This window comes from Pollicipes pollicipes, unplaced genomic scaffold (assembly GCF_011947565.3).
Source record: "Pollicipes pollicipes isolate AB1234 unplaced genomic scaffold, Ppol_2.1 Scaffold_4881;HRSCAF=5763_pilon_pilon_pilon, whole genome shotgun sequence".
Taxonomy (NCBI): domain Eukaryota; kingdom Metazoa; phylum Arthropoda; class Thecostraca; order Pollicipedomorpha; family Pollicipedidae; genus Pollicipes; species Pollicipes pollicipes.
The window spans coordinates 58,601,048-58,743,144 of NW_023596576.1; the positions used below are offsets into that span (position 1 = coordinate 58,601,048).

The 142,097-nt window shown below is 53.6% G+C and overlaps 3 protein-coding genes across 10 annotated transcripts; 1 reads left to right on the plus strand and 2 right to left on the minus strand.

The window, feature by feature from the left end:
* Window positions 1–1,098: 1,098 nt before the first annotated feature.
* Window positions 1,099–2,457, minus strand: LOC119101262 (zonadhesin). Its single transcript, XM_037224562.1, has one exon. It carries the CDS (start codon window positions 2,406–2,408, stop codon window positions 1,197–1,199), a length of 1,212 nt encoding a protein of 403 aa, XP_037080457.1. The 5' UTR covers window positions 2,409–2,457; the 3' UTR covers window positions 1,099–1,196.
* Window positions 2,458–15,377: 12,920 nt separating this feature from the next.
* Asph (Aspartyl beta-hydroxylase) lies at window positions 15,378–48,940 on the plus strand. Of its 7 annotated transcripts, none has more exons than XM_037224477.1 (16): window positions 15,378–15,749; window positions 16,912–17,007; window positions 19,544–19,699; window positions 19,955–20,040; window positions 23,881–23,916; window positions 24,804–25,076; window positions 26,272–26,305; window positions 26,602–26,768; window positions 28,034–28,165; window positions 29,863–30,106; window positions 30,489–30,625; window positions 30,991–31,191; window positions 31,641–31,768; window positions 46,623–46,840; window positions 47,226–47,373; window positions 48,221–48,940. In XM_037224477.1, the coding sequence occupies exons 1-16, from the start codon at window positions 15,698–15,700 to the stop codon at window positions 48,369–48,371; spliced, it is 2,259 nt and encodes a 752-aa protein (XP_037080372.1). In that variant the 5' UTR covers window positions 15,378–15,697; the 3' UTR covers window positions 48,372–48,940. The 7 variants fall into 7 exon arrangements, with proteins under 7 accessions (XP_037080372.1, XP_037080365.1, XP_037080370.1 ...); XM_037224470.1 differs by having other exon boundaries at window positions 15,381–15,749; window positions 26,602–27,671; XM_037224475.1 differs by lacking the exon at window positions 24,804–25,076 and having other exon boundaries at window positions 15,382–15,749; window positions 26,602–27,671.
* On the minus strand, window positions 48,864–85,225 carry cysu (peroxidase homolog). 2 transcript variants are annotated; one of them, XM_037224468.1, is made up of 17 exons: window positions 85,144–85,225; window positions 74,154–74,231; window positions 73,363–73,581; window positions 71,885–72,061; window positions 70,241–70,461; window positions 69,297–69,479; window positions 64,913–65,086; window positions 61,496–61,720; window positions 60,837–60,964; window positions 60,390–60,500; window positions 58,586–58,721; window positions 57,467–57,594; window positions 56,932–57,134; window positions 55,196–55,365; window positions 54,795–54,903; window positions 52,726–52,819; window positions 48,864–50,109 (listed from the first exon to the last, which is right to left on the minus strand). In XM_037224468.1, exons 1-17 carry the CDS (start codon window positions 85,149–85,151, stop codon window positions 49,210–49,212), a joined length of 3,264 nt encoding a protein of 1,087 aa, XP_037080363.1. In that variant the 5' UTR covers window positions 85,152–85,225; the 3' UTR covers window positions 48,864–49,209. The 2 variants fall into 2 exon arrangements, with proteins under 2 accessions (XP_037080363.1, XP_037080364.1); XM_037224469.1 differs by lacking the exon at window positions 48,864–50,109 and adding an exon at window positions 50,671–51,880.
* Between the last annotated feature and the right edge of the window lie 56,872 nt (window positions 85,226–142,097).

Consider the following 142,097-nt stretch of genomic DNA (forward strand, 5'->3'; position numbering starts at 1 on the left):
AGGCCCGCATAACAGCGGCGCATCCACCTCAGACTGGGCCATCGTGGCAGATGGTCATGGCCCGTGGCGTAGTGGCGCCATCTGTCATATTCTTCATTCCATAAGATGCTTAAACAGCCGCTTAACAAAATATATCTACCTGGGTGCCGAAAACTCGTACATGACATTTATTTTGCACGATGCGTTATTCTTTTTTTGCGATACCGTAACCGTAACCGAATACTCGTAACCGATAACATTATGCTTTGCTTCGCTGTAATTTTGACGCGCATAGATGTATGTATGTGGTTTTGGCGCCTTGCTTTTATGTTATATGTCAGATGCAGCTTTAACTGCATCATCATGTAGCTAGAAACATAGGCGAAGGGTTATCCCTGGGCAATGAGCTCAAGCGGCGGCCAAAGCTCTACAACGACACAGACCCATCCGATTACCAAATTACTGAGTGTTTTGTATATCCAAAATTAAATTCTTTTGTGGACAAAAATATAGCATCATCAAAATGCAAATAAGTAAATATTTTTTAGCTGTCAATGTACTGTACCCGATGCGGGGTAGTCTACCCCTTAGTTGATTTGGGGCAGCGAGTGACTACATGCTGGAGCCAAGATACGACGCAAGGTGCCTTTGCAATGTTAGGCATCTCACGATCTAAAATAGCAAGGAATGGCTAAATTGTGAATACTTCAGATGGTTGCGTTCAGTCAATTTCGCAACGGTCCAGGCACACCAATCCGTTGGAAATAGACCCATTACTGGCCATTCATCTCTCACATTATTGCCGCGTCAATAGCGTCAGTGATCTCGGTAAGCCAATAGTCCGCATTGACTTGCCGGTGCGGATGTCGAGACACACTGCAATACTTCAGTAGTAGCAAAACAAACACATTTTACTGCTACAACAAAAACGCAGCTTTACTAAAATGCAGCTTCATTACGAAAGCTACCACGAACTGGGAGTAAATGCATTTCCCCAAAGGTGTAGATTCTAGGTATTCTTTTTTTTCTCGCACGATGTCGTAACGCTGCCTGTAGTTTTGTGAATCTTTTAAATTAACATAGTATGATCTGGAAGTTGGAACAACCCCAAACATGTCAGGAGACGACAGCTGTGTATTTTCATCGGAGTCGTTAAACGAGCCAAAAACCACAAAAAACCGTCTCTCAGCACCGTGTTTCATGGGGCGAACATCTGATTAGTAGAACACGCTGTTGTCGATGACCTGTCCTTGCTGTTTGGCGATGACCGCCACCTCGACGTCCTCGTTCTCCTGAAAGAGCGTGTCATCGCTGTAGAGCTGGATGCAGATGGGCTGCCGGTGGCACTTGCCGGAGCCGCGGCACGACCTCTTCTGCAGCACGCACACCTTGCCCTTGGGACAGCTCTCGCAGTAGGGCACCCGGTTGGAGACGCAAAGCGGCACAAGCGGGCACGGCCGGCCGGGCCGACAGAGGCCGCGCGTGGCCGCGCACCGGGTCTCGTCGCCGCACCGGAACCGCACCGTCTTGCAGGGGTGCACGATGGCCCTGATGTGGTCCTGACAGGTGTGGCCGCAGCCAGTGCTGCAGCACTTCTGCTCGCCCGGGCAGCTGTAGTCGTCGGTGCAGCCCTCCACACACACGCCCTGGTAACCACGCACGATACGCGGGCAGAAGCCGGGCTTGGTGGGCGGGCAGTCTTCCTGCGAGCACAGCAGGAAGCCCTGGATGCACGTGCAGCTGTTGCACTCGATGTCGACCACCTCGCCGTCCTGGTAGCACGGGATCGGCTTGCACTGGGGGTTGCCGTAGCGGTCCTCCGCGCACTTGTAGCCGACCTTGCACTTGGTTTCGGCACAGCCGGGCTTGCGCGGCTTCAGACACTTGAACGCGCAGCCGTTGTTGCAGCACTTGGCGTCGCCATCGCACTCGGCATCGAAGCGACACTTGTCATCGCAGCCGCCCACAGGGCTGCTGCCGTCCGCCGGCTCCGGGCAGCGGCCCCCCTTCGGCGTCGGGTCGACGCACTCAGCGTCGCGGAACGCGTGCTCCACGCACTCGGTGCCCGGTGGGCACCTGATGTCCTCGCAGCGTTTGCGCAGGTCGGGGTCGACGCAGACGCGCGCGCAGCCGTTAGAGCAGCAGCGGCGGCTGCCCGGGCACTCGGAGTCGTACAAGCATTCATCGCGGCAGTCGCCGGGCGGCCGCTGGCCGGGCACGACCGGCGGGCAGCGGCCCGGCTTGGTCACCACGGGCTTCTTGACGCTGCCGCAGTGCTCCTCGCAGAAGCCGTCCTCGCTCGCCTTGTTGGTGTAGTGGTCCTTCTCGAAGAAGATGGAGATGGGGCTGGCGGCCGAGGCGTCATCGCCGAAGTTGAGCTGGCCGTTAGCGGCCACCACCAGGCCCAGGAGCAGCGTCAGCAGTCTCATGGTGTCTCCTCCGCGGCAGGGGGCAGGTCTGGCGCGACCCCGGCGCCGGCGACCGCGTTTTATCGGGAGCGCGGCCTGCAACGGCTGCCCGCCAGCAGCGGACAAACCTAAACAGATGACGTCAGTGGCAGCGCTCTTGCATTTAACGTGGCTCAGAGGCAGGCGTAGGATAGGAATGTGCTTCAAATCAGTTTCCTTTTTGAATGCTTTTGTTGCTTCACCGCGAGCCCTTTTTTGGCAGCGGCAAGGACATGCGCTTACAGCCAATACACTGTTAAAGGCAAGGAACCGTTTTTGCGCAATCGCGGGACGGTCTTGATCACGCACTTGCTGTCGGATGCTCGCCATAGCACGCACGCCCGTCCGGTTTTTTGGGGGCACACGGTGGCCAGAGGACTGCTACAGCGGCTTTGGCAGAGGCTGTGCTCTCAGTGTGGCTCACCGGACCGAAGGGGCCATTCAAAGGCAAGCCGAAGAAGCCGCCGCCGGGGACGCTGGCTGCCGCGGCGTACATCCGATCAAGTCCAGGGCGATCAGATCCGGCTGCTGCCAGCTCCTGGGCAAGAGTCGAACGAGGAAAGGTCTGTCAAAGTCGGGCTTGAAACTGTGCCTCCTACCTTCGTGGACGAGTGCATTAGCTAATTGTGCTGCCGGGGTGTTCTCCTGGAGGAAGGGGGGGGGGGGGGGAATTTCCGAGTTTCGACACCCGTCCGGCCTGTAGTGTTCTTAAATAAAACGTCATAACTAGCTATGTATGCTTCATCAGAGTTCTTGCTGATTATGAATTAGGGAATTGATCTCGGCGTAATCATTGCTCCAGTGACTTGTCCTTTCATGCCGTCCTGGCGCATAATCTGACTGGCAGTATAGCAGCAAAGCTCTAAATAGTGTGGTCGCTCTGCGTTCAAAAGACGTTGTGGGCACACACATAAACATGAGGTTAAAATGTGTGGACTGCTCTTCCATATATTTTCCTAGGCAATGACTTACGTGTAACTTGTGAAATATAGCCCAGGTAACAAATTCACCGTGTCCAGGAATTTGTAATCAAAGCGAAACTACAATATTTCCCACCATCCGCACACCTGGCTAGCCGACGGATCGATGGTAAAAGTCAACCTTCACACACACACACACACACACACACACACACACACACACACACACACACACACACACACACACACACACACACACACACACACACACACACACACACACACACACACACACACACACACACACACACACACACACACACACACACACACACACACACACACACACACACACACACACACACACACACACACACACACACACACACACACACACACACACACACACACACAACACACACACACACACACACACACACACACACACACACACACACACACATACACACACACATACACACACACATACACACACACACACACACACACACACACACACACACACACACACGCACACACACACATATATATATATATATATATATATATATATATATATATATATATATATATATATATATATGTGTGTGTGTGTGTGTGTGTACATTGATGTATAGGTTACAGTTATTTAGTAATACATGTACCGATGAGACGCAACACTTCTGACCGACCGACCTGACCCGCCGTTTTGACCCAGTGGACCACTCGATGTTGATAGCAGCAGCTCAATATATCTACAGGCTGGGTCCAAAGTTGCCTGGGGGGACACACGCAGCGTGTGAGGCTGGAGCAGACGCAAAAGACGCTGTCCGAACCGCAAAACATCCCACTGGTACAGTGCAAGGTTCTTGTCTCGGGCCATTGTTGTACATCATCTGCAGCAACGGCGCCGCGTGCTTCATCCCATCACAGAAACGGCTTCCGTGTCACACAAGTCTGGAATGCTGATGACGCGCTGCTGGCCATCGCAGACCCCGGGCCGAGTTAGTGGAGATGCAGCATTCACTGGAGTCAGTGCTGGACGTAGCGTGTAGTGATGTTGTCAGCATGGGATGATGGTAAATGCCGCCAAAACGGAAATGTTATTGTGTAGCGGCCGTCGACAGGTTAACCAAATCTGAAAACATCAATCAACAATGTCCATGGATCAGGTGTTGCGGCATTCAGAAACTGTGTGAAATCGTTGGTTGGTTGGTTGGTTGAAATCGTTGGAGTCGTTATGGACCCATCTCTGTCATACGGCTGTCACATAGATCAGGTGGTAATCAGGAGCACTGACATCTTGGTTGATATCTAAACGCTAAGCACGCACTTCCTCCTACCGTGCTGCCTAGGATTATTGATGCCCTTGTTCTGTGCTTTGTACGCTATTGTGCCCAGGTGTGTGGTAGTGCAAGCCGTTCAAACGTCTCAAAAACGCAGTCTTCAACTTTGCTGCCAGTGTCAGCTTAGGTGGACGGATGTCTGATCACATATCGGATGTGCTCAATCAATTAGGCCAGCTATCCACACATAAGTTTACTTCTTACTTTGATCTCCGCCTGCTGCACAGCGTTCTGATCGCCGAAAACCTGTCGCGCCCCGCTCTGCACTACCTTGCGACCGTGAGCGCGTGGTCCGAGACACGCGGCAGTCGCACCGTCCGAACCTGTCTCGTGTGAAGAGCGGCCATGAGGAGAAAATACATGTAACGCGCGAGGCAGCAGTACAACGAACCAAATCGCCACCCAAGGTCTGCCCGACGCCCCAAAGCGTCAGTTAACACTCGGGTTCGGAACTTACTTCGACAAACTTGACTTTCTTCTCAGAAGACGTGCGCTGTGTGTACTGTGTGAGTGGGATGAGTGGGAGGGTGGCATAGTTTTTTTCAGTAACGCACGACCTGAACTGCAACCACTTAAGATAACGATGGTCTGAGAATATCCCAACTGTTATAAATTGACCCGGTCAGGTGTATTACACAATCCAATCTCGGGTATATTCGTATATATACGACAAAGCAGTTTAACAAGCATTTCATTTCTCGGGAACCAAGCACGAGACCAAGGCCAGCCGGTTCGGTTTAATTCATCATGACAGGACCCGAGCACTGGTGAGTGACTGTGCGAATGACCCTGGATGGCTGAAGTGGAATTACAAGGGCCAAAACTCGGTACTTGTCACGCCGACCAGCGGCCAAACATTTAGATAAGCCGGTGCCTGAATTTCGACACATGTAGTTTATGCAGCGAGATGTGCTGGCCATGTGGCTACAGGTCACATAAACTGGCACTGCAAGCCAGCCACGACGGCACGTAGAGTAGGTGGCAACAGGCCGCAGGCGGTCCAGTAGATTGCGAATGTTTGTCAGTGCTCGGAAGCTCGATTTGCCAACCGTCTCTCGTGGGATTCGTCCGGGGCACTGGCGTGGACGGAGTCGGACGGTGGGTGGAAGCTACTGGCAAGCTGCCTCTCAAGAATGTTTATAGCTTAACCATTGACCGGGATTTCCAAGAAGATTTATTTGAAAATAAATCACGGCATCACATGTGGGGGGTGTTCAGACGGACGTCCGCGGCGCTGCGTCGACCCCCAAACCATCGCAAATGTGGACCGTTGAGCAGCGTATTCCCCCCCCCCCCCCCCCACACACACACTTGATTCCATGCGACGGCTGGCAGTCTACACAGAGATGCCGCCCCGCGCCGCCATTAAATCAGATCTGTCCAAGTCAACCGCTGCGAATTCCCAATACCAGCCTTATCCAAAAACAGGGACAGAAGTCAAAAATTATCCAGTCAAGTTTTGCCCATCTCATAACTCTGTTAGGTACAAAAAGTGCAGCGTTGCAACGCGGCGCGTACAACGCAGTGTGTGCAAGATGTCGGCGTTCTTCGAAACCTTCTTTGAGAGCTCTTGTGCGTTGCTGGTACAACGGCGGTGATGGAAGAGCTCTACAACGTTTCTTTGGCCGCTGAACGGTGCGGCAGCATCCAGTATTCATCCTGCACTTTTTCAACAATGTTTTATTTGATCACTGGAGAGCTTTAAGCTTCCTAAAGCGGCTGATGGCAGTCGCTTGGTTGTTGTGGATCTCTTTTGACCTGCATTCGCAATTATTATGTTTTGCAGCTTTTGCAATAGTTTTGAAGGTTTGCTGAGGGCTCGTTAGTCTTACAAGGCTGCTGATTATGTTCATTTCGTTATTTGTTGCCCCCATTCTACATTTCATGGCAATGTGCCCAACTGTTCGTTCAACCTGGCCGGCTTGCAGCGAAAATTTCATCCAGTGATGTCTCGCACCCCGAGCTTCTTTCAGAACTATGCACCAGTGTCGGACTGGCACAGGCTAGCTGGCAAGACACACAGGTAACTTGACTACTCAGCAGGAGAGCTGATGTGGCAATAAGGACATGACACCACCACGAGGATCGGACATGGTTTTTCTTCCGGCGCTACAACCAGCTGACGTGAGGCGGATATGGTGCGCCCTGCCGAGCATCTCGCCTATCCTCCTGACATCATGTTTAACGCTTCGAGCGCTCGCTGACAAGGAGTTTTTTTATTATAAGTTGTCCATCACCCCTGTTGCTAAGTGCCATTGGTCCCACTGATCCTTGTAATTTACAGACGTTTAGTCTAATCGAGTTTTTCAATAACCAAAAAGCTGCATTCATTCTTCATCTCCCTTATCAGCTTCGGCCCGACTATTTCGTTCCTCTAGTCCCCTCCAGCGGCACACAGAGCTGAAGTTGAGCATTATCTCTTATATTTTTCTACTTTGAGATATTTAAGAACCTTAACCACACGTCCCTGTGTTAGTTTCGTCCCATTTGCGAAACATCAGGCTGCTTAATATTAGGGTGTCCGGGTCATTCGGGTAAATGGTACAATAACCTGCGGCTAAAACGTCTTTGCATTGTAATTCAGGGTCTCTCCTAATCCTTAGTATCGCCCAGGTAGCGACCTTGCATCTAAGAAGTTGCCTTTCCAGTCCCAACCGCTCAGGGACATCACGGCCCGGACCCTTATGACAGTTCCAGTGGCACAGTATATTTCGTAAAGGTTTTTACAAGAATATTGTAACGACTTCGCCGAGTCGTATCTTCCAGAACGTCTTATGAGCAACACTCCGTCCCCTTTCACTGGCTGCCCCCCCCCCCCCCCTCCACAATGCCCTTCTAGCACTTGAAGGGCAGTCGGGAGTCGGAGGCCCTTCTGTCTGATTGCCTACGCCCAACTTTTCCGGTTTCCGTCTCCTCTCTCTCTCTTCACAGTTTCCAGCGCCAGCAGGCGTCGTGTACATCGAAGCAGGGCATGCATAATCGACTCGACTTCACTCCGGCCAAAGTCAGCTCATCTTGATCTATTAGTAATTTTGGAACCCCTCTCCTCGAAATACGCATAATGTTGAATATGTCAATGATGTCAATGAAACGTTTTAATGACAATTTAGATAATCTCAACGGCGGATCCAGCATTTCGTCGGGGGGGGGGGGGGGAGAAGTCACACAACGTTGTGGGCACCCAACATAGAGTTTAGACGCCCCCCCAAATGCGATGGCATTACGAACATTACATTTCAAGATTCTTGGTACACTATTTTTTAAACCGAAACCCACCTTACTGTGCGCAGCCCTAGAAACCAAGCGTGCAACGTATGAACGTTCATGAAGCTTATTCACTTTCTCCAAATCATGGTGAATTCTGTCATTTTGGCTCTGCGTTTTTTAAAGGAAAAATAATTGCAATGTTACCTAAAGTTGGCTGCTAAATACCATCAAAATCAAGCTCTAGCTTCATTTCGAGCTTATTTACGGCCAGCCGGCTGGTCCATATGATCAGCTGATGGCAGGTAATTAGCGTATAATTTTTGTGTGCTTTGTCTGTTGCGAGGCAATACAAAATATTCTAGCATTCAAAATGCACTTGGGAACGTGATCACAAGCGCAATAGTTGCCACAGATTCAAAAACGAAAGGGAACTGACACAATACGGCATCCATGGCACGTAAAATTGTGTTCGACTGAAATTTAAAAATTAAACGGCGCATATCCGACTGCTGCTCTAAGGTGATGGCACCAAGGCCAATGTGGTGGGTCCCTGAGCTATTGGGAGTGCCCCGGCAGGCTGGCATATATTGCCCGGTTAGAGCACAGGGCCCTCTGAACAAAGGAAAGTACCCAAAATTAGTACAAATGAATAAACGTCCCTATGCGATGAAGAGCGTCAGGACAGGTTAAATGTTTTATTTTATTGTCCTATCTACGTGAACGTTATCCACATCGATTATCATATATATATATATATATATATATATATATATATATATATATATGATATTATTGTCTTATCTATGTGAACATTGTTCACATCGATAAGACAATAGTAGTTCTTTGAAGTGATTCTGTAGTAAAGAATTGCTACCGGTTAGACGGTGATAATTTTTTCGCTTCTGCTATTGCTTCGATAAAGGCATGTTGCCGAAATACCATCGCATCTATATCTTCATTCTTCTGGTTTGTTTCTGAAGAATGGGCTATTACTACCGTCTTAACTTAATTGGTTTAATCTCGTCACAAGCCCGGATAAGTGATGAGGTCGAGCTTTCGTACCCGTAGGATTCGCTAGACTGCTTTAAAATTCATATTTGCCTCTTGACTTAAAGAGGAGCGATTAAGACCAATTGTTGTACTATAAATGTCCATTTGCCTATCATTCATCGAGAACACAACCCGCATGGTGACGTGTTCAGCCGTTGGGACTCGAGGCCCAGAACAAAATCAAGATCTCTGATAATTGTTTCATCGCCTTTTCATTTTTCTCCAACCATCTGCTTAAAACACATCTGGTTGTGTTCTCAAAAGTCAAAATTATGCAAGATGTTAAAAAATATGTGCGTAGCAGCAGTGAGTTTCTGAGATTGCATTTTGAAATCTTTCTTGATAGTGGTAAACCGTATTGTTATCGATAACAGTCTCATTTGCTAACATTTTCTCACCTGAACGTGACTTCATGCAGCTGTGGCATCATCATGGGCGGCGCAGCAGCAGGGTGTGGGTAAACAGAGAAAAGTGTATTTTTACTCTCTCCCCTCATCACTTTTGGAAGGCCCTTTTTCTCCAACGAAGGGCATTGTGGCTACACGTAGAGAACCTCGATTCAGATCAAGGAGACACCCATAACTGAGCTAGAGAGCGATAAATCGGGTTCAGAAAATCTTTTGGTGCATCAAGATACCTGTTTTCCGGGTCCTGAGGTCACTTTTATGAGTAGGGTAGCCAATGCGATATGTCATCAAGCCCAACATGTTAAAGAGACCTGTTTTGCTGGCTTGGAAGCCGCTCGTTACAAACTAGAAAGCCCCTGTTCTGGTTTAGAAGGCCCCCATATTCAGGAGGCTCCGTTTTTGGAACAAGAGGCCCCTTTTATGCATCAGATGGCCGCGATTCCGGATCGTGCCCTGTTTTGAGGTAGTGAGGCCCCTTGGCTAAATTGAAGGTCCTCTTCGTGGATTGTTAGCACCTTGTTATGGATTAGGAGGCCCCTCTTCGCACCGGGGGCCTTTTCTGGAACAGGAGGCCCTGTTTTAGGTTAGCGAGATCCCTTGCTAGATAATCACTGCAAATTGGCGACGTGAACATAAAGTGACATACCGGTTTGCCGAACAGCTAAAAGGCGAACTGCAAAATGAGACATGCCGAGACGTCGACATGCCACAATGGCCAGCGTCCAAATGGCAAGCTGCTGAAGGGATGTGTTCTGATGACATGTTGATGACATTTTGATGACATAACGCGTGAAGACATGACAAAATGTTTGCTTACTGGATGACTGTCTCAACAATTTCGAATAGTACAGTGCCTACTTAAGCTAAACATTCGGATTTGGCATGTTTGAATGCTCGACTCAGGTGAAAATCATAATACCGGAATAAGCGTTTGCATATTCGAAAACAACTGAATGCTAAAATCATAGCAGAAGTAGCAAAAACGCACGCTTGATTTTTAACGCAAGCAACAGGTACAGTTCTAATGCTAATTTTAAGTCTTCGATTAGGACAGTTGTCAGCCGTAAATGTATTCGCGACACGACGACAGTGCCACCTGGAAATGCGAAATGTGGTGTGCGGATAGGCCAGCAGGGGTGGACCACTGCAATCGCTTCGTGATTGCATCGACCGGCGGGGTGCTGTCGGCGCGTGCAAACGTGCCCTATTGGCTTAAAACGAGAAATGCAACATTTTTAAGTTGACAAAAAAACACCGAAACGAGTGCCGAAAATCGGATCGCAGTTTGGCAACAGAGTGTTACAACGAAACAGGATCAACACAATGTGACGCAGAAATGAGCGGGCGACATTACAGGATGAAGTGCGAACCGATGCGCACCGTGGAGCACGACGAGCACGATGATCGACCCTTGCAACACAAAGCATCTGTACCCCTAAATGGGGACGGAACGAGGTCGTGGCAGGTGGTGGTGCGCCAGCGCCTACCCTTCGGACTCTAAGCTTTCAAGGCTCCGAGATGGCGCTGTAATCCCTTTTGCCGTTTCAGAGGCTGTGATAGGTTTGGAAACGTTCACCGTTGTGATAAGCTCAGAGAAGATAGGACCGATGCAAAGTTTGGGAACGGAGAAAGATGCGACGCGGGATATGACCACGGACTGATTTGTGCACTGTGCTGGGAATTCGACCGGTAAGAGGGACGTGTCTTACCCGATGATGAGTGTAGAAATCCACGGAGCAAAACACGTCGAAAAGTGTTTCAGCCTGAAAGATGTCGGCGATGACGAACTTATTGCTCGCTGCTTATTCTCGCTATATATATATATATATATATATATATATATATATATATATATATATATATACTGCATGCTCGCTGCTTCAAAGGTGTGCATGGGCACTGGTATTGTTCCAGTGAGCAACATGACTCTCACTTTTAATTGTCTTGACTTACGATCTGATGTCAGGGTGGGTTATGTGCAAGTGAAAGTGTGCCTTTTTACTCGGAGCCCGATGGGGTGTTCGAAGTGCCAGATGCCCGGTCACGCAAGAGACTCCTGTCGTAACCAGCCAGGCTGTGGTAAGCGTGCTCCGCGGGTGCACGCGAGCGATCTTGGCACTGTGGACAAGCCATGGTGGGCAAATTATGGTAAAAACCAAACACCTCACACAACTTTTGATCGTACCTGCCCGGCGTACGCTAGAGAAAGGAATTATAGCCATGAAAACTACAAAGAACCTGCCATTTTGTGATGCGAGGAACTTATGTGAAGTAAGCCACCCCAAGGTACCGTGTGGCACAACAGTTAGGGCCCATGTCGCAAACTAAATTTGGTCGGATCAGATGACTGCAGCGCACCTGGTTTCGGCTCCTCTCGTCGGTCGGCCCCTCGGTTGTGTTGACGTCTCAGACGTCAGCCTCCACATCGGCGACGCTATCTTCGCCCGTCCGGTTGGCACCTCGTGCCCCCTCTGAGGTGCCGATCGGCTCGCCAGCCGCTGCGTCGCCGCCTCAGTCCTCGCTGGCGGGAGGCAGTGAATGACCGCGGTCCGCCGGGGCAGGACCACGCGGTCTGTGACGGTGCGATGCGGGCCCCTGCTCTCGGCCGCCATTACCAGGGGCTTTAGTGCCGACAGCCCTCAATGACGCCATGGGATTGACACCGGACAACCTGGAGGGCCATAAAGCTGAGAGACGTGGCTGCGAGGCCAAGAGTGTGCCTGTTGGAGCAGGGAGAGAGTCAGGGCAACCAACCGGCAGTCAGATACTGAGCTGCTCCCACGGGAGAGGCTATCCCACCTCCCAGAAGGCGGGTGGGATATCCAACAGGCCTCTCGAGGCATGCCAAGTGGTGGGTCTTCCACCGCTACCGTCTCCCCATCTCCGCCTCCGGGCCCACTACTTCTTTACTCCAGCGGCATCCCCGTGCAAAACGGGGCGTCCTGGGAAGCAGAGTCCGCCCGGACCTATCTCAGCGTCTGAGGGCGGTAGCCCTTTGGTGCAGCCAAGGGCTTAACCTTCCTTGGTTGGGTATGGCACACAAAATGCAACAATAGCCCCGAGTTCGGCTAATGCTGAAAGTTGTCGCAGGTTGTGAGGACGATGCTTTTATGTCGTTTTATTTATGAAAGATATGTTTACGCGAGAACGTACCTTTAACACGCCCATTCACAAGTACTTTTAGTGCGGCAGCACGATAAGCATTAGCTGCGCCCCCCCCCCCCCCCCACACACTCTCCGTATGATATGTCCGCAAGAGACGAAACTGTAACCGAATGCTCATAAGACGATAAAGGGCTATTCAGTGTTCCGTGAATATGAGCCGTCGAACACAGTTGTGCACCGGATGATGTTCGTTTAGCTATTCACCACAGCATGCCTGCACATCGCCTGGTACTCGACACCGCTCTCCAGACCGCGGCAGCTCGAGTCAATTTCAATCATCGATTCATCGCCGTGTCTTCTGCGTACTTGGCACCTGGAAGTGTGTTCTGCGTGACAGGGATCAACCATTTGGTGTTGCAGTTAACCACACCCTTTATGAATGTAGGTGATAATACGCTGTACCTGTAATAACCACATAAACTCGTGGACAATTCTGTGAACACTTTATTCGCGGTGAATCGCTGTGCCTCTTAAACACTGGGGCACAGACGCATGCAACGTTACCCTTGGACGAGACACCTGCTTTTGACCTGAGTCTCACGAGCCCACAGCTTAGGCAGTGCTTTACTTGAGCTGTCACTGACGGTCGCAATGGCCATTTCCTTTTTTAAGTGACCATTTCACAGTGACTTTTCCCCAGTGTGACCCAACTCCCGGGATGGAGCCGTTCTAGAAGCTCGGTTGCAAAGATGGGATTTGAGAACCGCCGATCGGGGTAAGTTCGAGACTCGGCTGAACTCCGTGTAACCAGCTGACCCACCGAGGGAGCCACTGAGGTATATGTTTTAGTTTCGAAGATTTAGGTAGAAATTTCTGATTGAACTGATTTCTGGGATTATTCCTAACGCTAAGCAGGACACACTGCGAGATCCCTGAACCGCAACATCCGAGCAAGAAATTCTGCGTCGACAGCGCAATATTACGGCAAAAGTCTAAAGCGTTGCAATTCCCGGCACCGGCTGTCCTGGCCTCCGACGTCACCTGATCTTTAACGCGCTCGCTGGTACCAGCCGCAGGCCATCCCGGCCAAGGGCAAACAGTGAGCGCCTAAACCGACTTGATCACACCCGGCACGAGTGGGCGGACCGAATGCAGGCGCTCTAACCAGCTGGGCCTCCTGCGTGGACAGTCCTAATCAACGCTGTGGGAAAAAGGTTAAGTTTCCTGACCGCCGCGGATCGTTCCAAGTAAAGCAAACTGACGCCACGTCAATACTCGGAAGCACCGATGCCAGATCGTCGCGTGCCTATGATTGATCGCTAGCCATTTGTTTTTGAAATGGCTACATGCGTAGGTTCATTTCTCCGAACTCAGCCTCATCTTTCATTACACAAACGACAAACGATGGGCCTTCCCAGGATATCTGAATGCCTTCCGGCTGCAGATGCCAGTTGGTGCGTAGGAGCCAGATGTGGAACTTCAGGCGACAGGTCATTCCGCGAGGTCTGTCAAACGGTGGATGCCACCACTGAGAGATGTGGGGAAGCGGCCAGAGATCACGCCTTAAGTAAAGATCATCCAATATGATATTGATTGGCAGGCGTGAACGTTGTCAGCTGGGAATTGACGTTGCATTTGCATCTGCACAAAGTCCACCCATGAGGTGACTTCTCAGATCTTCGGTTTGTCACAACGTTCGGTAGGTCTGGTTCGTGACAGCACAAGAGCGTCGGATGCGTTTGAAGTCGAGCGACCAATAAACGTGCTAATGTGAAACAAGACATGTGCCAAACCCAAAATTCACATCCAGAGATGAATCAAAACGAGTCACAAATGCATGCGGTCCGCATTGGCAAGCATCGATTTCATGCATATGGACCCACAGTAACACAGATCACCAGCATGACCTCAAGAGCAAGTCGCAAGACCAAACATTTACGTTTTGAAGTGCGAATTTGTAATCCCCTCACAGATGAAGGCTTAGCAGTGGTCGCAGGCAGGCGGTTCCAAGCTGTTGCAGCGCGATAAGGAAAACCTCGCCTGGTGGCCTTGAGTCGACACCTCGGCATGCGGACGGCACTGGCGGGTGTGCAGGTGACTGCAGGACGTCGACATGAAGGAGTGTGTCTGCTTTAGTGAAACAGAAAAAACATGGTTTGTAAAGCTACTGAACCATACATAACAATTTTTCGCATCTCAACACTTCAAATGATTTTATCACAGCCCTCTGTGATAAAAGCCCACCTATGTTCAATCTGCCCCCTCCCCTTCAACGGCGACTTTGGCCCCCTAATGTTCTGGAGCCCAAGTTCATGTAGGACATTACAAATATCATGCTATCAATAAGGCAACACAGCAAACGACACCGGGAAGCAACAACACACGTTTTGATGAACGAAGATGACTGCTTTACGTACCCACTACACGCTTTTATTCCCACCTGCCCTCCGGGCGATCTACAAAACCACAGAGAAAATTTGAACAATACTCCTGCAAAGCCATAATGTCTCTTTGGACATTTGGATCAACTGACAAAGATCCTGGATACGCACCTGCTCCATGCTTGATGCTTCTAGGCTGTCCATTCCATTTCGTTTGAAAAAAGATTATTGGGGAACATGCTTTGTAATCGCTCTCTTTTTAGACAGTCATTTAAGTGCCTCCGGTTAGTGTTCTCCGTTTCCTTGCGCCACTCTATGTTTACTTATATGAAAACGTGTGTTTTTAAATAAACAACCTGGGTTTGTTTGAATTTTTTGTTTATTGATAAGCAGCCCTTTAATTGCAATATTAGGATAATGTATCTTTGTCTCAAGCCATAATTTTTAACATTCTAGTGATATTCAAGGCCACGCATGCCCTTTTTGCCCGTGGCGGAGTTCCTTTCCAACGCGGTAGCATCACCGGAGAGTCTTCTTCCACGTCGACGTGGGGGTAGGGGAGGGGTTGAAGAAGAGGTCTCGCCGGCTTACCTGGGGGGTGCAACTGGGTAGGGCCGAGTGCGGCTGGGTTGTGTTTCGGTTTTGTGTGTGGCGGGTAACAGGAAGGTCTTACTATTTGGTGGAATTGTGATCTTGTTCGGGTGGTTTGTGTCTGAATTTTAGGTACCGGCCGGTGATTTGTGGTAATCGTGGGAGCGCACCACGCAGATACCTTGCCTGTAACAATCTACACTTCACGTGGTAGCTATTGAAGCACGTACCTAATCGGGACGTGAAATCCTTCACTGGTGCAATATGTCGGGTGAAACACAAGCCAGACGGCGCAAGGACAAGAAGAAGAAGAGGGGTAAGTGGTAGTTGTGAATGATTTTTCCACTGCATTGCTGTCAGAAGGAAGCCAATTGTTGATATCTAAAAAAATGAAACAAATGATATAAGAAACACATTTCTGGAAAATGTGTTAAAAATATTAGTGTTATGCTGACATCAGCATGCTTCTCCACAGCTAATGTCATGTGCGTGTTGCTACATTTCATCAGTTAGGGATGGAGTGTATGATGCAAGATGCTCCAGATGATCAGTCTTGCCACATGTCCTCTTGTCTACCATTGTTGTGGTGCATCTTCTTCACAACTGTACAAGGAACCACACTTGTGCCTAGATCCCAAGTCCAGGAACCCATTGGGATCTGTGCTCATGGGATCTGGGACTAAGGTCCTAGGATTTTTGGGGGGCTCCAGACACTTGTCGGCAATGAACTATGTGGTACTGTACATTGGAAATTATTAACTTTGAACAAAGCTGTACAAACATGAGTGCTGAGTGCTATTTGCAGCATAACCAGGTGTATTGTGTACATAGTGTGCCAGACCAGGGATATGGTGCACCAGATATAGGATAGTACACAATCAATATTTTTGCATGTGCCAAACTTCTGAGGTGTCAGTCTGAGATGTATGTATGCTGAAATTGTTGTGATGCTGCTTCTTTTCAGACATGTTTGACATGTGTTTATTTAGCAGGAATGGATCAAAGTAGTAATGAATACCAGCATAAGAGCTATTTTAGTCACTAAATATGTATAAGCCATTGCAAATTAAATGTTAAAAATTAGGCTTGCTAGGTCACATCAGGTTTGGTATGTAATATATGCTTGTTTTTGTGAAGTAACTATCACTGAACCCAAATAGTATGTTATGTCATGCAAAGTACCCAGATAATCAGTTACTTAGCTATTTTACGGAGCAAGCTGCATCTCAGCAAATGTTTTGTTGGTTTAGAAACTTACTTACGGATCACAGATGCACACACAACTGCGCAGAAGGCCATGGCTTGTAATGTGACAAGTTTGCCTCATTGATATTGTCATGGGTCAGACCTTTCCAGTCATGTAAAGCTGATTATAATAACAGATGTTCAAGTTGCAATCAACCACAGTGACAGTTGTGACAGCAGGCACCAGACCTGAGCTGCGAGCCTGTGCTGACCTAGTTGGTGATGCGTACCAGGTCGAGGAGAGGCTCCTGGGGCATCTGGGGATGAACCCTGGCAGGAGACCTTCCATGCCACCACCCATGATGATGACAAGTTTTATGTAGAGCCAGGTACAGCACCTGTGTGACCATGACAGAGGGCCGGTAGTGTTGCTGTGCCTATCCTCTCCACACACTGGCTGCTAACTCCCGACTGTTTGTGTCTTGGTTGTGATATTGAGTGTTCACTGACATTTTTTATGGATGGCTCAGTGTGGGGGTCAGTAGATCACTACCTGAATTGAGGCATGATTCCCCTTATAGACAGGTAGATGTGATGTTGATTAAAATTTTGCAGAGGAACATTGTTAACCTGGTTTGCATGATATGGTTTATGAACATAAACCCAAAATGCATGGCTCTGTTCCACTTGAAAAGAAGTGCCCAGCTTTAAGTTGTAGTTGTTGTCAATGCCTAACTGTGCATAGCAAAGCTGAAGGATCTACACATGCAGTCTGCTGCTCTGAGGAACTGTGGGCACTGTCCACAGTTCATCATTCAGCTTCATATCAGCAGAACCATTATTGCATGGTCAGTGCATCAGTTTGATAAGCCATAGCAGAGCCGTTTTTGTGGATTTGTCCATTTGTTGCTGTTGCCAAGCTGTCTTACAGCAGGCTGATTTGTGTTGTATGCTGATCTGTCGCCAGTCCATAGGATACACCAATCGGTATGGTGCACAGATCTGTATGAAGGACCAATCTGTATGATGGATGCTGATTGTAGGGTATGCTGCTTTCCTCCTCAAAACCACCAGTTATCCAGTATGCATAAAATATCAGCAGTACCCACATCTTCACTGGAGGGCAAGGAGCACGTAGATTCAGGAGCTGCCTCCCGTCGATAGCTAATGGACGTTGTGCCTGTGTATATTCTTGTTTGCCATGTCATCTTTCTTCACATGGGACTGGTTGGGTTTAACAATGACCCTTTAGTTTGGTTGAAGGTCTGACATTTTGTCACAGACACCTATGCAAGTCCATTCCACCACCTGCATTGGGAAAGAATACATCCCCATTTTCTGATATTTAGACAACAGTTTGTGCGCTTTCCGAATTAGGATTTCAATGCGCCTCAGCTTATAAATTTTTCGTGGAAAAATATCGGCGTTGTCAGAGGTGCTTATTTCCAAAAGGCAGCAGGTTTTGATCGCCTCACACCGGAAGCATGGGCCTGAGCTATGCGATTCAAGTTGTCACGAAGGGGCGCGCTATCGCGTCCTTGTCAGGAACCAACTGCATCAGTGATGCGTAGGCCGGCGCGACAAAGCGACGTCTCTCCCGGTGACGTCACCCACGCCTGCTGACTGGCGGGAGCGGTAGGTCACGCGGTATCCGGTTTTAATCTGCGCGGCGGCATCTGACCCGTCCACTTTCGCCGGCTGTGGCCGTCGCGGCGGTAGGCGCCGGCGGCCTTTCACCGGGCTCGGCCGGCGGCCGGTGCGTCTCCCCGCCTCCGGCTGGACCGGCTGCCGACCGGCCGGCGAGCCAGCCTGTTCCGGTCCGGCGCTGCTGAGACGAACGGTCGTCCCGGCGCGCCGGCTCGGGCCCCGACCGGGACGGCTGGAGATAGCGCTGGTGAAGGGGTGCAGTGACCCTGAGATGGGCTGCGCGCACGCGGCGCGGAGTGGGCTAAACTCGACGCGCTTTTTATCTGCTGCAACTGCGTCGTCAGGGTTTGAAGGCCTTCTGTCTGAGGATTCTGTCTCTTCTGGCTCCTCACTCCCTGAGGATTATGTCGTTGGCATGAATGGAGAACCGTGGCACATATCCAATTTGAGTGTTTTGGCTCAGAGGCCGTTCGACACCAATACAATTTCAGCATCCGTCGCAACACGTAGCCAACGAGTTTTCACAACGTCACCGACGGCGGACTAAGACGAAACTTGCGTAGGCCATGCAGTGCGGACTTGAGCGATGATGCGCGAATCGTGTGTGGTTCTCAAATTGCGAGGGATGTACGATTACGCCGCACGACGTGCGCACACCCCTCGGAATATGAAAACCACGTACGACCAACGCTCGAGTTACTGCCGCAGTACCTGGCTGCGCTCACTGGAACCGTTCAAGCCTGAGTCCTCTTCGTAAAGTGGCCGGCAGTATTGGCATGGTCCCGGGGAGGAGGCTCTGCCAGGCGGCAGTTGTCACTATATTAAGCCCCGACAGTCGTAGTTTGCGCCTGATTCACCAGGGGAGGGGATGGCTCCCGGCTGTCACGCCTATGAGCCGTGCCAACTAAATTGCCATCGCAAACTTCCTGCATGGTTTGCAACTGAGCGGACTTAACCCCTGTGTGAACACCTGCAGCACGTGGTGATATCCGATTCACCGATATATTTCAGCGCGTGATTCCTGGTAACGGTTTACTAGTTGCTGGGGCCGCCCGCCGCGTGTGATCCTCGTAGACGAAAAATGCCTTCGCTGTGCGAGACCGCCTGTGCCCGACGCTGCCCCAGTGTCGTGTCTTTCACGTGATAACGGGCGGTCGCTATCCCGCCCTTGCGTGCCGCTCGCCGTGTGCAGCCGGTAAGCCGATGGCGCGCCGTGCTGGCCTGCGGCGCGCCATCTGCACCGCGCGCGGTCCGTAAGCCTGTGACGGCGCTCGGCAGACTCGGTCAGCGACGACGGCACGGGCGAAGAGGATGTAAAGGAGCACTCGGAGGGCGGCAGCGGCTGCCTCACCGTGATCGTCTTCCTCGTGCTGCTGGCCGGCGTCGGGGTGCTCCTCGGCCTCATCTACGTCCAGACACAGGGAATACGGCATGGTGAGATCTCGGATGGATACACCCGCGCGTTGGAAACGGATCGAAAACGGTCAAGTGTTCCCGAAGTGAAATGCATCACTATGTCACATGTAGTGCGACATTACGAAATAACTTTTAAGTATCAGCGTACCTTATCATGGTGTATGACGTCCTTAGTGTTAGAGTCCTAAAGCCTACACACGCGATGATGTCCTTCATGCCATATGTGGGACGCCGGCGGTGGCCCGCCTCGTCACGCCTCCCACCCCGTTGCAGTGGAAGCACCGGCGCCGGCGGCCCAGTTCGCGCCCGTGGTGGAGAAGGTGCAGGAGGCGGTGCCGCCGCCGCCCGCCGACGCCACGGTACGGACTCGCGGCGGCGCCGGCCCGCCGGCCGTGCCGCGCTTTACTCTGCTGTCGGCTGACTGACGCACGCACATTGCGTAAAGCGTAACACGTGGGGGTAGGGGGGAGGCGACGGATGTGGGCCGCGATGACCGGCCCCTCCGCCGGTGCGGCGCGCTCCCTGCTGGCCGAGTGACGGCCGTGGTCTGTCCTTGCAGGAGGTGGCGGCGGCGCCGCGGCCGCCCGACCCCCGCCCGCCCCTATCCGACCCCGCCCTGGCCGGCACACCGGCGCCGTATGGCGAGCGCGGCAAGGAGCGGCTGTCGGCGCGCTACCGCGCCAACCTGGCCGCGCTCGAGGCGAACCGCGCTCGCCTGGACGCGGCGCTGCGCGAGCTGGGCGAGCGCCAGCCGCCGCCGGAGACGGATGAGGAGCCTGAGCGGGCGGCGGGCGGCGACGGTCACAACGAGAGGGATCTGTTTGTCAGCGGCGGCTTGGGCGAGGACGCCGCCGATTGGACGGTGCTCCTCGGACTTGCAGGGCAGCGGCTGCCGAGCCGGATTTCGCGCTGGAGTATCTGGAGCAGCCTATGCGCGCTGAGAAGGCGTGGGTGACGGGCGAGGAGGCTGGCCGGCACGCCGCCGCCGCCGCCGGGTCAGAGGTAAGCGGCGCCGGCGGCCGGCCCGAGCCGCGCGCGTCGGCCGCCGCCGCGACCGCGGGCGGGGCGGGCGACGGGTGCGGCTCGGCGGGCCGGCGCACAGTGCTCGGCTGGCTGCGCCGGCTGCTGCGGCTGTGCCCGCGCGCCGCCGCCGACCGCCGCCACCAGCTGTGCCGGCCGTCGCGACTGGAGCGCTTCCTGGCCTGGCCGCTGGGGCTGGTGGAGGCGGCCAAGCGGCTGATGCCACTGCATCTGGAGGAGCGGCGCGGCGACCCGACACTGTACCGGCTGCAGCGCTGCCCGGCCGGGCCGGCTGGCGCTGCGGCGCGGCGGCAGGAGCCGGCGACCGGCACGCCGCCGGAGGGAGCCGGCAACGCCGCAGCTGGGGGTGACGCCAGGGCGAAGCCGGTCGCCACACCGTGGCCAGGCGCCGGAACGGAGTCGCAGGAGATCGGTGTGGCGTCCTGCGGCGGTGAGGGCGCTGAGGCGGCTGGCGAAGTGAATCCGTGTGCCGATTGTGGTGGCGCCAGGATGGCTTCTGACCACGCTGCGGAAGCCGGCGTGGAAGCTGAGGTGCAGGACGATGCGGGCGGCAGCCGCGCAGAGTCCGAGCCTGATGCTGCCTCGGCCAAGAAAGACTCAGTAGGGAGAAAGGACGCTGCGCGGAGTGACACCGGAGCAGACCTACCGCCACCCGGACCAAGGACACCTGGCCGTCGTGCCGAAGGTAGCAAATCTCGCGCACGGTCACCTGCCAGCCGATGGGGAAGCGCTTGCCGAGGACGGCCGGGCGCGTGGGAGAGAGGGTCAAGTGTCGACCACAGCGCAGGCGAGTGGAGACGACGGAGGATATTCAGAGAGTGCTCCCCGTTCCCCGCATGTGGAGTTAGAGAGACCAACCCGTGGCTGCTTAGCGTGGCTTGTGTACGAGGACGTACAGCTAGGACGCTTTTCCCCGCCAGACCACGTGTATGGCGAGGGGTTAGTGCTGGATGATTTGATCGGATTCAAGGGATCGCACGATCCTCGCTGGCTAGCCGATCCCGGTGCCGTCGGATCTAAGGAAGTTGAGGAAGGCGAGTTGCGCTTGGTGTCCGGAATGGAAACCTCAGAAGAGTTCGTGCCCTGCTTCAAGCACCGGCTTAAGCGACTTCGGCTCACGAGGAGCATCCATGGGCATGTATGACAAGCACATAGATGGAGCTGCTTCCACGGACGTGGAAGCTGTCGATGATATTCCGCTTGATTGGCTCAACGCTTTTCGGGGGGCAACGGAAGAGGGCGGCGAGCTCCATCATGATGCTCTGACATCTGAACGTGATCCTGGTTACGAGGACTTACTATTGTTGATCTCTTTAATGCACGAGATTCACCAGTTGCTCCACTAGAGGCAGCTGCATTCGCTGATGATGCGGTGTTGCAGGACGATGGCGCCGGTGGTGAATTTGTGGTCGATAAGTTTATGTGGTCATCCGGCGATGAGGAAGGATTCGTTTTCGTTGATTCGTCATCTCTCAATCGACCAGCTTTTGTCAGTCATATGGAGTGGGAAGACGATGTCCCTGGTCCAACGGTACGGGTGGATGATGGCGAGGATTCCCCCCTTGACTTCAACTCGTGGCACGACATCGTTTCGCCAAAGGATGCCTTGGACGTTTGTAACGTCGACGACGAGGCTGCAGAAGCGGCTCCGGCCAAGCCGGCCGTCGGTATCGTTATGGAGCCGCTGTCACCAGACCGGTCCCCGACAGTCCCCGCCGGAGGTAGTGCCCGGCTGGCCGCGGTCGACGTCGTGCCGGTAGCGCTGGCAACCGACCTGGACGCTCTGGTCGCCATGGCGACGGAGACGCTGGCGCACGGCGGCGCGCAGGACGTGGCCGAGGAGGGGCTGTTCGACGAGTTCTTCGTCGAGGTGGAGGACATGCGGACGCAGCTGCTGCTGGGTAACGTGGAGGACGTGCCGCGGCGGCTCTCAGGCTGGAGGGAGGAGCTGGAGTTTGTGAGGGAGTGGGCTGGTGTTGCCGTCTTGGCCAGTGGTGCCAGACAGAACCTGGAGGGAGCTCAGTCCGCTTTGGTCAATCAGGGCGCTATTACCGAGGAGCTGTTAGATGACTTTGAAGAAGAGGTGGTGATTGATATTGGGAGGTTGTTGGGTTCAAAGGTGCATAGCATACCATTTTTCGATGTTGTCTCCGAGCATGATAGGAAAGAACGGCTTAGCGGCGGCGCAGATCTCGGTGGTACGTCGCAAGCTGATGGCAAACATTCTTGGGCTGATCCACGCGAGCAGCTCACGTACAGTCGGACGCTGGAAGCCGACACTGGGGAAGACCCCCACCATCTTGGCGACGACGAAATGCATCGCGGAAGTCTGGGGCAGGCTCGGCCACCTGAGTCCGACCGGCTGAAGCTGCGGGAGTCTAAGCACGGGCCAGCAGCGGTCGCCCGCTCCCCCGGACGGAGAAGCGTCAACCCCTCCCACGACGTCCCCTGGGCGCTGGCCCCGCGTGCGGCCGGCGACGCCGCCGAGTCGGGCCCCGCCCGCGCGCAGAGCGCCGCCTCGCCAGGGGAGTCGCCGCCACCGGGCGCCGCCGCCGCCACCGCCGCTGCCGCCGCTCAGGCAAGGTGCACGCAGCGTGGGAGCGGCGCCGCGCCGGGACGGCCGGCCGGCCGCCCGCCGCACCGAGCAGCGCCGCCGGCACGACCGCGCCGCCCCCGCCCGCCCGCCCGGCCTGCCCTGCCCGCCGCCCTGACTGGCCCCGCTCGCCCCGTCAGCCCGCATGTCCGTCTGTGACTAGGCGGTGCCACACCGCGGCGAGCCTGTGCCCCCCCCCCCCCGCACCCAGTACCACCGGACACTGCCGCGCGAGACGGCCCCCGGTGCATGGTGTGGTCGGCCCGCCCGCCGCCCGGTCTGATGCTAGTGCACGGCCCCTGTGTGGGGCCAGGGCGACGCCTGCGGCCCTGGGTTGCCGTCGCTGAAACGGTGATGCGTCTGAGATGATATGTGGATTGCTGTGTCTCCTCGTTCTAGCATTGTGCGTTTGCTGTCAGTTAGCGACATCCTGACGTTTGAGTTGGAACGTTACGTGATGGCGTGAGGAGTTTGATCATGCGAGTGCGCAGTGGTGGGATGATGGGGTAGGTAGCGTGCCTACGCGTGTGCATGGATTCTGACTGCTCGTTGGGGCTCGTTTCAGGGAGACGAGCAGCCGGCCGGTCAGCAGCCGCAGGAGGTAAAGTCCGCTCCACCCGCCCCCGCGCCCCCCTCCCCCAGCGGCGCCGCGGCCGACGTCACGGTGACGGTCGACGTCGAGGAGCGCGAGATCCACCACGTGAACGTGGTGGAGCAGGCGGTGCAGCAGCCGGTGGTGGAACACCAGGAGGTGGTGGAGCCGGTGGTGGAGCAGCAGCTGGAGGTGCAGCCGCAGGTGGTGCACCAGCCCGTGATGAACGTGGACGTCGAGCTGCAGACGGTGGTGGAGGTGATCGAGCAGCCGGTGGTCGTGATGGAGGAGGTGGTGCACACCATAGAGGAGGTGGTGCCCGTCATGCAGACCGTGCTGAATGTGTTGACCGTCACCGAGACCGCGGGCCAGCGCGAGGATGCCGCCAGCGCGGCGGCGCAGCAAGAGCCAGAGGTCGCTCCATCGCAGGACGACACACAAGACTCGGACACGGTCAGCATACCGGCCCCGCCGCGCCTCTAGATCGGCGCCGTTCGGAATCGAGCTGCCGGGGCACTGGGATCGCCTCGAGAGTGCTACGCACCGTAGCGTTGGGCGGTGTCTGCTGCTTTTGCCGAAACATTCACTCGGTGTGCCCTCCCGTCGCCTTTTCGCGCTCTGTCCGGGGATTTTGGGCTGGGTTTCCGCACCTCGGCTTCAGTTTGCAGACCTGAATGGGTGTTTTTAGGTGGCGCCTTCCATGGCGGATCAGTCGCTTCACGACACAGCCTTCAAAGTTCCGTCCATTATTCTCGCCGCGGTCTGACCTTGTGCATGGCCTGTGACTATCCCACGCGACCCAGCCAGCCGCGACGCGCACGGAGGCTCCTCGCACGCCTCCGTGCGCCAGCCGGGCTGTGCTCGCGGCCGCCTCTAGCCGTGCATCTTCCACTCAGGGGGCGGCTGGCTCGCCGGAGGAGGTGAAGCAGGTGGTGTACGTGGAGGCGCCCGAACCGGGCATCCAGCTGGAGGGCTCAGAGCCGGTGATTTCCGAGCAGTTCGTGCGCGCCGATGCGGCCGTCGAGCAGCTGCAGGACGCGCCGGCCGCCGGCGGTGACCCCAATGTCGTGCTGGAGGAGCGCCGCGTGCGCGTGCGGCAGGTGCTGCGGCAGATTACGGACCCAGACGGCACCGTGCGCGAGGAGGTCGTGTCCGAGGAGGTGATCGAGGTAAACAGGGCGCCCGCCGTGCGCCGCGACGGTGACTAACGAGAGCTGGTACCCGGCCGCCGGTCCGGCGTGCCGCGGCACCAGCTCGCCACCGGCGGTGACGGGGTGGTGAAGATGGGCTGGTGGCGACACTACCAACGGTGGCGGAGTAGCGAAGCTTGCAGCGTGGTGCTACCAGCGCTGCCGTCGGTGGCGGGGTAGTGGCTGTGGCGCCGTGTCTGTGACACCCTCCAGCGATGCGACCCCTGGTGGCGGCGTGCCGTGGCCTCTCCCGCATGATATGCTAACGCGGCAAGACGTCAGCTCCCCGGGTCCCGCTTGCGCTTACTGGCGCGTGCGGAGGGGGGCTCCGATCCCACCACTGCGCCTGCACACGGGGGCCCTCCACCTGCACACGGGGGCCTGATCCCACCTGCACACGGGGGCCCTCTGGACTTGCTCTACCGACCCCCAACGCTCCATTGCGCGACGAAAATGCCCCGGGAGTGTTTGAATCGAGTCCGCAGGGAGCAGTTCTATGCGGCCTACCGACTCAGATGCATGATTGTGCAGTCACACCGCACTACATGCAAGCAAGCCGTAACAAACTGTTCTGCATGACCTTGTTTGTTCGATAGCAGTGTCTTAATATTTCAAAGACTGTCGGTAAAGCTTGAATGGATATGTTGATTGGAGGAAGTTGATAGAAGGAAGAAAGGCATTGATACCCCTTTTTGTCATCAGTTTGGTGTTTTTGTGCTGACAAAAGTCGACCTTCATTGTACCAGGATGGTTAACCGACCTTATCGAGCAAGCATTGGTTCTATTGTCAAAACTCGGCCATCAGCACAGCTACTTGTAGGTACTGGTTTTCATAATAGAACCAATGATAGCTACATAACGTTGTTTGACCAGGACTTGGTTTATTGGAGCAGGGTTATTGCCAGGATAAGGACTCCAGGCTCGTGCAACTGGAGGCGGTCGGCGATGCGTCGGTGACGGGGTAATAACAGCCGGGTCAGGTCGCGGCGAACGGCCCTGGTGGTGGTCTAACATCACGCGTGTTGTGATGTGTCCATGTATTTGTGTATAGCGTTTGCACATATGTCTTGCCATTTCACATTCTTGATCAGCTATCAGCTATGTAGCGCTTTCGTCAAAAGTTATCATAACGTAGTTAAAACTGTTTTTACTACTATTTTTATTCCGATTTCAGGAAATCGAAGACGAGGCAGCGGCCTCTGACTCAGGTAAGCTTTGGAGTGCGAATTGTAAAGCCCCACCAGCGTTGGATTCGTTTTTATTATGCCGTTGTTTTTTCAAAAGAAAAATAAATGCTCTTGTTTGAGGCAACGGTAGCCGCTATCCATCGTTCTAGATAAGGACATACAAATATTTTATGGACTTCCTAGACCTTCGGAATCCATGTATCTCAACTAAAGATAGCTCCGCGGCGTGCCCGCTATTCTGGAAACGTGCGGACTGAGTGGGTGTTGTTCCAAGAGCGGAGGCGGCGAGCGTGCGGACTGAGTGGGTGTCTTTCTAGGGACGGCAGCGGCGGGCGAGGCGGCCGGGTCGGCGGACGTCACCGCCGACACCCCCGAGCCAGCGGTCGCAGCTGCTGGCGTGACGGAGCCGGAGAGCGTCACTGCCGAGGCGGCGGCGCCGCTCGAGGGGGCCGACGATCTGGTGGTAGAGGTGGAGGACGAGGAGGTAGCTATTCCCGTTGTGGAGGAGCCTGTAGTGGAGCAGCAGCCGGCCGACGCGCGGCCCGGCGAGAGTGTGGAGAGTGCGCGTGTGCCAGTAGTAGACCCAGTACAGCGGCCGGAGCAGCCGGCCCGCCCGCATGATCAGCCAAAGCATGAGCAGAAGTCGACGCAGGAGAAGAAAGCCAAAGAAGCGGCGAAGCAGCACGACAAAGAGGAGGTAGCTAAAGCTGCTGAGCAGCCGACCAAGAAAGCGAAGGATGCAGGGACGCAGAAGAAGGCGCCTACCGAGAAACCGGTAGAGAAGCCGACAGAAAAGCCGGCAAGGATTGAAACACCCACTGAAAAACCAGCGAAAAAAGAGAAGCCTACTGAGAAGCCGGTGGGGGAAAAGCCAGCAAAGAAAGAAACTACTGCTGAAGAGCCCAAGAAGAAGAAAAAATCCAAGAAGGCAGCGAAGGAGGAGGCGTCAGCTGGTAAACCGACGGACAAGGCGGCGCACCCGGGAAAGTCTGCGAAGGAGAGCTCCTCTGACAAGCCAGCGTCGGCGGACAAACCGGCACGACAGCCGACGGCAAGCGAGGAAGCCGAGGTCAAGCGTGTGCAGTCGGGTAAGCCAGCGGAGAAACCGTCAGGTGGATCCCCGAAAAGCTCGGAGTCTCCTAAAAAGTCTGCAGAAAAGCAGGACAAAGTCAAACCGGTAGAAAAGCCCAAAGCAGATGAAGGAGTGAAGGCTCGGAAAGACTCGGAGCCTGCGAAGAAACAGGAAAGGGGGAAAGCTGACTCAGGCGGCCCGAAACCGGCGGATAAGCCAGCGAAAAAGTCGTCTGAAGGAAGTGCTAAGCCCAGTGCACACGTAGATCGGCCTTCAAAGCGTGATACTGACAAGCATGCCAAAAAACCTAACAAGGTGAGCATTTTGTTTTGTTCGCGTGCTGATTTTGCACTAACATACCAGCAGCTGGGGATGCCTTGTTGGTATGATGTCTTGTTACCTGGTCACCTACTGTCACTTGTCACCTACTGGAATAAGCTGTAGCCCTTGTGTCAAGACCTAGTGTATGGACGTAGACCTCACCAATTGCCCTCTGCTCTTGTCGGATTACAGCGCGCGTGTTGTTGAACTCAGGACACGGTCCTGCCATTGCCTTGCTGTTGAGAGGTGTTCAGCGGTGGACGGCCGGAGTGGCGGCCAGCCGGCGTGGTCCGCGCCTGTGACGCGCGTCTGGCCGACGGGGCGGCTCTGGACCCGAGGCGTGCTCTGTCCGGCAGGCGGCGCCGCCGACGGCCGCGCCCGAGGAGCCCGAGCCGGCCGAGGCGTCCTACGACAAGGCCGACATCACAGGCGCCGACGACTGGGAGGTTCGCGGCGAGCTGGACGCCGCCGACGCCCTGCTGCAGACGGTAGGTGGCAGCCCCGCTGACCGGGCGCCGCCGCTCCGGCCGCGAGGCAGCAGCGCAGCAGGCACGGTCGTGACGGCAGGCAGCGGCGGCTGCTCCGCTCAGTCGTTATCGCGCCAGCCGGGTTGAATTGGGCATCGATTGGGCTGTTTGAGAAGCTGGTGGCATCGGGCATCAGGATGGTACGAAGCAGCACCGCGTGCATTGGGCGGGCCGGCGACGATGCTGCCCCACAGACCCATCACGGACGCTAGGCTCTCTGGGCATGTTTGAGTGCAATCTGCTGCGTCGCTGTCGCACGGCCAGATGCGGACGACGTGCGCCCACGCTGGTGCCTCGAGCGCGATGTTTGGGGCTGTCTCGTGGGCCTGTCTGGATGAAGCTGTGAGTTCCGAAGGCTCCGGAACACAGTCCGGCCCTTGGTGAACACCAGCGCCTTACTTATGGATGCTTGTAGCGCAAAATTGAAGCCTGGCTGGATGGGTGGGGAAATGGGCAAAGCGGACATACAAAGCAGCAGACGCCGGCTTGCAATTTTAAACTCGGCCAGTGAGGAGCAGGCTCGTTAAATTTTAGCGCACCCAGCCACCGCCAGGCAGACTAAGATCTGATTGAGGTATTTAACCTGCAAGACAGTTCGTGGTAGTCTCATGTGGTTACCATGCCGTGGCATTAGTTGCTTGTGAAATCGCGTCGAGACGGATGTCCTGGCTAAATTGTTTTGGTCTTGTAACCCATCGTCCACTGCACACTTCTATACGCCCACCCTATGCATCGCAGCTTTGGATCTGAAGTACGTATGAGTCGTTGCGTTGCTTGACATGTTTGAGTGCCGCTGCATTCCTTTCTCGTATGGATTCTCTTCGTGCGTCGTCTGTCCCATTTGATTGCGTTCGCTTGCATTCGCGGTTAATCTGTCTTGCTGCCGTTTTGTCTGCGTCTTTTGCGAGAAGGCTGTGGCTGTACCCAGCAGTAACTGTTACTGCTATCTGCCTCCAGGAATAATCGGCTCTGCAGACTTGTGCCTTTCCCGCTCTTCCTCATATCCCGACTCTTTTCTTTTTCTTCTCAAATGTAGCCAAAGAGTTGAGCCCTTTGGTTTCCCTAGGCATTTCGGAGCTGCTTGCCCCATCTGCTTGGTGTGAGTGCTTTGGTTCGGAGCTGGTTTGGAGCTTGGAGATGGTTCTTTTGGTTTTGGGCTGACTAGCAACAGGCCCTAGTCTAGCCTGATGGGTTTTGCTAGGAATGGTATGCAACGAATAATGCGGCGCGAGCAATGTCTTTCCCATGTGTTGTTGCTGGCGTATGTGCGGTTTGACCTCGGTGAGTGGATTGTTGTTGAGGTTTGACCCTGTGATACTCTTCCGGCCCGCGCGCCTCCTCGTCCGACTTTGGCCAGGCGTTCAGCGCCAGAGAAAATTGCCAAAGTGGGGCGAGGATGCCGCTCGGGACCTAGAAGGAAACGCATGCCATGTGCCTGTCGCACCGCATCTAATTCTGGTTTCGGTTCTGTTCTTCCCGTTACAAATACTCCCTCCCGACACTGCCACACAGCCGGTGCGTCGATGTTTTCGGTGGTTCGGTAGCGGTGCTTACTCCCACGCCACCCTCGTCCCTTCTCCGTCCGCCTGTCGCTGCCCGCATGGACGGCTGGCCGCCGCGCCCCGTCTCCATGGCAACCGTTGCGTCGACGCGAACAGGACGCGGCCGCCGGCCTGAACGCGTTCGGCGCCATCCTGTCGCGCCGGCCGCGCTCGCCGCGCGCTCTCTGGGGGCGCGCGCGCGCGCTCAATGCGCAGGCGCAGCAGGAGCGCAGCAACAACGTGCTGGACAAGGCCATCAGCGCCTTCAAGGCTGTGCTGGACCTGGACGTGGAGAAGCCGCTGCCGCTGGCGCTGTTCCGCCAGGTGGCCGAGACTTGCGTGCAGCAGATGAGGTTCAGGGGTGAGTGGCCGCATGGGAGACCGCCTGCGTTAGCCAGTGGGTGGGGCAGGCGCTCATGACCTGTGGCGGGGTCTCCAGCGCGGAGTGCGGTGTGCGCGCGCGGTGTTAGCGTGTGTCGGTGGCAGGAACACCGGCCGTGATGTTCGAGACATGTTCGTACCGTGCCGGCCAGTAACATCCCCATACATCGCCTCACGCCAGTGCGCCCCGTGACGGCGCTGCGCTCGTTCAAGAGCGACCCGGGGGTCGCGAGGTGGCCGGTGGGGCTTGCCTGCCTGCCGCCGGCCGGGCTGAGCTGCGGGCCGTCAGCCGCCGACGGCCGCTCCGGTGCTGGCCCGGCCCAGCGATCGGCCGCCGCTGACCTACCCCCGCACCGCCTCAGGCCAAATGGACCAGGCGGCACGCATCCAGCAGCGCCTCATTCAGAAGTTCCCGGACGACTACATGCTGCGCAACCACCTGGCCACCGTGTTCCTGACGTACGGCCAGGAGGCGGCCGCTGAGGAGGTGCTGCAGGAGGTGAGGGCGCCGCTGGCGGGCCCGGGTCGATACGGAGTCGTCGCCGCGTGCTCCGCCGGCCGCCGGGCAGCCAGCGCTGGCCGACTTTTGTCGCGGCCTCTCCGGTGATGTGTTGTCGGAGGTGGACGCCGAAATGGCGGAAAACGGTCTATGACGTAAAAAGCAGATTGCTCTCATGTGCCCAGGCGCAGTAACGGTTTCCTGATACGGATAAAAGCAAAATTCACAATAAAGCTCATATGCCTGGTGGCAAGCGGACGGACATTGGTCCCTCCCCACCGAGTGGTGGACTTGGGGTCAAGCTGCGGCGCGGTCGGTCCGGCCGGAGCGTGGGACTGAGCGGGATCCCTGGGCGCCGCCGGCAGGTGTTGCGGCTGTGGCCCAACAACGGTTACGCCAAGGTGCACCTGGGCTTCGTGCGGCGCCAGCAGGGCCGGCACGAGGAGGCGGCGCTCCTCATGCAGCAGGGCCTCGACACGAACGAGCCGGGCGTGCACGACAAGCGCTTCTACCACAACCTGGGCGACTCGTACCACCGCATCGGCCAGCTGGAGAAGGCGCGCGAGGTGCGGACGGTGCGGCTCTGGCCGCAGCTGGCTGACACAGCTCAGCTGGCGGACCTGTGACGAGGGGCTGTCGTCACCCTGGCTGACCACACACTGCTGTTGTGGCGTGCTTCACTGGCGTTATGGTCCTTCATCGGAGCGATCTTTGGGTTTTTCATCGATGATGCCGAGGTATCAAGGCGTGGATTGTACTTTTGTTGTTTATTTCCGTGCGTCCGATGCTATTCGGTCGCACGTTTAATCCGTTGAGGGATGGGGATATGCGGTGCAGTACCTGCTATGAGTGGTCAGGGAAGCTGCCCGGCACCTGCCGTGACCGTACCCAGTCCCACTCTGCCTGTCGGGTGCCAGACTGGCGTCCTGCCTGGCTCATGTGAGTGGCCGGACAGTGAGCCAGTTCCGGTCGTGTCCGTGCCCTGTGGTAACACCGCGTGGCGCGCGGCCGGCAGACGTATGAGGAGGGCGTGCGCCGAGGCCTGCTGCTCAGTGCCGTGCAGCGCTCACTCTACAACGTGGACCGGCTGACGGCCCGGCCGTACTGGACGGCCGAGCAGACAGGCAGCGCCGAGCTCATCAGGTCAGTGAGGTGCCACCTACCTCCGCGGCGGTTGGGGGGGGGGGGGGGGCGGGAGGGGCAAGACCGATGATCGGTAGCGGCGGAAGCGGCGCGGGGCTCGCTCGTCACCATGGTGACGAACACCGACCTACATGGGCGGGCGTGACGGGGGTGGAGAGACGGCGGACTCCTGGAGCGCCCCGTGGATCTGTGTGGTGTGTGCAGCGCTTCTATGTATCTATCTGTATCTGAAACCTATGCACCAGTGTGTTGACTCACAACGCATAGCGTGCGAGAGGCATACCCAAATCCATAATGCATAATATCGTGACATGATCGGCGCGAGAATGCAATGACTTCCATGTTGCAATAATTTCCTCGTGACAATTTGAATAACAAAGTAGTTGGGCCGTGGATCGTATCCCCCCTGCTTCAGCGACGCCGTAGCACATTCACCTGGCCTGTACTTGTACTGGCAGCAGCTTCTGAGCCTCCTCAATGCTGGTGTTTTCCTAAGTTGCTCGGTTAACCCAGAGGCTCTCGCTTGATTGGAATAATTCTTTTTTTGTGTCGAAAAATTGCGCATCGTACTTAGCTCATTAGCCAATCAACAGAAAGAGGGATTTTTAACGTATATTTTTATCTCTCAACCCAAACGCCATCCGTGCACACCGGTGGGTTGCAAAGCTGTTAGCCTGCCAGGTAGCGCCGGGTCGGCTGGGTTTGACCGCTCATATAGACCCCCAGTCCCCCTCTTACATTTCGTAAAAGATTCATGGCCTACTACGCGGCCTGACCGCAACCCCTCGAACGGTTCGTGCGGCGTGGGGCGAATGGGGGGATGACAGGTGGAAGAGATGTAGGAGATATCTATCTTCATGTAGGGGATAAAAAGTTGGTCTTTCGGAATCGGGCTTCGCCGGGAACCCGTGCGAATGGCTTTGATCGATACGCTGGTGAGGCTGACTGGAGTTCAAGATGCAGATGCGCACTGATGCAGTACTCCCGTGGTGATTCATTAAGTGCGTCGCTTACCTACGTTGCATAAAAGCGATGTCTCAGCCCCCAAATGGCTTCAGAATTGAATTTCAGTGAATTAATTTGAAGCAACGCTCATTTTGAGTGCCTACAACCAGAGCCATACGAGGAAACACGATATTTTCGGCGGATTTTGGCCACAGTGAACTGGACTGGACGTCTCCGCGATTTCGTAGTGCAGCCGTTCTCAGTGTGGACCAAGGGCGCATTTTCAGACGGATTTTAGGACTTTAGGGCAGGTTAGTGTGGACACTGTTTTGTCATTTTTAAATTGCACGTCTGCCTACTGCGTGCAGTTAGTTAATTTCACCCTAAAACGGGATGACTGATGATTTGCGCCGAGTTGTAGTCACCGGCTGTCAACATCTGCGCACACTTGTGCCGGTGCGATCGTCTGTTCTGTCCTCCGTCAACATGCGTTGGTCACATTTACTGCGACGCGGTTCGTCGAAGTCTGGCCCGACTTTCTCTCGCTGTGTGTAGCTTTTGGTGGCAAATACTATGTTTTCCGTGCTAACCGAGTGGTTATGTAATGTAATGTAATGTAATGTATGTAATGTAACCGAGTGGTTATGTAATGTAATGTAATGTAATCAGTGGTAATGCTGCTGATAATCCATTGGTGCAGAAACAGTAAGCATCATCATACAGCCGCCATGCCAGTGAGGTACCTGAAACGTTGGCACCGTAGCATTGGTATAGGGTCGTTAGTGCTCCAGCTGCCCACTCGTCACCCTGCGGTACTCGTTTCACTGCTGCTGTGACACAGCGCCGTGCGCGCTGGTACGCCTGTGTCACATGCCACCCATGGCACGTGCGGCGGCTGCAGAAGCCGGCCGTCGAACGTATCTCAACGAGTCTCCAAGCACGTAATTGTTTTTTTGTGCCATCGAACCGATGTTTTGCTTTCTGCAGCATGCATTCTACGGGTTTTTGTTGGGTACAATGTCATAAATGTCGCAAGCAGTAGCAGTGGATGTTAAGGTGAAAAAGCTGGACACATCAGTCCCTCAGCGTGGGCGATAACTGATCGTGCGTCCTCCGGTGGAAATCCACGGGTTTGCAATGTGGTGGCTGCTCTGCCCTCGGCAGACCCGCCGCCTGGACGGTAGCGGGCACAGGGAGCTGAGCCTTGACTATAGGTGGCGTCCAAGGTTGTGATGCGAATAAGACACGAGACCGATCGACGTTTGCTACCGAAGCAGGTGGCCGTGATGGGCCGCCTGCTTGTGGACGGGGCGGGGGTGTTTGGTACCATTCACTCTGATTGCCGAGCAGGCAGGCGCTAGCAATGCAGTGGTGCATCGTCTCGCGAAGTGCCGATGGCACAGGTCTGGCCCCTGTGTCAGGCCCGGCTCCCGTGGGGCGACCGCTGACCGGGCTCGCTCGCAACGTCGGTGGTGGGAACGTGGCGCCGGACGGAGGCGCCTCTGCCGGAGCGGGGTCGCCGGCGCCGCCGAGCAGGCGTGCGTGGCCTGAACAGTCCCCTGCACGTCACGGGGGCGTTACGGCTGACCACTCCGTCCTTCATAGCCGAGAAGCCGTGGTCTCCGGTGGTCCCCTGCATGTGCCAGACAGGGAGCGAGGTCGGTGTCTCGTCCGTGGGGTGGCGCGTAAATGTGAGGCCCGCAGACCGGCCTGACCCTGCCACCGTTGTGTAGGATCGCGTCGCGCCGCCGTCGTCCGCGGTCCCGCGGCCACGGCCCGGCCGCGCAGTCAGCATCGCAACCCGACCAGCGATGCGGCTGGCGCCGTATCAGCGGCAGGGCTGACGCCGGATCTGTTGCGGAACCGGGCCGAGCCAGCGCGTCGGCCGGCTGCCGAGCCGGGCGGGTTTATCGCCGGCACGACTGCCGGCCGGCGAATGGGATGGGCCTGCCGCTTCCCGACCTGCTGTCGATCGTAAACGGACGCGATAGGCGCCGGCCGCTGATCGCAAGCGGCGGTCGAACGCTCCGGCCTCGGTTATCGAGAACGACGCTGCGATCAGGGGCTGGAGTGTTGCGACAGTGGCGCCGGGCGCTGGTGTGCGGCGGCGTCACGAAGCTGGTCACCAACTGGGGAGCTCGCCTGCTCGGCTCCAGTTAGCGTGTCGGTCTAAACGGCTGTCGGGCGTTGCGGCCTCGGGTAGCTCATTGGCCGCCCGGTTATGCAGGGCACGCCGGTGTCAGCGCGCCGCGTGATTCAGCGGCGGTTGGGGCGAGCTCAGACGCCAATTACCGATCGCCACGCGGCGCAGTCGGAGCGAGCCGCACTGGCTCTGCACAATGCCGGCGCAGGTGGCCGCGGCTCCTGCCGAGGTCGGCGCGTGACGCGCGTGTTATTTGCGCGCGCTCCAGCCGGCAGGCTGATGCGTGTGGGCCACTCTGGCTCTGGAGCGGCTTCGAGTCAACTTCCGGCTGACGCGGAGCGTGGGAAAGTCGGGCTGGCGCGGCGGGCGGAGGGCGACTTAGGCCGCCGCCTCTGTGATGTCGAGCAACACCATCGCCCGGCGACGTGGCCTGACCGGGGCAGAGGAGGGCACCGTCTGGAGCCCGGCGACGGCCGGCCCGTCGCCGCGTCTGTTTTTTCCGATCGGCGGCCGATAGTGGGATCGGTCGGCGGTCGGTCGCGCCGGCCGAGGTCACCGCGCGCTGACCCGGCTCGGCGGCCTTCGCGCCGGCCGGCGGCGCGGGTGGGACACCCACCAGAGGACGCGCGAGACCGAGAGAACGCCCCGAGCCGATGGCTGCCGGCTGGGGATATGGCGCCCGATAGGGAACCTGACCTCTCAGCCGAGGCCTGCCTTCTCGGCGTAGTCCTCTCGCTGCCAGGCCTCAGGCGGCCGTCGGCCACTTAGCGTTTGAGAGATTATTTCGCCTCTTCGCAGCTTCGCCTGTGCATCTATCTGATCAGGACGGCGCGCCCTAAATCCCAAAGTATCTTCGTCATCATCATCATAGTGCATTTATCTATCGGTGAGGAGAAATTTCTGTTTTGCGTAGGAATAGAAATGATGTAAATGGAAAAATGTTGTTTACTTTGTGTACGAGTATTGTGGTTTAGCGGCTTGGAAAGTTATCGCGTCACATGAATATTGACCGCGTGGAACTGGGAACAGCGAATATTCAGGCATATGACCCAGTCTTTCGTAATATGACTGCGACAGTTATTGCCGTCCATGAACGGCCGCACCGCAGCCTGCCCCGTGCATGTCTTCAGAGAGAAGCAGGTCGAGTCATGGCTATCAGCCGTAAGCTGACCGCCTTAGGAGCATTTTCCGCTAATACACCCATTTGCAGTCAGTTATGGTTCAGCTGTAAGCGATGTGAACATGAGACAAGACGCGGGATATCACGGCCGGGGCGACGCGCGCATTCTTCCCATTTCATTGAAGAAATTGGGTATCATTTGCAGAATAACTACCCGCCCTCGCCCGACATGTGCGTACTTTCGCTCCGTAAATGACGACATCGCGAAGGTCACCCCCTGTTGGAGCGCGTGCGAATCCGAAGCGCTCGGTCGATGTCCAGGACGCGGCTCGGGTGGCAAGCCGGGGCTGTGTGAGCAGGCTGACGCGGGGCGGCCGTCGGACCCACGCACTTCAGGCGCTGGCCGTCCCGAGCAGCGATTCCAAGCACGGCACGCTGTCGGTCGAAACCAGTTTTGCTTCACACGCTGTCGGTCGAAACCAGGTTTGCTTCACACGCTGGGAAGGCTCAACTACACCGTGCGGCAGGATCCGTTAGGCAGTTCGTAAGCTCAGTGTAAATTCCTCGTCTCTTTTACATTTGTGTGGCGTAGGCATTGGGAGAAGATCGGGAAGTATCGCAGAGTTGCGTGGAATTTTGTTGTCCAAGAACCGTGCATCGCAGATCATTTGCTCGTGAAATTGCCGGCACGAGACTGCAAGCTTGCGAAAGCTCGTAGATAATCCAGCATTGTATAGATGATTGCTATGCTTAATTGTTTTTTCAGGCAAAATTGAGGTGTGTTAGTGGCATGAGCAGCGGTCGTTGTGAACTCAATGTGGTTGCACCACCCGGCGTGATTAACTGTTGTCATCTTTTCCACTACGAGAGGAAAAAGTGAAGATACAATAGTCCGGTTTTTCCCTTTTGGTTGGTGGCTTTTCTCATCAGGTGATGCACAATTTGCACTTGACCTGTGCTTGCAATTGATCTAAGTAAGATGGCGTCGAAGCGTGAGCAAGATACATTGCTTCATCAGCCTTTCACATCGGAACGCTTGTCGGACGAGGATATCTATGACTTGGTCATGACACGCGTTTTTACGTGGAGCATTGCCAGGAATAGGTCACCACAACCGGCCTTAAACGACTTGGGAAAGGATCTGTGGCTGCGCAACACAGAGTGATGCGGACATCCACATAGATAAGCAAGAACATATGCGATACATGTTGAACAGTGAGCGGAGGAACTAACCTGAAATCAAAGCATCAGAGGTTATCTGAGCCGTCCTTGGCGAGGTGGGACTGCGGTACTATTGGGGACGGGAGGATGAACGCATAGTTTGTGCGCACTTATGATAATGCCATACCAGCTATGACCTCGACTCGTTGATCATCTGCATTGAACGCTTCGTTTGCACTCCGAGACGTTGTGACAGCGACCCATCGCGCAAGCTAAAGATTGTCTTACAACCGCGCGTTGTGTCTGCTAACAAATAGGTACGTAATGGCGGAGTCTGAAACCAACTAATTGATGTCGTAACTGCTCACTGCTTTTACGAGCCATAATGGATGCCAGGACAGGCCATTAATACAGGTTAATACATCACATCTATCACCACGTGAGCAAAAACCAAAACGCTGACGCAGTAACGCTCCCGAATAAAACGGTCTGTGTGTGCTGGTGTTTGGACCGCGTGTGGCCGGGTGGGTCAGCGTCGTATCCGCTACTGTCCGGTGTTGCCGGACCGGGTGTGACCGGGTACGTCAGCGTTGTATCCGCCACTGTCCGGTGTTGCCGGACCGGGTGTGGCGGGGTACGTCAGCGTTGTATCCGCCACTGTCTGGTGTTGCCGTACCGGGTGTGGCCGGGTACGTCAGCGTTGTACCCGCCACTGCCCGGTGTTGCCGGACCGGATGTGGCGGCCCCTGGATGGGTCGTCAGCCGAGAACCACCGCATTCTGGCAGAGCTCGTGTCGTCGCGCCGCCCCAGGCTGCGGCGCCGGCGCAGAACTCTGAGAGCAGCCGGTGACCGACAAAGTGGCTGCCTTCCGGGACTCTTTCAGAGCAGGTGACTGTGACAGGTGAACCTTCAAAGCACAAATAGTAAAACAGAAAACGCGCTTCATCGGAAGTCTGTGTGACCGCTACGAGGGCCGTCTTAGCACCGTCCCCAGCGGTGGGCCTCGGTGGCGGTGCGGGCGGGCCGGCGTGGCCCCAGCGGGGTCGGCGGCCGCGGTCAGCGCGCCCGGTCACTTTCACTGCCGGTGTCGGCCGCGGGATCTGCCGACGCCCCGGGGCACGGCGGCGCCCTCTCCGAGGCGGGGCAGCGGGGCTGGGAGGCCCACGCGGCCCCTGACCGACTGGGGCTGGCGCGGCAGTCGGCTGCTCCCGGCCGCGCCTCAACGACCGGCTCGCGCTCGCGGAGCTGACAACAAGTGATGATCAGATCAAGGAGAGGTGCTTACGATAAGACGTGATGCAGTTACAGGTTTGCTGGATTTGTGGCGTACCATAGGTCTGTTTATGTGGTAAATCTATGAATGTTTAAGTCGATCTGCGTTGAGTTATGACTGCCATCGCTCACTCGGACATTAAAGAGAGACACGGTAACCATGGGTCTGTTTGACTGGATTTGGTGAAAAATTAATTGAAGAGAAGACCTTGGAAACACGCGAATGTATTTTATTCTAGAGGCTTAGACAGCGTCTGAAGAAAGTGACCGTTCTCCGTCGTTACGTTATGTTGAAAACGCAGCTTATGAAATGTCACGGCAGTCTATCAGGGACTAACCTTCAGTTCATGGCTTGGTTCGGTCCGTCTCGTTAGTGTGTGAGAACCGAAATTCGGACGCATGGGATGACTCGCCCGTTGCTCTAACGGGATTTGGAGGCAAAGCCCAAGTCATGCAATTTGACGCCACTTGGGCGAGAAAGTTCAGAACGATGGTTTGGGTCGAGGCTGTGTGAGGCAGATGCATGCTTGCCGTTACTCGTGAGGACATGGCTAATTTTGTTTTGGTTTTGCGGCCATGTTGATGACTATGCATGTCTTCATATTTCGCGTGGTTTGAAGGGCATTGGGCATGAAGCATGAAGGGCAAGGGCATGAAGCACAAGGGCAACGATCCTTTAGCTACAAAAGTGCGTGCTTCGTGCTATGTTTTATTGGTACAGGTGAGTAGCAATGACGTTTTGCGGGTGAAGAAAATCCAGCATTGATGGGAACCGGCTGCCGAATATGTAAAAATACTGTAAAACAGGGTACATGAAACAGGAACAAAAAGAACTTTTTCACAAACATTTTGCATCAACGCATGAACACGTTTTTGTCTGGTGATAGGTTTCGAGTTCCCCCGTTGTTTATTGTTGTTGTTACATTGTCAGGCAGTAGTTGGCTTGAGGCCGATTCGGAGAGCGTGGTTCCGTCTATTCCCAGTTCTGTGCCGAGCTCGTGATATTGGCGGGGCCTGTCATCTCTGAAGCCGTGAGCGCATCGGGCCGCGTCTGGCCCTCAGCCTGCTCCCTGACACCTGCCCTCGGCTCCTGCCAGTCGGCGAGGCGGCAGTAAGGGCGCGGCCTCGCCGCCGGCGGCCGCCCGGTGCGCCATTTAGCCTCGGCTGCAATTTGCCCGCTCTCCGTGGGTTTGTTGTTTGCGGGTTCTCGGGGTCGACCGTTCCCGACACAAATTGGCTCCCACAGGGCAAGCTGGCAACGGTCAGCGAGGCCACGCGTTTGCCCAGCGGCCGCCGCTGCACGTGCGGGCGCATACGCCCACCAGTCGTCACCTCGCCAGAGCAAGCAGGGGCCGTGTCGGTGGAGTATCGACCTTCGGCCGCCCACCGCCAGGGGGCAGTAGCCGGGCGTGCCACTCCATGATTCATGGAATTGAACGGGCAGTGACCGTGCAAGCGCCAGTATGGAATTATCTCGGCGATGGTTTGACTAGTAGTTTTCTCTTAAATCGTCAATTTTCCTCTGCAGTGCTTGTTTACAACTCAGATGGACAGATACATGAAGCGCGGTTCCTCCGTAGGATACCAGGCGACCTTCACGGGATAGTATTCCGGTCATGCGGCACGCTTAGTACTTTGTGGGACGATATCTTGTTTGATGTCACTGTCTTGCCTTGGTCAAAATTGAATTGAGCACCATTAATAATCATTTGTGACGAAGAAACGCAGAACGTTTACTTTGTTGGTGGGTAGAGGACAGGCCAGGTAATTACTCGCCCTGTACCAGCCCTCGGCCCGGGCCCAATGGATCCGACGCCTGCGTCGCGCCAGCGGTGTCCAGTGAACTCGGGTGGCGAGTCCTGTAGCATGAACTCGCCACCCGGCTGGGCTGTGCCTAACCGCGCCGTGTGGGCATGATGGACACGCCGCGCTGTGCGGCCGGCCCGGGGCTGGGCGTCTGTACGGGCCGTGACCGGTCGTGCCCGGCCGTGCCCGGGCCGCCGCCCAAGGTCACGGCGCCGCGCTGCGGGGTGCACGGCCCGACCCAGATGAGATCAGTCCCGCTGACTGGCCAGATCGGATCGGCGGCGCACACGCACCGGCGCTGGAGGTCGGCACCTTCCGCCGGCCGCCCAGTCAGGTCACGCCAGACCGATCGGCCGTCATATTTGACCCTGACCCTCTCCCGATTTTGGGTGAGATCGGGCGGCGCGGCCCAGCTGGTGGGTCGGCGCCGCGGCCGGCCGGCGCAGCGCGGCAGCCGGCGGCGGACCGCGGCGGTCTCGCCGCTGCCGTGAACACTACACGGCACGCTGCCGGTGCGGCCGTCCCCCCCCCCCCCCCTCCCCTCCCCCATCGCACCATCAGACGACGGGCGGTGTCGACGTCCCACGGCAGCAGACGGCCAGGCATGTGGACGGCGTGCCTCGCACGACTGAACGCGGTGTGTGATAGGTCAGTTAGCTGTGGCGTGCGTGCATGGCGGCACAGTACTCACAAGGCACACATGGCTGGCGTGTGGGCGCCGCTAATGCCAAGCCCGTGGCGTTGCCGGGGAGTCCATGTTAGGATTTTATGGCCCGTTAGCGTGTTCAAACATGGGTGGGCTTGCGTCATTCAAACCAGGGAAACCCGACACTTGCCATTTCTTGTCCTGGACTCGGACATGGTTTTCTGGAAGGTGTGGGGTGAGTTTGAGGTCGGCGCAACTCTCCGGCCGCAGCCTTGTAGCGTAGCGTTTGTGTGTGGCGCGCACAGCGACGATTTTGCCTTGAGACTACTCGCCCATGTTCTGTTTCGGACAGCGATAACTCAAAGCCGCGCATTAAGGAAGGCGGCGCAAAAGACGCACGTTCCGTGCGTGCTTGGGCGAGGCGTGTCCGTGGCGGCCGGCGGGCTCCTTCGGAGGAGGCCCCTCTCGCTGATGGACTGACCGTGAGCTACTTATGATGTAGGGCGCCGTCCTCGATCTTCCGCGTCCCGCGCCGCTCTCGGTCCCACGTGCTCCGTGCCGCCCTCGGTCCTCCGTACTTCGCGCCACCCTCGGTCCCCTGTGCTTCGTACCGCCCTCGGTCCCCCGCGCTCCGCTCATCCCTCAGTCCCCCGTGATCCGCACCGCCCTCGGTCCCCCGCGCTCCGCTCATCCCTCAGTCCCCCGTGATCCGCACCGCCCTCGGTCCCCCGCGCTCCGCTCATCCCTCAGTCCCCCGTGCTCCGCACCGCCCTTGGTCCCCCGTGATCCGCACCGCCCTCGGTCCCCCGTGCTCCGCACCGCCCTTGGTCCCCCGTGATCCGCACCGCCCTCGGTCCCCCGTGCTCCGCACCGCCCTTGGTCCCCCGTGCTCCGCACCGCCCTTGGTCCCCCGTGATCCGCACCGCCCTCGGTCCCCCGTGCTCCGCACCGCCCTTGGTCCCCCGTGCTCCGCACCGCCCTTGGTCCCCCGTGCTCCGCACCGCCCTTGGTCCCCCGTGCTCCGCACCGCCCTTGGTCCCCCGTGCTCCGCACCGCCCTTGGTCCCCCGTGCTCCGCACCGCCCTTGGTCCCCCGTGCTCCGCACCGCCCTCGGTCCCCCGTGCTCCGCACCGCCCTCAGTCCCCCGTGCTCCGCACCGCCCTCAGTCCCCCGTGCTCCGCACCGCCCTTGGTCCCCCGTGATCCGCACCGCCCTCGGTCCCCCGTGCTCCGCACCTCCCTCAGTCCCCCGTGCTCCGCACCGCCCTTGGTCCCCCGTGCTCCGCACCGCCCTCAGTCCCCCGTGCTCCGCACCGCCCTTGGTCCCCAGTGCTTCGCGCTGTCCTCGGTGCCCTGTGCTTCTCGCTGTCGTACTGGCCGTCACAGGTGACGCACGGAGCCGAGCGAGAGCCGGGGAGAGTTCCCTCCGACCGGCGCAAATGACGTCATAGCGCGACGTGCCCCTAATGTCAGTAGCCCTGGGTGGACTGTGGCCGCCAGCGTCAATGCTCGGCGATAAGAACGTGTTCTGGGAAGCGTTCATGGCGCAATTCATTCTGTCGGATCAGGTTTGCCAGAGATGTGGCAGATATCAGTGCGGAAGGAACTGTCCGATAATTGAGTGTGTTTTGTAGCGTATCTCACTGAAGGCAGCGCTGATAAACGCAGTGATACGCCGTCTGGAATGTTTCGGAGGAATCCGGCTAAAATCGTCGTTGCCCAGTTCACTCCCAGGCTCCGCTTCTCTTCTCATAACAGGTGATTGCTTGAAGCCTGGGAAAAGTGACACAAGTACAGATTCCTGCAGACTTGAGAGAGACGCGATGAGAGATTTTTTATTGAAGCTACCCCATGTTTGATATGGTGTGTTCAGTGAGCCAGAGACAGGCCGCCACGCCGACCGGGGCGGCGGGTGGCGGCGCGCGGAGAGCTGCTGGATCAGTGGGCGCCGCATGACCGCGTCCAGGGGACCGACGATGTTCTGTGATCTTACCTAACTTTTCCAGATCCTAAAGCCATAAGTAAGTTGACAATTCTTTATCGAATGTTAGAGGTTTGGAGAATCAACCCGGTAGTTACGGAACGGAGCATGACATTGTCCCCGGGCGCCAACATCTCGTTTTGGTATTTGGAGACCTGCCAACTGATCTAACGTCAACGCATCATAAAGCCAAGAGCTACACATGCTCAGTCGAATGGGGAAGGTTCGGAGACAATTGTTCGAGTACTTCCCGATCTGATCTGATTGTCCGCGAGCACAAACATCACGCTCTGGCCATGTCGTGACCTCTGAGTTTACCAAAGTAGAAAGTGAAGGGGGTGAGTCACACATTCTGCATCAGTTGGTTAAAATTCCATGAAAGTCGGCGCAGAAGTTCCCCAGCACGGGATTGCCCGTGGCACGCAATATCATGTTTAAGCCATGACCTGACCTGTGAGGTGTCCTAAGGTTACCATATTAAGTGAGCAGAGGTAATTGGACGTTTATGATTGACTGCGGGAGGTGTTAAGGTCATCAGTTGCGTGGTTTCCGGGCATTGGTATGAATAGTGGAAAATATTACGTTTTATTATTTTTTACCTGTAACATAACCCTAGGTCACCAAATTTAAAAGCCGTCATTAAGTGGTATGTGAAAAATGTTTTAGTAAATGTTTGGGATAAATTGGTTCAACAGTTTCTGAGTATGGATATGTCAGCAGACGCCATGTGTATGGCGGTCATTTCGTGACCTTTGCCTTACCTCGGTCATCAAATTGAAAGGCTCGTTGTACATCGCCAATGCTGAATCCATTGGTGCCTATTTTTTTTTTATTGATATCGGTGTAGTACTTTTCGAGCATGGGATTGTCGGCATTTTTCTAACCATGTCTGGAACGGTGCTAGCGCACCTTGCAGCCCGTTTTCACCATGCATAACATGACTCCAGGTTCTGGAACTCAAAGACTCCTCAGAAGTCATATCTAAAGTTTCGGATGATGAATATTTTATCGCAATTCGATGTTAAGCTCCGGAGCATGGGGCTGTTAGCAGCCCATATTAGTAAAGTAGAACCATCGGGACGTGCGCGATCAGCTGGTTAATCCAATGTGGCAATCCAACCTTCTCTCCACACTTCTTGTCTCATGATACCCCACATATCCGTTACCGGACGTGTTTGTGGCGTATTAGGGAGACATTCAACCGTCTTGATGTCGGGTATGGCCAGCCTTCCATAGGGTGCCGATAATGCAGCGGTTAACGCGTTTGCGTTAACCACCGGGCGTCTTGGAAACCAGAGGTATGGGGTTTGATTCACCGCGGTACCCGCCCTGCCTGCCAGGGTGAGAGGCAGGCAACGCCATATAGCATCAGCAGCGGAGTGCGTCGTAAAGCCCTAATGCCCCCCCCCCCTCCCCCTCCAGCCAGCTCTTCTTGGAGAGCAAGTATCTGTGTCGTGCAAGTGTCGAAGGCTCACCCGCATGGTGAGCGTTCGCCAAGGCTGACAAGTACACGCAGTGCTGCTCTGGATATTTCTCATCCGAGGACGGCACAAATTTCGCCTTGATGTACGTGTCTCGTTAGGGACTCGCTGCTGGCGGTTGTCGTGGTCCCGCGGAATGCGGATCCGAGATTCCACGGGAGCTGACTGCTATTGTCACCATCACCTTCCTCGGGAACTTTACTTGGGACTCGAGCCTTTTGTGGATTCGGGTGTCGCCATTATGAAAACGATATCATTTGTCACTCGTATCGCGCATGACTTCCACCATTCTTCTTCACGTTTTCTTCGATCCTTCACTCCTTATAGCAAGCCGTGGGATACCCCGACTGTAGCCTTCTACATGCAATCGCCACCACTTTCTACATGCAATCCGTCATTTTTATTGTTTTGTTGTTGTTTTTTGTATTTTCCAATGTGTTTCATCCCTGGTCCCTTATCCATTCGGTGTATCAACGTTGAGTGCTTGTAGCAATACCTGTGGTAAAAAAACGTACTGTTGTAAATGACTAGGGGGCAGTTACGATGTATTTACGGGAATTCAGCAATCAGCTTGCAAACCAGATGTTTGGTCAGCGTTGCCGTATTGAACCAACGTAATATAAACATATTACCGGCATGCAATGTAGCACTGTATTGGTATCCACAATGCGGTGTGATAAACTAACTACGGTTTTAACATCATTAAAGCATTGACTTGTGCGGAAAGTTTTCACTTACACGTTAGAAATATTACGAACATGGAACAAATAGTATATGGGGCAGCAGGAGAGCATTGTCCGACTTGAATGTTTTGGCGGATTGCATTTGGATGGAACTCTTGTGATTGCCTGGTGTCCCAAAAAGCGTTATTCGTTTGGTGCCGTCACTTCTTTATTCCTTCGGTTCGCTTTTATAGAAGATATTGTTTTCACAACACCAGTCTTTGTGACAACGGCAAACAAAATATGTTTTGAGTGAACGCAACAATAAGCATTCGGCAGCAACGTAGTGCAGTGACCGTACGCTACGTATATTACCACTCTTGATTTAGTAGCCTATACCGTCATTAACCAGTAGCGTCTAACATCACTCGCTTAGTAGCCTTCATTTGCTCGCCGCCTGCTTCTGATAGCATTTCTGGGATACAGGACCAATCATCAGCGGACCCTGAGTTGTTTTGATCCTGCCTGACTTTGCAACTGGGCCTCCCTAACATTGAACACTGACATCTGCCCGTGTCCAGCATACGCGTGCGCTTTCTCACGACATTTCTTTTGCTGTACCTCGTGCGTGGCATTATCTACACCCCAGATCAGTAGCAAAATTAATAGTTTATCGCAAAAGATATTGACGCTATGAAACCTCAATGTTTGTCCAGATTTCAGGTAACCATCCGTCATCGCAGAACAGTCGCCCCGTAAGCTAGTCAGATCTGCCCGTCTGCCTGTACTTGAATGTGTCGGAAATGTTAGACCGTGTGAAGGGACGCACCTGACTTCGCGCTTTGCGATCTGTGTGCTCACCCATTGCATGTTGACATTGTTTTCCCCGTTAGATGTATACGCAAGGTTGTGTGTAGTTAACTTATGCTCGGCGCCTTGTTTATGCTGTGTCATTCTGCGTATCTCCGCTCTGTTTAGGTAACATCCCTGAAGACCTTGTTGCTCCCTCCGCGCATTCATCATCGCTGTTTTGGTGCCGTCCCCCTCCCTTCACTCCCCACGCCCACCGCCCTTCATTTGTCTGCTCCGCTTTGTACTCGTCCCCCCACAAAAGTTTGTCTCTAGTACCTCTCCATATAATTTTTCCTGATCTGCAGGTTTTGATGTTACACCTACTCTGCCATATTAACATTTCCTCGCGTATGCCCGGTTCTGCCCGTGCTATTTTCTGCTACGTTTCCTCTCAGTTGTCTTGTGTACCGCCTTGCTCAATCACTCTCCTTGGTCATTCATCGTTCACGCGACTTGAACTGTCATTTTGATCTGAAGCTTCATTTTTTGCTACTATTTTTCTTTGTATCATGCTTGCCTCGGAACGGGCTTGCAGAAAATGCATGGCGGTTTTCGCTTGTTGCTGTTTTATTGTTGTTCTTTTCGGGGAGCATGTGGCTTCAACCCGAGATGTGGGAGGCTCCCAGAAAGATACAGAAACCAGACTCATCGAGAGGAGTGCGCCCTCCCCCCCGTCAGGGATACAAGCCCCGGCCATGACCACTCCTGGCATCCCCCTGCGCCAGATGAAGCCGCCGGCCGCCTCCGGCCCAGCCGCGCTGACCTGCCGTCTCTCGCCTTTCCAGCGAGCTGGAGGCCCACTGGGAGACGATCCGGGCCGAGATGCTGTCGCTGCTCAGCTCGGACCGGCCCGAGGACGGCTTCCAGCCGGAGCAGGAGCAGCTGAGCAAGAGCGGCGACTGGAAACAGTTCACGCTGTTCCGGCGCGGCCGGCGCGACCAGTACGCCTGCGCCAAGGCGCCCAAGACGTGCGCGCTGGTGCAGCGCTTCCCGGAGGCGGCAGGTAAGTCTTACCGACCGCGCGCTGTCGGTCGTTTGATTGAGATGATCCGCGCGTTGCCGGATGATCGCCATCGGGTGTCGAGCGATGTCCTTCAGCTGCTCTCGGGCTATCTCCTCGGGTGTCGAGCGATGTCCTTCAGCTGCTCTCGGGCTATCTCCATTGCCGCGCCCGGCGTGTGATATATATCGCTGTCCAGTTGTTTGGCGTTGGCCTGTGTTTGTCGCGTGCGCCCCGGCGCGTTCGTGGCTGCTGATAGTGCTAGCCGTGGGGCAGCACGTGACACCGGCCCCTGTAGGCAGCGTGCTCGGCCGGTGTCGACCGTGCCGGCTGCCGCGCGCCGCTGCCCGGCCGTGACGCGGCGCTCCGTCTGCGTCTGTGTCGGCAGGCTGTCGGCGCGGCCAGGTCAAGTTCAGCATGCTGGCGCCGGGCACGCGCGTCTGGCCGCACACGGGCCCCACCAACTGTCGGCTGCGCTGCCACCTGGGCCTGCAGGTGCCGCCCGGCGCTGGCATCACGGTGGCCGGTCAGAACAGGTGAGATGCGCGCGGCTCGGCGCAGAACCACGGCGTGGACGGGCGATTACCGCCCGCTGCCCAGCCGCGCAGGCCCGGAGAGCTGGCCGGAAGCTGGCCCGACCGCGCGATGTCAGATGCTTAGTGGTCGCCTTTCTGGTTTGATTGACCGTAATGTGACCGGTTTATTAACTGCCGGCGATGTCGTGAGAGCAACTGGCAACTATTTCCGTTCACTACCGTTTCCATCACTTCTATCCATGCCGAGCTTGTCAAAGATGCGGCGAAAAATATAGGAGCTATTTGTGTATGCAGATGCTGTGCACTACCGCAATGTCTCGGTCAGGCGTTTTTATTCGCGCTAATGTATGTTGCGCTCCTGAGAATTTGCGTTGTGCGTGCTTCCTGCAGGATGAAAATGCTTTCACCGTTATCGAGAGCATTGTCCTTGATTCGGCGTGGATTAGTCGTACGGCGCCATTTTTCTGGGTGACGAACAATAGTTATATCTGTCGGTTTCCTTGAGTCGTGCACCTTATCTGTGGCCGTGCGTGGTCGGCGGCTGCGGCGGCGGGCCCTCATTGTTCGCGGCCGGCTGGTTTCCTTCCGTTCGACGTCCGGCACCGCCTGTGGGCCGGCTGAAATTTGAGAGCGGCCGCGGCGGCAGCGTGGACCGGGCGCGTCAAGAGGCTCACCTGGGTTGCCGCTCGGGGGCTTTCTGCAGGATTGGCGCTGTACGAGTGCACGGGTGTTCGCTAAACCAGGAATCGCTGACCAATTCGCCGTTCGTGGATATGTGCGTGGGTGGTGGCGGGGTGGGGGGACTGTGGGCACGCCTGTGTTTCTGACGAGCGCGCCTCTGCGGCAGGACGTGGGAGGAGGGCAAAGTGCTGATCATCGACGACAGCTTCGAGCACGAGGTGTGGAACGACGGCGAGCGGACGCGCTACATCCTCATCGTGGACATCTGGCACCCGGAGCTGACGGAGGAGGAGCGGCGCACGCTGCCCACCATTTAGCGGCGCCGACCGCTCGGCTCTGTGATGACGCCGGCTCCGGCGAGCGCTGCGGCTGCTGGGAGGGAGTTGAATGGGACAAGATTAGGTGCGCGGTGGCAGGCGCGGCCCGAAGGCGACCTCTGCTCTTTTACATGGCGCGTGGCCAGGCCGGCCGGCGCTGTGCGGTGCGGTGCGGTGCGGTGCGGTGCGGTGCGCGGTGCGGTGCGGGTGCGGTGCCGTGCGGCGGGTGCGCGCGTTTCCCCGTGTGTGTGTGTGCGAGTGTCCCGCGTGCTCCCCGTGTGTCGCGTTGGCGCGGCGTGTCCTGCGGCGGGCGGGCGCGCGCGGTCGACGCGCGAGCTTACCGATCCTGCGGGAGCCGCGCGCGGCCCGCCCGCCTTGGAGTGTTGTGACGGACCGCCCGGCCGGGATCTGTCGGCCTCGGGGAAGTCGGGAGTCGTTGCCAACGGCCGGCTGCGGCCTTGCGCTTACGCACCGCCCGACGGAGAAAACTCATTGTACAGAGCTCTTTTATTATCAACTGACACTGGCAGACGCGAAATACAAGAGTCGGCCAGACTCTCGGGCCCCGAGTGGCGTTGGCTTCCTCGCTGCGGACTTTGACACAGACTGGGTGCGTGATGCCCAGCCCGGCACGGCCACATGGCGCGTCACCCATACACGCGCGCACACCATCACTGCCCGTCAGGAGGGCACCACAAACAGCTCGCGGGGTAACGACCACTCACAACGCGCCCGCCGGGCGCCACCAATAACAGCTCGCTCGCCACACACGCACGCAGGCGACCTATGTACAGTGGAACAGGGGGTATGTACATAACGCGGATGGCTACTGGCCCCATCAACCGTAGTGCGGCTTCTGACTGGTGATGGGCCGCCACGGCCCCTTACAGCACGGCTCGGGGCCCGCGTGACCGGCGTCGCCGTAGCCCTGATGGGGCTGCGGGGCGCCATACTGTGCCGGCGCCTGAGGGCGCGGCGCCCCGTACTCAGCCTGCGGCTCGTGGTCGCCCTGCGACGGCTTGAAGGAGCCGTGCTGGATCTGGGGACCTGGCGCGTTGTACTCCTGCTGGGGCTGGGGAGCGCCGTATTCCTTTTGGGGCTGAGGAGCGCCATATTCCTTTTGGGGCTGGGGAGCGCCGTATTCCTTTTGGGGCTGAGGAGCACCATATTCCTTCTGGGGCTGGGGAGCGCCGTATTCCTTTTGGGGCTGAGGAGCGCCGTACTCCTGCTGTGGCTGGGGAGCACCATACTCCTGCTGGGGACGAGGAGCGCCGTATTCCTTTTGGGGTTGAGGAGCGCCATACTCCTGCTGGGGCTGAGGAGCGCCGTATTCCTTTTGGGGCTGAGGAGCGCCGTATTCCTTTTGGGGCTGGGGAGCTCCATACTCCTGCTGAGGCTGAGGAGCGCCGTACTCCTGCTGAGGCTGGGGAGCACCGTACTCCTGCTGGGGACGAGGTGCGCCGTACTCCTGCTGAGGCTGAGGAGCGCCGTACTCCTGCTGGGTCTGGGGAGCACCGTACTCCTGCTGAGGCTGAGGAGCGGCGTGGCCGCCGCTTGTCTTCCTTGGCGGCTCCAGGAGGCTGTTCTTGTGCGTCTGCGACGAGCCATGCTGCCTCTCCGGGCCGTACCCGCCGGTGGACTTTGGCACGTACACGGGCGCCTTGTTGTTTTTGGGCCGGTGCGAGTGCTTGGGCGGCACCACGAACATGATCTGTTGCGGGGAGGCCGTGTCGTACACCTGAAACACAGACGGCTTAGACGCGCGCGGCCGCCAGGAGCGCGATCAACCCGGCGTTGTGATGCGGGAAATCCGCGGTGATTGCAAGATGATTGTAACACGGCACGGGTTGTGCCTCATGCTTATTTAAGGGGAGGGAGTGAGTGCGTATGAAATCATAGGGATGGCGCGACAAACGTAGAATTTGTGTTAGGTACGGTGGTATGCGACGTTTTAACACTTCATGCTTGGACAGAAAGCTTATAAGCGGGTGCCATCGTGGATGGCGCTCTTGATTTAGCTTACCTGTAGTTTCGGTGGGAAGACGATGCAGTTCTCCATTTACGAAGATTAGTGGACACTGAAACTCTTAACGAAAGTCAACAGATTGTTTAGCGGCACCCGGACCCAGATATTCGTTATTTAACGTGGTTTACGGGTGTTTGCGAGAACGTATCTCGGTGTAGATTTATTTAGATGCGAGCTTATCACGTTTAGTTTTAGGTAACATCACTTATCGTGGCGATGCTGGCCGTTTAATAGGTCAAGAGGTCAGGTGGCAGGTCGCGACGTCCAAAATCGTATTCGCCAATGTATTTATTTACATATTCACAGGAGGGCAAGAGAGAAGTCTCACACGGGGTTGGCCGCCCTCTCGCCCCTTTCCTCTCTCACACGCACGCACACCTTTTAACAATCTGCCCTAGCTAACGCTACCTAAGGGCCGAACGCATCTGGCATAGCGTCCACTGCTCCAGGTGTAGTCTGGTTTGACGAGGGCCACCACTGAAGCACACGCCGACAGACGCTCGGGAACGCGGGAAAAACACGTGGCGCGGGCGCGCCGGGTTTCATCATGGCCATGGCGGCGCGCGGGGCCGCGTTCGCACCGTTTGACGCGCCGCTCTCGCTCCAAATCACCGCAGCCAGGTCACACCCTCCGGGCGCCCCGCAACCGGCGGCGGAGGTCAACCTTTGATCCGGGGTCAGTCGGGCTGGGACGCGACCTTGCGCTTTGGCCGGGGGCCCCACGGGGCGCGAGGCGGCCCGAAGCGTTTGAATGACGCAGCTGATGACCAGCCTCCGGCTCACAGGTCCCGCCGCCGGCAGCGAGGGGCGCCACCCCTCCCCCCCACTTGGAAGAGACTAAGGGTGTTCACGTCCCTCAGTAGGAGCGTGGGTCGCGTTTTGTCTGTCTCCTGGACAGCTCAACGGGCGCCAGCGGAGCTGTCGCTCTCGGCAAATACGCTGGCATTTGCCGGAAGAATTCATTGAAAGACGGCGCCGTTTTGCCAAGTCAGTTGACTGACGCACACTTGATGCACTTCAAAGTTACGTCTGCATTCACCAGGTTCAAAATAACTTATTACTGCACACAAAAGGAGTTAGTCGAAATCGAGACAAGATTCACACATATTTGGTCTGAAGTGTTAGCTTTTTGGCGCGGTTGACAACCACCAATATTGCAACGTATTGCCCGCATCACTCTGACCACAATATTTCAAAAATATGCTCAAGTTTTACGAGACATGACGGCCTGACCGCGGCGGCCGTCTTTGTGGCGGTCCGAACTACCGTCGGTCCTCAGACTCCCCGCCGGCCGGCCGGCCGGACACGGGTCACCGCAACGCACTGACTTGTCACTGAAGGGACTGGGGCGGGACACCACGCCAGGGACCGTTCGGCCGACGGGGAGTCCGTCCCGACCCCGACCCCTTCCCGCGCTCCTCGGCGCTCACCACCTGGGATCGGATGTTGGCCAGGGGAGCTCGTCTGGATGACGCAGGCGCCCCTGAAAAGACACAGGGGCGTCGCAGTCATAGGTCACGCACGTCTGCAGGTCAAAGGTCTAACGCCAGCGGCGCTGTCAGCTGACGAGATTAGTGGAAACTCCGTGCCCAAACCACCTCCGTTTATCGGGTGCCGTTTTGAGGAAGTGATAGTGCCTTGTATCGGTGCCCAAAATGACGTAGTGTTTGGACGCTATCACGTGTGGGCGTGAACTAAAGGGTGTGATGTCTACTATGCTGACAAATCGTAAAAGGTCATTCAGTAAAGGTGAGCCAGGAACGTTGCGCAATACCGCGAACAGTTCACAAGATAAAGTAGAAATGAAGAAAGCGTGCATCTTGTTTCACCCGTCGGTAATACGTCTGCTGCCAAAACACTGATCTATATTATTATTCAAGCTAAAAGACGTACTATGCTACGATATATGGGCCTCTAGCCGTACGTGTTTGCGTACTGTGTTGGATGGGAAGAGACTGCTTAGCATCAGGTTGTTGTTTACCAACATCAACTAGTTACCCGTTGTTTGTAGCGTTGTTTGTAAGAAGTCATGCGTACCGTGCAGTTTAGCGTCAGTCGCGGGCAGGCCTTCAAAGGGACACGAAACGCGCCGACGCAGGCCGCGCTCCGTCATTGTACAGTTTAGGGGCATGCATTGCGTCTGGGGCCAGCGGTCGGCCGGAGAGAGTGGCGACGCGCCGGAGAGAGCGCGGAGGCGCGGCCGCCGCGCGGACAGCGAACGAGCACAGGCACGAGCTCCGAACAGTGGTTGAGCAGCGGCCTTAGAGCGGCCGGGACAGGTAAGCACGCAGACTGGGAGAGACAGGCGCGCGTGACAGCTTAACCTACTGGGTGCGGCACCGGGCCGTAGCCGGGCCCGCCCAGGTCCTTCCACTTGCGCAGGTCCAGACGCGGCAGTGCCGCGCACGGCGTGATGGGGTTGCTGGAAGGGCAGAAGCAGCTCTGTGACGGCACGCACGACCGGCGGGCAGGGAAAGCTGCCTCAAAAAGCGAGGCGGGCGCTCTCGTCAGGGAGTCACTTGAAGGGACGCGGCTGACAGCGTGTTTGTCAACGGCCACCAGTTTGACTGCACTAGAAAATGACACGGTTCGGTAGTGGCGGTTGGGATGTGCGACGCCTCAGAAGCGTGCCGTCCGAATACCGAACACGAAGTGGTAGAGAGTTTGCGTTTCATTAATGCAACTGTGAAAAGCAGGATTTTCCCCTTAAACTGCACTTTGAATCCGTTTCTAACTTTCTTCATTTGCCAGGATTTTCTAAGCAACGTTTTCTGCAGTTACAAGCCTCATACACGGCACGGACATAAACATGTGGCTCGAGGCCATCTTTTCATCTATAACCCTTCTTGATAAGTCTTAAAGGCCGAACAGGTTTGCTTGTAAATTTATCCTTTGTTATCACAAATTTGCCGTTCTTAGATACAAGAGACGGCCAATAGTTTTACGTCAACAATACGATAACTCCAGACATCGGCCGTAAGCATTTATTCCACTTAAATCTTACAGGAGCAGGGGCGGCGTCACGGGTTTGGAGTTGGAACAGGATTTTCGAGGGTCCCTCGGGGAAGGATCGTCTTGGGCAGCGACAGGTGGTTGGGGCACCGAGGCTACGTGACCCCTTATGAAATTGTTACGTGTGCCAACATCTAGTGCAGTTGAACGCCGACCATAAAACATCCGGATTAGAGACTAACAAACTAATACAGGGGTCTTTGAAATGAAGTAAATGACTCACTATTACACAGAGGGCCTCCTTATCCAGACCAGGCGCTTGCGATTCACCAGTGGTCTCCAAATTTGGGAAAGGGTCTCATTATATCAAAACAAGACATCCTGATCCGGAACTAGAGCGATCGGATAGATGAAAGTGGCTTCCTTTTCCAAGACAGCGGCCTTCTAGTGTTTAACGTGGCCTTCGGGTCAGGAAAAGGACTCCCTAGCACAAATTAGGGCCTCTTAAGCTAGAGTATGAGCTATCAAATTCATGAAAGCGTTCTCATGATTCAGAAAATGTAGTTCTTCATACAGCGAAGTGTCTGCTGAGTATTACTGAGTTGCGTCTAGTTCAGTTATGAGCCCGTCCTTGACCTGAATTGCATGTAACTTATGTGAAGCTACAAAGCCTTTAATTTGGGCGGAAGGGCCTCCCAAAACTTTAAGGGGGTAAATCATACTCTTGCCCCACTGCCAGCGGAGGGAAAACTTCCCCTCTGCCCCCCCCCCCCCTCCCCTCCAGGCCTTTGCTACGCCAAGCGTGTATAGAACGGCATCAGCTGCCAAGCAGCCAGGGCTCATTTTTGTGTAACAAGTGCCTCCTATTTTTACGCAGCCGATGATGTTGCGGATGATCTTATTCACAAAAGATAACAAACAGGACGACAAAATAAACGATGCCACCGCTATGCGAAACGGCGCATGCGTAGCTTCGCAGATGCACAGAAAGAGATAGTTGTAATATAAACTCGACACAACTTCAAATAAATACGTATTTGGAACCACAGAGCGCTCGGCTCTCGGACGACATGCTTTATGTTTATATATACATGTATGTACATTTTGGCCCCTTGCAACGAGCCGCGGTGGACGCCAGAGACTGGCGCGACAGCTGTCGGGGGGGGGGGGGGGAGGGGGGCACCACACACGTAACTCCCAGTACGGAGAGTTCAGCACATTCCAGCCTCAGCATGCAGATGCTGAGCGTCATGAACTTAAAGCACGAGTGGCACGTACGATTTAATGTCCTCAAAAAATTGTCTTTTGGCTCTTTTTGTCGACACTTTCATGAACCGATCGTCTCATTTGAGAATACCAAAAGAGTTATGTATTGTGCCTCAAAGAGGTGCCAAACTTCAGCCATGCTCGTTTGATTACACGAGAGCAAAAGAAGCGGTACTCACATTTCGTGGTCGGGCAGAACCATCTGGTAGATCTGAACCTTGTCAATCTGGTCGGAGTTGTCGCAGATCAAGTTGCTCAGCTTGACTTTGCGGATCTCATCGATTTGCTCTGCAGGTTGCAGAGAAACAAGTTAATCAATGTGCATCTCCAACAACCACTCGTCCGACGGTTGAATCGGTCACTAGAACCATGGCATTGAGACGAACAAGATTGGAACATGAGAACACCGGAGACACCGCACCAGTTCCTCAACGCTGCAACGGCTCTGCGACGATTCCCAAAGCGCTGACGGCTACTCATTCACCTGGCCCCTCTCCCAAGCCGGAGTGACCGTGACGCGCCCCGCGTCACACCCCGGCACCAATGCACGCGCCGCACCAGATGTCCAAGCCCTCCTCACCGTGTGTGAACGAGCTGGGGTAGCCCTGGTTCTCGAACCAGAATCGGTCGCCGTACTTGAGCACGCGGAACTGCTCGGCGATGACGCAGGCCAGCGTGGGCCCGACCATGGAGCCTGGCAGCGGCTTCTCGGAGAGGCCGCCCGACCACAGGTCGATGTCGTCCGGATGTCTGGCGGCGAGCCGGTCCGTCAGCCCCGGTCAGAGACGCGATGGGAGCGGGGCAATGTGTCCCGGTCAGAGGCGCCGCGGTTGCGGGATAATGCGTCCCGGTCAGAGACGCCGCGGGAGCGGGACAATGTGTCCCGGTCAGAGACGCCGCGGGAGCGGGACACTGTGTCCCGATCAGAGACGCCGCGGGAACGGGACAACGAGTCCTGGTCAGGGACGCAACGGCAGCAAGACAATATGTCCCGATCAGAAACCCGGCGAGAGCGCGACAACATGTCCAGATCAGAGACACGGCGGGAACGCGACCGTCAATGCCGACAGACTTGCAGCACGAGTTTGCATTGGCAGAGATACTTCACCATTACTCAGTTAGGGAGATTTGCCAGTCGCGTTGTAGGCGGACGGGGTGTGGGAGAACGAGCTCATTCAGTCAGTGAGACACATTCAAAGTGATCTGACAGTGACGAACGACGGGCTCGGCAAGGTCGAGCAATGACAGGTCGAGGTCGCGCGCTGTGTCGCGGGAACGGAGCTTTTTTAGAACGCCATGTAGGTCAATGGCGAGCATCAGTCACGACCCGAGCGGACTCGTGCTGCGCCGGCCCTGGGCCTCGTCTTTTACCCGAACTGATAATCAGTGTTAGGTAACGGCACGCAAGCACATCATAACGCGCTATTTTACAGCAAACCGCAACGCAAGGAGGAGGGAACGTAAGTTGCCGTTGGAGTTACAACTGTCACCGAGCCATCGGCACTGTCCAATATCACTGAATAATACGTGCATGTGGCATTGCTCCCCGGTGGATCACAATACTGATGAGTGACTGCGGTCCCAACTGGACGTGTCCGCGCCACTCTGAGCACACCCGGACGTGGCGTTTGGCCAACGAGAAGCAGTTGCTACACTGCTGTAGTGGCTGGACACGAAATCAGTGTGAGTCACGATGACAGCTCTGCCGTCGCCTACCCCGCCGCGCCGAGCCGGGAGCCGGGCGGTGACGACACGTTTCCGTCGAGTGGTCGGGTCCGTAGCACTTTAAAGGACGGACTGCGGCGTGGCGCCTTGCCGACATCACCTCCGCGGCAGGTTTCACCTCACAAACGTGCGGAATCTGATTCAGCTAACCCCAAACAGTGGAATGAAAGCTCAGCGTTTATCCGCTCCCCTGAGGCGATGGGGTCCGCAAACAGCGTTGTGCAACTGCACAGCCCTCGCTGCCCGTCTCCATCTGGTATTGTAAACAGCGTCGTCACTGACAGCGCTGCACTGCCATAATGCGCATCTCATGGCTCTCACCGCATTAGTTTGATTTGTCTTTGGCAGGCCCTGTGACTGAAAATGCAAATATGTGCCTGTCAGCTGTAAATGATCACGAATTATCGCGAATTGCTCACGTTGTTTCATCACGTGCAACACCACACATCGTCGCTCGTAGCACTGCAACTGCAAGCAGCGTATGAAAGACAGGCGTAAGATGCACGCCGGAAAAGGAAATGCCCCTCTCACGAAACGAACCGTAGCGCTCCGAAGCACCACACCTGGAATACTATCGCTCCATGCACCCACCTGTAGACGTTGCCGTAGCTGGAGGCGGTGGAGTTGGACATGATGCTGTTGAGCTCGTAGAAGTCCCTGACGCGCGGCAGGCCGCAGTACTCGCGGTAGTCGTTATATCCCGGGATGCCGTGCTCGCGGCCGCGCTGCATGTTGATGGCGGCCAGGTCCATGCCGAAGCGGTGCTCGGGCATTTGGAACAGGTGGTTGGTGACCTGCGGCGGCCGAAGACCTGCGGTCAGCGCCCCGCGAGCCGGTGTGGCAGGCTGCGGCACACCCGCTCACCGGCTCCACGCTTGGAATCACTTCACACGCTGTGCTTGTTTCGCATTAGGCGTGTGTGGAAAATACCGGCTATCACTGCTGAATTATCCGATAACGTACACGACGTTCGTGCGAGCGTCACTCGTGAACATGTCAGACATCAAACACCAGCATGTGTAAATGTGGTGCCGTCGTTCTTGGGAGCGGGCGCCTTCAAACGCAGCAGGCGCACGCGGAGTCCGACGCGCTCGAATCTCGAGTGCTGTCCGAATGGGACACCCACCTCCTGACTGACGGCGTCGTCCATGGCTTGCGCCACCTGGTTCATCAGGCCCATGGTGTACTGGTCGCAGAAGCCGCCCTTATACATATCGTACGGCTGACGAAGCTGCTTGCTCAGGCGGCTGGAGTCTGGCGGCGCGGAGCACGGGTCAGGGAGGAGTCATGCGGGCAGATGCCGAATAAGACTTGAAAGGCAAAGCAGCCGTGCGAACGCTAAGAGTGAGCGGAGCTAAGGGAGCAACACAGTTTAGCCTTCAGCAGACGCTTAATCTAATTCACCGTACATAGATTGTGGTGTTGGATCGGAGAATGGCATGTGTCAACTTTGACGTGATGCCATCCGAATGAAGACGGCGGCGAGCGTGCAACGCTGCCAGCTTCATTCACCGCGCAGGCCCTGCGCATCGCCATTGTTTGATTGCCCCGGACCAGTTTTTGCGCCCCTGCGGCTCCACGCAGCGGGCGCGGACGCCCGGAAGCTCGCCGGTGACAGCAGCCGGCCGCGTCGAGTGGCAAAAAGGCGACGTGTCAGCGCGCGGTAAAAGCGCCGACGACGGCGGTCTGCCCCACGGGGCGTTTCCAAACCGCGGCCGCCGCTTGCGTCCGGTCGCCGCCCGGCGGGGGTGGGGACCGGCCGGCGGCCACCCGTCGCCGAGACGGGCCGAGCGTGGCTGCGCCGTGATCGCGCCGTGCGCCACTTTCGTGGCCGAGGATTTCCCGGCGACGGCGCCGAATCAGCACTATCACCGGGAGGCGGCGGCGGCGGCGCAGTTTGCATGGCCCGCTTGCATCAGTGGCAGGGTGATGGCGCAGTTTGGACAGACGGGACCCGGTGACCGGCCGCCCTTGGTGAAGGCTAGGACGGTCGGCAGATGACTAAACGTCCCCACAGCGCGCTCGCTTCAGCGGCCAGTGCAGGCAGCACCCCACAGACGGCTTCACTACGCCAGCGTCTCAGATCCCCCCCCCCCCTCCCCCCGCCACCCCAGCGTTTCGACGGCGAGCCCGCCCCGGCCTTGGCGGGAATCGACTCGCCGAATCGGTCCCGGCGGAGACAACGCCAGCCGGCGGGCCGACCCATGGCGCCGAGCAGCTGGTCGGCTCGGCGGCGACGACTCACCGATGTACTTCCCGGTGATGGACCAGCGCTCGATGCTGTGCGGCAGCATGGAGTGGCCGAAGCGGAAGGCGGCGGAGCTGAACGAGTTCGACGTGGAAGCGTCCACGGTCGGATCGTACTTGTGGTTGTAGCCACGCTGCAGGACAAACGTGGCCGTCATGCCAGGATGCACAAAACAAGCGAAAAAACGTACATGAGGTACCTGATGCTCTATTTAGGCACAGCAATCATTTATATTGCTGGCTGTCAAAGCCTTGCGAACGTCAGTTGGGCAAGGGTAAGTGAAAGACGTGAAGCGTTTCTGTTTTTCTTCAATTGACAGCATAAATAGCAACGGACATAGAGGGAGGCTGAGCCGCCAAATTGAGCGTCATTTTCGTTTGTCGGCGTCAGGGCCCATAACCCGGGATAACACGCTATTCCAGACCGCACAGAAGCCGTGTGTCATGCTGATCAAGCATTTCTGAGCGTTATCGAACAGTCGGATGTATATTATGATCAATTTGCTGGTCGTTTCCACTCATACCGTCACACCGGAACAAACCAATGCGATAAGATTCGTTCCGGAAGTGTATGGCGTTACACAACGCCAAAGCTGCGCAATAAACCAGTTTATTATCGACTTGGCTACGAGGTAGCGAAGGTCGCATGTAAGCTCTCGAAGGCCGCTTTCGGTTTCATAAGATCAGTGTTATCTGGCATCCATACTTTATAGGACGGCACCACGCAGTCACTAAAGCCGAATACGCAGCCAATGCGTTGGCACATTCATATACGAGACCAGAATAGATCCGCGCGTGCTGCGTCCTTGACAAAAGAACAACGCGTTGCAAAGGCATTTTCCTACCGTCAGTTACCATGAGTCTGTCGTAGTTTGCCTATGAATGCCTGCACGGTGTACGTATTCCAGGCTGCTGTGCGCTCGCGTGCCATCCGCCGGTCTCGACACCTCCTGTATGCACGACTGGAGCCTCGGATGCCCATAACGGCCGCCGGGCCGCCGGCGCTCGCGTTGTGCAAGGCGACGCCGCGCCATGCGGCCACGGACACTTCCGCGCGCGCCGCTCATTTGGTTGAAAGGATCGCCGCCGGTGAACAGTCGTGGCTGCAGCCGTTGCGCCACCGAGTCGGATGAATAGGCGCGAAAGAGGTGGTGCCAGGGCCCATAACGGCGCTCGGCCGCGGATAAAGAGCGGCGTGTCGTCCGCGATACGAGCCAAGCTTTCGGAGCGGCGAACGGCGCCCCTTTGAAGCTCATTACCGAGCAAAGAGTTCGGCGTCGCTCAGTGACGCAATGGGCGCTCAGCGACACGCCAGCATACACCCCGAGCAATGGGTGCTCAGCGACACGCCGGCCCACCTCCCGGGTGACGCTGCGTCCGATACACCGCGGCTCATCTAGACCTGTTGATGCAACGCCCTTGTGCGTGACGCGGCGGTGGGTAAGCTGAGGTGCCTGCCGGGGAATGGAGTCATGCTCGGGACATAACTCGGCCGTAAAGACTCGGCCGGCCGGCGGCGTGCGGGCGGGGGTTACCCGGCCGGAGCGGACGCCGCCGGACTGGTGCGCCCGCGCTAGCTGCCCTGGGGCCCGGACACGAGCGCCCGATCGAACGCGGCGCCGGAATGGCAGGGACACGACGTCCGACGCGCGCCACGACCGAGGCAGAACGGCCAGCGGTTGGACGCGTGGGTTAGTGACGTTTTGCTGAGGCAGGGCGGCCAGCGCGGCGGGTAGGCGTCCTACCACCGTCTTCGTTGAGTCACAGCGGCGAGTGCGGTCGGACCTCGTCGTCTTACGTACCTTCTCTAGCACCATGGCGTTCTTGGTCATGACCTCTTTGCCGAGCACCATCGGCAGGAATTCGTTGTACGTGATCTGCTGCACCAGCGCTCCAATGATCAGACGAGTCTCCTGAGAACGGAAAGCGCACAGCCCTTTAGTGCTCAAACTCATGGAGGCATGCGAGTAGCCGACAGGAGCTGCGTTGTAGCCTGAATGTATAAGCAAATACGGAGACAAAACACAGTCTAACGCCATTAATGAGAAGACGCGTCCACCCAATATAGGCGTTTATGGCCAATGCTTTTGGAAATGACATCCAACACAACAGTTTTAGTACTAAATGTATACCACCGCCTGCAGTAGCTCTAAGATTCCTGGTAGATAAGACGTTTCAGAGCGGTGGGACCGTGCTCCCAGTGAAAGAGCCTCCCATCGTCAGAGAGCGTACCCGCACTCGGCCCGTACCTGGTAAATGGTCTCGTCGTCCCAGTGGGGGTTGATGTGGCCCAGCTCGTAGGCGATGCGGTTGTGTTCGCGAACGAACATGGTCTGGATGATGGCCAGCACCAGCTGCTCGTTCACACGGCCATCGCCTAAGGAGCACCAGGTCAGGTGACGTCACCAGTGGTGCGTTTGGAAAACCTTTGGCGGCGCATGTTTCTTTGAATTGTTCGAGTCAGATCAGATGCATGACCACCAAGTCCTATCACGTTTGGGATATGAGTGTGCATACTACCCAGCATATTCAAGCGCTTAGACGGCTTTATAGTGTTTAAGACCGTTTCCATGATTTCCTCAGACTTCTAACCGCAGGTGATGGCTTGCAGCATTGTGCTGACATAACAGATACAGATAACTGCCACAGTCCCCCAACATTCAACCACGTGTGCGACGAATGAGCACCTCTTTCCTCGGAAAGCACGGGTGAACAAACGTTCCTCGAGGAAACATAATACAGCCTCGCCTTTTACGTTGCGAAACACGAAAAACAGCAAAAGCTTGATGACCACGCCCTACATCGCAAGGTGACCCTCCAACGGTTCGTCCGACTAAACCGCGAAAACATTTCAGAAGGCGAGCCGCCGAGCGACGGGCAGAGCTCTGAGGACTGGCAGGGTGCTCACCGGCGTCGAAGCAGTAGATGTCCTTGGAGGGCCGGATGCAGCCCTCGTCGGGCGCGTGCAGGTTGGGCGGCAGCAGGTCCTTGAGGCCGAACTCACGGAATACGGGCAGCGTCTTGAGCAGGCCGCCCTGGTACGCGCGCATGCGCCGGGCCGTCTTCTCGTCGGAGCCGTACACGAACGACGCGTCCAGGTACGAGGTGACCGTATTGATAGGGTCGCGGGGGCCTGCCGGAGACAGCGGGGCCTCAGGCTAGGGCCTCGGGCGGGTCCTCGGATGGGTCCTCGGGCTCAGGACTTGGCGGGTAGGACGCGGCTATCTGGCGGGCCTAGGCAGTGCAAGAGGCGACGAATGAACGCCTGACAGATGTGCTGTGGAATAGGCCCGGGCGTGTGTGGCAACCGATTCTCGAGCGTTGCGCTGCTGGCGGGAGATGGGTGTGGTGAAACAGTGACAGGCTGAATGGGCTTCGATCGCCATGTTGGAGCAAAACAATGTCTCATTTACATGGATGTAGTTACAAGGAGAATAAAAAATGAGGTCACACGAAGGAAGAATTTCAAGCGAGCCATACGACGATGGAAATGAGACTTAGGCTTGACCACTACTCACTTGACTTTGTTTTGCATGTATAACAAATATAATGCGAGAGGATATCTCAGGATGGGGCATATAGACGCGATCAAGTGAGTAGGTGTAAAGAAGCTGATTTCTTCTACGAGAAACCGCTTCTACAGCAAAATCGGCACAGGCAAAAATCTGGCATAGGTCCCGGTAATTTTGACCCTTTTGTTGCGCTCAATTAGTTACCATCTTGAAATAGTGCGATCATTTGACATTGAAGAGAAATGAGCCGGCTATATGCATGCTTTCTCGTGGATGTTCTTTGGAGATTGAAAAGACTATCTTAAGACCGAACGTATGTTAATTCCAATTATGCTGTATGGTTGGAAATAACATACGTTCGGTCTTCGCTGTTTAAGGCAACAGTGGACATACTCCATACCACACTGCAAAAAAGTGTGTGTGTGTGTGTGTGTGTGTGTGTGTGTGTGTGTGTGTGTGTGTGTGTGTGTGTGTGTGTGTGTGTGTGTGTGTGTGTGTGTGTGTGTGTGTGTGTGTGTGTGTGTGTGTGTGTGTGTGTGTGTGTGTGTGTGTGTGTGTGTGTGTGTGTGTGTGTGTGTGTGTGTGTGTGTGTGTGTGTGTGTGTGTGTGTGTGTGTGTGTGTGTGTGTGTGTGTGTGTGTGGTGTGTGTGTGTGCGTGTGTGTGTGTGTGTGTGTGTGTGCGTGTGTGTGTGTGTGTGCGTGTGTGAGCGGCTTGTCGCGACATCCGTCGTACCCGAACCGTTTACGTTTGATTGAGTTTGACGGATCTGATTTGGCAGATCCAGCGACGGAGATAATTGCTGGGAAAAAAAGTGACCAGCATTCCATTCAGACTGCGTAACCAGCGTTCCCACATCACACATTTCTGACTTCTCGACATGCCTGATGAATTGCAAACCAAGGTGAACATGCATCAAGATAAGTAGCTGGAATGTTGTTGATTCTGGTACTGTTATTCGTTAAATGATCCCCACTTACAATACAAGAGGTCAACAAAGGAGCGAGCAGGCACACAGTCTTCAGTTTGCCACACGAATGGTACAACAAGTAAGGTTACATCACGTGACACTATCAGACTGCCATCGAGCTTTAAATGCGAGGAAACCAGTCAGCAGCTGTCGGCTCTTTTTTGGCCTTATTTCTATCACGTGAGTATAGGCAATTTAACCAACCTCAAATTCATTTTAGGCGTGCTAAAGAGTGACAACCGAGTTACAAAAAAATGAGTTCTAAAGGTTGTATATATATATATATATATATATATATTTGTTATCACATTGCTGGTGGTCGCGTCTGTCACCGAGCACGTTTGCATTAGGCACTGAAACCTTGCAAAACAGGTGTGGAAAAGCAAGACAAGGAAAACACGTTAAAGCCGCCGGGGACATGGGATAATCCATGACTTGCACAGCAGATGCACTGATGCACTGATAGCCATTCTAAACTTGTTTATATGAGCCATTTTCACAAAGACTCATTGTGCAAACTTTTTTATCTTAAAACGTTTCGTACAATCATGTGTAGGGGTTGTTGTTCCAAGGGAGCTACCTCTCTTTGTCAAATTTCCAATAGACGTAGAAAAAACATGGTTGGAAAACAGGAGAGAAAGCAATGCACAGATTTCCTTCTATGATTTACTAAATCGATAGGGAGAAAGTAATAGCCGTTCCGTAGCCAGGCACCGACTGAGACGTTTTGATGCGCTGGACCGCCGGAGATGGGTTGAATTGCTCCACCTGTGTATGGACTATCAAGGAAAGAAGGAAAGCGCGGTCAGCTTGGCCTCACGCCTGGTGTTTCAGGGATAAGGTTATTCCAGCAGAGCCTAACGCATCAGGAGGTCCGGAGTTCATCTGATAAGGATCAGAAATTCCAGCCAATGACAGGCCTGTCAATCCGGTCCCATCCTCCGCCACCGGCCGGCCGTTTTTCCCGTGTGTCGAACTGGGTCGAGCCCCAGATCTGACCCGAGATAACGCTGAATCTGACGGCCGCCTCTTGTGCAAGCCCGAGAGGCGCAAGGTCGCGCCGGCGGCCGTCGCCGACAGACGCGCCGGGCTTTCAGGTCAGGCGGGGTTCATCCGAACTGACCGACTCTGGTCTCAGTCGGTCGTACACGCTCTGCTCGCTGTGGGTAACACGGCAACGGGCAGACCAGGCTAACCGCCGACAACAGACGACTCACGACCCGACGTAACTCCGCCGCGTGATCCCGGATCGATGAACTGCCCCGGTCGCCGTGTAAAAGTGGTAGCCATAGTCGAAGTGGTGTTCTAATTTCTGATGTTGCGTTACAGCGGGCCCGGCGGGCCACGTGACTTTCTCATGCATTCAATCTTAGCTGATTGGGTACACTGCAATTAGACGGGTTGTGTCGACGGTTGCGCCACATCATCTGAATTTCATGCGGCGCGTTCTTGTTTTCGAGACGACGGTGTGGGTACGGCACGGCTGGCACCGGTCCAAGGCCCCGCCCGATCACAACATGCTGGCGGGCGGTGGCCACCATAATAAGCCTTAGAGGTCAGGCCCGGCCAGGGCCCCGGACGCCGCGGCGTCATCCGAGGACCTGGGTTCGGAGGTCAGGGCTGAGCAGGGCTCCTAATGCTGTGACGTCATCCGGGGACCGGGTCTCAGGGGTCGGGGCTGGGCAGGAGGCCCCGGAAGCTACTTTTAAGTCAAAAACTACTTGCACTAAAAAATACTCAAAACCCAGCAGCAGTCAAAACGCTGCCTCACAACTCTCTTCATAACACCATCACCCAAAGCCATTGGAGGGCCTCTCCAGCAGGCGCCGTCCGCGCCGGACTCACCGAGCTTGCACTTGTGGTGCACGCCGGGCAGCGAGCGGATGACGTTCATGCACTTCTGGCTGTAGAGGCCGTAGAACTCGTCGTCGGCCGGGATCTCGATCGGGAAGCACTGCGGGTTGTCGGCGTGGCGCGGGTCGTTGCAGCAGTCGGGCATCTTGGGCCGGCCGTTGCGGTCTGTCGGTGACGTCGCAGCGTTACGGGCGCCACCAGCCGGCTTCACGCAAGTGCGCGCGGACTGTAGCGCGTGCACACATGCCGCGTCCGCGCCATCACGCCCCAAGAACAGTGCGGTGAGCAGGCGACTGTGTGAGGTCGGCTCGCCTGCCAGGGAAGGCCAGCCACTACGGCCTCGTCGGGCCACGCCACCGTCGTGTGGGATTGGTGCCACAAGCTGTCCGGGTTGGACGACAACGGCCTATGGGACACACCGACAGCGGCAGGCGGGTAAACGATCGGCGCTCACGTGCATTCACGTTGGACAGGACAAGCGCACCCAGTCAATCACGCTGCGCACAAGAGTTGGCTGTACAGAAGTAACGTGACTGTACTCGCCGCAAGTCTTTGAGTCGCTTACCTACCGAAGAAGTACTATTCACCTTACCTTCCAAAGAAGTACAGATCACCTTACCTACCAAAGAAGTACAGATCGCGTAGGGAGCGAATAAAGGGAAGCAGGCTTACGTATGAGTGTATGCACATCATTTGCCGTCGTTAGCGCATAATGTCACACCTAGAGACATCATGCCCGTTATGTGAACATACATATGCATGAATGTGCCGTAGATATTCGGCGTGATCAGGCACGTCAGGAATACTACGTGATTCATGAAAAAGCGGCGTTTTATGCAGCCTTCACGATATTACCGCCATTATGCTGCAGGACTGAAGGCTTTACGTGTTGCTTCATGTGCTTACGAGGTCGCGGCCGTTTATATATGATTGTTCATTACGCTTCTTAGAATAGAACTAACTGCACTACTTCCTCGTACGTCGACCTCGCACTTTTTACATTTCATCTTTATTTAGTTGTTTTATAGTTTGTTGTAGCACTCATTTTCCATTGCCTGAATATTATCACTCGACCTATTTCAATGTGTTCCTTCTTCACTCTCACCCAGCTCTCCAACTTCTAGCTCCGAATCGGCATCCAAGTTAACAGGATCTCCACAGCCACTCGCCACGCGGCCCGACAGGAAACCGCCAGCAGCTCGGACGCCGGGTGAAGGCAGACGCTTCTCTGTGCGCCTCGGTGCAAGAGCGGCGCTCCAGCAAACGGTCTGCCGTTTTACCATGCCAACGCAAAATAGCGTGTTTAGAAAGACATTAACGGGCAAGGGAGAACGCACCTCGGCTAATTCAGCTGACCGGTCTCAGCCATCTGGAATCCAATGATTGATTGGTTCGGCGCACAAAGCGTCACGACTCATGACCTATCTGCGTTCTTTTCCTAATGAATACGCCACCTCACTTGTTCTTATCAGTCATAACGGTAGTTGCCAAACAGCCGTCGAATATTCCTGGTGAGGTCTAGACGCAACGGTCTCATTTGCGGACATAACCCTATTTGTCAGAAAAAGCTGTGAAAATTTCAATTCACGCCTAATATTTTCAATTAGACAACAGAACACAGGCAATCTTACGAAGGTTACGTGAAATCCCGGCATCACATGGCACACTTGGTTAGAAATGAATAGATATATGAATACAGATATCACCAGTGCATATAAGTATAAGGATACCCCAGAAGATAATGCATGGGCAGCTGCGTGTTGGATGTTGTGAGGCACATGCTTCACATAGACGTGTGATTTAATGTTACGTTGTCGGAGAAATCTGCCCTGCCCACGGTTGTAATCAGCCGTACGATGTCCTTAATGCGGGCTTTAGGGCGTCACCAGCTCACATGCATTACAGCCCCACCTACGGCAGCTTCTATTTTAAACGCCGATGTCACGCCCAGCTTAACGGCCTCGAGACCACAGCGGCGTCGTCACCAAGACCCACGCACGCCTCAGCATGACAAAGCCAGCACCCCTGTCAGTCAGACATGCAGAACCCAGTCAACATCCGCACCAGCCAGATACCGTTCACGCGCCAGCACGACGTCGAGGCGTGACCCAGCCAGCACCCACACCCGGACATCTGACACCCCCATGACACTCGCGGTCGGGTCGCAATGCCACGGCTGCCTGAGCTCCTTCCACCGCCGTTCCCAGCCGCTATGGGTCGGCAGCGGAGGGCTGGCAGTTCCCATCGGGGGGCCCCGGTGGTAACTGCAAGCCAACGCCGGCAAGGCGGGTCAAGGAGGCTCGGCTGGGATGCGGCGGCCGGGGATGTGAGAGGCCCGCCGCCGGTCGCGAAGACTCCCGCAGTCCGAGCGCGATGCTCTGACGGGGCGACGTCACAGACGCGCGACAAAAAGCGCCTCCGTTACATCGAGCGCGACGGTCTAAAAACTGGCCGGCGGGTCAGCCTTTTACCGGCCGTGCTAGACCGGCGGCCGTCGCCGACCTTGTCGCCCGGGCATCGAAAGTGAAAGCCCTGCAGTGCGGGGCTGCCGGTCGATGCTGGAGCAGATAGCGCGTCGTCCCGCGCGACGGCGGCGCAGCGTGCCGTCTCGGTGCACGACGTTACAAGCGGCCAGACCCGGCGGTCCGCTCGCCGTGCGACCCGACCCCCGATCTCCGCGCCCACCCGCCTAAAACCGGACAGCACCGCCGCCGATGCTCCGGCCGATCGCGGCTCTGACGGCGTTTTGTTTGGACACGGCCCATCACGCGGTGTCATGATTGCGCAGGCTCCGAGCCCGAGAAGCCGCCTTTGAGGCGTAAACTCGAACAGCGCAACCGGCGAGTGTTATGCCTGACGACACGGACAATGACGTTCTGCCTGACGGAGCGGGCATCGGCGCACTGTCTGGCGCCATGGTGTCACCAGGACCTGCGAGGCCGATAGCGTCTCGCGCGCTCTTTTCTTGGTCTAGAAAGGCGCGTGACTGACATTGGACTTTGTAAGTTCATTTCGCAATTCCACACTCCCTACGAACGCCTCCAACGATAGAGCTATCACAGACCGTTATTGAGCACAGTTATTCCTACATCATTTATGTATTCAGGGAGCGTTTTTCCCGAATGGATTACTTTTTAAACGACCTTGTTATCCTTTCGTTCAGCTCGGGTAGACTAACTCCCGCCCAAACACCCACATTTTACCACATCACCACGCACACAATTAGCCGCACGTGGGCGCACGCCACGCGGGCTTCGGTTTTACACAGCGGCGCTGTAACTAACTGGCTGTGCGTGCCGGTGAAATAGGCGTGCGTAAGCGACCGGAGCGGCCCGCGTAAACGGCCAAACAAGCCCGGCGCGCGCAAACGGCCAAGCACGCGCGTATTTACAGTGCACCGATGGCGGGCGGTTCAAACAATCGGGTAATGGCCACCTGCGCGGAGAGCCTGTGGCGATCACGCGAGTCGGCCGCGCACCTGCCAGGACCGGGCCGGAGCGCTCGCGATCCGCGCGGGAGGGGCAGCGGCCAGCCACACTGGACCACTGACCAGCCGAGCGCAGCCTGACCGGCCGGGCAGGGGCAGACTGACCGAGACAGGGATTTATCGGGGTCGGATCGCTGATCCAGTTGTGACGTGAGGCAACAGGGCGATAGCGAACCGAGGCCGAACGACCGGGGCCGTGTTCCGGCTGGAGGGCGAGAGTTCAGTGTCTGGTCTTGCAGGACCGACGCTTTCGACCGAGACACACCCTCTCTGAGGTTACTGTGCCGCAGTGGGGCCACATACCAGAGTCTGTTGAAATACCCTGGATATGCCGATCGAAATCGGCGCTCATGGCGAGGCCCAGCCCCGCGCTTAGCTTTTCCACCCCGGATTCAATCAGTATTTGGCAACGCCCTTAAATGCGATACGATCGAGGTTTTCGGCAGGTATTGTGTTCATATATGGCCGTATTTTCGACGAGCCGTTACCTTAACCAGCATTTGTTGCTAAACGGAAGGAAAACGGTGCACGTTGTGGATTTCTAATCTCAACAATTCATCATCATCAGCGTCCATGGCATGGCGCGTCTTTGACACCACGGCGCGGGGCACGCCTGAGGTTGTGCCGTTTACGGTTAGCGGAGTGGCCTGCCTAGACCTTTCCTTGCCCCTGGCGCTGCGGGGACGACGCCGAGGGAGCAGCCGCACGTCCCGGCCAAGGCCGATTAAGGCGCCGCCACCCGGGTCACGGAGCGCAATGTGCCGGCCGCTGCCAGCGCCACCCAGGGGTCAGCGGGGGCGACCGGGCGGAGCCCCTGAGCCAGCCGGCCGCGGCGAGCCGCCCGGCCAGCTGTGCTGACGGCGAGGCGCCGCTGCCCGCACCACTGACCTTTCTCCTCGGGCTTCATCTCGCCGGTGAAGGTGATGTCGTGATCGATCACCTGTCCCCAGGCCACCAGCATCATGGTGACGGCGTGGTCGTGCTGGCCCAGGTCCTTGTGCAGGAAGGCGGACACGCGGCGCGGGCTCGGCAGGGGGTAGCCCTCGGCGCCCACACGCGGGGCGTTCACACCTGTGGACGAACGGGTTGGCCGGTCATCACACACCGCGCTGGTAAGTGGACAAAATGTGGACACGCAGCGGGGACCCTGTGGGGAACTGGTCCCGGAGTCTGGCGTCGCTGCAATCGGTCGTCTAGGGCGGGCGCTATTTCAGGGGCTTGTAAGAAAACTCAAAGACCCGGAGTTCTGCAGTTGGACTGGTGCGGAAGTGATGTGTTCTAAAGAAGGGCGGGATCACTGACACAACGCCGATGGATGGGCTCACACGCAGGGAGGTTAGCTAACAAGTCTCCAGTCTTGTTTTGCAACTTCTTAATTATCCGGCGTGAATCAGCACCTATTGTGAACGCTCATTTTCCGCGTTTAGGCAAAGCGTTATCCACGCCACAAATCCATGATATGTAAGTAGGACCAAAAAAAGCTGCGCAAAAAGGCTAAATCCGTGCCGAGAAAGAGCGTGGTACCCGCACATATATCGCATATTACATTTAATAGAGATAGGTATAAGATGCTGCACATAATAGGCATAGGCACCAGATACTGCACATAATAGACGTATATATCATGTGCAGCGCATAACTGACATAAGTATCAGATGCTGCTCGTGATAGCGACGAGAACGGCATCGCTTCTTCCGGGCGCGGTCAGCACGTCCCGGTGGCAGACACTGTCAGCGGCCGACAGGACGCCCCGAGCCGGACTGCCACCAGCCGGACTGCCACCAGCCGGTGACGGCCGACCGCGGTACTCCCGCGGTTCCCCCGCTTCTCACCGTCAGCGTAGTCGGGCGCCAGCAGCCGGCGGAAGGTGTTGCGCGCCGCGCCCCAGTGCGGGAACTCGAGGTTGTTGCACATGCCGTCGACGGTGCGGTAGCGCGTGACCTCGCACTGGTCGTAGCCGTTGAGGAAGATCGGGCAGAAGGAGCCGATCAGCGTCTTGGTCGTGTCGATGAGCGGCAGGCCCGAGGCGATGGCGTCCCGCGGCAGGTCGTACCTGTTGGCCGCATATGGTGGTGCTGAGATGGCGATGCGCCGCCGCAGGAGAGCTCCATACGGGGAAGGGGTGGGGTGGGGAGGGGGACGCGCCAGCCTGCTACCGGTGGGAGCTGGCTGCACGAGCGCCGTGGTGTGGGTCTGTGGTCGAGGGCGGCTTAAGAAGGTTGTTTCGTTGCCAGGGATCGCACTTTTCACGGCGCTGCCGCGATGCCGCGTAGGTCAGCTCGGTTTCAGCGAGTGTCAAATATCTCACGATGCCAGGCCCATCGACATCGCCGAGAAGCGTGATTTTCAGTGGCGTGGGTTGTTACTGGTGTTGGAAGATGTAGAGCGCCAGCCGCAAATTTTTACAATTTTGAACGTAAGCCGGTTTGTGTCCGAATCATGCCATACGTCATAGTGCGCCGTGAGTGCCGCCTCAATCCGCTGAGCTCGTTTTCTAATCGACTTGTAACGCACATTCCGAGGCCGTCTTGGTCATGCATAGCATGACGGAAAACGAGATGACATTCTTGGGAGATTACGTCGAATATCTAACGCTATTTTTGAACGTCCTGCAAGGTTCCCACCCGTCTTGAGAACAGCCAATGACAATGAAGTAGTTTTACCGCAGACTGTTAATACGTCAGCGGTCAGGCACCTGCAAGCTACGTCGGAACGTTACTGCAGAACGTTCTGATCGAATATGCCATCAGATTACGTCCTCCGTAACGACAGAGTCGGCTGGTGAAAACGTCGTGTCATGGTTCCCAATTGTGCAGCTAACGGAGGAGCGTGGAAGCTGTGCTTTCCATTTACGTAATTTGCGGGCGCTGGCTGCACGGCTTCGTAATATCCGCACATGATCAGTCATGCGATTCGAACAGCTCGTTGGCACTGAAAACCCATCTTCCGCCGTATCAATTTCCGCATATCCCACGTTTGTGAACTCAGCATAATGTCTGAGCGAATATGACCTGCTAAGGGTGCTGGGGAGACATCTATCAAGCATTTACTGTTGGCACAGAAATAAAGACACGTAAGAATCGAAGTAACGCAACTGCCCGACACAAACGTTTGTTTTCCGACAGCGAGATGTTGTGGGCAATGAGCATGATCTCATAGTATTTAAGATATGTGTATGCTCTGAATACTTTTTACAGTGTGCACACTTCTATCAAATGTTTGTTCATAACAACATACATGTACTTTAAGTGGTAAATTAAAAAATGGTACGAACATTGCCGCTGTGCACAAAATCCATGAAAGTGCACCAAACGCAATCACAAACACGGAGTCTCATCCCAAGCCAGTACTCTACGAGACCTCCACCTTCCGCTGTACGGGACGACTCACATTCGGGCGATGTATTCAGCGACAGAGGTGAGAGCCAAGCCACTACTCTACGAGACCTCCACCTTCCGCTGCGCGGGATGACTCACATTCGGGCGATGTATTCAGCGACAGAGGTGAGAGCCATGCCCAGGCGGCCCACATCCTCCACATCCACATCCCGGGTCTTGGTCCGCAGGTGGTACCGCCGCGTGGCCTTGTCGAAGGCGGCGTTGATGGCGTCGAAAGTGATGCACGTGTCCTTGCCGGCGTAGGGCGGGCCGCCGCTGCACGGCATACGACCTCCCGTCAGCGTAACCCAGATATCGGAACACGGCGGCGGGAACGCGCCCGGCCACGTGGGAACGCGCTGCACCCGATGCCGCCCAGAGCGCCCCCGAGTGGGGGCGGGGCGCCCTGACGCGACTGGGAGCAGCACGCGGCGGGCACGAGGGCAGGAGCACAGGGGCAACGTGCACGTGGATCGATCATGGGCCAGTCACCGGCACGGTTAGCCGTCGATTGACAAAGGCGATCGAGAGGTGGCGACACGTCCCGACAGGACGTGCTCGCCCCAGCGCAGAGGCCTACTCTGCAGCCGTGATTTATCGGGCGTCCGACGGCGAGTTCCTGTAACGAGAGGGCGGGCCGGTCGCTCCGAACGCGCTCTGTCCCGCCGGTGAAGGGGTGGTGTTGGGCAACGTGGGAGCGTCGCCAGTCCCGGCGGACACCGCTGGTCATATTGGCCAGAGCGTGTCGGTGTCGGCACATTAGCGCCAGGCATCGGGGTCTCGGAGGGAGGCCGGGTATTCCCCCTGACATCGTTAGTCCAGGACATGCACGTTTGGAGCAGTGAATGGCGATTAGGACGGCGGTCAGCCAGTGTTGAATGCGTTGTCGATTTGGCAAGGGTCTGGTGGCACGTCCTTACTCATCCACTTATTCAAGGTAATGATTTCCTTAGCTGCGTCTGTAATTTGCACTAATCAGGCAACTTCAGATTACAAGAAGGGTTGAGCAACGTAAGCCATTGTAACACATCGTTGTTTCCCGTAAGTGCCATTGAAAGGTGTCAAACAATGAGTTTCATAAGCGATGGTCATTCGCTGATACCGTGATGAAAGGTAACATAAAGCCATCATTCCTCCGCAGCGTGCTTTTATCATCAGATTTGGCAGCGCAAGAAGACAACGATGTGCAAAGTCTTCCGAAGACATCGGCTCGGTAACCGCTAGCTGCGAACACCATAAGTCCCCCCCCCCCAGCCAGGCGCCCGTGACCGCCCTCGCGCCAAATACCTCCTGACCGAGTGAGGCAATGCAGTGAAGGCCGCGCTCTACCATGTCCGCCGCTGGCCGTTATAGACACCGGCCGAATGCCGCCCGCCTGTGGAGCGCGACGACGCGGTGGCGGCGGAGCGGCGGGTGTCCGCGTTACAACATGAGCGGCGAGCTCGCGCCGGCCACCCGGTGGCGCACGCCCCGGACTTCCGCAGCGACGGCGTGGCTTGTGCCGAACCGATGCCGTGGAGCGTCGGCGCCGTGAGCACTCGCCGTTCGAACCTCGTCCTCCCGTCGCCGGTACTCACCCAGGTCCCTGCAGCACGTTACGGGTGTGGTCGTACTGCGACGACCGGCCCGGGCCGGGGATGATGAGTGCGCAGGTGTCCTCGTAGGGTCCGGACTGTGGTCCGGGTCCGCCGGCCGGTCCCGAGTGCGGGCCGGGACCGGGCCCGTGACCGAGCGGTCCCGGCCTCGGCGGCCGGCCGAACGGTGGCGAGAAATGGTCCCCGGACGAGTGCACCACGCTGCAACAGGCGCGGCGAGTCAGTGGCAGCCGTAGTGACCGGGAAACACTGTGCTCCTGAGACCTCGTCGAGCGGCAGACGGTGGTAAACTTCACAGCACACGTTGTGCAGCAGAAGTCGGTCGCATAAAGAAGCCGTGTGGTGGTCAGGTCTCAAGAAGCTGATGGCTGTAGTTTATTTTTGATACATCGGCTCCGTATCAGTGCATACTTTTCTCTTCCGTGCTTGCAGCTTTCTATACATCCCTCCAAGCACCTCTTACGTCTAGAAGCAAGCGTGCGTACAGCTACTAAGTCATCGGTGTAAGCCCCCTTCCACAAAAGGCGTCGTCGCACTGACGCTGAAGAGGAGCCCGGTAATTTTTGATGTGTGTCAGACAGCGTCATACAGCGATGCCGGAAGGCCACCCCATCACCGCACCGCTCCTTCACGGCCGTCCGGTAGGACACACGATGACCGTCGGCCGTCTCGTCCCACGCTCGGCTACAAAACTGCAGCCGGTGACGGCCGCCGGGCGCCGGGCCGCTCCGCTGGCGCCGGCTCATCCCCTCGCTGCGGGCGGTGGCTCTTACCTGGAGCTGAACGAGTTGAATCCGGAGATGTTGGCCTTCGCGGCCACGGCCAGCAGGCCCAATGCGAGTATGGAGAGCCTGGAAAACCGGAGACCCCAGGTGAAGTCATTGGCTGTCTTCGTGCAATGGTAGAAACGCGTGAACTGATTAAGAATATATAACAAATTAATACAAACAAAAGCGAAGTAAACTTTGAGTGCACCAACGTGACGTGCGTGCCTTTGATCAGGTTAAGATTCAAAATAGAATAATTATTATTGAGCATTTGGGGTAAGTCAAGGTTGATTAGAATAATTCCCTTATATGATTCCGTACCATCACCGATTCAATTTCTGTCCTTGGAATGACTAAATCAGAGTGAGGTTGTTTTCAGGTAAACTTCAAGCGTTGTTGGATCTCCTGGATGTCAATATTTCTCGTGATTAATGGAAATACTTGCAATGGTACATACGTAAAGAGGTACTTTGGGTTAAAGCACTTAAGCACAAAAGCCTTAGCGTATTATTCCCAGGTTTACTCAAAATTTGTTGTGAACTTTTGCCCATTGTTTTTTTTTACTAGAGCTCCAGTGAAGAGAAGGGGATCAGGAAGGGGGAGAGGGAAGGGCGAGTCCCAATTGCACTAAGGCCTCTGAAGCCTCAATATGACCGCTGCAGTGGCTCGCTCTACATTGAAAAGCGTAGCTCGGCCAACCTAAAAATCTCATATTTACTGCCATCGATTGCTTTCACTGAACCATTAGTTCCAGTCATGGTCAAAGCAAGTTTTATTCGATTCACGTATCGGCCCCCATCGCTTTTGAGCCCGAGCAAATTGAATCACAGGAGCTGAATCATGCGCAGGTGTGACAAATGAAATGACCACGTCATCCGTCAACGCTTTCTCTGTCACACGCGTCACACACATCCGCCCCGGCAGTGGCTGGTGTGCCAAAGTCACGGCGAAAAATTGCTCTGATTTACGGCGGTGGCGTTGCCGCGAGATTTTCCCGTCTTTTCCACGGGTCGCCCTTTGTGGCGAGGCGCCTGGGTCACAATCACCCGCCCGGTAACCAGTCGCCGGTCGGCCAGTCACGGCGGCAGGCTGCTCACCGAATGCATGCTTTAATAGAAAGAGCGAAAGTGGCGATCCCCCGGGGTGCAGCCAGCCGTGCTAACACGGCAGACTCTCTCGGGCTGCGTCTGACTGGGTCCTGGCGCGCCCCACCCAGGAGCGCAGTGGCGAGGTCCATTTGGTCAGCGCCGCTCACTCGCGTCGGACCGCGCTCCGGGTGACGTTGACCGCCCCCCCCCCCCCCCGGATCATCGCCGCCGGCGACGGAGCAGCATCGCAGCGTGCGGGCCGGCCGCCACCGGTCCGCACCTGTCACCACTTTCTCGTCGGCGGCATAGCGGGGCGGCCGCGCGCGTCAGCCAGGTCGCCGGGCGGGACGCGCGGCCGACGGCGGCCGGAACCGGACCGGCGGCGCGAGTCGTGACTGCGAAGCTGGAGCGAGGCTGGCCGGAGCGGCGGCGAGCCGCAGGACTGGGTTACGGCCTCCGAGCAAGGTCGCCGCCCGGTTAGGCTGGCAAGCCTCCGGAAGGGGCCGGCTGAGACGGGGTGAATGCGAAACGGCGGCGGATGGAAAGGGCTATTTGTCTTGGAAGATAATCGATCCTAGTGGTCCCGAATGAGCCGGCACGACCTTGCCGCCCATGACCAATTGCTCCATCGCAGCCGATCCATCAGGCGAACAGGGCCGAGAACAAGCCATCGGTTAACGTTGCTTTACGCACGCAGCGCCCCGCCATGCGAGAAAATCGACCCGCCGTAGCGATGTAACACGATTTTCCGGATTATGGTAAGCTGCGGCCTTGAACACAGCACGAGGTTCTCAGTCATAAGTGACATATTTCGCTGGGCTAGTAATTTAGTGCTGACAGGGTTGCCACCTTATACGCAGAAGGCTTGCAATATTTAGATACGTGGAAAACTCGCTCCTTTCTTTTGACAAGCAGCTATAACTGAGTTGGCATGTGGATGCTGTTAGATAGCCGCTGATGTTGACATAGTCGCGCTTTGACATGGCACACACACTTCAGTTGAAAGGTCATCCGGTCCTTTCAACAAACGCTACCGTAGTTTTGAAGTGATATGCTAAGTTAAGCCATTACACACGCTGAGACGCTTAAACCAACTATTCATTCGGACACCGTGAATGTGTTTCATCACGCATATCTCTCCAGCTGGGCACTAGTTATCTGTGGTTATTTCTAGGCCAACGTGACCATGCGCGTAGTGCTACTTTCTAGACCTAGGAAAAAAACGCAGAAGAAATGATAGATAGCACCGCATGTGAAAAACAAAATTTTACTTTTAATTGTGCAAAACTCTTTGCTTTTGCGGTACATATTTTGCATGATAAATCTTGTATGTCTAACAATATTTCCATGGATGCTATTGCAAGAATGACGGAAGGTGTGAGCGTTCCTTACGTTAGATGCACGAGATAGGAAACCAAGCCAGGAGCCGACAACCAATGTCGAATGCTACGGGACACTTAACGCACAAAGACTGACATTAGCCATAATAAATAGCGATTTCACACATCATACTAGTTCCAGTTAAAGGAGACATAATGCGATGCTGTCCGATGCCGGCAATGCTCTTTACTTTGAACGTGGAATTTCAAGCAACTAGAACAGGGCACTCACAAGAGATTGGAAAGAAATGCCCAGTATTCTGGCAATCAACAAACCTCACTAATTTTACTCTGTGGACGATGCAAACGTAACTGTTAGTGATTTGGAGTCTGTATGAAAATAATGAGCGTCATACAAATATTCTGGTCCTTTGGTCGAATCAGAACCAAAAACACGTCAATGTCAGCTGACACGCTCAGGTAGCCACAACTCACGACTGTGCGATTCAAGGTATCAGGAATACCTGCAGATCAGCGCCTTAAAATGCTGGGTGCATAGTTAAGCGCCACTGGCAACTGTAAACATGGCGTCCGTAACATGGTCGTAAGCAGCATGAGGTCCGTCATGAATACGCTGCGTTAACATGACGGCAATAAAAAGGATAATAGCGGCAGTCAAAAGCCCTTTGATATCAAAATCAAGTTACGTTATGCCACGCGTAAAAATTTGAAAGACTCAGCTGAATAATTTACAATAGTGCATAGCAAAAGACGTATGAAGAGGAAGGTCGACGAAGGCTGTAGCAAACGGACAATGCCAAAAATTAGCAGACGGTGAACTTAGGGCAATGGGCGCAAGAGTACTGTGCAGGAGCAAGATCAGAATGGGGAAGTAAATACTACGGGGTCAAAGTCGCTTGGGTAAAGTTACTGCAGACTAGATGACCTTGTGATTTCAACGACTCGCTCATATCGAAATACACGAGGCACTATCTTAGAAAATACAAGCCATCACACATCAATGAAAGCATTCTAGTAATCTCCAGAGACGAAGGCGGGCTTAGCGTCCCGTTTGATTTATGGTAGGTTAGGAGAAAACATCGTTATTCATCGACGAGAAAAGAAACATCAAAAATGCTCTTTAATGCCTTCACATCGCACGAGCAAAGCGTATATGAGACCGAAAAACGAGCAGATGCTGGCGTTCTCAAAATGGTGACACGTCACAGTCACAAATTTATCTGATTATAGCTAGTCTTGATGAGCCGTGACACGTTTGCTGCGGACTGTTCACTTTCGTTCGAGCACAGTAGCACATGGTGTGGCGCGTATATACAAAGTGAAGCGCGCTACAGAAAAATACAAATGTTGGCAATGGCCGCTTGATCTTACTGCTGCCGAGAATGCGTTGAGGACTGAATGCTATGCGGGAGTTCGTGGTGTCGGGTATTCGTATATGTCGTCTTGATGCATACAGGATGAAGAAATAAGGTAGGAGAACATTTGGATGTTTTTTCCTGACGCGACGGGCTGTGTCCAAACAAAGTGTCAAATGCCTTAACGTAGTGAATAAGCCTTAAACCAAGGTAGGAGTAATTTTCCCTGCAATCTCGCCAATCAATGGTACGGGTATTCCGGGAATTTTTCGCAGCCACTGCGGTTGCGCCACCTCTGATTGCTCAGCTTCAAAGGCGGCAGTCAGTTGGCATTGAGCTGATGCACGGAAGAAGCCACGACAGGTGGCCATGACTGACTTACCATGACTTAGCCATGAATTACGTCGAGCAGGTCTCAAACAAGATCAAGAACAAATCTCTAGTCCAGTTCTGACGGGTCCAAAGCTCTGGACATTGAAAATGGCATGCACAAACGGCAATCAACCAGTGGCAGTCGGGTGGCACAAATTAATCAAACGATTCAGGAAAAGTGGACAACCTGACGACCGGATCCACAGGAAAAACTGGTGGCGCAAAAAAGGAAAATCAGGAGCAGCGGCGCTCGGCGGCCCGGCCATCGGGCGTGGCAGCCCGTCGACGGCATGGCCCGTCCCCCTCCCCTCACTCTCGCTGACAGCATCGTCCGGGGGAGGCCTGTCGCCGCGCCGCGAGATTCGCCACACCCGCACGCGGCAAGGAAACGCCGCCTGATGCGGCGCGGCGCACCGGCCGCCTGATCTCGGCATCAGCTGAGGCCCCACACGGCGTCAGTTCCGCGAGATGAATGGGGAAACCGCGCCGCGACTGTCGCGTCAGCTCAGCCGGCCGTGTCGCGCCGCGCCGCCGGCTGGTCCCGCGCTAACCGCGATGTGACGATACATGCCGGCGTGTCTGGCGAACAGCTGTCTCGTCTCACGTGTTCCCGCACCACTACCTGGTGCCGGGTTTCGGGTCTGTGAGTTGTAGCGGCTCGTCGCGTCTGGCAGACACAAGTGCTGCGATGTGAGTGAAGACATGTCAGTGACTGTGTTTTAGGCCTTAAACACAGGTCAAAAAGGACAGCGGACTTCCTGACTTATGCTGTCGAAGGGCTGTTATTGTTTCTATCTCAAACATATTTTCAAACATATTCCAGAAATCCTATAATTTTGATGGTGCCTGACTACTGTAGACAAATTGAATAAAGAATAATTTCTGACCGTGGGCAATTTCTGAGATATCCATATCGAGTATGCCGAAGAGGATCAGATGCTCCAGTATAGACAGTGATCTGAGGTATGCATAAATCCGCCTTCGTCAATGCTAAGCTCATGGATCCCGACATGTTGCCTCACCGACGACCGAATAACGTGGCTTCCCACATGGACGATACAAAAAGGAACCAGCGTGGATATCAAACGAAGACCGTAAAAATGATGAATACATGAACATAGGGAAGTCCCAATAAGTCGGTGGCCAAATCTTGGTTTCATTTGTTCACGCATGATGACCATTTTAAAAAGCGGCATGACGGATACGACGATGACCACGTTCACTTTCATCTAAACTGTCATTGTTTTATTGCTTACATCTTGAAAATGTTTCGTTCCGGTGACCAGGACACATAGACTGGCGTCAGCATTCTCTTCCCATGATTATCGCTTACGTCACAGCTCTCAAGCGGATGGGTTATGCCCAACGAACCCTCTGTTCACGCACCTCTGAGCCGAGAACCACGCGCACCTCTAAAAAACAACAACACATCTCTAAAACAAGTGCGCCGAAAGGCAAGCTGCGAAACAAAGATGAACCTCAAATGTTTAAGAAGAAGCGTAATGTAAGAAAACAATATTTTTCTGATGGAGCAAGGTCGAGACGCATGCCGGCAAACTCACCAATCAACATTGCTGCTGCTGACCTGACCACTCACTCTGTTATCACAGCGGTCGCAACTGTTGACCAATCCACTCTTTCGAGCGTCAATGCTATCCCAAGATTGCTCATAACAGTGATGCATCACAATCTACCAGTCGCCCATTCGTTTTCTAGAATGATTGTCATCCCTTGTCATCACCATAGGTAATCGCGTGAAACTGAGCAGCCATGATCTTTCATGCAAGTCTCTACGGCTGGCTCTCACGGTTCGCGTTGCGTTAGCCCCCTATTATGAACAGGGCTGCGACCTGGAGACCTGGTCGTGCCGCGGTGATTTGGGGACTGCAGCGCTGGGTCTAATGCACAGCAGACTATCATGCAGGTCTCAACGCTGCACACGGCAATAACACAACCGGCGACTGCAATGCTGGACGGTCCATCAGGGGGTGCCACTTCGGCCACCGTCAATGCCGCCTGGGCTATAACACCAGAACCGTCCCAGATCCGAGAGCATGTTCGTAGCCGCGAGACCACCGTTAGCGGTGGGGGAAGAATTCGGCACGCACTCTAAGTGGCGCGCTGTTTCGGCTCTGGCCGTCGGGTGAATTTTCAGCCTGAGTGTGGCCGTGTTTATGACCCCTTAAAACGCGGCCGACTACGCAGTGCGCGTCGCGCACCGGCCAAGCAGGAAGTGGCCGCCTGGCTCGAGGCGGATAAGGCCGGCCAGAAACGCCTGCCAGGCTACTTATCCCCAGACGACGTCACGTGACAGAGTCGGGACAAATCGAGCACATGGACAAACGCAACGCGTCTGATCCTGGGAACAATAACAGCTCGTGTGCCAGACAGGCACCAGGCTGACCCTCTGCCAAGAGCTCATGAGCAGGCCAGGACCTCTGCCGACGGTGACAGACTGTTCAACGCGCTTATCCGCACGCCATCGCCGCCTCTGTCCACGGGTAACACTGTGGCTGAAGACGGAGAGGCGAGCGCCGCAGCCGTCGAGCCGGCCGCAGAGAAAGCGTGAGCTGGCTGCACATGGCGGCGGTGATGACGGAGATCGGCGCGGATCTGGCCGTCCTCGTCTGCACTCGAGCGAGCGCGGCACCATCCGGCGGCGAGCGGCAGCGCTTTCACGCGTCATCAAACAATCGGTCGGGAAGAGGAGGCGGACACGCCCAGCCTGCTGCGGATGGTCTCGTGGCGGCGCTGCCACCAGCGGCGTCGCCAGTGGAGGCTAAGGGGGAGCGGGCTACAGCCTTCTGAAGGCTTGTATTGCCCCTGGTGCCAGCGGAGATTCATAGCTTGACTTGTTTGGTCTTCCGTATCAACGGCGCCCTGAACGTCAGTCTCCGCCCCCCCCCCCCTCCCAGCGTTAATTAGCCCTGCCTTAAGTCAAAACCTGGCGACGCCCATGACAACAGGATACAGCGGCACCAGCAGCACAGAACAGACTCCCTTAAAGACGTAGGATGAGAGCGGTGAAACATTTCATAGCCGTTATTTGGCCTGAAAGGCTAAAGGAACTGAAGCCTAACATTCATTCAGCTGCGAAAAGAGCGGTACAAAGCCAGTGTGATATCTGCCCCGGTCACGCCTCATGCACAGGGCCACTCAGCGGGCGACGTGGCCACTTTCTCAGCAGCCGTGACTCATGACGCAGACGCGCGAGTCGGACCGGGGCGGGTCCGCACCGCGGCCATTCGCACGGTCGTCCCGCAGCTGCCGGCTGTGAACGGAGCCCAGCCGTGCAGGAGAGCATGCCAGCGGCGATTTCTTCCAGCGTGCACGGACCTGGTGATGAGCAGGAGTGCGAGCGGACCAGCGGTGCACCGTGGTACCTTGGCCTCAGCGGCGTGCTCTTCCCCGACGATGAAAAGGTTTGCGGTGGAAGCGTGGCCAAAAATTCGGCAGTGACAAAACGGCGCGCGCATCGTGAAGTGACGCGCAGACTTGGTCCGCGCCCGTTTGGAGTGCCGCCGCTGACTGACCCGAACGCGGCCCGCTCAGATCTCCGGCAGATAGCTCGCCGCACCGTCCTAGCCACAGCGCCCCGCCCGTGTCCTTACAGCGACCTCATACAAAACTGGCGCGCCGGGCGGCGGCCGCTTTACGGCAGAAATTAACCTAGATCGGACGGCAGCCGGCCACGCCTGCCCACGCCGTTCATGGCCAAGGTCGCGGCGGCGGTGGTGGCGCTCCGACCTCACGACCACCAGCCGCCGACCACCGACCGCCAGTGCCAACACCGCTGGCGCACCGGCGCGCGCTCACCAGACATTGGTGGGCCTTGGGACGGAGAAGTGGCCGACAACCCAGCGGCTGAGAACTCTTTGTTCGGGTGGGAGCCGAATTTCGGAAAAGCTCGCTTGGCTGTTTAGTTGCTTAGCGAAGCTTACGTGCTCAAAGGTCTTCAATGCGTTTATAAGTGTTTTGAGAGCACTTACAGCTGTAATTATGTTAATTACAATCTGATCAATGTTTCAATCGTTCGTTCATAACCAATGCTAGAAGTGAATGGCTTAGCAAAAATGAAATCTACGCGTTTCAAAACCCTCATTGTTCCTTCCTTGATAGCCCCTGAGTGTCCATTGCTGGTGCAACCAGACTACGTCTATTACAGCTCGCTTAGCCCCGAGTGAGCGGCGGTGCACCAGAAAAAGGCGTCTGGGCGCCGCGAGTCACGAGCTAATCTGGTCCAAACTTTCGCTTTCGGTGACCTTACTCCAGTCTGGGGTGCGCCGGCGGACAGTTTCGCTCAGGCGCCGCCGTTGTCTCCTGTCCCTCAGCGTCACTATGCGTTGGCGGCTGAAGGACACGGACCCCGATAGCTAATTGACAGATGAAAGTGACAGTGGACGGCGGGGTCGGCGAAATGCCTTGCAAGATGAGAAGCAATTAGGGGATCGGTAACCACAACAACAGAGCGCGGTACGCACCGCGACCAGCCACTCGAGCCACTCTGCTGATCCCGTGAGCAATGCGGCAGAGCGGACGATTAGCCGAGCCGTCACGCGGCCTGCTCTGGCAGTGCGGTGGTCAGGAAACGATCCAGTCGATGGAGAGTTACTTAACCGGCGGTGGACCAACGGCACTAAATCAGAGCCGCGTCCGGACCGAGCGGCGCGCGCGGTGTCGGTGACCACCGAAGCCGAACGGCCGATACGGCCCGGTGCATCCCCGGCTCGGACACGGCCGGAGAAAACCGCCGGCCGCCGGCGGCGCCGCTGTCCGAGGCACCCTCAGACAATGTGTACACTGGTCTGGGCACGCGCTCGGAGCCAATCGCGAAGTAAAGGCAGGGGTACGATCAGAGAGGGGCTGTTTTTCGGATGCGATTGCCAGTGCACGCAGACGTCTGGAAGTACCTCAACAAAAGGCAAGGAAGTCGAAAATTGTCGTTACTGAGCATCTTGATTATCTTTGTGGGTTTGGGTTCGGCACAAATACGTTTGAGGCAGCTGGGTGTGCCAGCACCGACCAGGCAAGATATGAAGGGCGGCACTTAGATTCTCATCTTAGAAATTCAGTTGAATGGGAAAATTAGAAGACTGAGTGATTATCAAGAAGACGGTGTGAAATTTTTCAGAACGAGAATAAGAATTTAAGAGAAGCGTGATGTTCTCATGGCGGGAACAATAGAGAGTGCGCGAACCTGGCGGGTGTTCGTTGGAAGTACAAATAGAAAATATGTCATTACAGAAATTATCAACTAATCAAAAGCAGGCAGGCTTGTCTCGCGTGAGACTAGTCAGACTTTAACAGCACGATATCGCGGCATCCCTCTTTGTCTTGAAGGACAAATTCATAAAATGGAAATGCTTTTCAACTGGCTTCACCATGCAATGCCAAATCAATACATTTAGAGTAGAAATGGGCATTCCTGGTCACTCGCTCATGGGTAAGTGGTAGGCAAAAATTAAACTGTTATCAGCATTAGTAAAAGCATAACAGCACCAGTAATTCAACATTACTTTTACTGGTATGATATCGATGAAGTCGAAAACGAATAACGTGCGGAGATGAAATACCGTACCGAAATGGGTTCGGTTTACCCTTTCATTGTGATATCCATACGTATTTAGCTAAACATATATATATATATATATATATATATATATATATATATATCAAAGACATCGACCGGAAAAAGTTGGCACGGGAACACAGAAAATAGCTTCAGGGCCGGCGCAAAGGACAACTATGCAGGGTTCAGAGCGATCAATGCTCTCTGGCGTAACCCACAAATGTGCTGTATTGTGCGCAGAGGACGGTCGGGAGACTGACGTACTTATGGCCCGGCTGAATGGTGTCAAATATACCGCAAATCGGTGGCACCAGCTCTGCACATGTCTACATAACGTTATTGTCAGCTAAAGGCGAAAAGCATCTCAGTCTTAGCACAAATTTAAAGGTTCAAGCTGCAAACACTTTCCTTGTAAAGAGAAGCACCGACCCATAGAGATCATTGGAAATAATGAAAGATAATACGTTAGGGAACAATCTGGCATGAAATATGCAGAATGTAACAGCGCGTTGGCATAAGACGCGCCTTAGTTATGCTTATAAATGACAAGAATGGTTAAACGAAGAAGTTAAACGTGTGCGTTACCATACATTGTCAAAAATTCATAGAAGGTACATTTTCGTGCAAATTTGGTAGGTAGCAAACATGAACAATTTAAGCCAAGCTTGCTAAATGGACTTAAATCAACCTACACTGGACTCGATGATAAACTGATTCCATTCTGTACGCATTTGCAGCTTAAGCCATGGCACCAAGACAGCAATTTAACTAAAATTGTCAGTACCAGTTCGGTGCTAGGAATATGGACGTCACAAAAATGTAGTCACCGTGAAAATGTGCTTCCTTCCGTCACACAATTTCGTTTCATGTTAGAATGGCAAACCAAAGAAACTGGTAACAATAAGGCACTTGGAATTTTCTCATGTGAGCTCGCCACCTCCTCCACAAAACCGAACATTACCGATGAGCACCTCAAAACCGCCAACGTTACTGGGTCTTCAAATTTTTAAGACTAGAAATGGGTAATGTCTGATTAGAATGATCAAAATGGGACTTTTTCATAACCGCACGATCAGAATCTTTGGCTTAGCAGCCTACTTCCGCGCCTATCCGTTGGTCTGCATGACATCAGCGGAGCCGACCCGTGATTCGGCCGGAGCATCAACGCGGCGGCGCTCGGCGGCGCCGAGGAACACATCACCGAGCGTGGTCCGGGCGGCGGCCGGTGCACGCGCCGCACCACTGGCGCTGTTCGCTCGCCTGCCGACCCACCTGGTCATGACAGCACTGAGGTCCTCAGCTGGACCCACACGGCACGCTCGCTCCGAACCGAATGACACTGCGGCGCGGCGCCGGCGCGCCAGACTTTCATACGGAGCGGCGGCGGCGCGGCCACGGGGGCGGCCGTCGCCGCCGGCGTCCGCCGGCCGGCCGCTTGCACAACGCGCCCGAGAGGGCCCGCCGGGCGCGTGGTGACCCCCGTCGGGGTGGGGCGGCCGGCACTGCCGCGGCGGCGGCCGAGCGGCGCGGCTCGGAGGCGCGCCGCTCTGCCGCCACCCCGACGGCGGCCAGCGCCCTGCCGTGGGGCTATTGGCACACGCGGCCGCTGCTAGAGGCCGGCGTTGCGGACGTGGGTGATGGAGATTGTCATGATGGCAACGCCCTGCAGCGAAGCAGACGCTGATGTGACGCAAAGCGAGACTTTGCCGCAGGCACAGTAGATTTAGCGTGCGCGATGCATATGCACCTCTTGCACAAATACTGGCCGCAGAGCATTTCCACGCAGGCTGATAGCGAAAGGTCGTTTAAGGATCATGGGGGGGGGGGGGGGGTTTCTGGGAAATCAAGATATGCATTTCAATTTGTGTTGCCGGTTCATTCTACATTCGAAGGATGTAGCCTTGTTGATCCTAGTCCGGATAGACTTGCCATCCTCCCAGGTAGGGGACGATTGTCCCCACCCCCCAGATCTCGAAAACTACATGGCTGTCTACGAAAGCCAATTTCTGACAAGATCTACGTTCCTAAGGACAATAGCGCCAAGTATTTCTAACAGGGATGCACCAGGGAAAACCCCAAACTTTAAGGGTCTTCTTGATCCGATGCAGCTGTCACTTTACCGACCGATTTGGACGCACCGAACTGAGATCGATAGTAGCGATTTCCATATAATCATACTGTGTCAACTTTTCAAGTTTAAAATTGCTGCGAGTCCCTAGAAAATACAAAAGAAAGTGATGGTCACTGTTGTAAAAATGGGACATGTTCTTAATGCAGTCACGCGCTTTTTGTTGCACATGAAGGAATTAGGATATAGGATATAGGATAATATAGGATAAATAGGAATTAGCTTTGTTATGCGAGAAAAGTATGCATCAGCTGAAGGATTCACGTAGAGGTGTACATTGGGGTGGTGAAGGGAGGGGGAGGGGAAGTAACTGAGGAGTGGATATCATTATCGGACAACCATGCTGCTAAGCGCAGCTAATAAATAATCTTACATATATAACATGCACATACATGCTGCATAGGCTTACCCAGACTTCCAAAGGAAGTGAAGTCGGGGCACGTTGTCACACTCTCCGAAATCAGTCACGGATGCAGTACACCGGAACATGGATGAAGAGAGCTTGGACCAAGGAAATCAAAATAAAGCAGTTACAAGGCCCTGCTTACTGCGACCGGCCTAAGTCCAGTGCAATTTTGTCGCGATAATTTTATCATAGTTATCAAAATTATAAATCATCGCAAATTAATTGATGTTGCATCTCAGGCCCAAACTCGTTGCAAGCCTATACTAAGATTTCCAAATCTTAAGAGGCTCATGGCTGGCTCGTCGTAAGGCAGTGTTAATCGCAAAAAGGTGTATTCTTACATCATTTGTCTTTCCCTGTTTTGCAAGCCTTATCCTCCTGGTAAAATTCCATGATCGGTAGACTTTAAAAAACATTGAGGTGTCCATACAAAAGGCTTTTTCAGCGCGTTTCTCACGCGCTTATGGCCCGAGACTATAAGCGGTGTATCTAACTGCTTCATAATTTTTTACGAACGCGTTACGACATTCGAGAGTTATCGCCACTTTCTGAGTGATGTGCTTTCTTCTCCCATCTCACAACTGCCAGCCACACTGTGCAGTCTTTTAAATGAGAGGAGCCCCAGAATTTTAGGCCGCATATTTGGATACCTAGCACGCAACTTGTTTCCGTCATTGTAAGGGTGATTAATGTCGGCTTATCGCTTGCAGCTGTCTTGTATGCCTGAGTATTCAGGATGATTTAACCGTACATTTGGACCTATGTCATGACTTTCAATGCGACGAGCAAGCCCCTTGGATCCGAATTTAGGTACCCTCCGACATGTATTACACGCCACACTTTTTCGTATGACGTCACGTGACTTCGGCGCTCGTCGGACGCTCGTCCGACGTGCTGAAAAACCTGTGTGACCGGACCATTAACCAAACCAATGGGAAATTGCGGGATGTGTCTGGAACCTTTGGTTTAGCCTTTGACGCCATCTTCATAAAAACCACGGAAACTCTCATCTCTGTTATGGGCTCGCTCGCCAAATCTTACACAAGGTGTTCGACCGGTGCATATGTTCACGTTGCTGTGCAACATTTTCACACGTTCTGCGAAAACTGAGAGGCCCTACCCCGCATACGTAGCGAGTGATGACTTCTTTGCTAAGATGGTGCTGATCCAGCTGACGTTTATGAAGATCAGTTTTTTTGCAGGCATCGAAGCTCTTGGATATATACTATTGCGTGATGGCTCAATTCTATAAAATGCAATCAATATATGCCATTCAAAGATCGAGCTAGGTTGGATTTCTGGGCTTAAATATGGATTGTGTATGGCCTGATTAAACTACCAATCATAGATAACATTCTCCGATTTGTCATGCGGCTTTATAAGCACTGTTCAGTGTGGCCAGTTCGTTACTGTACCATGTCTAACTCTTGAGATGACGGGGTGAGGTTTGTAAGCACAAAGCCTCATTTGTATGACCTACATTGATATGTTGGTTTGTGACAGGTTACACTTAATGGTGGGTTACCATCGACTTGTTAGTAAGCCAACGGCTTTAAAAGACCTCAACAAGTTTATTCACTGATCTTACCTTGTTGTGATTTGCCCTACTGAAAGAGACACCTTCACCGATTTTCAATGACCTTATTTTGACGCTATTTGACGTGATTCATATGGTGTTACCTTCCACTAAGCACTGACCTGTTTAGTTGAGATACAGGCGGCGCTGCGAGAGCCACTGGTCACGACCCGACAAAAGTCCCGTCTATCAAGCATGACAGGGCAGGGGACAGAACCATAAAACTGGACGAGCCAGAAGCTAGGCGATCGGGTGCAAAAGAGAGTGAAGGGAGCGGCTCCCGAGATCAGACACAGGTCACGCCGTGAGCGTTTTCGCCTACAAGACTTGCTCTTCATGCATATCAAAGACAACGTACTGGTGTGCTAACGAGGTACCAGATCCTGCATTGGGGACTGGCTTTGCAGCCAGTGTCTTCCCGTCAGCAGAGCGCACCTCTACCACAGACCATCAGTGAAGCGCAACAAGGATAAGCTCATACCAGCGTCCGCAGACACGGATACAGTGCAAGGGTTGTAAATGATTGGACGATTGTAAATGATCGATAATGATTTATTGATTGATTGATAATGACTGATAATAATTGTAAATGATTGGAGCGCGCTGCCTCGACCGTGGCTGCTGCTTCTCACCCAGCCTGCCTAGGACCCCACTGGATACACAGCGGGCGGCAGGCAGTTTATTCTCCCGAGTTACGTGCTCGGTACACGAGCTCGACGAGAATAGGGACCACCAGGCCAAGCGGCCTCTCAAATCCCGAATACGTTAAGGTAGGATAAGGAAGCTGAACATAGTCTCTCTTGATGATGTGAGTGTAACAGTCTCTTACATAGTCCCATGGTCTCTAGATGACGCAAGATGTAAGTGTGACTTGAAAAATAATAATTGGTGGGTTCGTGTCTTATTGTAATGCATATCAGTCACAGGACAATGATATTAATGTAATCGACCGCCCGCGGCGTTTGGACCAGGAGACACATCTCCAGATATCATCACTGCACAACAATATGAACATAGCCGTGATAAGTTCGAAGCTCTTATGTTGAGCTAACAATCTTCCACATATCAGGAGGCACCGATTGCACCACGTAGTGCTAAATGAAGACAGCATTAACGGAACTCAGTAATACATCAAGAGGCACTGGCATAATCAATGTATCAGAATCTGCTAGCATATTGAAGGTCGACATAAAAAGATTAAAAAACTGCGGCAACCCTCACTAAAAAACTTTAACTCGGCATAAAAACTGAACAACTGCAGCTGAAGTCCTTTCTTTCTTGTAGCAAGTGAATATAGATGTTCTTCACTTGACATTTTACGAATCCAACGGAAAAACACAGGCGATGGCAGAGAGTCGTCTTTTTGAGTCGCTCGTCAACCACTCATGTCTGACCGACATTTTACCACAAAACATCCCGACATTCTTACACAACACCTTTTACCTCCGACAGCAATTCCCTGAACTGTTGGGCGTTCAAAATATATGAGTGAACGATACACAAGACCAATATCACAGTCATGGAGTTGAGCCAGACCTGACGCAAGTATGAAACGTCAAATAAAGTCACCCATTTGGATGCTTTTTCATGCTTAGCTCATGCCGCCAGCGTTTATTTACATCCCTATCCATTACCCGACGCGTGACGCGCGAGTGAATTAATTTCTACACGTGATTAGTGACAGCCGGCGACGCTTCTGCACCGTAGTTAACTGACAGCTGTCAGTCAGTAATCAGCTGTCAACTTTGATTCTTCGGTATGCGCCTGGGCTTGCACGGAATTTTATCCGTAACGGTGTTCGCGATTGGAGACAAAGAGCTTTTGCACCATCGCGACGTATTGTTATCCCAACTACATTCAACATCTCAGAGCTCCGTCCACATCGTACGTCCCAAATCAACCCGGGAACCTTTCCATTAATTTGGTGGATGTTCATTTGTGCTGTCACGTTCGGTGCACGAATTGGCCTTGGCCTACATTTTAAGGGCTTAGAGCCTCCAATGTCTTTGGATTTGGACAAGTTGTTGTGAACATTTTGTAAAAGTGATTAGCTTTGAACCTTTAAATAAAATATCTTTAAAAGTGAGGACTGCTGCGGTGGGTACCTGACTGATATTTCACTGACGGGTCACGTCAAATTCCCTCGGTGTTGGTTGCTACTATATATATATATATATATATATATATATATATATATATATATATATATATATATATACGCCTTTCCCTCCTTCCCTCCCTCCCTCCCTCCTTCCCTTCTCTCTCTCTCTCTCTCTCTCTCTCTCTCTCTCTCTCTCTCTCTCTCTCTCTCTCTCTCTCTCTCTCTCTCTCTCTCTCTCTCTCTCTCTCTCTCTCTCTCTCTCTCTCTCTCTCTCTCTCTCTCTCTCTCTCTCTCTCTCTCTCTGTCTCTCTCTTTCCCTTAGAGGAAGACCATATCGACTTCTCAGAAAAACGATAGACTTTGACCTTAGTCTGAGAGCTCTAGTGACGGCCATCGCTCGCCCACTTTTCGTGGAAGCGCGAAATGGACGTAACCGCTTGCTTGACACGCTTTCACAATGCGCACAGGACAATAATCGGTAAAGGCATTGTTACGCCACTGATGTAAGCCTGCACCATAAGAACCAAACGAGGCGCTCTTTTCCTTTCGACGCATGTTCACGACTTCCTGAGCTGGACGTGCTGCTCTCCTGTCCTCTTCAGAGCGCCCGCAAAAGCGGATCATCTCGCGGTCAAACTAGACCACCTCGGCGCGGAACCGGCGGCTGCCAATCACCGGCGGCGACGGCAGCCATCCCCGAGGATGCAACGCGAGAGAGTGAAATACGGCAGCGCTGGGCGGTCGCCACGCCCCGCTGGCCAAGCCTTGCGCAAGTCGACGCCGGCCGGGTTTCTCGCGCGCTGGTCGCGGGAGGGGAGGGGGAGGGGCGTGACAGCCGACTTCCGCTGAAAGAGGCGGCGGGCGGTCGCTCGTCCGGGGTGGACCGCCAACGAGGCAGCGAGAGGTTGGTGGGAGACGTGCCGCAGGGCCTTGCCAGAAACGGGCGCTTGGCATGGAATGTGCGGCGAGATGCTCTGGCCACGTCACTGGTGCTGTGTTTCTGGAGCCAGGTTTGTTAGCTTGGCTGGATTCAGTCGGGTTTGCTTCTGACGCTCCATCCTCTAGCCGTGGTTGTCTGGGACTGAGGTGGTGTCCATTTTCGCCTGGGTGGTGAAAAGAAGTCCACCTGCTGGAATCTTGCCTGCTGCCGTCAGCGAATACTTGTTAATTATTGTAATTTTCCCCCTATCCGGTCAGCTGGGCACGAGTTGCCAAATGGCGCCGGCGGTGCTTGCCGAAACCCACTCACACGCCTTGCGCTGATGTGTGCCCACAGAGGAGAGCGTGGGAAGAGCTTGATGGACCATCGCTGCCTGACACCGGCGCATATGACCAGCCAAAATATGCGCAGCGGTCGGACTGTGGATCAAACCGAGTAACTGTGTCCGAAACTCACATTGTTCTTTGAGCTACCGCAGCGACTTTGAAGCGTACAACTCCGACTGATTCGTAGGTGGCGGCCGGGCATTGCAGTCGGGCGCGGTTCGCACGCTCATTTCAATATAGGAGTCAAGGTCGTCCCATGGGCGGTGTCCTAGATTCGAGCGGGCCGGCGGGCGCCGCCGGCGGTGTCCAGCTGGTTCGGGCAGGGGAGTGGCCGCGCGTCCGGCCGACGCCACGCCGCTGAAGGTTCCGGCCGCGCCGCGCGCTGGCTCGCACCTGCCGTGGTGAGGTCAGGGAGCCTGTCAGATCCGTCGGCGGGCAGGTGCTGGCGCTGACATGCACGCGGGCTCCTGCGAGGTAAATGCTCATGCTTCTGGGCAACCCGAGCTGTGGTAAAATTGCATTGTCCTAACTTTGTTCAACATTTGCGATGGTAAATCGAAACTGAGGCTATCTCATGCCCGTTGCACAGATGATCAGGAGAAGGCCAGAGCCTTTGTATGAGTCCCTTGTTCAAAGTTGTAAGAAGTGCAGCCTCTCTAAAAACGTGACTTCGGAATGAGACTAGGAATTCGTTCTCCTAGCTTGCTGTACGCGCTCAGTGGACTGGTCTGCATGCCAACGTTGTGTAAATTTTAAAAGATAGGCTAGCCGTTGAAGGTGTTTAGAGTGCTGACCTCGACACACTGTTCGAAGTTCGTTTGTGTAAAGCATCTTGATGTCATACTATGCTATGTGCCAGAAGGAGATGCTGAACTTTTGCAGCATATTATACAACATACATGGCCTATGCGTTAACGCCCTCCCAAGCACCAAGGTACTGAAGCATCAGTTTGGCAAGAATTTCAGATGCATTGTATCTCGGTGAACCTTAAAACTAGAACTTGGTCGGTTTCTCCCATACCTGAAACATACGAATGCGTGCCACTGCAGGCAGTAAAGCTTTGGAGCCACAGAACCCCGCGTTTCGTCAGTTTGTAAGAATCGGTACTAGTAACGACATCTCCCAAATTCCATGGAGTCACATTCCCATCATAGCTTGACCTCCCTGGGGTACCAATAGGGAAGTAGTCAACCGTCGCGTCTAGGAAACCTGAGAGGTACGAACTTCGCTTCCGCTTGGTGCCCGCCCTTCCTTCCAGAACGAAGGCGGCGGCATACAGCCACAGCAGCTGAGGGCGTTGCAAAGCCTCAATGACTCACAACTCGGCGACCGTGACCGCTACGAAGCGGCAGCAGCTCCCGGGTACAGAGTCGCCACTCACCGACAACACTATTCGCTGGGATGACGCTCGAATAGCATGCACTTCAGTCCAGGGGTGTGCGGGTGTGCGGCAAACACCGCGCAGTGTTCCATGCCCATGCAAACCGTCAAAGCTTCCTTCCCCAATCGATGCTCCGTGACACTGCCGGGTCCACGCACGCGAGGCGTGATGTCACTGGAGGAATGCCACGCTGCATGGATGGTTCCTGTGACGTCACTGGAGGAATGCCATGCTGTATGAATGGCTCTTGTGGGACGAGCAGACCTTCTCGGATGAGCTGTCAGGCGGAGACGCTCACAAAAACGTTAGAACAAAGGCTTGCAGACTAACAAAAATTAGGAGCAAAGTGGCTTAACATGCCACGGGCCGAAATATAAATTTGGTGCACGCAACAAAAGCCTGAGTTTCAAGGTCATATCTCTGATGCGCGTGGGATTACGCCTGACGTGCAGATTTACAAGTTAATTTTGTACTGACAGCTTGCGTGGACGTATTCCTCCTTTCTTCTCCCGCACGCACAAATGTCAAAAAATTTGCTAGCCATTCTTAACACAGGAATGTCCGCACAGGAGCTACAGCACGACGGGCTAACGGGCCAATGTGCCGACTTTAGCTTGGGAAAGTTTTGCATCACGCCGAAGAGGCTGCACAAAATTTTAAAAATCAAAAATTACTGTAGGCCGTAAGGCTTTGAAGCCGCAGAACCTGACATTTTGCCATTACCACCCCGAAAAAGGAATTGAACACAAACACCACTACTTTCCGGCTCAGCAGCATCTGGGTCATGGTTTGAAAGGCAGTTAATCTTATCGTTACGTAATCTGCACGCAGGATTCCATGCCAGTTGCGCGCACCTGATCTTCTGGAAGACGATCACCGAGCACATCTGTCTGGGAGAAACATCACACCCTTACGCCCAACCAATAGCAGTCTGGCCAGGCGGGACTGCTATGCCTCACAACACACTGACCATCACCAAATGATGTTCATCATACCATGGCCAACGGCTCGAGGGGTGGGGTACGCTCGCGTTGCTGTATTGGCTTCGTTTTAGTCAACCCCCTGCATCTGGCGCGCAGTGAGTGCGACTCGACGTGAGTGGAGATAACTGTCACACGTCTCTTGTAGCAACCGCACGAAATAGGGAGTCTCCTGAAAGATGGGCGCACCGGATACAAATAAAAGTATCGAGCAAACAGCGCGGTCATGTCACTATGTGCAGGCGATATGTACTCAGCCGTCTGTGTCTGACACAAAGTGACACACTTGTCACACGGGCGACAATCGCGCGTCGCATTGTCAATGCTCCCGCCCTCCTTAGGCCGCGCTAAGCAGTGAAGTAAAACGAGGCCGGTAAGCCGCCTTGACGGTGCGGGCGAGCAAGATGATAACAGGCGTTGGTGTTGTTACCGTGTACATGATGCTTGAACACAAACGAGTGGAGCTCGTCGTCATTGAGAGCTCATACGAATAGCACGTCAACACACTGGAACGGGATACTCTACTTTCATGAGTTTACCAAGCGGAGGAGCATCGACACTTAACGTCAACGTCCTAGATATATACTCGTTTAAGTGGAAAATTGGCTAGCTTCGGCTCCATCAAAGCTGGCCTGGTGGTTTAAGACGATAAGGTGAATGCATTTGGAGAGTTTTATTATTTTGTTGACTGAGACACAAATGCTACAAAAATCCATAATATTTGGTGAAAACATTGCGCTCACATTAACCTGGCCTGGACACTCAAGTATCAAGTATAAGTTTGTCATCACTCTTCAGAAAATACTACAAGATGACCAGATCCGTATTTAACGTGCGTCCGGGTGGCCGGCTGAATACCCTTTGTTCGGGGGTCAGTTTGACCCCCAGAGATCTTAAAAACTAAGATAGCTAGAGGTACTGAATTTATAGGGTAGATTGACCTATATGTAAACTCACTTGTGTCAAAATTTGACGTCCCATGGTCATAATCTTGGAGTCAAATAAGATCAAACAAGGTCGAACTTCAGATTAGTGTCTAAGTGCCTCATACCTCCTCATGCAGCCACCGTGAAGCTAGACACCTGTTCTAAACCAAAGGTCAATAAGGCCGGTGAGACTGTTTGACCTTTATAAGATCAAGGTGACTAAATACCTACGAGATGGCTCCTAGTTTTGTCATTCGAATAAGCGTTAGGGATTACGCTAGTTGGTATGCTCCTAAAAACAAAATGTTGGCCTGGGTCCTTTTTGGTCAGCGACCTATTCTGAGGTTAAAAAGTCCATGGAATATGCCTGCTGCGGTTCATGTCATTCGAAATGAGGAAGAGGAACCACTCCGTGGTCTGAACCACAGCCATGGTCTGACTTTGACCACCATATATTAGCGACCTTATAAGACACATTCAGTTTTTACGGCAAAAGACTCACTGTTCAATTCTCTAAGGTATGCAAATTTTGACGCGACTTCGCCGCTCCGTTTGGAAATCATTCTGGAAAAACCTTCGAGAGGCCAAACCGATCCCCCGCCCGAGCGCGTGTTAAGCTCGAAAACGCGGAACCGGTCGCGCACGTCGACGCAATTTGCCAGTGTGACTGGCTGCACATTCTTCCTTTAACAAATGTCAGTCTCATGTCGCTGCAGCGTCTTGTTGTCTGAGATATTGACTTCGTTTCTGATCATCGACGCTTTTCTTCAGCTCTTCCCAATTTGGAGCGTTCCGTTTCAAATATTAACCGAAAAGAATGGCCAAAGACGGAAGACGTTGAAATGCTACAGGAAAACCTGTTCAATGAATGTCTTGCATATACGTTCCTTAAAAAGATGCTACAGCAGACCCTTTTAAGGAATTGCGCTGATTGTTGTTGGAAACTACGCGGAACCGCGAATAGTGTCCACACAACGGTAAGCTCGCCAAAAGTGTGAGTGGCTGGCCAGACCAGTGAAGCTACAAAATTCCCGGCTGGTTGGAGCTGAAATGACCGACGAATCCAGCAAAGTGTCATTTCGTAGTGAAATGCGCGAAAAATTGGTCTGAGCACCACTGGTTTCTTTGATGTATTTACTTTTGCTGGGAGTTTTCTTTACACTGGGATAATTTGGTGACCTTTTGTCCTTAAACTCCAACATTGACCGAGTAGAAAGCAATCACTATTGGGCAACGCATCACAAATCGTAGCGCTTTAGCCCATAACATTACGGTGTGATACAAAGTGCTGACAGCCGCAACATTTCCGGTGTTTAGTATTTTTATTGCAAAAAAGTGATCTCTGAAATTGTGGCCTCCTGCTCATGCTATGAAAAAGGGGATAGTTATGGGTCGGCCCAATGCACTTTTGCATGAGCCGGCCTGCGGTCTGGCTCATGAGCAATGCCACGCCCCACCAATTGCTTCCCACGCATTTATCCCCCAGGTTAACGTCCAGCCGATTCACACATGAATGGCGGACTACCGATGACCTCGCACCGAATAATCATCTCTGTCCACTGGAGCAGGGGCTCGTTAAAATGGTCGGATAATGAATGGGAGCTGATGACTTGCTAATGCTCGAGGAAATCAACCGCTAACCAGCCAGCCAAGCGATTAGTCCAGAATGAACTACTTAACGTCCACGTATCAAATAACTTATCCTTAGAGGGCTTTGTAGGTCACTGCCTTTCAAGCGGGTGAGGTAGGGTGGGCAGAAACGACGTAGAGTGGCTGAAACATTTCTACTGTGCCGTTCGCTGAAGAGGGTTATTTCTGATCAGCAACGATGAATATTTGATAAAACACTGCCACAAGCGTTAAACATATGTCCGTGACCAAAAAATGCATTTTGTTTTTTTCTGCCTATACTTATGTGAAAAATAGACGACCTTGAAGAAGCGGAAGCACGTCAATACGGATGAGGGTAACGCAGACACTGGAAAAAGAACCCGACGATTTGTCGAATCAACCGTTAGCAGTGAAACAACAGGGAAGTCCGAACATTGGCTCCGGCGTCACCAAGAGCACAACGAGAAGCTGAATGGCCTTACACCCCCAGAAAGTCTGGACTATACGACTTTTAATTGCGCTATCTGCTCGCTTTTGATGGCAAACAATCTATGAAAGCGACGACAAAAAAGCAAAACATAATTTGGGTCGTTCTCGATCCTCAGCCGGTTCCTAAAAGATCAGAAAATCGGAAACCTTGGAACAAATGGGGCTTATCGGGGAGCCAGGGACGTCAAACGGGCCAAAGTATAACTTCTGAGACGTGCAGATAAGAATAAACCGTTTCAGGCCAGAACAATCATGACAGAGGTGGAAAATGTCCTGCACGAGAGTGGGCAGCTGGGCTGGAAAACTCCACTGCACGATAGTAGGTAGCTGGGGTGGCATACTCCACGTGCCCTCTATCAGCCGTATGGTAACAAGACCAGCCACTGACCAATCGTTTCAGGCATATAGGCTTAGACGAGAGTCGTCAAGTACAGTGTGTGTGTGGGGGGGGGGGGGGGGGGGGCTAAAAACAGATAATAACGACTGGGAGCGACTGGAGCGTTCCCCATTATCAAGCCACAAGTCAGCGAGTGGTCTAGAAAACTGCGTGGAAGTGAGCTTTCCAATGCAGCGACAAATGCCTGGATACCACCTAGCGGGCGTTCCAGTTGGTATGCGGACTACTGTGACAAGGCTACCACAGGCATGGTAGTTTTTAACGTCGCAAACTGTGGGAACGTCAACACCGTCCAAAAGTAACGGACACAGTAATAAGGGATTAGTATGGACCTGCTCGCCATCAAGCTCCGCTTTGCTTCTGTCATGGCCTGCATTTTTGCTGTGGTTTTTTTTTAATCTACCGCTTTCGTATCTCGCCTTAATGTGGTGTGCACGGTTGCTTTACACGGTTGCAGGAGCGTGGGCAGCGGGAGAGGAGGGGAGGGCACAGAGGGCACGCCCCACAGATGTCCAGAGGGACCCGACAGGCCCTCGGTGCTGAGGATCGAGGGCCCGATTGGAGAGCCTAAAGGACTCGAATGGCTGCCCGGAGGCCATATCGAGGGACCGGTCCGCAGGAGTGGGCCCACCAGAGTGTCGATCAGAAGGCTGCTTGCGCCTATCAGCGGCTGTAGGGACAATGAGGGCCCCAAGTTGGTCAGAGACCCCCAACAGCGAACAGTCAGCCCCGCGTCGGCCTGCGGTTCATTTCCCAAGCGGGGACAAGGTCGCAAGCCTGCGGAATGTTGGTCGGGAGACCTACCGCATTGGCCGAGGCCCCTGAGAGCCCAAAGAGCCTAACAGGCTACCCTGCGTTGGCAAGGGAGCCAGGAGTCAGCTGGGAGCCCGTTTTCTGAGAAAGGACGGTGACCCAAAATGTCAGAGGGTCTCTTACGCCTGTCGGAACCCGATGACAACGGAAGCGAATATGGCAGATTACAATGAAGGGTTCACAATGGCACAATGGAAGGGCCCTATGCCCGAGAGAGAGCCTCGGTAACAAACGGGGGCCCTCCACTCTGTTTCCGTCAGGGCTCAATGAGCCGAACTGTGGCCGTTGTGCACATTATAGGACTCCTCGTGCCGGCGAGGGATCCTGTTACGTTAGCAAGGGCACGTGCGTCGGCCCGATGTCCACTGCTCAGGTCAGAGGACCTCCTAAATCAGTGAGCAGACCAATGCATGATGTATCCCCCTGGGTGCCCCCGGATCGACTTGTGGTCTTCGGCCTTGTGACGCCAAAATCGTAGCCGGTAAGCACCCCGGGCGAGGACGGAAAGGTCTTTCAGTCCCTGAAGGGCCCCTGGTTGAGAAGGTAATGGAACCTTAGTTTTTTAACCAGGATCTCCCTCTTTGGAAAAGATAGTGGATCTCCTAAATGTTCAATCGCAAGGCCTGTCAATGAACGCGCCAGTCGGCATGGCTGGATAAACAAAACAAATGAAATTGGGACACGTCTGAAATCAAATGGGTAAAGTCCAGTGACTTGAGGATCTTTTCACCGGGACTCTTCATCAAGCTCTGGGTTGCCGTCTTCCCTCTTATCAGGCTCTGGCTGCTCCCCGGCACCTTTTGTAAAGCAGCTGCACCACAGGTAATGCATAACAGTTCAACGCAAATGTGTGCAGATTTATTTAGCTACGCTGGGATACGAATCAGTGGCGAATGCACAAAAATGAGACCGAGCTATGGATACTTCATGTCTTAAACCACCTTGTTCCCGAGCGCCGCGTCCAATTAACCTTCAGGGGAATCGGAATGGCTCGGGGCCAAATCGCTTCCCATATACCTTAGCATGCTCTGCAGCGGTCCAGGCGGCTGTAGCGAAGGTATTTTGGCCTGAACGTATTTCTCAAATGTACATGTTAGTGCATAACAGATCCATCGGCATTTCGAGGAATTAGGCTTTTGAGTGAATGGTTGCTTTTGAAGATATGAAATACTGTGTGTGTTACCATGTTTAACTTAGGTATTTTAGCTCGCGATTGCGGTTACCTTGCGATACGATTTGGCCTTGCCGATTCCACGCTGGCAAGGCCAAATTCCGACACCCCGGGCTTCAGTTCCGACACTCCAAAATTGAAATGCTTATTGGAGGTGGCCCAAGCTCCCCGCTGCAACCTCAGCACACCAGATGGTTCAGATGACGGTTCAGAATACACAAGCTGGGCTCAAACTACATGACATCGGGACTGGCCAGATCTGGCCATAGAGGACCCTGACAGCCGGCACCGGATAGAACACAGCAGGCATGGTAGCTGGTGACTGGTGTGCTGAGTTGTCAGTTCTTTCTGACACTCCAAGGCACAGTGGGCAGGATCGAAACGAAGTAAGAAGGGCGAATGAAAAGGAAGGGAGTGATGACGAACCGAAAAGATGACTTTTAGGATGAGAATCATGAACCAGGTTGCCGCAGCAATAAAATGACCGTCACCTATTGAGAACTGAAACCGGAAAGAGCAACAGTGCTGTATCATATTCCGGTTGAGAGCCAGTCACGAAGCCCTTCCTGGATGTCTTTGGACTGAACATTCTTTTCTGATGCCCTGGTCAAGTGTTCTGCCTGTTTGAACCAGTTATGACCGGTGCAGCAGCTGTACGCTTCGTTATTCTGACACGAGATGTCACCTGTCGGTCTGGCCTGTCGCTACAAGTACAGCTTCCGCGGATCGCTGGACAACAGTTATTTGACACTTGTAGCGAGTCACCATATGCGTGAAAAGGATGCAGTTGTAGAGCCCGCGTGGCAGCGAACTAAGAATAAGAACAGACATCGTCCTAGGTATACAAGATAATCAAACGGATTAGACTTCAGACGACACAACTTGGAATGATCATATAATGAAATTAATCCATGCTGAAAACCTATATCATTGACAATCGATGGCTGGCATCCTTAGTGTTCCCCACGTCCAAATCGAGCATGTTCGACGTGCGTTTATCTTCCGTGCGAAGCCTTCGCTTCAGTAAGTGCTAAACAATTTACGTGTTAAATCAAATCATTCGAAGTATTTGATTATGTCGTTTTACGCGCAGGAAGTTCACTAATCGGCCGTTATCGATTTATTCTTCAACGGACTTAGAACTTTCTCTTTTCTGAGGTGACACCACCGATTTTTCACAACCGTCTGAGACAGACGAGTCTAAAAATAAACTCTATCGTGCCTGAATGCGTCGGCCATTGCCGAGCTAACTCATCAGCTAACAGCTCACTGGGTCAAAGATCACGTAATTGCTCTGACGAAATGGGTCACCACATTACCACCGAGTTGTAATGTCTCGCTCCGGAAGTGGTAAAAGGTTTCAGTGTGATCGGTCGTGCTCTGCAGTTGAAAGTGTTAGCTCCCTTTCGGGTGCAGACACTACGCCAGACATTATGCCAGACATTATGACCCTGGATTGTTGTGAATTTACCTGACCTGACGTGACTTGGAGCTAGATCACCCCAAAACTCCGTAAAATCGCAGTCCGGGCCATCAAAGCTCAAGCGTTGCCTCACATCTGCCCGTGCGAGGGCTCAGACACAATATGGAGGGGGAAACAAAAGAGACTTTATTATAAGCAGCAAGATGTTTTTCCGAGCAAGATGCAGTTGACTTTACGTCTTTACATGACAGCTTGCCAAGATCTGACATCAGTTAAAAAACGTGCAAAACTGAAAGCTTCCACGGTGTTCTGTCGTTCGCGCGTGGCTTCACGTATCCACCTACACCTTCGCCATTGCGACTGTCCGTTGTCTCCTCCAAAACCGGGCGCGACGCTCCGTTGTCTCCTCCAAAACCGGGCGCAGCGCTCCGTTGTCTCCTCCGTTACCGGACGCAACGCTCCGTTATCTCCTCCGTTACCGGACGCAGCGCTCCGCTATCTCCTCCGTTGCCGGGCGCAGCGCTCCGTAATCTCCTCCGTTACCGGATGCAGCGCTTCGTTATCTCCTCCGTTACGAGCGTAGTGCTCCCTTATCTCCTCCTTTACTGGGCCCAGCACTCCGTTATCTCCTCCGTTACCGGACCCAGGGCTCCGTTTTCTCCTGCGTTACCGGGCGCAGCGCCCTGTTATCTCCTTTACCGGGCGCAAGTCTCGTGTTTCTGCGATGCCAGGTCGCCGAGGTCGGGTCCGATTCGGCCCGCGATGGGCTGATTTTCCTCACCTGACAAATCTAACTTATGTTAGTCGAATCAAGAAGGTGAGCATTCGCGCACATCGCAGTATTGCAGGGAATTTGCTCATCAGCACACATCTTGCAAACGCCTTAAACCGTTATAGCACACCTTTCAAAGACGTCCGCGCATTGCCGTTCAAACCAGCAAGCAGCTGTAACCCGCGCTTGCAAATATATCGGCTTCTAGAAAGCGTGACAGTCGGGGAGACCGAACCACTCACTTTATTGCCTTGCTGACCGTACGAACATGACACATCCGTCCTAAAGCAACGTAACATGACAGTTCGTGACAGCATGTTATTTAAGAAAAATTTGTTGTCGCTTTCTGCGCATGGCAGGTTGGTGTGAAACATATGAATCTCCGATATCTATAGAGTAGTCATGTATATCGTCTCTGTAGCTCTGATATTTCTGCTTTGAAGTTCACCCTTCAAAGATATGATTAGCTCAGTACTGGAGTACATGTTGTCGACGGCAGGCCTGGCTACTGGTATACGTATCTCGGGGCCTTGGAATTCCCAATCGATGCCTATCAGTCGCGGAAAGCGATACGCTTTCCACGCGAACTGGAGCTGGAATTGATGATACCCTTTCTAGACTTTGAGGGATTAACGTCGACGAGCCGTGACCCGAGATGTCCGAGGATGACGGACTGAAACTTGTGAAGGAAAGGACGCCAATACAGCTCTTTTGCTTCTCACGTGGCCGAGCGGTAGGAGTCAAGAGCCAATCGCCGGCGATGTCCAGGAAAGGGATGAAAATGCCCAGAACTAATGTGTTACAGATTTAAGCAGCGACAGTGCTTTGGAGACGAGGAACTGAATTCTGCGCATCGCTCAATGAACTTCAACACGCGCCAGGGTGGCCGGTTAGATACCCTTCGCTCGGGTGGGAGCCGATTTGGCTCCCTGAGATCTCAAGAACTAGGAGAGCTAGAGACATCAAATTCAAATGGTGTGTTGGCCTGTACGTAATTTCACTTAGGTCACAGTTTGAGGTTTATAAAAAACATGGCCTTCATGTCACTGAGGTCAAATAATATCAGGGTCAAGGTTGGCCATGAACGTGCTCCAGAACCTAAATACCTCTTCCAAGCAAAGTGTCGCGTCCTCATTTATGGTCAGCGACCTTGTTTGTCCTTCCGAAGATCATGGTAACCAAAAACACGCAAGAGTGCTTTGGGTTTTGCAGTTGAGGGGGCGACAAAGATTACGTAAGGCAGGATGGTAAAAAAAAAACACAAAATATTCTCCTGGGACATTTTAGGTCAGTGGCCTATTCTGACCTTTGAAAAATTCATTTCAGATGTGTAATGCAGCTCCTGTTATCAATAATCTCAAAATGAGCCTCAGAAACTACCCCTTACGGGAAACCCTACAGCAACAAAACAGGTTGGTTTTAACATTCCGTTGTTGCACCAGATTGAACAATTCCCTATGAATCAACTTTTTTGAATCCCTAACCTGTCGTGGGTCAGTGACCATACAAGATTCATCTAAATTTTGGGACCAGAAGATCCCCTATTCAATTGTCTACAGCTATGAAAAACTTGGCGGCCTGGTTAAGAATGGTTTCCGAACGGAGTGGCTACGCTGAGCAGTTCGGAAACCATCCCAGAAAACCTTCGAGGGTGGAGATTAAATTAACCCCACCCGAGCGCGTGTCAAATTACAAGCAAGCATAGTAGGAGAGGCTTTAAGATCCCATTAGACGATACAATTAGACTCCATGGGAATGGGACCAGGTTAACAGTTATTCGTGCTTAGCAAGCGTGATCTTAATCTAGTAGGCTTTGGTTTTCTCGTGTGAGAAACAAATGCCGATGTTTTTTTTATATCTGGCTTCGGACAGTATGACCTCCGATGAGCCATGCCAACCAGCTGCAACGTCGTGGCATCACAGCGCTAGCCTTCACAGTCCGGGCACGCGGATACTGGCACGAGGTATGCTAATGTGCTACATGTGCAACATGTGAAATCGTATGATAGTCACATGAAATTTGCTAATGTGCAGCTTGTAGATAAATTAAAACAAGTGTATAACGCCGATCATGCAATGTACAAGACAAGGTCTGGCAAAAGGCCAGCGGTACACCGTTGCACTCTATAGCTTCTACCGAGCACCTATTACTGGACAAAGTGAATGTTAACCATTGGATAATGCAAGGTGGATGCAAAACTAAAGACACTAAGAGTATCGGGTTGGAGGTTGTTTGATAGTACAAAACAGACAACATTCATACGCTTTTGGGACCGTTATATGGGATTATTTGCCCTGGATGGGGACCGACATCTGCCCATGGCGAAATGTTACATCCAGTGCACATGAACGTTAGTTCTTCCGCCGTCGTATTTGAACCGGTACACTTTGCAAAATCTGACCGATGCACTTGGCAAGGTCTGAACGATCCAAATATTTCTCCCAGCTACCATAACATGACAAACCTTTCAAGCAAAACGCAAGCTTCATGCTATTATGAAGCTAAATATATTGTAGAAGACAACTCCATTTCGAAACCCTTCATGACCGCAACATTACGAAAAAGTAATTATTCACGCGTCACCGGCCAGACACGCGAGAATGCATGGACGGAGTCCCTCTGCCGACCCCAGCAACAGCCGCACCCGTACGGAGCCCACGTGGACGGATGTCAGTTCACGAGGGCGGATGTCAGCAGGGCCGCCAGGTGCGCAAAAACCTGCTCAGCTGCCCGTCGCCCGGTCGCCATTCCCTGGCGGCGACAGGTGCCGGCTGTGGGAAGAGAGAGGCCGGCAGCCGGCAGGACGGCGCCGCCTCGGCCGGACGGCTGTCTGACCGGTCAGAGGCCGCCGCCTCGGCCGGACGGCTGTCTGACCGGTCAGAGGCCGCCGCCTCGGCCGGACGGCTGTCTGACCGGTCAGAGGCCGCCGCCTCGGCCGGACGGTGTTGACCGGTCAGAGGCCGCCGCCTAGGCCGGAACGCTCTGTATGCCGGTCAGAGGCCGGCCGCCTCGGCCGGACTGCTGTCTGGACCGGTCAGAGGCAGCCGCCCGGCCGGACGGCGTTGAACGGTAAGCGGCCGCGGCCCGGCCGGACGGCTGTCTGACCGGTCAGAGGCCGCCGCCATGCCCCGACCCTGGCCTCCAGCGCGGTCCTGTCGCAGCAACGCCGCGACCTGCGCGGTGCTAGGTCGTGGGGCACGCACGTCCTCATTCGGGGGTTCGGAATGTGCGCTTGGTGCATCCGCGGCTCACGAGGTCAGTAGGGCTGCGGATCCGGGGAAAATTCAGTGAGGGGTCTTCAGGTGTCTGGTAGTGGGCCATGGAAGAGCCGGTCGCGCTAAGGCGACTGTCCAGTGACCGGGGTCCTCACAGGAAGACAGTCGCTTGCAGGAAGGGGTCACTGTACGGTTGCAGGCGGTTTTGCCACCAGTCGTGCCGATAGCGTCAAGCGGCCACGAAAAGGCTTCGCCGCTACCACAGACCGCACTAGAACGATGAGAACTTGAGTCTTAATTACCACCGTAACATGCAAGCGAAGGGGTGGCGCGGACCGAACGAAGCGCCCTTTCGCGGCGGCAGGAGGGAGGCCCGCCGCTAGCGCCCACGGCAGACTGTGGTGGTATCAGGTCCCTACGCCAGGAGTGCGTCGACGTTGGTGGCGATTAGGCCGCCAAATAGCCCGTCATTAGCAATTACCTAACTGGCGATCCGTCTCACTAAATCTTGACGGTAGGTTATGTGCCGTGGGCCCGATGCAGACTGTGGTTGCACAACGCGTGCACGAGTAAAAGGAGTTAATAGAAAGGACGAGCCGTAGCGCCTTGGGAGTCTGACACCGAACTCGGCTCTTGCGTTATGGTTCTCATCAACTGAACTGTTCAGGCCTTGTAGTTCTAAAGACCACCCAGACCTCCCGCAGGAGATACCAGACCACTTCCGTCGCTCTCACAGCCTCCGTCAAGTTCAAACCTGTTACGTGACCACCGGCCGCAGAGGCCCTCCAGTCGGTGCCGGCCCCGGGGCGGCGGGCCACTTCCCGCGGTCTCCGTCTGCATGGTCACGGCCTCTGACGCCGCGGCCTCCGTTTCGTCTGCGTGTGACCGGCGGCGCTGGACAAACGGACCTGCGCCGGTGCTCGCGCCGCAGAAACCAACCAGCTCGCGCCGCCTGCCGACACACACCGTTTACCGATTTGTCCCCTTTGCCCAATCCCAGCGTGACCAGATTAATGCCGTTACCAGCCCACGCCGTCTCGACTCGACCGTCGTCACGACTCCCGACCCCCGCTGAGGACCCGCTGGCGCTCCGGCCGGCGGGCGTGCGGGCGTCTGGGGCGGCTGGCGTGGGGCGTGGTCCGGCGGGCGAGGCTGCTCAGCCCGGGGCCGTCCGGCGCAGCGGGCGGCCCGTGGCGCAACGGCGTCCGGACGCCAGGCAGGTCAGCGTGCTGGGTCAGACAGTCTGGTCAGCTGCTCGGATCATCGAGTCCAGATCAGCACCCGGGGCAGTCAGCAGGTCAGCTCGTCAGGTCATCCAGTCAGGTCCCCCCGTCATGAAAGCCAGCCAAGTCAGCCTATCGGGTGAACTTTTCAGGTCAGTTCCCCCTGCAGATCATTTGGTCCGAAGTGGCCGCCATTTGAGATCGGCGGCCAGCCCGGCTGCTCAGGTCAGGCTGGGTACGCTCCTCCGCTATCACCCCATGCAGAGAGGCGGCCGGCGGAGCGGCGCGGCGCCGAGGCAGTCGCGACGGCTTCGCTCGCCGTGTTCGGCAGGTGTTCCTCCTCACTCTCAGTGATGCCGACACCACTAGATCGCTGCAACGCTGGTGAGATTGGCAAAGCGTTGAAGTGATTGCCCGTCTCTCTGTGATCGGTGGGGACGCATTGAACCTGTCAAATATGGATGCAGTCAGTTGAGAGAGAGACTAAGGATGGTGGAAGCTGACACGGTGGCCTGGTTGCACTGGTGGAGCCGAAGTACGTCATCAGTGAATTGATCAAATCGATGACACCTCTTTCCTGATGGAAAAAGAGAACGTGTTCCAAAAAGTTCATGCCATTGTGTTTTTGCCTAAAACATGGCGCCTATTGCTTCGATAATTCTGGCAAGCTCATTTATATGCAGGCTGGTGAATGGGCTATCTTGTGAGGCAGCTTCCGCTTTGCGAGTATACATTTAGTTTGTTTATCTGATACATGTGACACTATAACATGGGAATGATTTCCGGTCCCATTCCCTTAAGAATCCACAAGCTTACGAATCACTAATCGACATGAGCAGTAACAAAGACGACCAAGCGCTCAACCGAAAGGATAACAGTTGTATATTAGGAATATTTTATTTACAAATTTGTTAGCAATACAATTTTTTTGCATCCAACACTACTTACAGTGTCATAGGTTAGCGCTGATTTGCACACAGCTGGCGTTTTCTCACCTCCTAGTTCACTCGCTCCTGATCTGGATAGATTCCCGTTTTATCATTTTGCATTTTTCAGAGCTCATGCGCTTGGCACATTGCGTCTACTGTTTAATGTCACCGAAATTGGGTCCATTTTAGATGCTGGAGATTATCGTCTGCTGCACGATATGCACCCAAGAAAACAGGAAGATTCCATGTCAGATCTAGTACGACATGACAGCTTGACGTAATTTGCATGCCCTTGCTCCAGTCGAGGCGCCTGAAAAATACAGAGCATGTAAATCGCGCACAATGTCACAAAATACCTCGCGACGCCTGAGCCGTAGCGCCCACAGCGCCTGAAGTGGAATGCCTGTGGCCGCAATTGCTGTCACGACCCTCCCACTGACAACGGCGGGATAACCGTGCTCAGGCTGACCGAAGCGGAGGTGTGCTCGAGCATACGACATCACGAGTGCGAGGAGAGCGCTCTACAAAGAAACCCTGCCAGTCGTGAGGCTCGAACACACGACACCGCGAGCGTGGGGAGAATGCTGCGCAAAACATGGCACGATGCCAACTCAGCGCGGTGCTCAATATTAGCCAACGGATCCATTGCTGTCTACTCCCGTTGCAAAATAATTTAGCTTGACCGCATTGCAGCACCTGTCAGCGCATGCCTCACTGGCCACAATAGGCAGTGAAAGGGTATTTACATTTATTCCGCATTGTTCATGTTGAAAGAATACGCGCGTATCGCGGTGATCACGTGACTCTTGGGAGAAAAACGTCCTACCACCGTGCCTGAATGAATGGGTGTAAATTAATCTGCTGCTATTTTAGAGATTACATGAGGAGTTGCCGTGAGCCTGGGAATCAGTGGATAGCTTGTTTTCTTGGATCGTTCGAACCTCTCCACTATGCTGTTATGACCCCACACGTGCACTGGCCGTTACCAACACCCACCGCGCAACAACAGCGCCGTGCGTGCTTGCTCGACGCATTTGAATTTACGACCTCGGTGCCCCGCACTCGGCGCTGGGTACACCACGAGGCCAAGGCCTCCACTCGCGCTCGTTGACACGTGGAGCGCTCGTGCCTCGGAGTAGCTGGGCCGCTGCAGCTGCTCCCAGCTATCCGTGTGGTGCAGAGTGGCCTGGACATTCGGTTAAAAGTTGACCTTTGCCCACCGCACCGCTTGCAAACACCTCCAACCACGAAATGCATGATAAACTTGTTTACCAGACACCGACGCGTGCATCACGCTTGCTCAGTTTGCTAATGGTTTAACTCGGTCCCAGGTTTGTGTTTTCCTGCTTTGAGTGCGCCACGGGCTAAAAGGCTCGCGCTTGCCTTGCTCGCGGTCGCAGCTCACGCAAGATAAGGTGAGCAGTGGCCCGATGACCTTGCACCCCTATCAGATGGAGCATGAGGCATCACGGCAAGCCGTGTTGTGTCCCAGCAGGGTCTGCAGTTTGAGTCTGCACACGCTTGAACAGAGGCGACAAGATCAGACAAATCCGTGGGTGCTAAGCATAAGACATCGCACATTAACTGTTCTGAACGGACCTGGGTAGTGTCCCAAGAAGTTGGAAATACAGCAAAAAAATTATGTTCCCACAGCTACGCAGAAAAATCAACAAAGGTCATTCTGGCCTTCGTTTTATTTCCGCTCCATCATTAATTCTTGGGCGTGGACGTTAATGACCAACAAGACATGCGTTCTTCCCTGCGTTACCGACACGTGCCCAAGGCAAGCGGGCCACAAACGACTAGGAGCCTCCCCACGGCCAGCAGGCGTTTTTGGAACCTTTCTGCTTCGTTTACGGCCTCGCGGTCCTCGTGGTCTCACCACTGGCGGCCCTCGAGACGTCACGCCACATCGGTGACGATCTGGTCAGACAGGATCGAGGCAGCTGGGATCTCTTTAGAGCATTGTCGGTGATTGCAGAACAGTTGTGGCGCGTAAGTAACACGAAATGCACACCCGCGGTGAATACACCATCTTGCCTTGTGGCTGGCGTATGCAACAGTAATGGATGGTGGAACACAAATAGCACAAGGTGCTGACACGGAAAACGGCCCGTTCCGGTCTTGTTTAGCAAACACTGCATATTGTACAGCAGCACGCACGTCATGTTTTCTGTTTTAACATTTTGTGTCACCACAACCGGCTTGAACCGTTATAACGCTGATCTAAGACCGCCAAAGCCAGCCTGCCATTACTGAAGTAGGAGAAATTGCCACTGAGCTTGCGGTTACAGCTGAAAACAACTGCATAGAGCAAAACTAAGGACAGACGTCTGTCAGTTATAATTGAAACACTACAGATCCGGCTTCCGAGGTCATGCTGATATCCACACAGCCTCTCCGATGGACTTCACGCTAAAGTTTTGTCTTGGTCAGAGTGGGCCTCAGCCAGAAGGAGACCTTTATCAGCTTGCGCCTTCTGAAAGGCTATTCCGATCCAGGACGTCCGCCTTTGTGAATAATATGTCCTGGCGCGGCGCGTCAGGACGACATGCCAATCACAAAAGTGAGAATCCTAGACTGGAGCAGCGTATTCAGAGAAGGCGAGGTGATAAATGTCCAACTTATCTTCCAGTTGAGACCCACGCATAATCTGAGATCAAGGCTTAGAGTGGGGTTCCATTGCAGAGGCTGTTCGATCATCGGACTGTTCTCAGAACCCAGATGTGTAGCGCGTAAGTGATAACTGCTAACAGGCGTTTGCCCTTAGTTCTTTCTTTACTCAGTTTGTTCTCTGTGACTACATGCTCGATGACACTTCGTTTCAAATTTGTTTTCTTTGCACTGCCGTACACACGACTTTCTATACCGCCCTGTTTACGGCCTTGGCAATCGCCCAGCGATGAACATCTGGAGACGGGTTGGTGATCGGGCCCGAAGGGCGTGCACTTAAAATGTTGTGTTTTCCTTCATGACACGGTAAGCCTCAACAGGCTTTCCTTAACTATAACAGAGACCTGTGGTCTTCAATATGACCTTAAACGCTTGATGAGTCACTGGATTATCTGACGCTGTGTGCGACCGAGCCGAGACTGTCAGCGGCGTGACCTCGCAGGTCTCAGTCACGCGGCAGGCAATCCCGAGACTGCCAGTATCTGACGCTGTGTGCGACCGATCCGAGACTGCTAGCAACGAGACCTCGCAAGTCTCAGTCACGCGGCAGGCAATCCAGAGACTGCCAGTATCTGACGCTGTGTGCTACCGATCCGAGACTGCTAGCAACGAGACCTCGCAAGTCTCAGTCACGCGGCAAGCAATCCAGAGACTGCCAGTATCTGTCGTGTCAGGCGGCAGCTGCTTCCAGCACGAGCAGGGCCCGGCCTGGCTGCAGGGCCCACCAGGAGAACTGCAGCCGGCAACCGACAGGTCACCAGAGGTATGACCAACAGGTCATCCGCAGAGCAGCTGCAGGGCCCGCCTGAAATCCTCACGCGGCACCCGGCGAGCCGACAGCGGCTTGGCCTTCGGGCTGTAGCGGCCAATCTATGCTAGACGGGAGTAGTTCACGGCAAGCCTGGAAAGATTGGTGTATACGCTCGGATACCTTTGCAGCTTTTGTAGCATTGAACGATAAGTATTCCAGCTCATTCAGGAAGGCTATGACGTAGCAAGAACGAGGGCGGAAATCCGGACTGCTATCAAATATATCTACAACTGGCGTGGTGCCAATGTCCGCAATTTCCGACCGACACTGAAAAAATGCATACCAATTTCATACTCAAGGTCTACAACCCAGCATCACAGCTTCCACTGAGCTGTCTGTGGCAACTGGCCAAACCTGCCCTGAGTCCGCCCCACATGGCAAAGCTGGCCGGGATCTGACCTGGTTCGGCCCGACCCAGACCGTAGCCCTGATCGGGCACGGCCCGAATGGTCCCAGCCTCTCGCCACTCCAGTGCGGCACCGGCTCCAGAGGCCGAGTCAGCCGGCTGATGGCCTGGAGACCAGCAGTGGCAGCGTCCCCCTGCAAGACCCAGCTCGGGCGGGTTACTTCGAGACCAGCAGTGGCAGCGTCCCCCTGCAAGACCCAGCTCGGGCGGGTTACCTCGTGACCAGCGGCGGCCGCTCCCCCGAGGGCGGGCTCGGGCCGGCCGCGGCGCGCTGCAGTGGTCGGCGGCGGACTGTTGGAGGCCAGAGCTGCGGGGCGGCTCAGCGAGGCGGCGGTGCCGCGGTCACCCTGCGGACGATCAGGGCCGACCACCGGCGGGCCCGTGGGAGATGAATAACTCTGAACAGATGACTGCTGATTGTTACTGGATGGTTGCTAGGTGATTGTTTAGGCGATATTGCCCCTGAGTGGGGAACAGTATCGCCCTGTTTCGTCTGTTTCGGACAGACGAGACAACGCTTGTTGTCTCTGAACGCTTTTCTCGTTGTCGCTCGGAATGTCCTCGGACGTTTTTAAGTTGCATCGCGGAACATTTCTGGACCAGCGCGGGCGGGACAGACACACCCACAAACGGCCTAACACGGACGGGCATGATTTATTTTGTTGACCCAAATCTCCGGGTGCTGAGGCGTGTGGAAAAATGGATAATATTTTCTCATCGCGTGTGTGGCACCTGTGGGCGATTGGTGATGGCCGCTCCAGCTGATAATGCAAGGGTCACAACAAATAGATTACTTGAATTTGGACAGTCATCGCCGCTAACATCATGCCAATCATATGCATTTTTATCTAGTTCATTTGCGTTGCCGTCATTACGTTGTCATTGCAGAGCAATCAGCTGCCTCGTGTCGTCAGATGCATTAAACATTTGGAATGTGGGAGTGCAGAAGCAGACAAAGGCCTTGCACTAATGGAAGGAAAACAGCAGCACGAAAAGTGATTCACGTACTGATTGCATCAATCTCATGACATGCTGTTTCCACACTTCCGAGTTGGACACCGCACGTGAATTAGAGGTCGACACGGGTATGTTTCCTTCGTCCAGTCGACCTGGTGCCCACGGGGCTATGACCGTGACGCCCCCCCCCCCCCCCTAGCTGTTTATCCGTAATGAGCTGTACCTCCCCGTCATCTACCCGTTTGCATTTTTCCAGCAAATTTGTTCTACGTAAATTATGGAAGAGTTTCAAGAACGCGTGCACCAAAAATGTATTGCTTGATGAGCATAATGCCTTTTCAGTTGAGGATCTTCAGCTGATCCCAACTTGGGCTCCAGACCCCGAATTTTAAGAAGAAAGCGGACCAAATCAGGCGAAAGACAATTTGTTGGTGATGTTGTTCGTAAGTTTCGTTACTCTTCACCGCTCAGCGCCCCCCCCCCCCCCCCAACTCATTCTTTTGGAACTAAGCCCTTGCTCATTCGCCTTCACAATTACAAAAGTTGCCTGTATGAATGTAAATGTCGCTGAAACAGGCGCAGCTCGTAATAATGTGTAGTGTTTTTTTTTTAGGCATCTACCCCCTATTTCGCCAACAGCTGGTCCATAACCACACCCATGACCAAAATGCTGCTAAAACCTGTACCCAACCCAAAACCCGTCCCATACGGATACTCACGAATTTGCCCAGCCCGTGCAGTACCCCCATTAGGAATCAAGCGTCCGAAAAACCCACGAAGCACGAAAGCGGCATTGAAAACAGCTCAACAGGCGCGCGACCAGCCATCCATATACAGCGATCATCGAACCTGCCTCCAACTGCCAGCGTGCTCCAGCCAAGTTCAGGCACGCCCTGGCCGCGCTTTCCCGTGAGCGGCGGCGCCCGACAGCGTCGCGCCCGGATAGCGCGTGCGGTTATGCTGCCGGTCGGCGGCGACTTTCCTGGCCGGCCGGCTGACTGTCTTCCCGTGCAGTCCGTGGCAGTAACCAGTCGGCCGGCTGGCTTCCCGTACAGCCTGTGGCAGTGTCCGGCCGGCCACACCTCTCTGATCAGGTCCGCGTACTCGCCGGCAGCCGCTCGGCCCTGCTGCTGACGGCCCCGGTCATTGTTCCGTGTGTGTGTCTGCAGCTTCCTGGCACGGGCTGAATTCCTGCGGTGGCCAGAAAATGTCTGGTATCAAGGTGTCAGTTTCGTGCCGGTCAAGTGAACCTTTCACTAGGCGGCTATCTAATAGTCCTTTTCACTCTAGCATTATTAAACAACCACCTATGTAAGTAAACAGGGAGCTGTCAGAAAAAAGTTATGACCATTTGATAGCCCTGACAACAAGCCATGGCGTTTCGCTCCAACTTTTCATGCATTTCAGATTCGATATCAAATGATGTGGTTGCACATTCACGATGGCTTAAAATGTCGCTTGTGAACCTTTTAGAAAATGCATATATCATTTGATGCAATATTTGTTACTTTTCTTTTTTCTTTAGGTTCGTTGTATCAATACTGTTTTAAATTAACGTACGCTGCTTTGTATGAGTCGGGCCCGGTGTCTTTTGTTTCCAGCATTGAAACTGTCTGCTAGACCCATTATGTTGCAGCTAGAAATGACATACGGTATTTCATTGCTTCAACCATGATCGACAGCATGTTCCAGACTTGTCATATGCATATATTGCAGGTGGAATGTACAATCTTGCATGCATGCGTTTACTTAGACCAACCGATTTCGCACAGTTTTTCATGCATCCTGCCAACGAAATTAATGGGCGTTTTTGTGGTCTACAGAGAGTCCGTCAGAGGAGAGGGTGCACGGTTCAGCGGTTTTCTAATGCTCTCACTGATCATGGTACCGATTAGCCACGCTTGACTTGCTCCAGTCTGGGCATTCGCCTTTCTAATCACAGCTGCCTGCGCTCCAAATCGTGATCGAAATCCATTGACGATTGCAAACGCTTCCTGTCATTCTTTATCTTAGCGACCAGTGATCAAAAGAGCGCCAGTGTTTTGAGGATCAAACATCCATAAACGGGACAGTTCAGTTCTCAGGCTATCATCATCTGGCACGCGTCATCTGCGCCCAGATGCTATGACGTTACGGACAGCGTGCCCCGCACTTGAGGGTCGTGTTTAGGCGTGGCCAGTGCTCAGTGACACTAACGGCCGCAACTGTCGGAGATATCACCTACCACACGGCCTGCATCCTGTTTCCCCTTCCTGCAACCCGCGTACCGCAGTCCCTGTCCCCGACACTGTCAGTCTGTCTCGCATGGGTAGAGGTGTGCGTTATTACTCTTCTTCCCGGTATGCTGTGTACTCTTAGTCTTTTTGGCGAATTGTATTTTCATTTTTTCCCTGTGCTCGCGCGCTGGGGCTTTGTTTGCAAATAGGCTTCCTGGCATCCACGCAGCAGTCGTTTTCTTCTACCAGCTGAAACCCGTGTTTCTAGCTAATAAAATCACCGTCCTCTCATCTGAGGGATTATTGTTTGCTAAATTGTGCTCATAGGCTCCGATTTGTGTCATTTACGCGTGTTCTTGTGATATGCTAGCGTGTTTTAATCGGAAGGGAAAAGTGTTAGATTTCTTCAGGCAAGGAAAAAAGCGGACCGAAAAGGTTTTTTTGGAGAGTGCAAGATGCAGCTGTTGAAATAGTTGTATCACATCTTCAAATGAGCGTTTGCATAATTCGAGGCCTATCCGACGGGTGTTGGTATGAGCGCCTTGGCTGTTAATGAAGCGCTGCTGCATGCTGCAGGCGTTGCAGTCTCCATCGAGGTCGTGTGAGGTATGATCATCAAATCTTAGAAGTCATCACAGGGAGGATCATTAGATCAGAGAAGTCATTTGAGGTAGGATCATCAGATCTTAGGAGTCCTCTGAGGTGGGAGCCTCAGAGCCCAGGAGTCATCTGGAGTAGGATCATCAGATCCCAGGAGTCATCTGGAGTAGGATCATCAGATCCAGGAGTCATCTGGAGTAGGATCATCAGATCTTAGGAGTCATTTCAGGGAGCATCATTAGATCAGAGGAGCCATCTAAGGTAGGCTGGCTTCATTTCAGTCCGTTAGCTTTACTTCGCTGGCTCCGAGTTGCTTTCTTGTCTACACCAGCGGTAACTTATTGTCGTTCCTCTTCTTTGTCCCGGGGAGACGTCATTCAAGAGCAATGTCTCTGCGATCTTCGGACACGTGCAAGTTACTTGTGTCTCACACTGATAAGGACATAAGTTAGAACATCACGCGTCCCTCAAGGGTTAAGTCCGTGTTCATTTTTCTTTTTGCGTTTTATTTCCCGTTGTCTTTTTTACTGACTATGGCGAGAACGTACTTTATAACGCCCTCCAAAGAACCTATCAGCACGCTAGGCACTAATGGCCCAAAGCTTCGGGACTGCCTTGGCTACTCCTCCCGCCATCTTCATTTTTCCTCAGTGTCAGTCATGGGGGCGAACCATCACAGACTCCATGTAGAGATAATCGTAAACGTTACCTTCCAGCGACAAAGTGTTTATTGAGAGAGCCGTACCAGCCAAGAACGAAACGTGTTGTATTGCTCCTAACACCTCTCCTATGCTTGAGTTTCTCATCCCACTGTCCGCGGCCATCACGCGCAGATCACAGCGTATTCATACCCGAGCGGAGGTCTCCGATCCCAGCAACCCGAACACCCCGCGTCCCCCCCTTACCGTCACGCACGGCACTCAGTGGAGTCGTAGCCATCCTGCCGAGACCGGACAAGACACGCGTGTCATGTTCCGTGCGTATAACGCATCGCGAGCAAGCTGAGGCATGCTGGTTTGGATTCCAACAGGGCCTTCGTTAGCACTTCACCCCATGCGGAGGCGTCCACGTGGTGTTAGCACTGCCCCGCTCAGGCATGCTGGTTTGGGTTCCAACAGGGCCTTTGTTAGCGCTTCACCCCATGCGGAGGGGTCTGGGTCCACGTGGTGTTAGTACTGCTCCCACATCGCTGCACCGTTGGAGAAGGCAACGCCTGAAGAACCCAACACAGCTTCAGTCAGCGCCAGTTGAACGGGCTGATTCACGGGACCTGGGGTCGATCATCACACCGCTCCCCTGATGCTCCCCTCCTTAACCGGCATGCGCATACAGATGCGACATATGATGCATACACAAGGCCGTACCTGTACAGATGTGGATGCTCACAGTCACATGTTGGAATAGCACGAGGCGTGGAGTTAGAGAGACAGGGTGACATTCACCTCCTAAGAAAACCAACGCTGCTAATTCAGTTGTTCAGGTTGTTCCATTGTTACGAATTTATACAAAGAAAAGGAAAAGGTAAGAAACTGTTAACGGGTAGCGCATTTTTGAATGGGAGGTAAGCTTAACATTAAGTTCTGACCTCGGATCACCAGTCCTGAAGATGCCATGCTATCCTTGTCCTTAACTTTCAAACTCTTCAACATTAAACAGCGCGTCCGTACTCTTTTCATAACAAGTTTTAATAACGTCCTTGCGGCACGCCTACAAAAGAGGTCTGCGTTATTATCCAGTGAGATATACTACGTTATAATATAATCAGCACTCTCAGAGGTGGCTTTAGTCAAGAATCGTTGCCAGCCACCGTTCCGCTAAATTATTCCCCGCGGTAACGTTTGAGTCGCACAGTGCAATATTTTCCACTATTTCTGCATGCACGGTAGCTGTAACCCATGTGCAGTCATAATCATGCAAACCGGCTTAAGGTGCAAAAAAAACCCATGAAGGACAGACATTTTCTAAAGCAGATCAGAGGATAACGCTTGTGGTGCAATATCGGGGTGAACTATTTCTTTTATCGTCGTCAGACCAGATGACAAAAACATTGCGCTCCATGGCACTCCTAAAGCAGTAATAATTAACATCGCCCTATGCCCTCCACCGAATCATGCAGTACGTGCTACAGCTGTGCTGGTGCTGCCGGAATGCGGACATCTAGCAAACAAGTTTACGGATAAATACAGCAGGCCACTAGGCGGTTTCAACTTACGTAACTTGATCCGTCACCGCAAGAAATGCCGCGTTTTAAATAGTCATATGCTGGTGACTAGATAAAGCCCCCAGATAAATGAGGCTTGAAAGGGTGACTGAATGCAATCCCAACCAAAAACCCTAACTCGCAAGACTGAAAGAATATTTACTCATTTCGAAGACCGTTCGGTAATCCGAAATATGACACTCACCCACGTGCGGATTCATCTATGTCATACAGCGACCCCCAGAGGAGTTCAACCTATTGAAAATCACTTTGTGGAGTGCGTAGAATGCCGCTGAGTGTCCTGTTGATTCCTATGGCGTCTTTCTTTGGTATTCACACGCTATTGATGTGATATGCACTATGACATGCACTACGATGCGATATGCACTATTGATATGACGTGAACAGTATTTACGCTTCAAGGTGTTTTGCAGAGGTTGGGCTACAACACGGAGCCGGCATGGGTAGGCATACTCCCAAATATGATAGCGCTTTACGTGATGCTCTTAAACGTGCAGAATAAGTCATAGCGTTATGACAGGGCCATCAGAACAAAGCACAGCAAAAGTAGGAATGTTCTCATTTCACTGCGTCCGCTACATTTGAAAATTCTCTCCAAACAACCACACTCGCCTCTTTCTGAAAAAAATGAATACGGAAACTCTTCCGCGTTGTAGCACCCGCCGAGCTGAAGCCGGTACCCTTTCCAGGCGGCGTGACTAGCAGTGCACCAGTGCTGCCTGTTGAGACAAACCGCCGAGTCTCGCGAATCCCACAAAACTGTAGCATGCCTGTGTAGCGGCATGCGCTTGGACAGCACCGGCAGGCTGATGTGCCTCCCAGCCCGGACTGCGTGTGGAGCTCGGTGACCCGCACCATGTGCTTCCAGCGCCTGGGGAAGTTTCTCCCGTCGATGTCGCCGGACCGCTTGCTGAACATTCAGCGCAGAGGTACCTCTGAAACGCGTGCTTTGTTTTTCACGGACATGTGGAGGTGTGGTTTTCGCAAGGCTGGCTGCCTTTGTTTGCCATAGCTTAAGATACTCCTCTACGCCCGTTCATTTCAAAGTAATACCTCAACACTGTCGTACTCCATGCGACCATGGTACTGGCAACTCTATTTGCCCTCTGTCGTGCTACGTTTCGACTATCGCCGTTTCACCGGTAGCACGCGCCTCTGACAGCTGCGAACCAAGCGATCCCCCCCTCTCCTTCCTCATCCTTTCCTATATGCCGTCTAACGACCAGCAGCGCGCCGGATTGTACCAGCAGGCCGTTGTCCTATTATCGATGCTCATCACCGCATCTCGTGAGGTCATTGCACTCCGACAGTACCACAGGGACGCCTCTAGATAGCCTGAAGCACCTCGCTCGGGCGGGGCTGCGCGTGGAGCACGCACGGCTCGCCCGGGCGGTCTATAAATATCGATCAGTAGCTAACGCCGTGCGCCCGTCGCCTCCCACTCCAGCTTTCTCCTGTTGTGGGCGTGGGGCTGGCGCGGCATAGGAGGCCCTCACAAGAGCCGGCGGCCACTGCTCGAAGGACGGAGCGGCGGACAGCGGGCGCGGCACCCACTGAGCGCCACACCCTGCCCGGGTCAAGGGCGCGGTCGAACGCGCCGGGCGGCCCTGCGCGCGCCGGCCGACCCCAGCGGCGCACACGCCGTCCTGGAACAAACAACACCGCGCGCGCGCGCAGCCGCCCCGGGCGACGTGCGGCCGCCTCCCAACGGCTGACCTTTGACCAGCCCCGTTGCAGGGCGCGAGCCGCCGCCGCCGCCCGCCGCCTTGTGGTCCACATTCCGACAAAGCGCGTCAGCTCTGGACCAAGGCCGGTGGTCGGGCGGGGCGGGGGAGGGGGGGGGGGGGGGGCGGCAGGTCGCGGGCCGGTGGAGAACCGTGCGGTCGGCCTGTTTACATGGTGGGTGACGACCTGTGGCGTAATGAGGAGCGGCGGCCGAGCGTCCCGCTGGGGACCCCGTCTGACCCCGCGGGCGTCGGCCTGTTGCCCAAGCCGGCGCTGGCCTTGTCGCGGAGGGAGATGACTCTGTGGCAGGTCTCTGCCCCGTCTTGGGATCTCCCCGTCGTTAGCTCTCACGCCCGGCACGAATCGGGACCACGCCGCCCGGCAAGGTGCCGTTGCGTCCGCGCTGCACCTCCTCGATGCCCGGGCGGCTGGTACCAGCGCGGTCGATTGATGCTGCCACAAGCGGATGCTGCGCCGCCGGACACGGCTGGCGGGCGGCACCGTATGATAAACGCGGCAAGGTAGCATCGCTGCAGAAGACGGCCCAGTGCAACAGCCGGGACCTGAGATGTGCCTGGATTCCCACCCCGAAAAAAGATATGAGGTACAGAAAATCTTTCGACGAGATAAATATCCCAGATCTCACAAGATTCTTTGATGCCATGCAAAACAAAATCGCAAATGTCAGAAGATTTTTGGATACAATGTTTTAAAAAATCAGGTCCCAGAAGATCTAAAAACTAAATAAAAAAGCAGGTCTCACTTGAATCCAAAAGACTCTTTGACAGCTTTTTCAAATCCTATATCCAGGAACATCATAATTTCTCAGATTCCTGAAGTTTTTTCGACAAACATGGGTAGTTGCTAGTTTTGGATTTAAAACCTCACACGACTTTTGGCATGATTTATCCATCACTTTGGGGAAATAATGTGCAGTGACAGGTATAGCAGTGACTAGCAGCCCTCATAGTCAAGACAACTACTGAAGTGTGTTTTTTCAAGAAGAGTTGTAAAACATAGATGCACACACAGCATGAAAGTAAATTGCTGATTACTTTTCAGATGGCTATGGTGACGAGCCAACATAATTGTACTCTGCAGCAAAGCACGAACGAGTTTCTAAATGATGTTGAAAAAATGGTTTAAAAGCTGCAAAAGCTCAGAAAAGCTGCTGGTCGTTGTATGAATAAAGAGTTATTTGCACTGCAAAGTATTGATGCCGAGCATCAAAAGCCAGAGTACCTAGGGCTGACAAGCGAGATGTATATTTTCATTTTTACTTTATTTTATGAACTAAAGCTTGAAGACACTTTTAATAGCCAAACAATTACTTTTCTGCAAAGATGGCACATGAACATCTGATAGCAGAAGCGATGGTCTTTACCAAACAACAATTCAGGGACAACAAACTTCTGGCTTTTTTACCATGCTTCACCACCGGCAGGGACCAACATGAGACTGTTCCACATTTGTACGGATTTTGAACTAAGATAGCCATCATCAAGATGACTCCCGACAGGTCATAGTTATGCTCTTGCAATACTTCAAATCATCTCGTTTTTGAGACAGGCGCACGCGAACTTAAGCAGACTATTTCGCGGCGTCTTTTTTGAAGGCCCAGAAATGTATGACTTCGTAAAGACGCCACACGAATACCGCTTCCTCAATGGCCGTACTGTATTCAAGCTCAAGAAAAACATCGCCAGTGACTTATGGTGTCTGGAGTACGTCAGCATGAACCAGCGGACAGCAACTGGCCCTCCACCAGATTGACACCTCAAATGCACGTCTCGAGCACAAGCTGCGGTGTGCGAAACGGAATGCAGGCACTTGAACAGTCCTGCCAGCTATAACGGATATGAGATTGGGAACGAATAAATAAAACAATAACGCCGTAACCCAAAATGCAACTTCAAGTAAAAAAAATTAAAAAAAAACAACACCAACACACATGCAAGAACGTCACAAGAATAGGCCAAAACATGTGCACCGAGCACTGGAAACATACGTATACACGCATAGGCTACCAACGCCCACTTGCGTCACGTAGAAGTACCATGAGTGAGTCAACTCGTCCGTTACAGTGACGGTTCTGACACGGGCAGCACAGCCGAGACTCTAACGTTATAAAAACGTCTCATAACTTAATGAAGTGGTGACGTTTTGGGGAACATGTTTGTTAATGACAAAATTGTGCTGTTTCATGCAATCTTGTCAGCTTAAAAACATACCATTAATTATAAGTGAGCTTCTTACATCATATCTCATGCTCGCCTCGATGCCTCCAAATGTCGAACGTTCCCTTTAAATTACATTCAGATACGGCCCTATGGCATTGGGTTTGTAGTTTGTAGTTTGTAGTTTCTGCCTTGGTCCTTGGTCTCGGTAACCTGCCTGTGTTGTAAATAGTAATACAAGGTAAATGGTAAAGTAAATAATAGTAAATATAGGCGTACTTCTAGCGGTCAAGTGAATACTGATACAAATGCCTCTTAACATAGTTATTTCCAAACTTTGGCACGTTGCCAATAACGCAAAAGCCGCAGCATACTAGGCAAGCATGTAACTGCTCTGCAATTCACACAACTCTTCGTGATGGCAAAGGCAATCATTGAGCAGCCTCTCCACACAGTGCTATAGATGCCTTCTTCAGGATTTGTCATGAGGATAAGGCTTAGAAGTAACACCTAGCACATGCTATGAATGACAATTAATGTGTCAATGACAGCGTATACAGATCGTAATACTAATTGTACCAGCCAATAATGAACGTCGATCTTGCATACAAATGCAATCATGATATTTGGCTTCATTATCAAAAAGACGGTAATCATTCATGGGTGTCAATACGCAGGAGAAATTCATGATATTCACAACCTGTATAACAGTGATTCAGGTTGAGATTCAAGCCATCAAATTGTAACGGCCCTGCCGTTGGTCTGACGTTTACACCTGTCTGACGCACTTTACACAACTGCACAGATGGGTCCTGGGAGAGGAAGTCACCTAATTCAATTGAACTCGAATATCTTAGAATAGTGTTGGCCAAAGCTCCACAAGATCTTTTTGACAAAATTCTAAGAACATCCAGTGTCTCAGAAGGTTGTTTAAGAGAATATAAAAAATCCAGGAATTCTAGAAAACCCTGTGACAAATTTCGAAAAACATCCAGGGTTCCAGCGGATTTTACGGCCAAATTTTGGGAGAGATTTATGATCTCAGATAATCAGGATTCAGACCCCAGAAATCCGATCCCGAGATCTTTTTAGGGGGTTTTGGCACCTGTGCATTTGGGACGCAGAGATGGTATATAGTACGTACGTTAGCCGGATCTGTAGCAAAAACATCCGAACGTTGGATTGATAATCGGCTCATGTCGGCCGGTTCAGAGAAACTGCAAACGATACCGGTGATAAAATGGAACATGTTGGATTAGCCGGATAAATGCAGGTATAGTAGTCGTGGTCAAACTTCCAACCATCTGTGACAGTGAGACTGTAAGGATGACCATCTGCGTGTGTCGACAAGCGTCACATCTGTTTCCTTTCAGCAAATTCTGTCCAGGCCTCACTGCCGTTGCTAATCAGCGAGCGATCTTCGCCCACCTGAACAGGAGCCAGGGCTGTGAATAAGTCATCCACCGCAGACCGCACCATAAACATATAATTACCATTGACGGATGGCTTGATCACCTTCGGTGCGCGCTGTTCCGGCCGTATAGGCCGTTACCCCGGCCGGCCCCGGACCGGCCTTTCACCGACGCGAACACAGAGAACACCTTCATTCCGGTGGGCTCGTATCCTGCCGTGATAAACGGAGCGGTTAGACACACGTGAACACCAGACTAGTTCATGAGCTGAGCCCGAGTCAAAGCCTAATAATCTCATATCACCCCGGGCATCGCCCTTGCCTCGCATGTTTGCTTATTAAGGAAGTGTGTCGAGGCCGAAATATTTAAAAAATGGGCTGGCATTTACACCTGTTCTATATGACAGCCTTTTTCCACAATCAAGAGCCATTAATGGCTACGGGAAATGCAGATATACCAACTTAATGGACCGAGCCCGTTTTGCTAGATAAAATATTCATCACAATTACAATTTGTTGGCACCAGAATAAGAAGCTCCTTTTATTGTCGGTCAGGTAGATTACATCAGTGTGCATGGTAAGCCATATAAAACGGCAAAAACTGAGGCTGTAACGTGACAGGGAAATCGGGAGGCAGCAACGGGTCAGCTATTGCAGCGATGTCGATGTGAATGGAACAAAAGCTTGTTTTTTTTAAAATAATGTGTTCAAGAGTCCTTTAAAGTTTATGTCCTGGAACCTTGGGGAAAAAGCTAGTTTGTTCCACCTCCTAATCTTGTCTGCTTGGAGTATCTACGATATCTGGATTATCGACACGATGTTCTACACCAAGTCACCGTAGCAGACCGTATGCACAAGATTATGCCAGACAAAATTATAGCCATATCTTTAGCGCGCAATTGCTCGCCACGTCTATGCCCATACTTTTGTTCTTTGCTGGCTGCTGACTGGTTAATCTTTTAGAGCTTGCCTCTCTTTTATTTTTTAGTTCCTCGGCTCATTTTTGCCTTTGTATATGCACAGCCATCGACGGGGCTGATACAAATGAAGGGGTCAAATGTCATGCATGAGCAACAAATAGTTGCAAGACCACAGCACGTATTTATATACCAAAATTAGCCATGGATAGGCGCAAAACTCCGCTTACGCCTGTTTTTGGTAAGCCGAAAATACAAGACACACTCCATTTACTGTACGCCAGAGTCATTCGCTTTTACGATTTGGATAAACAGCCCCAGAATGTCGAGGCGGCCAGCACATTGCTCGTGAGCCGCAGGCTGACGGTCCTCGGCAGCCCGCCGGCGGCGGCGGCCGGCTGTCAGTGTCGGCACGGTCGGCTGGTGTCAGGGGTCTGGTCAGGGGCGCGGTCTCCGGCCGGCTGGTATCAGGGGTCTGACCAGGGGCGCGGTCTCCGGTCGGCTGGTGTCGGGGGTCTGGCCAGGGGCGCGGTCTCCGGCCGGCTGGTGTCAAAGGTCTGGCGAGGGGCGCGGTCTCCGGCCGGCTGGTGTCAGGGGTCTGGCCAGGGGCGCGGTCTCCGGCCGGCTGGTGTCAGGGGTCTGGCCAGGGGCGCAGTCTCCGGCCGGCTGGTGTCAGGGGTCTGGCCAGGGGCGCGGTCTCCGGTCGGCTGGTGTCAGGGGTCTGACCAGGGGCGCGGTCTCCGGCTGTCGCCCGGCGTTGGCACCGCGCCCAGGCGCAGCTCCGGTCGTGTGCAGAGCCGGCCGCCGGCGCCGCTGACACCGCTCGCCCTACCGCTTCGCCGACACAGCTGTCGCGCCGACACTGCCGCCGCCGCCGCCGCCGCCGCCGCCGCTGGGCCGACACCGCAGGCCGCCGCCCGGCCTGACCAGGCGTCCCGGGCAAGGTGACTTACCGTGTTAGGTTCCCGGTTGACAAGTGACACGTTCATGATGTGTGGCGAGCCATGCGACACACCGCAGTCGCATGCATGGTAACCAAATCAGCGAACAGACATGGAAGCTCGTGATTGTCGTGACCGATGACAGGTGATTAGTCCAAGTCGTTGTAACGGAATCTTAGACCCGGGTTAAACCTACTGTCACCTAGGATGGCACGTAGTTATTGCCGTCCAGCGTTAATGGTTGTTGGCACATTGTTCAGCGGTCAGTTCAAAGGTTGACCGCGGGCGGTTACGCCCCGACGAATTGGGATGCCGATCACATGATCTATAGAAAGTGCCGAACATATCGGCCCAATCAGGTGCATAGAAGGCTGCGGCCTGGCCTTGGTGGTGCGCCGGCGGTTACACGCTAACCTGTATCCGGTATGTTGTTGTCAGGCTGACCTGCACCCAGTGTCAGGCTGACGTGTGTCCAGTATCAGGCTGATCCTCGTTCGGTGTCCAGTGTCACGCGGACCTAACATGTCAGGCTAAGCTGTGTCCGGTGTTCATGTCGGTTTGGTCCATCCGGCGGACCCATGTCCAGCGTCAAACTAGCCTGTGTCCGGCGTCCAGTGTCAGCCTGGCCTGTGTCCTGCATCGAGCATTGATCTGGCCTCAGTCCTATGTGCGGATCTCCTCCACAGGTCCCTGTCTGGGGCCCGTTGTAACCCCCCCCCCCCCCTCTTGAGACCTACGACTCAGGCCGTGCTCCGCATCCTCTGATCCCAACTCGGGGCATGTCCAGTCTCATCTGACCTACACCCCGAGCCGGCAGCTGGTCAGGCTCAAAGCACGATCCGTATCCGAGACACAGTCCAGGCGCAGGTAATGTCGAGGACCACCTCAGTCCCGCCCCCAGGGGAGGTCGGTCGAGTGAGCAGGCGCGCCAGGTTCCCCAAGCTTAGCGATGCTAGCGATTATCCCTGTGACAAAAACAAGACAAGAAGAGAAGACAAGGTGAAAAGACAAGAAACGAAGAAAAGACGAGTCAAGAGACAAGAAACGAAGCACACGTCAAATGCCTCACGCTTCCGAGGCTCTGCCCTTATGGCGACAGAACTGCGGTGCACTGCAGCACCTCGCCTATCGGCGTCATGTCGACAGCTCCTGGCCTCGTGGTCAGCAGCATCGCCCGAAGGCCGCTCTATCTGGCACAGGACGAGCGGGCTGATGGCAAATTAGTGTCGGCATCGTGCAGCTGACACCGAAAGCCGAGGGAATCGAGCCAGACACCTGTGAAAGCTGAAACTTACACATATGGTATCATAAGCCACGTTCGCCGTCCAGAAGAGTTTATTAGACCACTGGATTTAAGTTGTATAGCGCTCAGACGCAGTTTTTTTAGGAATAATTTAATCTGAATATTATTCGCTGACGTACTTGGCCATGCCGGCCAAATGAATGCATGGATTAGGATAGGTTTAAGGCTCCACTTACCATTCAATTAAGTAGATATGCATATCTGTATGCATATATATATATATATATATATATATATATAACATACATTGGCTGGGTCCTGATAACGCCATTGATTTTCACACCAGTAGTTTTCAGGACCTATGTTGCTGAATTCAGGCCTAGCAACTTGCAATCTGGACTAGTTTTTAGAGAAAGTGCTCCACATTTGTATGGGGTCCTGAACTTAACTCGCCATCATGAAGATCACTCGGGGGAATTTCACAGCCCTGCCATCCTTAAGACCTAAGTTCCTCTAGTTTCTGAGCGACACGCCTGCGAAGATGAGCAGACTGTATATCCTGCAGACTATTTATATCCTCATATCCTGCAGACTATTTCAAGGTCACCCAGGCATCCACGACGACATAATGTCATTCAAATCCTGCCAATTCGGTAGCCATGCGATGATTAAAATCAAGACAAAAGCAATTACCAAGTCACTCATATCCAGCCTTCGTGAGCACAATTTCCACCTATAACGGCCGTTAATTGGCTCTCGGTTTGTGGTGTGCAAGGTGCAGCGACTTATCGAAGAGCATATTTACCAGACAGAGAGATTGCGTTGTCTAGAGCAGCCTGTTTCGCTTAAACGTATACCAAAAGTTATAAGTGAGCATATTTCATCATGCCTGATGCTTGTTTCAATGTCTTCGAACGTGGAGCATTCCCTTTAGATACGCAACGATAGTTGCCTCGCGGTTGATTACTAGTGTCCCTACGAATAAGAGAGCGTTGTGCTTCAAAGGCGGTTTACAGACGATACATCATTCGCCTACGGTGTGCAAGCGATGGCTGGTGAATTCGAACTAGGTATCTGTTTTAATTACTGAACTTTGGAGTTGCCTACAAAAATGGTATCATGATAACTGCAACCCAATACCGATGCATTCCTGCTTGGCACTCAAATATCTGAGGCTTGCTGCGTGCAAGGTCTCGCACTTGTGTCAATATATTATCATTCTTCCCAACTCGAATCTTGCCGTTGTTGCTGCAACCTCAGGTTGTCAATATCTGAACCAAGTTTCGACCCATTTTGTGTAATTTTTCCCAATTAGTAAAATTTTGCGTTGTTTCTAGCAATGTAAAATGTAATCCAACGATTAGTAATTCAGCCGTTAGCAATCAGACGGGGCGATATATGTTTGGATCATTTCTCGATTTTTGACAACGAAAGCACCTGTAACTTCACGACGCGGGATGCCGGTCACAGGAAGTCATTGCACTTTACGGCAGGTAAAGTAGTAATTGGTTGCGGAATCAACCAATTTTTGCTTGAGTCAGTTGGCGACTTTCCTTCAGATCTTCTTGTGAGGCGGAGAGAAAATCGAGGCAACCAAAGTTCCCCCACATTTTAATTTAGCAATAAAGATGAAATAATAATCTCAGCCCGATAGCTTGCATGTTCACAAAATTTAACACTGCATTACATATGGCTCCAGTCTTTTCTAGATAAATCTCCTGTTTCGTTTTTATGAAGCCCATAGAACGCTATGGGCTTTCCCCCTATTTTCTGAACTGGTGTTACCGGAATCAGCTCTATCGGAGTGTTTTGCCAGAACTGAGCCGCATCTCCGTGAATCGAGTCGCATCCGATTCAAATTTGTGTTGCGCGGCTCGGACTCGGGATCAGCACCAGACACTCTGGGTCAGGTTCGAAGTCGATTCCACCGGCATGGAATCAGTCATAAGTCTACATACGACGGACTCGGAAATGTCAGAGTTTATTATGACGATGATTACTGCCATCGCGGCGCCTGCCGAGCGAGTTTTAACGTCAGCCAACCGGAAATGAAATTCTGAAGGTTCACCGGCCTGGCCCGACCAGACATGCTTTTAACGCCCATATCCTTCCAACGCTAATCTTGCCCTCGATAGGTTTTCAGCAATATTCAGCGCAATTCCTTGGAAGTTTTGCCGCAATGTTTTTAGGGCACTGAATGCAATGCGTTTGACCTTAGGCCGCCATTCCGCAATGTTGCAATATGACTTCTATTTCACTATCCCTTTTGACCAACATGCGAGCCGCAGAGCTTTCAAATCGCAAACACAAACCGAAAACATTGATCGGAGATAGGTCCATATCTCGGTGCCCACGCGCCCCAGCGACATGAGACTAGCATACGCTGACGGAGGATAAAACGAGCAATCGTACTGTCAGGCAGGATCAGTGTGTACAGGCTGGCATGCGTAATCAAACGCTTTCCATAGATTCGGTCGTTTTGAAGCTTTAAGCATTGATGTCAGATTTTAGCAGCCAGAGCGAATGGAGAGATCGAACGATCTGCCCGTTGTAGGAAAATGTGCCGGTTAAAATGCTCTTGCATATCTGAAGGTGTTCGCCCCGTTACTGAGCCAGCAATTTACCGCGACCGGGCCAGTGCCACCTTTTGCGAAATCCTTCTCGAAGGCCAGACGCTTCGACTTAGGCTGGGGAAAGCGGTTTATGCAAACTACTCAGTGGTATAACCCTTTTCATTTTGATCAATCTTCGCTAGAAATAATTGCGCCTTTTGCGATACTCTGATAGCACCCGCAAAACTTAAAGGGAATATTCCACATTTGAAAATGTTTTTGGCAAGCATCGGATATGATCGAAAAGCCTACTTGTTATTACTGGCACGCTTGCTAGGTGCAAAAGACTGCTCTAATCAACACAATTTCACTGAAATACAACTATCAGTGCCTCATCGTTTAATTACGTCATAACACGTCTGACAACGCCAGAGTTGCTGCCAGCGTTGCCATATCCAGTGTCCACCTTAGCGGACGCTATGATTCGCCTGTCATACCTCTACGCGCCAAAAGGCGGCGTTGAATTATCCGTGTGAGCGCAACGTGCGAGTTTGATGTGCGTATGTTTTCACCTTTTTCCGTTGTGGTCTTACATATTTGTCTGTGTTGGAATCTTCCTTACTTACGGCTGCATTTTTGTTTGCAGCGCTATCCTGAAGTCATTTGATTCTCAGCCTCGTGTTCGTCGTTTTAGTAGTTACCTGAATGCCTGTGTTTCATGTATGGGAAAACGTTGTTCACGATCGAGACATGCAATCATGATACCGATGTTTCGGGTTCATATGAGCATGTCGGCAACTGAGGCCATTATGAGCCTCGCGGCGCAATCTGGGTGTTCGCCAGTTAACACTTAAAGCAGCGCCACCTCAAACACGAATGTTTAAGTGACCATATTTTTTACTATGCGCACAGCGCAGCCAAGAGGTGAGCGACGAACCACGCCTAAAGGAAGTCATACATGTCTTGGTGCCTTTCCCATGGGCAGTGCGTCATAAGATGCACAAGTTCGCGTGCACCAAACTCAGAGACAAGGTAATTCAAGGCCTTGAAAAAGACAAGGCTGTGCACTGCAGGAAATGATCGTAAAAATATCTGTCTCAGTTCAAAGTCCTGTAAAATATCAATCATGCTCTTTGATTCATCGCAAATTAATGGTTTTCGTCAACTGCGTTTGTCAGGTTAAGCCAGACCCGCAAGCAGCCAAATTTCTGACTATGATGTTTGTGAATAGGTGTACGAAGAGCAACCGACCAGCGCACCTGTGCAGACCTAACTCATAAAAAGAGAATATTCCGATAGTTCATAAACCCAATTCTTTTGGGGCCTTCCTCTGAAGGACTCCATTCACTCATGTTCGTACGTTTTATTCACGTACCTTATGATATTTATCACGTCTGCAGTAGCCATGCTCCTGCCACACTTTAAAAGGCGTCTTACTGTAGTTACTTTACTCTGACAAGAATTCTGAGCTGTTATGTGCATGTCTACATCACTGCATGACTGCTATGGCTTAGAATGTGCGTGATAAGGAAATAAGAGAGAGACTGCAAAGATTGGGGATGCAAAGATGAAAGGCTAATAAAAACGTGTCGTTCAGGCGAAACTGGGCTAGCCTGGGCCACTCAAGATGAAAGATTTCCTCATAACTGGTACAGTACTCGCTCGGCGAAAGGGACGGAAGATGCTTGAGCCAATCCACATAGCGCTGCTAACATTTTCTTGGCTACATCCAAATGGTTTCTGGCTGCAGGCTGTTGATGTTAAACTTCTGGGTCGCTGCCGACAGTGCCCCTCTTTTTCGTTGCTTGTCGTGATGTGAGGTTCATTTTAATGCACACGACAGCTTGTTTTGTTGGCTTTGTTAGCATAGTCGATTTAAACGGCTTAGCCCTTTCTCCGGTTTCCAGGTTTAGTCTTATGGACTGCATCAGCCAATTTGCAATAAAGTTTCAGCTAGGAAGAAAAACACCGGAAGGACATTCAGTTTTTCCAGCAGACAACAGAGCTTCTGGGCTTCTCCATCGTCAGTCTCCAACAAAAACCATGTGACCACGTGCATTTGCGGAGCCGTCCAGTCGTGCAGGCAGGTTTCCAGGAGTCCACAGCATCAAAAGTACGGATAATTACTCTGAGTACCACATGTGTGATTTTTTGTAATCTGTGGCCATGTGTTGCGAGAATGCTATGAGCGTGGGCCGTTATTATGGTTGACCTTTGACCTTTGCTTCTCCCCAGATCTTTGCGGTACGCTGGGGTCGCCGCGGCTGGTAAAAGTGACTAATTAGCGAGAATGTGAACGGCGGCGTGGTTGTCATGACCAGCCCAATCAAAATAAAGTGACGAAATGATGAAGGCTAGTGTAGCCTAATCCCTGCATGGGTAGCTTGACCACAGAGCATAAGAGATTCTCACGAAGTCGTTGCTCCGAAGTTTACGCTTTACTGACTAAGGCGGCTCACCTATCAGCGGTTGCCACGTCTTTTGTGACGGGGTGCGTCAAAGATTTAAGATTGCGTCAAATCTAAGGCCAACGGATCTCTTTATTCGTTAAGTGCATTTGCCAGCAATATTTTTCGCATAGATAGGACAGTAATAATATCCTTATTCCCCGGAGAAAAACGAGCTACAGTTTAAAGGACGCCAACATAGGATTCAATGGTAACGCATCTTTATCTCCAGTCTTCTAGTTTTTTTTTCTCCGAGGAATAAGGCTATTACTGCTGTCCTGTCCGCGAATCTCTGCTTTATTTTCAAAATCACCTCAAACCATTTATTCAATCCTCTATACCACATCTCAATCCTCCTCACAGCCATTCACACACCGGAGATGCTACAAGAGCGTGAAAAGCACTGCCATGTGTGTCCGTTCGTGCCCCTCGAGTAGCAGCCGTCGAGCTGTTGTCGCTGCCGCCAGCCCTGCCGCCAGTGCTGAAATCTGGGCGCCGGTCGTTCATGTAGCGCACATCTAGCGAGTGGAACCGGATGCCTGCAGACGTGCGAGTGTCAGCGTTCGCGGAAAACGCTAGATTCAGGCTATCCTGGTCTCCTATCTTGACATGGAGATGACTGAATCTTATCGTTCGGTGTCCTGTCGTGTGGCTTTTGTCTGTGTTGTTAAGTTAATGTTTGGTGACTTCTGTGTGTAGATTGACGAAGAAGCTCGAAAACATACTTTGTGGAAGCTCCTAAACAAACATATATTCCTATGTATCGGTGCCCAATGCCAGCGACGTATATGCAATTACATTTCGTCCCCTGCGAGTATGATAGGTGATCCCAGCTGTGACACATTGCAATGAGCTTTAATATAAGGTACATGCGCGGTAAAACCATGGTCGGGAGTCCATGCTGAAGTCGTATATCCCTTGTGATGTGGCTTCTCTGGAACACGTGCGCCGGTCCTTCATGCTTAAACCATTGGGGTTAGTTGAAATGCACGTGGTCATGGTACGCAGCAGAGTCCACATGTGATGTGGGCTTACCGGCCTACTTATCCTCGTTTTATTCCGACAAGTTTGCTCTCGGAACGCGAGGCATCCCCGAAAAGTCGGCTGCTGCCGTGTTGGGATGCATATCATATGCTTGGCGAACGAACTGTCTAGCTCCAGACCGGTTTGGCCAGAATTGCAGACCACAATTGGCTCCGATCTTGCTGAAGACTTCCCGCAGCATGCGGCGCGTCGCCTCCTCCGGTTTAAGTGAGCCGAGCGCGGCTGGTGGTTCGTCGCCTTCTCCGGTTTGAGTGAGCCGAGCGCGGCTGGTGGTTCGTCGCCTTCTCCGGTTTGAGTGAGCCGAGCGCGGCTGGTGGTTCGTCGCCTTCTCCGGTTTGAGTGAGCCGAGTGCGGCTGGTGGTTCGTCGCCTCCTCCGGTTTGAGTGAGCCGAGCGCGGCTGGTGGTTCGTCGCCTTCTCCGGTTTGAGTGAGCCGAGTGCGGCTGGTGGTTCGTAGTGGTTCGTCGCCTTCTCCGGTTTGAGTGAGCCGAGCGCGGCTGGTGGTTCGTCGCCTTCTCCGGTTTGAGTGAGCCGAGTGCGGCTGGTGGTTCGTCGCCTTCTCCGGTTTGAGTGAGCCGAGTGCGGCTGGTGGTTCGTCGCCTTATCCGGTTTGAGTGAGCCGAGCGCGGCTGGTGGTTCGTTGCCTCCTCCGGTTTAAGCAAGCCGAGCGCGGCTGGTGGTTCGTTGCCTTCTCCGGTTTGAGCGAGCTGAGCGCGGCTGGTGGTTCGTCGCCTTCTCCGGTTTAAGTGAGCCGAGCGCGGCTAGTTGAGCGGGGCTCCGGACCGCTCGGCGGCGCTGACAGCAGCTGCGCGGTGTCGGCAGTCTGGCCGGTGGTCAGCTGCTGTCTGTCGGTCCACGTCGAGCCGTACAGACGCCGCTGACGGATCGTGGTCTCACACCAGAGCGGGCTCCGCGACTCCCACCTGCGCCTGTCAGCACAGATGTCGTGCTTACGGAAGCGTGCGCGACTAGAGGCGCCGTCCAATGAAAGGCGTGCTCACGCTCCGTGTCAAAACTTCCGTGTGGAAAGATAATTACAATTATTTATTGTAATGTAGAGATTGTTGATTTCGCGTTCATGCACCACCTTCAGTCCAGGATTTTAGCAGCTCTCGCATGGTGTCAAATGATAAGAACACGCAACAAACCCGTGTGGTGTGATTTATACCAGTACAGGAATCGGAATACAATGTAATAGCTCAGATAATCACGTGCACCTCCCCCCCCCCAAAAAAAGCACATTGGCTCGTTGGGGCAGTGTTCCACTCGTTCAGTTCAAACCTGCACCATATTCTGCTGTCACACACTGCCCACGGTGGACGATATTCTGTCGTCATAAATATCAAGCCGTTGCATCACAAGACTGGTTGAGGGAGGTAAGTGTCATGAGCGCCTCTCCTCCAGCGCTCCTGCGGGGCCTCCAGCAATGCGGGGATTTGATTGCCGACAGCGGTACGCGGCCGAGCCATCGGCAGGACAGCACCAGACCACCCAGCGGCCAGATTGGGAGTGTGACAGTACCAAGCGAGTGCGTGAGGGGACGCTGTTGAGAGCTGCGCGAGCTACTGCGCAATGTCCACGTAAGCGCTTCTCCAGCACCAGCGGCCGGAGTGGACCGCGCCAGTCGTCTGTCGGTGAAAAGCGTTTGTGAGGTTGTTGTACCCTTGTCTACAAACATCACAAATTCTCTCAAAGTGGCTCTACGGCTAGCATCAGGCACCAGTGAACATCTGCTCGTTTTCACCATGCCCAACGGCGACTACTCAGCGGTGCTAATACTAGGAGGCGTCATAAGCCGCACCCACCCTCCCCGGGCCCAAAACCGGGCTGTGGGCCAGCACCGGGACCCGGTGGGCTTCCAACAGCTGTCCGCCCGCAGAGTGCCGCCAGTGCAGCTCGTCGGTCGCTCTGATGACTCGGGCTCCGACTACTCTGATTTTGACGGCTCTGCCTCTGATGACTAACTTAAGCAACTATAATTGAGATGGCTTATAACTGTGATGACTGACTCTGATGACGGATTTCGATAACTGCTCTTGCTGACCAGTTTTGATGGCTCGTTTAAATGACTCTGCCTCTAGTGACTCTGACTTCAATGACTCTGACTCAGTAATGGACCCGATTGTGATGACCTGAGCTCTGATGACTTTGACTCTGACGGCACTTCAAATTTCGGCCGCACCAACCGCTGGAGCCCGCTGGAAGTTCTAACAGCTGGGCTAATCCGCAACAGCGTGCCGGGGTCTCCATGGGAGCTGCTACCAACGAACAGCGCGGGATTTCCAGCTGCACTCTGGCTTACTGCGATGTACCAACAGGACTTTTGTCAGAGTGTCCCGGCCCTAGAAGTGAAATAGTGAAGACGGACAACTGCTGTCCGTGCGTATTGCGGTTGGGTGATTGCTTTATTGGCTGATTAGGCGTCCTTTTCTGTTCAGGGTATCAATTCCTTTCAAAAATGTTGATTCCCCACAAGCTTGTAATTAACGATGATCGTGTTTAGTTACATGCTCTACACAGATGAACTCGTGGTTACCCGACGAGCTATTCTCCCGTTCAACAGCTGATTAATTGAGTAAATGGCTGATTTCTTTGGCATCAAGTGATAGCGAGTGACGATAAATGGAGACCGGGGGACATAAAGAGCGGCTAACGAAGGATGAAATGTGCAGTGAGTCTGGCTGGGGAAAAATGTACGGTAGTTGGGGCTCCGGCCCAGTGGGCTGTCGACGCATGAGAACAGGCTGGGTGCTAGGTTAGTTTACTGGCATCATACTGACCCAGTGCCTGTGTTGGTTGGGTGAAAGCGGTCAACTGCTGTGCGTGTGTAATGTGGCTAGGCAGTGACCTGAGAGGAAGTGTAAGTGTCCTTCGGCGTACATTTCAATGGGGGTTAAATGAGTCGCTTGAACTTGAGCAAGACCGTGTTCTCCTCATGTCGGATAAGTTGAACGAGGTGTGGTCGTATTTGTCCTCATTGACAACATAATTGAGTAGATGTAGGTTAGGCCTGGGCAAGACAATCTCCTGAGCACCCAATAAAAACGACATTAAACCAGAGATGCCGTTTTCTGGAAGTTCTTGTCTCAAGTCCAATTAAAAGTCCATGGATAGACCAGCTGTCCGTCCGAGAAGCGTCAAAAAAATCCGGTTGTCCAGAATTGCCGCATTTTATATCAGATAACTACTACCTACAACCAATAGCCCCATGCACTACTCGCGTCACCATGTCCACTTGCTCGAATGGAATGGAAAAATGTAATGATCGTGGGTGAATCATGTGTATCACAGACGTTTGTGGAAGCATCCACAATTCACGATTCACACCGATGTTCGCTAAGCTCGACTATGACTAAGCTTGACGGCGTCAGTAGAGTCCGATGGTGATTGGTAGCGAATCTTAACTAGGTACGTAATGAATTTCAAAAGCTCTCTTGAAGACATTAACATCGATGCCCTTTGTTATCGAAGCTTCAGTAGAGTAGAACAGTCGTTGAAAATCCGCAATGCAGCCGCCAATCTCAACAAATTGCGTATAAATGAAAATCGGAAAACAGACTGTTGCTCATAGCCACCTTTCCTCTGTCCTCACTCTCAAGACCGGGTCTGATTGCCGCGCACCACCTGTGCGGCACCCAGCTTGTCCTTGGAAGGTACGTATTCATGGTACTTTATCATGCAGCATCTCTCGCTGTCAGCTGGTTGTAGATAACGACCACTTAAATGGGAGACCTTCGGTGATGGCGCTGGTCTTGGTCAACTCACGACGTTGACATCGTGGGACCGTCACCAATCATCCAGTGATATATCTGGCGGCGTGAATACATATTCATTAATATTTTACGTTACACAGCAGAGAAATATAATCCAAGACGGATACGGACATTTTATAATTGCTGATTTATGAAGGGTTAGGCCCTGTTTCTATGGTTGTCCTCTGCTTGTATCCCACTTCTTTGGCGATTCATCACGTCTTTAAGGGCTGCGTGAATAATATATACAACAGCTGAATGCGGGGAGACTGCCCGGAATAATTTATCAGTGACGCCATTATCTGTCCGTGAGATAATAATTCTCCTGGTAACCTAAAGCTTCACAGGTTTTGGCCAGTCACTGCTTTGCACTGCACGGGGGGGGGGGGGGGCTGCATTTGCTCTCAAGCAAGATACGAGTCGGCCCGTTGTAGATTGCCCCATTCACAGCCGACCTTGTGGAACACAACTGTGTTGTTGGATAGCGAAATGCAAAGGTGGGATTGATAATGCTAATCAACTAATCCATTATCTAACTAGTTACAGTTCTGTTCATGAGTTAATACTCATGTTGGCTTTGAGACATAACGGAATAAATCAATATCTCTTGAGTTTTCACTAATTGATAATTAGACCATGAACTCTTCTGCGAAATCTTTGTTCCAGTTTGGAGCGAGTCTTGGCACAAGTCATCGTTGGGGCTTGTTAACGTGTGGTCGATTCTAGGGTTTGGGGCTTTGAGTTATGGGAAAGCAATCGTGAACGTTGACAGGTTTGGAGGAGAGGAGAAGGGGGCTTGACTGTAATCTGAATCCGCGAGGGTTATCTCAACTTTTATCAAGGGCTATTGCATTCCAGTTGTTTACTTTCAAACATAAGTCGAGTAAGTAAACAGAAACGAATAGGTAAACCTAATCTCCAAATCACCGGGGCAAAAGTATTGGAAGAAGGAAGCGTTAACCCTTTTAGGAAATAGCATCAAATTGTGAGATGCACCCTGACATATGGTTCGACATGTGAAATGCAAACTAAGGTTTTTGGATGGACTCGCACGTCGAATTTTTAAGTGAAGCTCAGCTAATCCCTAAATACTTTTGTAGGCATACAAACATGACATTTTGAGATATTCTTTAATGCCTTTTAATCTCGAGGGAGGTTTAGAAGCAAAAATCAGGCACTGTATGCAAGTATTTAAGCTAAAAAAGTTAATCGATTAGCCGGCTCCTTTCATCCTCGTTAACCGTTTTACGATTGAGCGGGTTGATTAGGAAACTTTCTCAGATCACGAATCGCATTTGATGGAAGTAAATGTATTGTTTAACTCTGCGCACCTCTTGCAAATGTGCTCTTAAGCATACGTTCAGCACCACTCAAGCAACGCTGGCGTACGCCCATATTCAGCTGACCTTACCTTGACCTTGCTCAGCTGGCATACGCGCGGATTCAGCTGACCTTACCTTGACCTTGCTCAGCTGGCGTAAGGAGCGGTGATAGCCAATCTCACGTTGAGCCGCGGCTGATGAATACTGAGTGTATGCCGGGGCCAGTCCCCTTGGTGAGGCTCTCGCATTCTGTGGGGCCAGGTTCTTTTGGATGGTTGTTTCGACGTTTTGCACACTATCACAACTTGCTTATTCAGGGACCTCCAAGCACTGACATTCTTGCCCTACTTTGGTCAAGCCACGTTCCATACCCAAATGTCTTGCATGATTGGCGCAATGCATCTCCCGCAAAGACGCGTATTCAGAGCACGCGGTTGTCGATGCAGCGAGACAACGAATTCCTGGACTGTCGTCTAAAAAGCAGTCTGCCAAGTATCTCCACTAGAAATGGGCTGAAACGACTACATCACGACTAAGGATCACAGCGACTTTTCGTACTACATATTTACTGGAGTGACGAACGATTGTTGCCGCCGAATGATTATTGGATGCATGCATTTCTGCACACGTTCTAGATACATTTCCTTCGCGCTGCTATCGGCAGCTACACAGCAGTGCTCCGAATTTCATCAAACGTGTGCTGAAGGAAGGCAGTTGGAACATTGAATGCATACATACATATACATATATATATATATATATATATATATATATAATTATCTATATATACGCATATACTTCAAGCTTTAAGGCGCACAACCTACGCTGATGGTATGTGCCTGGTCTGAGCCTTCAGGGAAGCGTGAGCACTGTACACGACACAGTTTACCGGTGTTTAAGACCAAGGTCACTGACTGAGTGAGTCTGACTTGAATTATGGGGTAATACTGAGCTTGTGTGGCTTGGCCCAGCCAGGCCGTCACGCGATCTAGAGGCTCATATCGTTGCAGCCACTAATCGCAAGCTCAGACAGTTTTCGACAACAAAGACATAGTTTTTTTTTACAAGTTGTGCGGGATAATCTGCCTCGGCATTTCGATGCAGGCGGTATGATCATGTGCATTCTCTTGCTGACAATGCTGCCAAGTTGCGTTATTTTGTGATAGACCTGACCTCTTAATATGAATTCACCAAATCTGCAATGTTGGTTTGGACCTCAATACATTTTGCTAGAACGTCACAAAAATTAAGGAAAAGTCACACAAATTGGAGGAAAGTCACACCAAACCTGTTTTTATTCGTGGTATTACATCGTGACTGAATATGCTGCTCAAATAAAACACACGAAAAAGAACATTTAGATTGTCTTTCAGAAAAACAGATTGGGTGAAATCAGCGAAGAGGAACCATGAAAACGTCCAAGAACGTAATGTTTGGTGTTCATATTATTCAAAATAATGAAATCCAGCTTTAAAAACAACATCAAACACGAAAAATGCGTTCAATTCTTCGCTCCTTGGTAAAGTTCATGGCGCTAAAGCTCGCGACATCCAAAGTCAAAACACCCGATGTTCTCAATATTTAGCGATCACGGCGGCCAGTTGATAAGCTTCGATTGACACTGTTCTCCAACATTTGGAGGTCATGAACACTGGATGTTATGCACTTTGAATGTTGCGATTTTGGATGCTGCGAGCTAGGATGTTGTGATCTCTTCTGTGCAAGGACATTGAACAATTTGTGAATGTTGTGAACGTCCGATGGTTGCAATTTTGGACGTTTTGATCATTGTGTGTTATAAGCACTAGACGTTTAAATACGCATCCGGTGAGTAACACACCTTAGAAGAGAGGTCGGGCCGTCAGCTGGGCCCTGCCAGTCGCTTGCACGAATCAACGCCTTTGTCTGCGATGTCGCAATATCACTGTGATTTCACCTTCCCCATGCGACAAATAAAGACTTTTTTCGAGTCGCGAAGAGCTGCGGGACATGGCATGAAGCAGCGTTGCAGTGACATGAGACTTCAATTTGTTACCGAAGGAGAAAACGAGCCACAGGCAATGCCACTTTCCTCACATCCCGTCTTGAAAATATGACGCCTTTGCCTAAACCGGGGCGTTGAACCATGAAACTACGCATTCGCTTTGTCCTGTTTGTTGTGACTAATGATTTCCAAAAACATTTGTGTCTATGTGATGTGTTCGTCCGATTCCCCGAACAACGAATCGCTGCAACTTGATCGCTAAGGCTGATTGATTCGCCGGCCCACGTGGGCTTACAGTTAGCAAAAGCCCAAATAATGCTGCCTGTGAATAAATGTGTGAATACTGAGTCAGTAGACCTCAGGTTGTTTATCATGAAGGGTGCTTTTAAACGCATCTATCAAACCTGTTGCTGTGGGTTACCAGACGCGCCTAGCTCAATTAGCCTAGTTTTCGGCAGCATCCGCATGACTGACGACTGCCATCTGTTATCACTCCGCCGGCCCCACACCACACAAGGCACCTCGCTGATATAGCACTCACATTTATGCACAGCTGAAGACGTCTCCGGCACACGAAGGATTTTCGAGCTCTTATGAAATGCAGCAGCGATGCTTGCCAGGCGACGCTATACGTAATTATTGTTTGTCCTTTAGGCTGACATACATAAACGCGGTCCATTTCGATTTGATATATTTACGCTGGCATTTACGACAGCGCCTTTGCCATATCAGCCTGCATCGTAATAAGCGCCCAACGGAGAGAAGACGGCTTTCAGCCGACAGCCGTACAAAACATGCACGGAGGCAGATAACATTTTTTGGGTGGGTACGGACCATGGCTATCTTGTCAGCCTTTTCCAATCAAGGATGCTTCAGCGGGATTTTCGCACATTTGCGTAAGTATACGTGACACATTCTGCGTTACCGTGATGCATACCACATGCCGGATGTCTATACTTGTACACACTGGCGTAATGTTACGGGTACATGTCACGGCGCAGTTCAAAACACCATTTGCTTCTCTTCGGTGCAGCTGGTGATGCATTGTAGCGCAGTCTCCCATATTTGTGGTTCATGAGATGCGACTCATCACTTGCTACAAATGCAACTGTATAAACAATTAAGCGCTTGGCATAGGCGCTTGAACTACGTTACGATCGAGGACCCAAGCGTGGGGAAGAAGACGGTGCAGCTCAGTTACTTGGGAGTACTTTCGCGTCACAGCCGTCAGTTGCGGGGTTTGAGCCTGGCTCCCGGCCAATGGCTGCATGCCCCTCCCCCTCCCCCACTGCGGAAATCGGCGTGAAAGGTGTCGGCGCCACATAAATTGAGCTATTTAATGCATCATTAAACCCGTACATTCGTGCTAACCTTATTATCCCTCAGGTTAAAGGATTTTTACAGAATATCCTTTAGTCAGAGTAGGGTCATAATGGCCTGGTAAAAACAGCCCCAACCACGCACACAATTCCATTCCTCATGAGATTTAAGTCACTTCATCACATCATGTACTCGCAAGCCCCAAAACACTCAAATGCATTGTGGGACCCACCACTCAACATATTTAAGAGGAAAGTGGAAGAGTGTCAGCCTTTCCTGAACACCCTCTGATTCCCGGACCATTGTCGGTCGGTTATTTGATATTCTGAAGCGTCAACGAGGTGGGCTGCCTCCTTGGCAAATTTTCGGAACCACGTCACCTCACGAATTTCGAATGACCCAAAGAGGGAACCGGAGCTTCCTTCGGGATCAAGGTCTATATCAGTCCGAGGTCCAAAATACCAGTCCGTGGGCCTCGTGCACCGGTTGAAGAAGATAATGCGGGCCTCCATTTCGGCTGGAGACCACCAACACCAAACAGTTGGCTCTAGGTTGGTCTCGGCCCTGGGGGCCCATTTCTCAAGCGGGGATGAGAACAGGGTCCGCAGTTGGCATTGGTTGAGACCACCGCAACAATGAGGAACCTTTTGACGGTTTGTGTCCTATAGTGCGCAGCAGGGAGTCCTGTGATGGCAGGGGGCCCGAGTCGGCCAAGGGATCATTTGCTGAACAGGGGCAGTGATGGAGTCCCGAATCACACAGGGTCTCTTGCGCTGGTCGGTGCCCCCTGACAATGAGTGGAAATATAAGAACTTATGAGTAGGGTCCATCATGAGACAACGGAGAGGCCTATGTCAGTCAGGGCCCCCAGTACCGAATGAGGGGCTCTCCACCCCGTTACAGCCAAGGGCCCGTCAAGCAGAACTGGAGTCTCTACATCAATTTTGGGATCACATGCTGCGGCAAGGAATCTTGTTGCGTCAATGAGATCTTCTGCGCCGGTCCGTAGCCAACTGCCCGGGTCAGGGGACATCCCGGGTCAGGAATGGTGCCATAACATGACTTGTTCTTCTGGGGGCCCCGAATCGGTCAGGGAGCTCCACTACCGCTTCGTCGGAATGACAGCCGGTAGGTGTCCGGCACTGGAACAGAACAGTCATTCAGCCTCTGCCGGGAACAATGGTGTGCCCCTGGTGTTCCACCTACTGGGTCCCTTGTACGGCGCAAGGCTTGCGTCTCATCAGTGTTTAATAGAATGGATCGAAATGAAGTCAGCAATGAAAAAAGGCCATCGCATGTTGGTCCAAGAACGTCCATCGTTTGTAGAATCGACCGGTGAACAAATTACAAAGTTTGGAGCATGCACGTTCACAATCTTAGCAGCGAGAACGGCGGTAGCCCAGGCTGCAGCTTTCGCAAAGCCGAACGGCGTTGAGCGCTGCCTATAGCACCATCCGACGGGCGCCGGGCGCCAAGAGCGACTGTCATGACATCACGGTTCCGAAAGCTTTCAAAGTAAATATTTGTATTTAAAGCTTAGAATGAGACGTATATTTCACCTTTATATGCAAGGTGATTTCGTTTGCACAGATTGAATCATAGTCGAGTTACCTCCATGGACATGGAATCTAATCGTAATCGATCCTGCAGAAGCGGAGCGAAGCGCAGGGCTGCGCAGTGCACACAAACACAAAATCATCTCATTCGCATTAGCATTCATAAAGGCTGTCAGGCCGTGCGCTACCACCGTTATTGGCCTACTGACATATGTGAGAAGCACGTATCGCAGGCGCCAGTCCGGTAGCTTTATTAACATGTAATCAATAGTTGCGCATTCCAGTTCTCCCGATTGGGGGCTGACTGAGCTAACGCAACAGCGTATGGCGAAATCTGCTCATGTTTCAGCAATGAAACCTGTAACGTGCATGCCTTTATTCTACATGGAGAGTGCAGTGCGGCTGAACAGCGTCCAATTACACCATTCACATGGGCAACACTTCCTTATTTAAATACACTGCCGCGTCAGCTGAAACCATAAAGCCAAATGCAACTGTAATTTAGCAGCGCAGCACGTGCCACTTCTGTCTGGACGGACGCAGGGAGGAACACGCTACATCAGACGTGTGAAGCGTGTCGGAGAGCGCCATCGCCGCCGTCATCTGCGATATCGCTACAGTGTGAGACACATGGACCCGGCAGCGCTGAATTAACATAAGCATGCATGCACGCATGCGTGACGAGCACCAATTAAGCCTGGCCGTGGGGTGTTTGAAAGGTGTCGGGCTACGCATCGCTTATCTAAGTATATTGCGAGGGCTTGCGTACTCTATCTTGTATCTCTAATGACAACCGAGTAATGGTGGTCGGGAACGTACGTGCAGAGAATAATTTACAATCGTGACACGACTCGACCCCGGTGAGACACAATGCAATCTCAGGATACGAAGCATGTTGCCAGCGGTGTCTTGTGAAACGTTCACACATGCTGCCCCACCCACTCTTTTGTATCCGTATTTGCATATGTATTCGCATTGTACCGCTCGTCCACTCCTCTGTACATGTCCGCTCGTGCCGAGGCGGGCCGACATTGAGCCGGCCGGCGCACCTGCCTGAGTGGCCGGCACGGGGGCCGGCACGCGCTCGACACCGTCCCGGGGTCACCGACCCGGCCGTGACCCGGTCGCCGCAGGGGTCAGCGC

Bases quoted from the DNA above. Each gene is read 5' to 3' on its own strand.
- Asph (XM_037224470.1), top strand. From the start codon at position 15,698: ATGTCGGGTGAAACACAAGCCAGACGGCGCAAGGACAAGAAGAAGAAG. The intron at 27,672-28,033 runs GTGAGCATTTTG...TCTGTCCGGCAG, and splicing joins ATGCCAAAAAACCTAACAAG to GCGGCGCCGCCGACGGCCGC. The intron at 28,166-29,862 runs GTAGGTGGCAGC...CGACGCGAACAG, and splicing joins CCGACGCCCTGCTGCAGACG to GACGCGGCCGCCGGCCTGAA.
- LOC119101262 (XM_037224562.1), bottom strand. From the start codon at position 2,408: ATGAGACTGCTGACGCTGCTCCTGGGCCTGGTGGTGGCCGCTAACGGC.
- cysu (XM_037224468.1), bottom strand. The intron at 61,721-64,912 runs GTGAGTCCGGCG...TGTCTCCGGCAG, and splicing joins GCACCACAAGTGCAAGCTCG to GCCCCCGCGACCCTATCAAT. The intron at 58,722-60,389 runs GTACGTAAGACG...TTTGTCCTGCAG, and splicing joins ACGCCATGGTGCTAGAGAAG to CGTGGCTACAACCACAAGTA.